At 53.5% G+C, this 134,212-nt stretch overlaps 14 protein-coding genes and 1 long non-coding RNA gene across 18 annotated transcripts; 8 read left to right on the forward strand and 7 right to left on the reverse strand.

Annotated features, from left to right (window-relative positions):
* Positions 1–1,997: 1,997 nt before the first annotated feature.
* CASP9 (caspase 9) lies at positions 1,998–9,679 on the reverse strand. Its single transcript, XM_063354147.1, has 10 exons — positions 9,479–9,679; positions 7,697–7,916; positions 7,088–7,168; positions 6,848–6,879; positions 5,755–5,931; positions 4,925–5,014; positions 4,059–4,206; positions 3,337–3,516; positions 3,030–3,139; positions 1,998–2,536 (listed from the first exon to the last, which is right to left on the reverse strand). The coding sequence occupies exons 1-10, from the start codon at positions 9,608–9,610 to the stop codon at positions 2,444–2,446; spliced, it is 1,263 nt and encodes a 420-aa protein (XP_063210217.1). The 5' UTR covers positions 9,611–9,679; the 3' UTR covers positions 1,998–2,443.
* A 4-nt stretch (positions 9,680–9,683) lies between these two features.
* DNAJC16 (DnaJ heat shock protein family (Hsp40) member C16) lies at positions 9,684–22,296 on the forward strand. Its single transcript, XM_063354145.1, has 14 exons — positions 9,684–9,982; positions 10,882–10,948; positions 11,910–12,240; positions 12,849–13,033; positions 14,377–14,481; positions 15,080–15,238; positions 15,621–15,751; positions 15,995–16,178; positions 16,352–16,534; positions 16,777–16,853; positions 17,318–17,398; positions 17,502–17,600; positions 18,066–18,233; positions 18,651–22,296. The coding sequence occupies exons 1-14, from the start codon at positions 9,816–9,818 to the stop codon at positions 19,045–19,047; spliced, it is 2,334 nt and encodes a 777-aa protein (XP_063210215.1). The 5' UTR covers positions 9,684–9,815; the 3' UTR covers positions 19,048–22,296.
* Positions 22,297–22,469: 173 nt separating this feature from the next.
* Positions 22,470–26,305, reverse strand: AGMAT (agmatinase). Its single transcript, XM_063354148.1, has 7 exons — positions 25,727–26,305; positions 25,388–25,590; positions 24,602–24,650; positions 24,270–24,465; positions 23,385–23,564; positions 23,041–23,125; positions 22,470–22,915 (listed from the first exon to the last, which is right to left on the reverse strand). Exons 1-7 carry the CDS (start codon positions 26,095–26,097, stop codon positions 22,842–22,844), a joined length of 1,158 nt encoding a protein of 385 aa, XP_063210218.1. The 5' UTR covers positions 26,098–26,305; the 3' UTR covers positions 22,470–22,841.
* A 1,480-nt stretch (positions 26,306–27,785) lies between these two features.
* On the reverse strand, positions 27,786–38,976 carry PINK1 (PTEN induced kinase 1). The gene is made up of 8 exons (XM_063354146.1): positions 38,627–38,976; positions 36,499–36,810; positions 35,406–35,509; positions 33,229–33,411; positions 32,181–32,344; positions 30,752–30,879; positions 29,424–29,660; positions 27,786–29,030 (listed from the first exon to the last, which is right to left on the reverse strand). The coding sequence occupies exons 1-8, from the start codon at positions 38,933–38,935 to the stop codon at positions 28,770–28,772; spliced, it is 1,698 nt and encodes a 565-aa protein (XP_063210216.1). The 5' UTR covers positions 38,936–38,976; the 3' UTR covers positions 27,786–28,769.
* Positions 38,977–41,216: 2,240 nt separating this feature from the next.
* Positions 41,217–43,907, reverse strand: CDA (cytidine deaminase). The gene is made up of 4 exons (XM_063353993.1): positions 43,584–43,907; positions 43,129–43,240; positions 42,823–42,880; positions 41,217–42,061 (listed from the first exon to the last, which is right to left on the reverse strand). The coding sequence occupies exons 1-4, from the start codon at positions 43,756–43,758 to the stop codon at positions 41,948–41,950; spliced, it is 459 nt and encodes a 152-aa protein (XP_063210063.1). The 5' UTR covers positions 43,759–43,907; the 3' UTR covers positions 41,217–41,947.
* A 2,269-nt stretch (positions 43,908–46,176) lies between these two features.
* FAM43B (family with sequence similarity 43 member B) lies at positions 46,177–47,638 on the forward strand. Its single transcript, XM_063353992.1, has one exon. The coding sequence runs from the start codon at positions 46,518–46,520 to the stop codon at positions 47,409–47,411; it is 894 nt and encodes a 297-aa protein (XP_063210062.1). The 5' UTR covers positions 46,177–46,517; the 3' UTR covers positions 47,412–47,638.
* A 1,422-nt stretch (positions 47,639–49,060) lies between these two features.
* On the forward strand, positions 49,061–52,398 carry MUL1 (mitochondrial E3 ubiquitin protein ligase 1). Its single transcript, XM_063354102.1, has 4 exons — positions 49,061–49,238; positions 49,345–49,432; positions 50,104–50,224; positions 51,069–52,398. Exons 1-4 carry the CDS (start codon positions 49,119–49,121, stop codon positions 51,796–51,798), a joined length of 1,059 nt encoding a protein of 352 aa, XP_063210172.1. The 5' UTR covers positions 49,061–49,118; the 3' UTR covers positions 51,799–52,398.
* A 2,769-nt stretch (positions 52,399–55,167) lies between these two features.
* Positions 55,168–57,020, forward strand: CAMK2N1 (calcium/calmodulin dependent protein kinase II inhibitor 1). Its single transcript, XM_063354055.1, has 2 exons — positions 55,168–55,502; positions 56,711–57,020. Exons 1-2 carry the CDS (start codon positions 55,343–55,345, stop codon positions 56,779–56,781), a joined length of 231 nt encoding a protein of 76 aa, XP_063210125.1. The 5' UTR covers positions 55,168–55,342; the 3' UTR covers positions 56,782–57,020.
* A 12,506-nt stretch (positions 57,021–69,526) lies between these two features.
* Positions 69,527–72,324, reverse strand: LOC134524207 (uncharacterized). Its single transcript, XR_010073515.1, has 2 exons — positions 71,026–72,324; positions 69,527–70,176 (listed from the first exon to the last, which is right to left on the reverse strand). It is a non-coding gene; the product is annotated as an uncharacterized LOC134524207 (long non-coding RNA).
* Position 72,325: 1 nt separating this feature from the next.
* VWA5B1 (von Willebrand factor A domain containing 5B1) lies at positions 72,326–93,526 on the reverse strand. 3 transcript variants are annotated; one of them, XM_063353999.1, is made up of 20 exons: positions 93,414–93,526; positions 92,832–93,054; positions 92,500–92,642; positions 92,103–92,234; positions 91,712–91,836; positions 88,494–88,670; positions 84,879–84,989; positions 84,594–84,796; positions 82,969–83,083; positions 81,247–81,432; positions 80,098–80,293; positions 78,874–79,061; positions 76,472–76,694; positions 75,975–76,292; positions 75,276–75,413; positions 74,836–74,955; positions 74,254–74,328; positions 73,805–73,874; positions 73,460–73,583; positions 72,326–73,236 (listed from the first exon to the last, which is right to left on the reverse strand). In XM_063353999.1, exons 2-20 carry the CDS (start codon positions 93,044–93,046, stop codon positions 72,472–72,474), a joined length of 3,624 nt encoding a protein of 1,207 aa, XP_063210069.1. In that variant the 5' UTR covers positions 93,047–93,054; positions 93,414–93,526; the 3' UTR covers positions 72,326–72,471. The 3 variants fall into 3 exon arrangements, with proteins under 3 accessions (XP_063210069.1, XP_063210070.1, XP_063210071.1); XM_063354000.1 differs by lacking the exon at positions 74,254–74,328 and having other exon boundaries at positions 74,836–74,961; XM_063354001.1 differs by lacking the exons at positions 91,712–91,836; positions 92,103–92,234; positions 92,500–92,642; positions 92,832–93,054; positions 93,414–93,526 and adding an exon at positions 90,115–90,513 and having other exon boundaries at positions 74,836–74,961.
* Positions 93,527–105,252: 11,726 nt separating this feature from the next.
* On the forward strand, positions 105,253–117,761 carry LOC134524094 (ATP-dependent RNA helicase DDX19B). 2 transcript variants are annotated; one of them, XM_063353773.1, is made up of 12 exons: positions 105,253–105,417; positions 106,467–106,515; positions 106,950–107,003; positions 107,900–108,035; positions 110,114–110,206; positions 110,880–110,982; positions 112,330–112,444; positions 112,616–112,793; positions 113,236–113,473; positions 114,507–114,669; positions 115,465–115,656; positions 116,080–117,761. In XM_063353773.1, exons 1-12 carry the CDS (start codon positions 105,361–105,363, stop codon positions 116,139–116,141), a joined length of 1,440 nt encoding a protein of 479 aa, XP_063209843.1. In that variant the 5' UTR covers positions 105,253–105,360; the 3' UTR covers positions 116,142–117,761. The 2 variants fall into 2 exon arrangements, with proteins under 2 accessions (XP_063209843.1, XP_063209844.1); XM_063353774.1 differs by lacking the exon at positions 105,253–105,417 and adding an exon at positions 107,095–107,333.
* An 849-nt stretch (positions 117,762–118,610) lies between these two features.
* On the reverse strand, positions 118,611–123,133 carry UBXN10 (UBX domain protein 10). Its single transcript, XM_063353758.1, has 2 exons — positions 123,070–123,133; positions 118,611–121,262 (listed from the first exon to the last, which is right to left on the reverse strand). The coding sequence occupies exon 2, from the start codon at positions 121,245–121,247 to the stop codon at positions 120,366–120,368; it is 882 nt and encodes a 293-aa protein (XP_063209828.1). The 5' UTR covers positions 121,248–121,262; positions 123,070–123,133; the 3' UTR covers positions 118,611–120,365.
* A 3,045-nt stretch (positions 123,134–126,178) lies between these two features.
* Positions 126,179–128,500, forward strand: LOC134524265 (phospholipase A2, membrane associated-like). Its single transcript, XM_063354118.1, has 5 exons — positions 126,179–126,333; positions 126,703–126,752; positions 127,280–127,424; positions 127,669–127,775; positions 128,104–128,500. The coding sequence occupies exons 1-5, from the start codon at positions 126,179–126,181 to the stop codon at positions 128,247–128,249; spliced, it is 603 nt and encodes a 200-aa protein (XP_063210188.1). The 3' UTR covers positions 128,250–128,500.
* A 1,193-nt stretch (positions 128,501–129,693) lies between these two features.
* On the forward strand, positions 129,694–131,112 carry LOC134524086 (basic phospholipase A2 daboxin P-like). Its single transcript, XM_063353759.1, has 5 exons — positions 129,694–129,781; positions 130,194–130,246; positions 130,537–130,681; positions 130,795–130,901; positions 130,988–131,112. The coding sequence occupies exons 2-5, from the start codon at positions 130,207–130,209 to the stop codon at positions 131,110–131,112; spliced, it is 417 nt and encodes a 138-aa protein (XP_063209829.1). The 5' UTR covers positions 129,694–129,781; positions 130,194–130,206.
* A 308-nt stretch (positions 131,113–131,420) lies between these two features.
* Positions 131,421–133,621, forward strand: LOC134524087 (basic phospholipase A2 A-like). The gene is made up of 5 exons (XM_063353760.1): positions 131,421–131,546; positions 132,007–132,063; positions 132,252–132,354; positions 132,867–132,973; positions 133,113–133,621. The coding sequence occupies exons 2-5, from the start codon at positions 132,024–132,026 to the stop codon at positions 133,235–133,237; spliced, it is 375 nt and encodes a 124-aa protein (XP_063209830.1). The 5' UTR covers positions 131,421–131,546; positions 132,007–132,023; the 3' UTR covers positions 133,238–133,621.
* The last annotated feature ends 591 nt before the right edge of the window (positions 133,622–134,212 follow it).

A 134,212-nucleotide genomic window follows, 5' to 3' on the forward strand; every position in this document is an offset into this window, starting at 1 on the left:
AACCCAAAACCAACGACTGCAGCTCCAAACCATAAACACAACAAGCTAAAATAACAACTCAAGGCAAAGCAAAGCCCCCCAGAAAGTCACACACGCCCCCCCCACAGGCACATACCCCATGGCCACCCCCAGGCTTTCCTGGGTTCGGTGGGTGCCACCAGTATTCGAGCCGATGCTGTGGCCGGGGCATCGTCCGGGGCCCCGCTCCTCACGGCACCAAGGACAGGCACACAAGGTGGGCCCCCACCGGCAGGGACCCATGGCCACCCCGTGCTGAGCCCCCTGGGAAAGGCATCGCCCGTCCCACGCCAGCCCCGACCCCGGGCTGCTCCCAGCATCCCGCTGCCAACGTGGGGCACCGCCAGCCCTGAAGCCGGGACAGAGAGCTCAGGGCCACCGCGGGGACAGGGATGGCATACGTGTCACACACCGCTCTCACCTGTATTGATGGGCTGCAGGACCTTGGGGATGCTCCGCCACTGGCCAAGCATCGCTCTGTCTCCGGGGACAAGGAGGGGATGGAGACCGATGGTACCTAACATCTGTTTGGTTTCCATCTTCCTCTGTTCCTCTCCGCTGCATTTCTGCCGTGCCGTCTTAACAGCCTGTTTCCCTACACCTTGCTTTTTTCCTTTTTAAATGAAACTCAAAATTCACATATTTTCTTCCCAGCTCACTCCTCCTTCCATCGCAGGATGTCGGCGCGGGGCAGATCTCTGACAGGATGCTGCAATCGAGTTGTACCTAAAAACGGAGCTCCACTTACCCCAGCGGCGCGGGTGACGGCAGTGGTGGCTCCCAGCTGGGCTCTCCAGCATCGCCGTGATGGATGTGCCGCTCCCGCTCCATCACCGCTGGCAAATCCAGCACCTGCAAGTCTTGAGCAAAGCCCAGAACCTGCCCAGACCCTCACAGACCTGCCCTGCTCGCCCTGCCCCTGCCCTTTCAGCCCCCAGCACCACCCTACCTGGCCCAACCTGAGCCCCTTCCCGATTTCCCCCACCTGGGGACGGGCAGTTCCCTCCCTGCCCTCCTCCCTGCCGCCAGCCGTCCCTGTGCTCCCCGCTCCTGAGCTCCCCCATTCCACAGCTGGGGGGGACCACGCGTCCCCGACCCCTACACCGGCTGGGGAAGGTCCCACTCGTCCCTGATCCCCATTTCTGGGGCAAAACAGAGCTTGCTTCAAGGCTGCATGATAAAGCATCACTAGAGGGACCTCGTGCTCATCAAGTAACAGAGAGGCTTTTCCTTCCCGATGCTTTTCTTTCCACAGACGCGTGGGGGACAGCCATGGGGACAGTGTTCCCCCAGCAGCAAGGACTGGAAGCGACTGAAAGAGAGAGTTAACAGCCTCTGGGGGAACCTGCCCCTTCTCTCACTCTCTCCCCCGATTTTTAATTACATCTTTTAAGTTTCCATCTCAATCGCCATTGCTCAAGGCCCAGCACCCTTTGAAAAACAGCTAAACCCAAACCCTGGGCTGAGAATCACTCTGCCAGCAGCGCTGAACTGCCTCAAAGCACCTGAAATGCTCCCAAAAAAAGGAGCATGGAAATACCGAGTGACTGCAAATGCAGATTGGAGATGCCCAGGATCCCAAGCATCCCACCCAGCAGGGCAGCTCCTCCGTCTCCGAGGATGGTTTCTCCCCAAATCCCCACATACATCCAGGGTTTGTGACCCAGAACCGTCACTGCAGTAGCTCGTCAGGGCGAGCGCTTTAACTCAGCTCTGATATCTGAAAAAATCCACCTCAGTTTCCTGCGGTAACTCCTGATTGGCATCCGATTGACTCCTCGATCATCGATCAACTCCTCAACATCCTTCTCCGGATGCTGGCACGGCCGCATTAGAAATGCCATCAGTAACAGCAGGAGGCTAAAAATTCACATGAGCAAGGCTTTTCTGGCTGTTCCCATTCCAGAGAAACCTTTGGGAGATACTGAAATCACAGAATAGACAAGGAAATACAACACAAACGATTTTTTTTTTCCTTTTTCATTGCGTTTTATTGAAAATGAGAAGTATCAATTGCAAAAATCATTCCATTCCACTGAAGAGCCAGACCTTGATTCCATCAATGGGTTGTCCAAGCAGAAAGGACACAAACATCGCAATCATCATACAAAAATACTCGGAGGCCCAGCGCAGCCGCATCGCAGCGAGCTACAGCCACTCTCCTCCGCACGTGCCCCGGCAAAGGGGCTTCCTTCACCCATTCCTGCTCCGTCCCTAACATTTTCCATCAGCACAGCGCCAGGCTCCATCATTTCTCTATTTCCCAGCAAGGACAGCATTCACAGGTTACGTTTCTCAAGACAAACATCTCGACAGACAGACAAAGGCCACCGGCAGCATTGATGCCGAGCCACAGGGGGCATAGATTTCATCCGGCCGCAGAGGAATCACTCTCCCACTTGGCAGGGACCTTGGAGCCCACACGTCATTTGCACATGAAGAAGAATTTTTTACGGAGAAAGTTGAAATATCCCGGGATCTGCTTGAACCTCCCCTTGCCAGAGACGGCGTTTGCCACCTGGGAACAGAGGGAGAGTGGTTGAGGAGCCGGATGTGTCGAGGGCGTGACCTCTCACGAGAAGCACGGTGACAAGGACGGGGAATGGGACCGTGGGAGGGGACAGTAAGCAGGTCTCCTAAAACGAGATGGTTTTGACAGCAAAAACACATGGGACTTGTGGGAAAACGGCCTTTAAAAGTAACCCCGGCTGCAGCAGTGCACCCTGCCGCCTCCAGCAGGTGCTTCTCAGCGTGAGCCCCAAACTCCCTCTTTCCCTTTGGGTGTTTACTTAAAAGCGCATTCCCTTTCCACTCATTTTGTTCCAGACACGTCTGTCATTTCCCCAAGGTCCTTCCCTTGCGCTGAATGCCAACCGGCAGAGCGAGGGTCCCACAGTACTCCCTTGAAATCAATAGCTGCCGTGCCACCGTCTGCTGAAGAAGTGCCGTGACTGCAGCTCTGACTATTTCCTCCGTTGTGACTACAAAAAGCAGGAATAAAAGACATTTACCAGCGTTAACATGTTGAGCAGGTCTTCCGAACGGGCGTGTTGCTCCAGCACGTTGTCCAGCGTTTCCACGTACCACGAGCCTCTCGAGGCATCCCTCCAGGAGACAAAACCTTCAGAGAACGAAAGAGAACATTATTGCTAAAGCCAGTCTTCCCTTCTCATCTCAACGACTTACTGCCGCTCCCTGGTTGCCATCCCCAGCGGAGGAGCCACTCATCCCTAACTGCTCCTGACTTTGGCCATGAAGCTCCGACCTCTTTTACTACTTTCCCTGTACCAAGCAAAGGATTTGTGCAGGCTCTCTCACCTGGAAAAGTGGAGTAGGAGACCAGGATGTCGCTGGGCGTGGGCAAACTGGCTACGGCATCCGGCTCGTCCGTGCCACCCGACAGAGTCCGAAAAGGAGTTGCATCCGACTCCAAAGAACCTCCAGGGGCTTCGTTGCCGGGTGAATCGCTATCCACTGGAAAGCCTCGATCTCTTTGTTCTGCAAAAAGCGGCAACAAGACAATCCCTGGTGTTCATCTTACCCAAGCACTCAATGATTGTACATCCTCCATTAAGAAAAGATGAAAAAACAAAATAAAAAAGAATAAAGGCCCTCCAAGAAAACAAAGCTTTTTGGCCCCTGGGCTGCGCTGGTTGAGTCGGAGCCCTCAGGCGATTCACGCGAAAGCCCTCGGTCCGTGCTTCCCCACCAAACTCGCGGCTGAAGACCTGGAGCGGCCAGTCAGTGGGCACTGCCTGGCCGGGTGCCACAGTTACTCCCCTCCTTCCGTCCCGCATCCCTACTGAGCGGAAAACCTGTTCCAGCACACGCGAAACTGTACTGCCCTCCTACGAGAGGCTCAAGCCCAAGTTCTTACGCTCAACCCATGCTAGCAGTAAGAAAGTGGGGCCGAGAGTAAGAGAAGACAGCCAGAGAAACAGGCAACACACAAAAAAGGAACAAGTCGTCAAAGCCTAAATCTCCGAAGCCTGCTTACGCCCAACAGCTGACTCCCTTTGGGAGCTAAAACAAAGATTCACCTCCACCACAGGCCTGGATGAAGAAGAGTTTGGGTTTTCCTCTCAAACTCGGGCAATTGGACCCATTGAAATAGTTCACAATCTTTTCTATTGGAATGGGTTTTCCATCCGTTCCGTAAACGCCTCCGGGAAACTGATTATGGCTCATCTGCAAGAGGAAAATCCGGGAGCTAGTAATGCGGAAGGAGGCCGGTTCCGAGGGAGCCCATTTCTGATCGGGTGCTTTGTAGCCTGAAGTTACCGGAAAAAATCTCATTTCTTCACGTTTGTGCAAATGCGTGCACCACGTCAGGGTGAAGGGATGCCCGAGGGGACACTCAGGAGACATTTGAAAAAATGCTAAACCCCAGAAATCCAACTCCTCCTGTTATCCAACTCCTATCCCGCCTCCTCCAGCCAGGGTTCTTCATCCTCTGGGACAACAGGCATGTAACACACCATGTTCCTAGCAACTGCTCGGTCCTTATCCTTCGAGGCCTCTGACTTGCAATAGAGGCTTTACTACTAATAGCATCTCCCCCAGCAGAGCCGGAGAAACAGGAAGGACTAAACGACCGTAGTAAGAGGGTTAGTGCTACCTCCCTGCGCTCTCTGCCCATCATTCAGTTCCGAATTATACACCCCAACTTCCAAAACGGAGAACACTTGTCCACAGGCAACACCGGATCATACTCCACTGGAGAAGCTGCCATTTTCTTTAACCCAGATACAAGAGTGTAACTCTTCGCAACATACCTCGACACCAGATCGGTCAGGACAGACCACTTCCCTCCCACCCTGTGTGTGAGACCGCAGCGCAGGGAATTAACCCCTTCCCACGTGGGGAACCTGCCTAAGGAGCAAAGGGAGAGGCGCGACAAACCCACCTGACACCCATGGGAAAGGATGACCACGATGCAGCAGTCCAAGGCTCTGTGGTCGCGCCGCGCCAGCTTCTGCAGCTCTGAAACCATTTCCTACAGAGAAAACACCACAGTAAGAGCTTTTCAAGTCATACCTCAGCCGCAGAGTACTGCTGGGCCCTGCTCTTATCCGTCTATCACGGCTGTGCTGCTCAGAAGGATCCGGTCAATCTCTCTGCCACGGGGTAACACACACCCCACATACAGGCAGCAAAACCCATTGGCAGACAGTGAGTATTTCTGCAGTTCTGCCCTTATTTAACATGGGTTGATTTAATTACACACATTTCTCTCCTCGCTGCATTCTTTACAACACAGCAACATAACACAAAACACACTTCCACGCCGTTTAGCCACTAAAATGCACTGCATCTGATTAGGGGCTGGTGGGCGAGCAGAGAACTTTGGGTTACTTTCAGCAGCCGCTCCAGACGATTGAGCTCCCTGCACCGCTTCAGGGACTGTACAGACAGGAAAATCCCACCCCCGGCAACACACGACGCAGAGGCCATCAGAGCTAGCGCAGAAATGCAGCCTCACTAATATCCCCACAAATCACAACCAGGAATCAAACTTCAGGCAGAAGGGTGAAAACACGCAAGGTCCTTTCTCCTTCTGCAGTCACAGCATGACAATAAAGTAAGAGGACGTGAGCGGTTGATTATTTCTCTGTGCAGCGCAGGGTGGGGCTTTCGGCATGTTGCCAACACAGGGATACATCCCGTAACACACTCCCATCGCTTCCAGGAGCTCCCCTCTTGTCCCTCACATGAGCTGGATGTGACTGGCCTCACCTGAGCTTTGAGATCATGCCGAATCAGGACGTCAAAGTGCAAGGACTTGAAGCGCTTCTCCAGCTTCTTGCAGTCCACGTTGGAGCCGTCTCGAGTCGACAGATTCGTGTCTCCACTGAACTCGACATTGTTGAGGATCAGGCAATGTCCGCACGGGTCCGCTTTCAGCTCGTAAACCTGGCAAGCACAAGTTGCAATTAAACGCTCTCTTATTCAGAGCGCTCACCAGCTAATCCAGTGGGACACAACACCAACAATTCCTTAAAGCAGCTCGTTTCACAGCTTTTTCATTTCTCCGGGACTAGGGATGCACAACAGCAACCGTTCTCCACATGCACATCGTTACCAGCAGCCGGGGAACACAAAACAACCTGCCAAGCTGGGGACCACCTTGGTGGAAAGCGGGCTGCTTCTTTCCCTGCAACATCTCTGATGGTAAGCTGAAGTTTCCATGAATTCTCACCATGAGAAGCCACGTAAGGAGCCAAGAGAGAAATCTCCTGGAGACTCAGCTTTACCACTGATGACAGCAACGCAGGAATTTTATGAGGGCTACCCAAAAACCTGCACCGATACATCCACAAGCCTCGCACGTGCACAGCCAAACTATTCCCTCCTCACTATTCACCCACAGACTGCAGGCTGTCGGAAGGCAACTCCAGACGTATTCACAACACTCGCTTCCCTGCGCGTCTCCCAACGTGCCAAAGCATGCTGCGCGACTTCATTATTGTTTTCCTGCCTTCTATTTCTCAACACTACAATTACAAAGTCTAAACATCACTTCCCAGACAACACGCGACTTGATGCTTTCGGAAATTACCAGTTGCCTCGCTGGGAACTGTTTAAGCACAAGCTTTAACTCTGTGTTATGTCATTTGCGTTACAGCTGCGGGAATCTTAAGGAGGAGCTGGTTAATGATGGACCTGCTCTGAGCCGACTGGCCCTGTTACAGCAGTGTCAGCCTCGGAGCGATGGCTCAGATAACACAAAGCAAGAACCAACTGTCCCAGGGCTATTTTCTGGTAGCCACCCACAAGGCACAGAGCTTTTGCTTATTAGGGAACACTTTGGGCCTAACCAAATACTAACCAGATCGCGGTTCCTCTTGTCAACGGCCGAACCTACAACACACAACACAGACACGGTGTTTAGCTTTCCACGCTCCACAATGAGACGTTATACCCCGTCCTCCTGGAATTAACACCAATCCCGCCCTGTCCCGTGTGACGCGTCAGCGACACCAAAAAATTCCCCCTTCCCACCCCACCACACACTGGAAACGAGTGTTTGGCATGCTGACCCTCTGGAAGAGCCTGGGACTTGGCTTACCCCGGGCTGGCACCGGAGGCATCTGAGGTCTTTCACTCTCAGCTTGGACCGGGATGGACAAACGTTCAGGGAAGTTCACATCTGTAATGATACAGGACAAACGGGTCTCACCTTCTCCTCCTCCTGATTTCATGCTACAAGTAACCCATCTGGGATCCCCAGAAGGACCTGAACCAAAAGCCACCTGTTGCAGGGACCCTGCTGCAAGGACGTGATGTGACATTGCGTCTGTTTTCCCCTTTTCAGTGTTTGACAGACTACAGTTTCTCCATACAAGCACACAAGCTGGATCTGCACACAGATTCAGCAGCGCATGAGACGGTGAGGACATAGCAAAATATGTTTTCACCAAGGTACTGCGGAGATTGGATGCAAAAATACAGAGAAGGAAGCTCCCAACATCATGAGCAAATATCCTGAGCTTAGAAGCTTCTGCTACTAGAAAGCACGACATTCTCCCAACAGCTCTGAACAGTCACCTCTACAAGATGTGGTCCAGGATAATAAAAATCAGGACTTCACAGGCTATCACCCACAGCAAGGGGGGTCCCAGCTGCCATCCCCTGTGCTGCTGTTTACCCAGAAAACAACTGCACCCTCAATACTTACTTTTATTACGCTTTTCTCCACGTAAGTCCAGCTCAACAGGCCTCAGGTCTACCAGCTGTGGTGATACTGGTGGGCATTCACACTCCTTGATCAGCATGTCTGCGAGGTCACCCTGCCCGGTGTCCCGCAGGATCGAGAGGAATACAGGAAAAGCCTGTTTCCCTCGAGTCTCCAGGTCGATGACCAGCTGCCGGGCTTGGTCTCCTCGGCTGCCGGCGCTCTGCAGAGGAGGAAAGCCCAGGACAATGCACATTCACCCTGAGCCAAGGTGCACCGCCTGGCCAGCCCTTCCAGCCCAGAGAGGGGAAACATGAGGATCCACAACAAGGCACATCTACACGGGACGAACGAGACCAAAACCCGGCGGACACAGTCACAGAGACCTCCAGCTGCCACCTGAACCCTAGCCCTGGGCACCCTCCAACCATAAAGCCCTGCTGCTGCCACTGAGACAGGCAGCTGCAGCCCACCAAGGGGCTTACGGGGACAAGGAGAAGGGAGCAGCCCCAGCCTGTCCCCTGGGGATGAAGAGACACCCCCCAGCCTGCCACTGGTGTGCGGGACAAGGTAAGACACCCCCAAGCCTGTCACCAGTAACAGAGAGGGGAAACGGGGACCCCTTAAGCCTATCACCAGGTTGGGATGGTGACTCAAGGAGAAACCCCTATGCCTGGCACCAGCTGGGGCAGGGGACAAGAAGATGGTCTTATACCTCTTACCTGCAGGGATCGGGGTAGGAAGAGACAAGGGCCATTCCCCAGGCCTGTCAGCCAGAATGAGGGGACACAGGGCCCTCCCTTGGGCCTGTCACTGGGGCGAAAGGACACAGGGGCCACCCCCTAGGCCTGAGAGGAGGTGGGGGCCACCCCCCAGACCTGTCACTGGGCTAAGGGGACACAGAGGCCTTCCCTAGACCTGTCACTGGGGTGAAGGGAACACAAGGCTCTCCCTTGGGCCTGTCACTGGGGCTCAGGGGGCATAGGCCCGTCCCTTGTATCTGTCACTGGGGTGAGTGGATACAGGGGCCACCCCCTACACTTGTCACCCTGGCTGAGGGGACATGGGGCCCTCCCCTGGGCCCGCCCCCAAGGCTAAGGGGAACACAGGGGGCTGCCGGTGGGGCTGAGTGAGGCACAGAGGCCTCCACCTGGGCCTGTCACCAGGATGAGGGGACACAGGGGACATCCCCAGGCCTGTCACTGGAACGAAGAGGACACTGTTTGTTTCTTTGAGCCTGTCACCGGGGCTGAGAGGACATGGGGCTCTCCCTTGGGCCTGTCACTGGGGTGAGGGGGCATGGGGGTCACCCCTGGGCCTGAGAGGACATGGGGGCCACTCCCCAGGCCTGTCCCCAGGGCTGAGGGGAGGCGGGGGAGCCTCCCGTGGGGCTGAGGGGACACAGGGCCCTCCCTTCAGCCTGTCACCAGGGCTGAGGGTACATGGGGCCCTCCTTTGGGCCTGTTACTAGGGCTGAGGGGACACGGGGCGACCCCCCAGCTCTCTCATCAGGCTGAGGGGACACGGGGCCCTCCCTTGGGCCTGTCACCGGGGCTAAGGGTACGTGGGGCCCTCCTTTGGGCCTGTTACTAGGGCTGAGGGGACACGGGGCCACCCCCCAGCTCTCTCATCAGGCTGAGGGGACACGGGGGCCTCCCTTGGGCCTGTCACCGGGGCTGAGGGGCCACAGGGGCCGCCCCCCAGGCCTGTCACCGGGGCTGAGAGGACACGGGGCCCACCCCCGGGGCTGAGGGAGACCCGGTGGGTGCCCGCCCCCGGCCCAACCTGCAGCTCCTCGACCATGGTGCGGGTGAAGAGGCCGCGCTCCTCCAGCGGGTCCCAGAGCGGCGCCACCTGCAGCGCCTCCACCAGCCGGGCCCGCCCGCGCCGCAGGGCCCGCCGCTGCGCCTCCTCCATGGCGCCGCCGCCGCCGCTCTGGCCGCTCCCTCTCGGTGACCGGAAGCGGCGCCGTCTCTATGGTGACGGCGGGGCGGGCGCGCCGGAAGCGGCGGCGCAGGGTGGGTGAGGGCGGCCTGTCCGCGGCCCCCGCCGGTCGCCGGTCCCCTCAGCGCCGGTCCCCAGCCCGCGGGGCCTCCGCCGGCCCACTCTGCCCGCCTGAGCCATGCAGCTGGGGCGGGCGGGCTTGGCTTGGGCCGCCGCCTTGCTGCTGGCCGCCCTGGGAGCGCAGGCCGCGGCGGGGGATTTCGACCCGTACCGCGTCCTGGGGGTCGGCCGGAGCTCCAGCCAGGCCGACATCAAGAAGGCCTACAAGCGGCTCGCCCGGGAATGGTACGTGCCTCCCCTCCGACCCGGGCTCTGATCTCCCCTCCCCGGCACCGGACACGGGGACACACACGGTGCTGTTTTGCGTCCTCTCGGTTGACAGAGCCAGGCCGCTGTGCTCTGAGGAGCGGGTGACACTGCCGGGTGGTGGCATTGGCCACCTTACCTGGTGGTTTGTGCCAGACGAGGCTCAGCAGGCTGTCAGAGATGAGCGCCGGGTCTTCCTCGTGGCCCAGGAGTCGTCCTGACACCAAGCAGACACCTTCATGCCAGCAATCCGTGCTGTAAAACCCTCCCGCAGGCTGGCTATGGGGGGGAAAGTTCCCCCTGACTTACCCAGGAGCCTTTAATACGCCAGGGTTTGAGTCTCAGTTTGATACATCGATGTCCAAGGGCAACTCGACCCCTGTGCTGTGGAAGTGAAACGTGTTGGATCCACAAATGTCATGCCCCTTGCTTTGGTGGTGTGCACTGAGGCTTGAGACGTTACCTTGGAAAATAGCCTCACACGGAGCTTTTAGAGCCAGCGTAGCTTTGTCTGAGGGCTGTGGCAGGAGGTAGTTTACAGGAAGAATGCGGTAGATATGTAGGGCAGGAGCTGAGGGATGCACCGCTGTAGTGGGTAGGGGAGAAACACATTCCCTTGTCCTGGGCTTGGGCCGTTCGCGATGGATTGGATGGAGGGACAGGTCTGCAGGTGCATGGCACGTGTCCCGGTGCTGCGTTTTGGGGTGGGGTTTGGGTAGGGAGAGCATGTGCTGGGTGTATAATCCAATCTCAGCCTTGGGATGCTGCCACACACCCTAACTGTCTGCATCCCGCTCGCCTCTGAAGGGACGCTGACAGCTCGCTGTGCCCCCCCCGGGGAACTGCTGACCCCCTTTTCCTCCGGTTCTGCCTCGTAGGCACCCTGACAAAAACAAGGACCCAGGAGCGGAAGACAAATTCATCCAGATTAGCAAGGCCTATGAGGTAACACGCTCTTCTTGCTAAACTCGTGCTGTCATTAAGATCAAAGTGACCTTGTTTTTCCATACTGGGCTTTGTGCTTTTTCTGCACATGGCTACACGGGAAAGGTGCTGGACCCTGTGGGGGTGGACACTACTGACCAGAAAAGTTTAGTCTTTTTTCTCAACAGAGAGCTGCTGGGTGACACCAAAGTGGCCTCTGTTGCAAATATTTGGCTACAGGTCGACCCTGTTCTCACTAAAAAGCCTCAAACGAGGGAGGAGCGGGTATTCGCTGAGCCCCACACAGCTGGGTGGCTGTCTTGTCTGTGTCACACATCCATAGAAGTATTTTGGGGATGATGTAAACCATGTTAGTCACCGCAGGGCTTTAGTCCCTTCAAATTGTTCTTTGCGTAAGTAGTTATTTGCACATCGCTCCTGTGCGGCTCTCAAAATTGGCTGCCCCAGTTTGCGGTGGCTGACCCGGCACTTCCAGGGCAAGTGAGCTGAGCCCGCAGAAATAAAGCAAACCATCATCTCCCAGCCGAAATAAATGCAGTTTCTCTGCGGGGCTTCTGGCTGCCCGGTAAAACTTCTGGCGCTTTATGATGCGCTGAGAAAACCCTCAGCGTTCAAATAGATGCCAGCAAAAGCTGCTCCAGAAAAAAGCGTCACTGCTCAGATGGTGTGACGTTCAGGCTCGAGGAGCAATTGGTGTCAGAAATGGGTACATCAGTCTTGATTTACTGGCTCCTTTTCTTTGGGCTTTGGGTTTTTTTTTGCCCTTATTTACCACCGTGAGCCTGGAGGCAACGCGATAGTTCCCTTTTCCAGAATATTTATCCCTCCAATGCGCAGCAAAGGGTGCATGTTCCCTCATAGCCCGTCCTTATGCAGCTGCAGTTATTTACTAAGGGATTATTGTCCGGGCAGTTCTCCCTCACGGTTTCAGGCGACCGTTCTTCTACCATCTACTTCCCAGATTCTCTCCAACGAGGAAAAAAGGGCAAACTTTGATCGCTACGGAGATGCCGGGGACAGCCAGGGCTACTCTCAGCACCAGCATCGCCAGTTCCACCACTTCCATGAAGGCTTCTATTTTGATGAGTCCTTCTTCCATTTCCCCTTTAATTCGGAGAGGCGGGACAGCTCCGACGAGAAGTATTTGCTCCATTTTTCCCACTACATCAACGAAATCGTGCCAGATAGTTTCAAGAAACCTTACCTCATTAAAATAACCTCAGACTGGTGTTTCAGCTGCATCCACATTGAGCCTGTGTGGAAGGAAGTTGCTCAGGAATTGGAGGCGCTGGGTAAGGACGAGGCCGTTCAGGCTGGGCGCGTGTCCCTTGCCCAGCGAGCGCTTGCCGTCAGCTTTGGAGAACTGAGTTTAATCTCTAAATTTCCTCAGGGATTTACCCTAATGCTTTCCTGTGTGTTACTAACATCGCAATCGACGAGGCTGTATGTTAGAAATGAGGAAAAACCTAATCCTGTAGATCACAAGGACCAGATATCTTTTCTCCTGTCCGTACGGCTAGTGGCTTAGTCCGGCACTGATGATGATAAATGCTGGCGTGGCCGAGAGCTGATCGCACCGCCATGAGTTTAGGCCACCAGCGTAAATGCTGTGTTGCTCTTCAGTCCTGTGCTTGGATGGCTTTGCTAAGCAAAGATCCCTGCGGCATATGTCCTCAACTTCAGGGCCGCTACCATACAGCGCGGATCACTCGATAAAGCTATGAGTTTTAAATACAGTCTTCAAGGGTTGCAAGAGGGGGAAAGAACAGAGTTAGGAGGGACAGTCCCATGAATAACTGGGGAGCAGGGTGCTGGGCAAGGGAACAGGTCTTCAACCTCGGTTTTCTCCTAGGTGTTTTGGGTTGGTGATCTTTCATGCGAACTCGCTCTCCTTTTTCAGGAGTGGGAATCGGAGTCGTTCACGCTGGGTACGAAAGACGCCTCGCCCATCACCTAGGTGCGCACAGCACACCCTCCCTACTAGGGCTTATTAACGGGAAAATAACCTTCTTCCACAACGCTGTCATTCGAGAAAACCTGCGGCAATTCGTGGAGAACCTTCTGCCGGGGAATCTCGTAGAAAAGGTACGCGCTAGTAAGAGTGTCACGTGCTGCTTCTCATGCCTATTTGGATATTCGTCTCTCTTCAGCTGTTTCGGTGGCTAATCTGTTTAATTCAGCCCCTGAGCTGATCTGTGTCATGAACGCGAGAAGATCCAACTGAGGCTGGTAAAGCGAGGCGTTTTGAGAGCTGTAATTACAGCTACAAACCCTGGAGCTGTCAGAAGCAATCACGTGATGCGGCTCCGTAACGCTTCCCCTTGCCAAAGGGTTAATCACGCTACTAGGTGGTTACGCCAGCAACTTTGTGTGCCTGATCTTCTCCCAGCTGTAATACCCCACGGCTGCCAGAGCTGTACGAAAGCTACCCCCCAGGTTTGGAATCAGTGAGCATGCCCTACCTGCCTTCGGATTTCACTTCTTTTCTCAGGGTTTCATCCATCAACTTAAGGACCGCTCACTGACTTGTAGGTATTGTCTGCTAAAACTCACCCAGAGACCCGCTGTTTGTTTTGTCCAGTTTTGATTTAGACCTTTGAAACTGCAGCCGCCGGCTTGAGCCCTTTCAAAATTATAGTAAAACCCCCCTACTAGATAAAAAAATTCCTGCATTTCAGCCTTGCTCGGTTATTTTTGGCAGAGTCCTAAAGCACCCACCTCCCCTTTCAGTGCAGTGCGGCCAGGTCAGCTCCCGTAGCGCTCTCACCTGCCCGTCCTCTGCCTGGAGCCTTGTTTGCCTCATCTCCTTTTCCTCTGGGGAAAGGGGCCACCCTTCCCAATGGACTCCCAACCTGATGTCGTCTGGGTATTCGACTTCTCACCCCAAAAGCGGGGTCTGCTGTCCCTTTCCGCGGCTAACGCAGCCATTTCACCTCCCACAGCCAGGCGTTCCTCAAAACCGGAGCTGGTGGTCTGCTCCTCTCCCCGTGGGTCCCTAAACCAGCTGTGATCTCCCTTTTATCTCCTTCCTCTAGGTCAAGGGGGTACCACAGCTAAAACAGAGCAGGTTTGATGGAGCTCACAGGTGCCTGTTAACCCTTGGCTTCCCACTATGTGTAAAGCGTACGGCCCCAATGAACAGTTACGAGAACGAATGTGGCATCAGCATTGATGAACAGCATTGGCAGAGGGTGCACTAGCTCAGAGGGTTGGTGGGGATCGAGACGGTTTTAACTGATCTCCTGTATCAAAAAGCACAGATCAGGCATACCTGTTGGAAAGACAAACCCCCAGAGTCTGCTTTCTCTAACACCTGGGCAGCTCTTTTAGACTCAGTTCTCATTCAGACATCTAATCCTACAGCATCGCGTAGGGCTCAGAGCTCTAACATCTCAGAGGTTAAACTAATGTGCTGGTTCTATTTAAAGATTACAGATAAAAACTACATCCGCTTTCTCTCCAACTGGAAGAAAGAAAACAAGCCCCATGTCCTTCTATTTGATCATATGCCAGTTGTGCCGTTATTATACAAGGTAATGTGATTTCTGTCGCTGCATTGTTTGACTTACTAATAAATCCAGCTGTTCCGAAAGAAAATGTGATATTGCTGTGAGCAGAGGCAGACCGATGCCTCTAAATACTATTGACTCGTTGTAAGAGAACAAGTTGATTTACGTCAGTTGAAAATGGCATGGCCAGATGACCGACTTCATTAGGAGATCATTTCTCTGTCCCGCCACAGATGTGCCCTTAGTGGATGTGAAGGTGCAGGTGGGTTTGGGAGGTAGCGGTAACAGAGGCATGTGCTAACCTTCATGGGTAATGAGGGATTTTTGCGGCACATCTACTTTGGGTTACTGGAAAGCCCGTTTCCTAAGAAACGCCCGCTACCGTGCAAAATGTCAGGTTGTAAAATAAAGCTGTGGCTCCATTGAGGCTCCCTGTACGATGACTAAGAGGATGCAAAGTGCCGCTCAGCGAGGGAGAGGAAGGGCTCTTACCTTGCGCAGCAGCGTTACGTTTAAAACAGCGGGAGGTGTTCTCAAAGCAAAGTTGCCACAGGCACTCAGGGGGAGAAAAACTTGTTTGCTCTCTAATGTAAACGCGCGCCGGTGCTTTCTTCCCCTCCAGCTGACTGCCTTTGCGTACCGAGATTACTTGTCCTTTGGTTACGTGTACGTCGGACTCCGAGGCACCGAGGAGTTGTCCAGTCAGTACAACATCAACGTCTACACGCCCACCATGATGATCTTCAAGGAGCACATCGACAAGCCCGCTGATGTTGTGCAGGTATTGCTCAGTCCTCGCCGAGAGCTTAGGCGAGATGGACACTGACTGAGGGTTTTCTGACCAAGCTTGTGATGAGGGGCTGGTCGGTGGTGGATTTCAGAGTAAAGAGCATTCGATCTCAGCAGAAACTCGGGCTTCAGCAGAGCAGAGCACGATCATTAGGAGGGAGGATGCTCAGTAGGCTTCGGCTACGCTGTCTGACCTTTTCAGGAGGGTGGCTGCAGGTGGCTTCTCAGTCTCGGGGCCTCGAAACGTCTCTGGTGGTTTCAGTGAGGACTGTGATGGCTGTCAGCCTTCCCCAGGCTCCAGACGAGAATGTTGCAACAGCTTCACTGTCCTCACCCTGCTCGGTACTGACCTCTGCTTTCTTTGTCCTTGCCAGGCACGAGATATGAAGAAGCAGCTCATTGACGACTTCCTTTCCCAGAATAAGTTCCTCATGGTGGCCAGACTCACCAACCAGAGGCTCTTCCAGGAGCTGTGTCCTGTGAAGAAGTCTCACCGTCAACGAAAGTAAGGCTCTGTGGGTGACGTGTCACTGCGTTTTGTTCCTCGAGGCTCTGGGGCTGCTCCTAAAGCCACCTTTTGTTGGATTCTGAGGGAGAAGGGAAACGACTGCATTGGATCATGCTGGGTATCCGTGCTGTTCAATAGGTTTCTGGCTCATCGGGATCGTTCTGGCTAGTGGAAAGGGGAGGGTCGTTTCCTCTCACGTCCAGAATGACTCCTAATCCCCCATCTTCTTGCATTGCCTAGGCACTGTGTGGTCCTACTTACCGGAGAAGGCGAGAAGTTTGCCGAGGCTTATGAGACGTTTTTGGCTTTCGCTGTGGCCAACACAAAAGACACGCTGAAGTTTGTGCACATCTATAATGATCGGCAGCCGGAATTTGCAGACGCCTTGCTGATGGATGAGGAGAAGTATCGGGGAAAATCAGCTGTGAGGGTTCCTTTTTTCCCCCCCCCCCCTTCTTCTCCCCTTTCCCTTCTGTCATGCTGACTCTCATCACTTTATGTAGGGTGCTACACCTTGATCTGATGCCTAATTGTGGGCATCTGTCTGGAAAAAAGTACCTTCCTCTCTGACATCTGCAATGTTATTGGCTCGTCCAGGTGGTCATTTTGGAGAGACGCAACAACGCGGGGAAGATCGCCTACAAAACCTTGGAGGATGCCTGGCAAGGCAGCAATGAGGACAACTTCATCCTCCTGGATCTTCTGGACCAGCTGAGGACAGACCCTGGCCTTCTCTCTTCAGAGACTGTCCTGGCAGACTTGAATGACGAACTCGCTCCCGTAAGTGCACGGCCTTTCCAGCTGCCTAACAGCTGTGTTACCTTTTTGGATGGTTATGGCGTTATTTATATTTTAAAATACCAAGGCAAGACTCTTAAAAGTTTTCTCGCTCAGGGAAGGAAGAGCTTATGGCATGCTCCGAAGCCAATTCAGACCGGAGTTCTGTTTGAGGGGTGGGAGTCCTGTCTGGGCTCTGGACAGCAGTTTTGTCATTTGCTCTTTTCTTTTCTCTTCTTCAACAGATGTTCCTTATCCGATGGCTCTATTCCATGCTGGACTATATCTCGGACTGCTGGGACAGTTTGTTTCACAGTAACTGGTACGGATTGGGTGCTAATGAGCCTCGACAGGGAGCAGGATTTGCTGTTACCTTGTTCAGATCTGTAGTAGAACCAGGTTCTTATTAACAGAATTGAGAACAAATCAAAATACGTAGGTGCCTGTATTCTCTCGAGATTTAGGTGAAGAGCGGTGACACCACAGTGACATTCGCTTCTGCCTTGAGTGCTGGGTACTTCGGTACATTACACTCTTGAAAACACACATCGATTGTTTTTCACCACTTTCCTGTCACCTTATTTTAAAATGGAGCCATTTATATCCTCCTCGTTGTGGGTGGCCGCAGGATGGTGCTCAAAATCCTGATCTTCTTTAAGACCCCAGGAAATGAGCTGAGTTTCTGGGGAAACTGTGTGATATTATTCGAGGTAGACAGGAACTGAAATTCAAGCAGAAACCGCGCAACTCGCAGACCTGATTGCTGTTTGCAAATCTTCCCCTCAGGCGAGAAATGATGCCGCTGCTGTCCTTGCTCTTCTCTGCACTCTTCATCCTCTTTGGCACCGTTATTGTTCAGGCTTTCAGGTGAGTGCATGCCAAAACGTCCTAGAGGATCTTACGGCCCAGCCAACAGCAACTCGGTCCAATCTGGCGCCTTAAACACACACAAGCTCATCTTCTTTTACAGCGATTCGAGTGATACAAGGGACTCTCCTCCCTCTGAGAAAGAAGAAACCGCCGCAAAGACCGAGAAGAATGACGCGAGCTTCAGCAAAGAGAGTAACAGGTTCCCTCTCTAATTTCTCCAGAAATGTTTTGTGCTGAAGCATTGCTCGGGAAGCATCTGCGCATAGAAAGCGTGCGCAGAGAGCGTGAGGCCGACAGCAGAGAAGCGCCAGAGTAGCGGGGACACAGCGCGGTTGTTGCGCAGGGCAGTGCGGGCGCAGCGGGGCGGGGAGGCGTGGTGGTTAGCCAGGCCCCAGGCCAGCAAGGACAGGGGTGCACAAACTTAGTTATCAGGCCATTCCCACAGAGTTTTGCCCAGGCGACATTCTCAGGGAAAGGCCAAGGTCTGCCTGACTTGTTGAGGAAGATCCGAGTCTGGCCATTGCACCGATTCAGCTGGCTTTAGCTACAGGGCACGGGGATGGCTCAGCGTAAGGAGGCAGGGAACAAGTTCACCCTTTCTCCATCCTCAGTCACTCCCGGTCCTTCTTTTCACTTTCGCTCAACCACTGTTTCATTGCGGCAGGATTCCCAAGAAGGGCTTCGTCGAGGTGACCGAGCTAACGGACATCAACTATAACAGCAACCTGGTCCGCCTGAGGCCGGGGCACATGAACGTGGTCTTGATCCTGTCCAACTCGACCAAAACCGCCCTCCTCCAGAAGTTTGCCCTGGAAGTCTACACGTTCACAGGGTAGGCTGGGGCCCTCTCCTGGGTTTCTGTTGCTGTTTTAGCAATGTGCGTAATGCTGCTCTGATAACGGTTAGGAGCGGTGTCAGCTCGCTTGCCAGGAGGGAATGCTTCTGGTGAGCAAAGCAGCCTCCACATTCATTAAGCACTAAAAACCAAGCGGCCTTTCCTGGCCATGCTCGGTGAACGTGGCCGGACAGGTCTGGCGCTGCTGCCGCTTTGTACCCACATCTCAACAAATTGAGAGCACGACAGTGCTGCTCGCTAGGTAACTGTCACGCGTGCTGAACTGGGTTAAAAAAGGAGCCGTGGTGACGCAGCTCTGCACCTGCCCTTGTTCCAAACGCTTACCGGCCCAGTAGGAATCCAGCCTGACTCGGGAGACGTGCTAATCCCGCTTCTCCTCTGCTTTTCCCCCAGGAGCAGCTCTCTTCATTTCTCCTTCCTCAGCCTGGACAAGCACCGAGAATGGCTGGAGTACTTGTTAGAGTTCGCGCAGGATGCGGCCCCCATCCCAAACCAGTACGACAAGCATTTCCTCGAGCGCGACTACACGGGCTACGTACTGGCTCTGAACGGCCACAAGAAATACTTCTGCCTCTTCAAGCCTCACAGATCGGGGGATGAGGGGGGAACCCTGGGCTCGTGCGAGGATTACGATTCCTCACTACACACAGAAACCAGAGGGAAATCCTCCTGCAGCCCGGGATCTAGATCCATTAAAAACAAATTACACAAATTGTCCTTTTGGATGGAACGCCTCCTAGAGGGTTCCTTACAGAGGTTCTATATCCCCTCGTGGCCCGCGCTAGACTGAGGGATTTTAAAGAGATTCTAATGGACAAACTTTTTATGAAGATGACAAGGGACAGCTCTTTCCAGGAATAAGAAAACAAGCGTGACGAATGGACCTTAGGTTTTAGATGAACTCTCCTAGGGCCGGCGACTAGAGCCCAGGAGCACAGCCAAGCGCACCGAAATTCCCTCCACTGTCTCCTTCGTGCGTTTGGATGCCGTACTACCGAAGAGCCAAGAAGTCCGTTTTTCCCTTCTTGTCTTGCCGCATCCGCTTCCCGAGTCACCCTCTGTTCCATCTCTCGTTTTACCTCGGTTGAAGAAAAAAAAACCTGTGACTTCTCTGCGCGGTGACTCGGTCCAGACCGAACGCGGCCGGCGACGCAGGTTGGGTTGTGGTTCTCTCTCCCCTTCCCTGTGTGCTTAGCCCATGGTGCATGGTGTAACACTGGCAAGACCCCGCAGACCCTCCCAGGCCCTGCCCTTCCGAAAGGCCTCCTCCCACCAGGCGGTCGTACTTTTATCGGCTTTCCCCGGGGTAAGTGCTCTAGAGTACGGTCGGGAGCATCTCCCTTGTAGCAAACCTGTAGCTGGGACTCACCTGTGGTGCGGGCTCCTAGGCGATCTGCATGTTTCATGCTCCTCGTGTCATAGTTCCACGTGCAGCTTCACCGGCTAAACCGTAACCGGGGAGGGAAGGGGTTTTGCACGGCCACAAATACTGTAAAGGTGTTGAGCCATTTAAACGTTACATTGATTTTTTCAGATGCCTTTCTGCTTCTGTCGATTTTAGACGATGTATCCTAGAGCCATAACTTTAACTGTGTCCTCAGATTGTAGGCGTGAGCTGCTATGAGCCAGTAGATGTGTCAAAGAAACTCTACCTAGCTGCTAGGGAGTCAGTCCGGGCTCCTTTCAAACACCCTTACGTCTGTAGTACAAACCAACCTTTCTTTGTATCAAGGAACCTAATTCTTCGATGATTGTATTCTTGAAACGTCGCCCCAGAAGTGCTGTATCATGAGACCGTCTCTTACGTGTGAAACTCCTTTTGCTTTAGGCGTGGGTTTAAGACACTCGGTTTCAGCCTCTCGCCTGTTTCCTTCTTGCCACAACGTTTGTTTCTCAACATGCAGGCTGCTGCCTTGGTTTTTTGTTTGTTTGCGTTGGGTTTTGTTTTTATCTTTTTGAACTCATAGGTCTGTGTGAAGCCAGAAGAGTCATAAAGCGCAGGGCTCAGTTTATGCTTTGCCCTAGCAGGGCTCCAACAGCCACTTTCAACACCGCAGGGGGAACGGGCGGCGCTTCGTGCAGCGGAGGGAAGGGCAGCAGCAGACTCATGGCCGCTTGCCACTCCTCAAGCGATAAAGCAAAGCAGCAGGGTTTCTCTTTGCAGCCGGGACCGAAATCCTGTGGGGCTTGTGTTTGCTTTTCACGGCTCCGGGGCAGACACTGTCGCCCAGGCTGGTACCTGCTGCGCCTCCTCCAGCCGCTCTGCGCAGGAGCCAAGTCCCCGTGGTCCCCAAGTCGCTGTTAGGCTACAGCGCTGCCAAAGCATGGGGGTCTCAGCGGGGCAGCCTTTGTTGTAGGGCTCAGAACCCAACGGTAGAGCACCTGGTCAAGCACTTGGCGTTAATTAAAAGCTCACTCCTTGCCACCTTAGTTACCATCTTAGCAGAGCAGGCAGTTAGTAGGAATAACTATGCCAATCTCTGAGCCAGCTGCCGATCCCATAGGAAACCTGGGAATGCTCAAGTCATTTCACTGCCTACGTGACCCAGTTGCTCACAAACGCTTGGCTTGCTGCATTCCTCCCCGCCCGGGGAGCAGATCGGCGTGCTGCGACCACCACAGGTATCTCAAACCCCGTGTATAATGTACTTCCAAATAAAGGCTACGATGCTACCAACTGACCCTACGTGAGGTTACTTAATTTTAGCTCAGCAGCTCCGAGCTTGTGCTGCTGCACGAATGAAGCACTAAAGGAGAGGGAAGGAAGGAAGGCAAGGTCTTCTCCCTGCCAAAGAGCTCTGAGGCGCAGGCGTACTGCTGAAACAGAGCGGGACGGGGAACGAAAGGCTGGCCTGATGCCGCTAGACTTCATTTTCGTTTGGCTGGAGCAAGGGCCGTAGCACTCCCGTGCTTTTCCCGCAGCTTGCCGTGCAGGACGAGGCTAGAATACAGTTGTAGCCCAGTGGAAGGCTCCGCATCACTTTTTACATGTTTGCAAAAGCAAAAAAAAAAAAAACCCACACTCTGGGTCTCTGCTGTCGCTAGTCAGAAACCAGGAGAAAACCCCTGATATATTAAAAAAAAGTGCCTAGTTGTGCTACAGCAAGGGAATTCAGCCCTGCCCCAAGAAAGAAGATAAGGCCTTATGGCCTTCAAACTACAGTTCGTGCGCCGCACACCAGCTGGAATCCTTTTTGTCTTTTCTTTTTAGCAGAGGTAACCTCCCCTTTTAGACCATTTTTTTGTTTAAGGAGCACTTGCAGCAGTCCATCCTTACCGGCTGTGGCTTTTAACCTGGTTTTTATTGCTGTTTTATGGAAAGTCTTCTTACGTGGGCTGAAGTGAATGCCAAACTCTTCTAAACCCCTCGTTTAGTTAGCTGTGGTGTCCATGGTGGAGCACTGGCTGCTTGCTTTCTTGTAGAAGAGCGTGGTTGGAGGCTGCTTGCGCCCAAGATTTGTCCACCGCGTCCCAGCATTCGCGAGCTGTCACCCCCCGATAATTTTCTCACCTGCCGCCTCCAGCGGCGCTCGACCCATATCGTACCGTATCGTCAGCAAAACGCGCTCGCGATTCTGTTATGCACATGGCGGTTCGTAATCCAAAGATTGAGGGAATTCAGTCCAAGTGCGCTATTCTAGTGAAGTCCGAGCACTCGCACACCGCTCAGAAGCTGAAGCAAAGGGATACCAGGCCCCCGCTCTAAAGGTTTGGTACCAAAACGCCTCCCTGTTCCCAGCGTGGTGGGCAGCGGCTGCCTGCTCCGCTCTGCCGTGCGCCGAAAGCCTGCCAGGAGCTAGCACACTATCGCAGCCTGAGAAGTAGGACTGAAAACTAGGTACATATTTTGCACTTTTGATACTGGGGAGGGGGGGGAAATTAACTTATTTGGCAAACTTGTCTTTTTTTATTTTTGGTTCGGTTTTTGTTTTGGTTTTTTGGGTTGGTTTTTTTTTTTTGTATTTGTGAACAGGCACTGATGTCATTTTGTTTTAAGACGATTACAGATTCGCAACCAAAATAAACTATTTTAATGTGTGATGAGGTGGCTCTGTGTTTCCGTGGACAAACTGTCCCCACCTGTGCGTCGGCTCGGAAATTCTAGGAGCGATTTGGCTGCTCCTGCCATGGCAGCTGCCCGGTTATCCCCAGCAGGAAATTCAGTCAAATACCCCCCTACTCTCTGAACAAGCCACCCCCGGCTGTCCCCCCTTCCTCTACATTCCTTGTCCTGCTGCTGCACCTTAACGGGAGAAAGCTTTTACCAGTGACAATTGTGCGATGAGCCCCTGTGAGCCAGGTGAGTAATTCCAGCTCGGAAAGCGGCGGCGAAACGCCATTAGCCTCATCTTTGCCTTTTCCCAGGCAAACTCAAAAGCTACAGCCACCAGTAAATGGGCTGTTCAAACCCATTTGCTACCTACAGTTTATCAACTTGAAATTACCTTTTCTAGCGGTAAAATGGCATTTATTCCTTACTGCAAAGCCCACGTTCCCTGCAACTTGGGAACAAGGGGAACAGGACGCAGAAAGCCTCGGCGGAGGTGGGAGCTGTGTTGCCCCTGGGGCAGGTGGGAACTGCCCTCACATTGTCTTCACTCTGGGGAGAATGCACAGCATCTCGAACAGCAGGTTTGCTGCCAGGAGGGCCGTGTTGCCTATGAAAAGACAAAAAGAGGGGAAAAAAAAAAAAAACAAGCCATGAACGCCCAACGGCTTTCACCCGCATGGTCAGACACCTCTGCCAGGCACACATCCTGCTCTCAAGCACCTTTAGACTCACCAGAGACGTCGTACATCGGTGCAACTTCTACAAGGTCGCATCCCACGATATTCAGTCCTTTGCAGCCACGAATGATCTCCAAAGCCTAGGAAGAAAACAGGTTTGGGATCAAGAAACACATCTGACCTAGCGGACTGGTTGGGGCTCTGCCTTCCCCATGTGCAGCTAAGGAAACCCAGCCTATACAGACCAAACACACCAGTTCAACATTTCCTTTCCTCGTCACTGTGAAATGCTCCCCGGCCTCCCAAACATTTCCCTTCGCTGCATTGGTAGCGCGAGCTCCTTTAATGGGAGCAAAAACATCCCCTTCCCGCTGGGAAACGAAGCTGCATCCCCCATACCTGCGCAGGCGTGAGCCCGGCTATCTCCGGCGTCCCGGTACCTGGGGCATAGGCGGGGTCCAGTCCGTCAATGTCGAAACTGATGTACACCAGCTTGTCCCCCATCTGCTTCCTCACCTCCACCATCAGCGGCGCCAGAGACTTGCTCCAACACTCTTCAGCCGGGACCACCCGGAAACCCTGTGGGAGCAGAGACACAGGGAAAGACCTTATAGTGACCGCTAGACCTTATAGCGGCCTTCCAGTACCTGGAGGGGGCCTACAAGAAAGCTGGGGAGGGGCTGTTTGCAAGGGCATGGAGCGACAGGACGAGGGGCAATGGTTTAAACTAGAGCAGGGCAGGTTTAGGTGAGACATCAGGAAGAAGTTCTTTACACTGAGGGTGGTGAGACACTGGCCCAGGTTGCCCAGAGAGGTGGGGGAGGCCCCATCCCTGGAGACATTCAAGGCCAGGCTGGATGAGGCTCTGAGCAACCTGATCTAGTTACAGATGTCCCTGCTCACTGCAGGGGGGTGGGACCAGGTGGCCTTTAGAGGTCCCTTCCGACCCAACACATTCTATGAGTCTGTGAAAGGCGGGCAAAATGGAGCATCCCCTGCCCCGCTGGGAATTTCTGCTGGGATAAATCCTCATCCCAGGGCCAAGCTGCAGAGATGCACCTGGGAGCACCCTCCACTCACCCCCACTTTCTTATTCTCCACTCAGCTAACAGCTCAGTGTCCCAGGAGCGTTTATCCTGCAGGCCAAGCCGCTGGCACGGGACAAGATGCCGAAAAGACATTTATTTTCCTGCTGAAGTCATGACATAGGAATAGTCATGACGTGGGAATACTAATGGCAGGGAAAGAAAGCAGTGCTCGGCACACGCCTGCGGCTGAGCTTACCTGGTCCCGGCAGTACTTGTAAGGATCGGGGTCATAGGAGGAGCCTCGGATGCCAATCTGGACCACGCGGCTGCAGTCCAGCAGCCCTTCCTCCACGCAGCGCCGGAACGGGGTCCCGTGGTAGATCTTCTCCCCCAGGGCTCTGTCACCAGTGTCGGTGTGAGCGTCCACGTGCACCAGTCCCACAGGACCGTGCCTAGTCGAGAGAGGGTGGCCATGTCAGTCCCCACCCCATGCGCGGTGGCCCTGCCTATGCCGTGGATAGCAAACCAGGAGCCTTCCCACGGCTCCTTCCCAGGTCCTTGTTCTACATCTCCAGGTTGGAAACTTACTTTTCTGCCACGGCTTGCAGGATGGGGTATGTTATGGTGTGATCTCCACCTGCAACAGGACAGGGAAGAGGGTGTAACACACCCCAAGAGGTGCTCAGTGCTTATTACCTTTGTTCCCAGCGGACTCTTCCCCCCTTGCATCTATCCTGCACTTCTTTATACACCCCAGGGCTTCGTTCCCGAAGGAAAACCTGAGGCTCCTGGGTGCAGGTTGCTTCCTCTTCCCTCCTCGGGAGGACCAGAGACACATGAGGGCTGGCAGGGGCAGCCTGTGGAGCAGGACCCTTGACCAAGGCTATAAATAGGTTCTTGATTCACTTTGGAGGATGCTGTTACTGATAGTTTGCCCCACTTTACTATATACACTCGCTTCAGTTAGCCATGCCCAGCTGCGACAGCTGGGAACTTGAACAGGCGCCCAAATCACCGCCCGTGCAAAGCAGCACGCTGCCGGGCGCTTGAAGCTTTCCAGAGGGGCACAAACCACTCACACTTTGGGACAGCAAAACACCAAAAGCACACTGCCGGCCGGATTTGCGGTTGAGCTTCAGGCTGTGCACTGAAACAGTCTCTTAGCTGACCCATTCTCCCCATTTTTGACACAAGAGGCACCACTGATGGCAGTAATTTCAGCAGAGAGTGTAAATTTACCCATGATTTAGCCCCATGCAGGGGACAGATTCCTTGCTCACCTTCTACTGTGTTCAGACTGAAGGAGGGGAGGAGGAGAGGGAGTTTGGATGAGCAGGGACACGGTGGCACGGCAGGGAGACGTGGGGTCCTTACCCAAGGTGAGGGGCACGCAGCCGGAGGCCACTATCTTCCGGTAGGACTCTCGGATGAGGCGGCAGCTGTCAGGCAGGTTGTAGAGGTTCACGTTCACGTCCCCGATGTCAGCCACCTGCAGGGAATCAAAAGGCGCTGCCCCGGTGCTGCTGTTGTACCTCCTCACCATCGCCGACTCAGCACGGATCTGGCGCGGGCCGAACCTGTGGAGAGAACACAGCCAGGAAAAGCTGCTGGGCAGAGCTCCCAATGCCAGCACCACTTCTCTCACGGGATGAGAGCCATTCCAGCCGGCCAGAGTGAAGCACCGTCTCCCCTGGCACCATGGCTACCCCTTACCTGGCTCCCGGCCGGTTGGATGTGCCCGTATCTAGAGGGACACCGACAAAAGCTGCATCCAGTCCCTCCGCTGACGCCTGAACAGGCAGTTTCATCATGGAGCAGACCCCCACGGGCCGGGCCACGAACTGGGCACTGGGGGGCACGTTGAACTGCGAGCCCCAGCGGCAAAAGGTGCCATGTCCTGGGGCTGGGCGCTGGAGGGGCCCCATGGATATGCCGGGCAAGGAGCCGGAGGTGACCAGGAGAGCAGGGGACCAGACGCCATGGCGTGGGGCAGCCGCTGCGGCAAATGCAGACAGCTTGCGAGCACAAAGCCCAGCTTCCCGGGGCAGCAGCTGGCTGCAGCAAGCCCAGAGACGGCTCCTCATCCTGCCCCACAGGCTCCGACCCTCTGTCCCACACGGAGCAGAGCGAGAGGTGCCGTGGAGCCTGTCCCGTCCCGGCTGGAGTGCCGCAGCCGGGCAGGGAGCCAGCTGCCTCCGCCATGCCTCCCTCTGCCCTCCCCAGGGTCCAAAGTGCAGCCGGACACTCTGCGGCTCAGGGAAGGGCAGAGATTCAGCTTGGGCCTCGCATTCCCCCTCTTGGCCACCCCCTTTTCCCCACGACAGTCTGCTTCCCGGCAAACACCAGGAACAAACACGGCAGCAAGGGGCTTCAGCATGACAGGGCAAGAGGGACGCGCTGGGAAACGTTCCAGTTTCACTCCCCCTTCGGGGATTTGCAGAAAGTAAGGCAGCATTTGTTGCATTAACAGCACGTACTTTTAAACTGTGCTTTACAAAAGCACCCGGAATGCTGAAGAATCATAAAAATGTCTCATTAATGAAAGGCAGGCAGTGAAAGAACACACAAAAAAAGTCTAACCTCAGCAGAACCGTAGACAGACAAAATGCAAGCAAACAAGAAACACTAACAGGGATTTAAGAACCAGAGGAAGCGCTGTGGGACAAGCGTTTTAGGCTATTTTTGAGGCCAGAGGGATGAAATGAGATGATTTCCAGGGGAAGCAAGTTTCCAGTGTCTGGAATTAACCGGCACAGCCCAAACCCTGGTTGGCCTAAAAACAACACGCTTGAAATCAGACGACTCTGGCTCCTAATTTTGCTCCCTACTCGTGTAGCAATTGGACCTGGGAGGAAAGTCAAGGGGGAAAAAAAACCAGAGCATGTTCACAGCAGAAAGCCTGCTCCACACAGTTGGTGTAGGTGTGGAATACGTGTGTATTCCATGCCTGGTACTGGAAGGATGATTAAAGAGTCAAAAAGCAGAGCTGTGCCTTGCTGAGCTAACCAACTCTCGCTGGTTCAGCAGAACAACAGAGAGGTCAGAGCCGAGATCTACCAAAAAAGCGACCGTATTTACTCTTCAAAAAGCTCCAGCGACAGTGTTTGGGGAACTGGCTGCTAAGTCCGGGGGTACAGAGCTCAAGGGAGAGTGCACACACAAATTCAAGGCAGTCATCCAAGGTAAAAATGCACTGCAAGAGCTCAGTATGTAAGAAAACAGCAGCAGCAGTATTAGTTAGGGTCAGACCAAGATTAAAAAATTCAATTTTTGCAGCTTTTACCCCAAAGAGCTCATTTTCTGTGATTTCCCAGGCCCTGTGCTATTTGCTGAGCCTTCTTTACATCCCCAGCAGCGTCCCGTGTTCACAGACAGAATGAGCAGGGCTATTCCTGCCAGGTAGTTTTGCAGCGTTGCTGAACCAGACGCCGTTTCAGCGTGTGAGACCTCGATGGCACGTTACTGCGTAACGATTAGGGATACCAGCCATTTGGCAAACCATGACATCAACCTGGAAAGTGCAGGAGCAGCCAGTGATTTACCACTCAGGAGAGCAGGGAACGGGCACATTCAGGAGGCAAGGTCCAATCCACTTTGGGAAACTCCACTTGCTGGAATAAAATAACATCTCCTGGAGATGGACCTGGAAAGAGCTGAACGATCTTTTAAGACACCACTGAACCAGGGCTACGGAGCCCCACAGGCCTCCACAACCAAAAGCCTGGATCCTATGAGCAGAGATGAACAAGATTTAGAGAACCCACTCGGCAGCAGAGCTTAATCTTCCATTTATTGTGCAACAACTTTCTCCCCATGTTCCTCTAAACACAATTACAGACACAAAATCAAATGATGTTTTCATAAACACCACTGTTGTCGTTCAAACATTGATGTCTCTTATCCTCCCCGAGCAAAGGATATTACTTCATTGTTAAACAGAATAAACAGGTAGGTAAAACAGAAGAGCATCACACTAAACTCTTTAAGCAGGGACTCTTTAAGCATTTCGGTTGCAGAATTATCCCTAACCAGGCACAGTTTGACTCGGCCTTGGACCCTGCGGCAGCAGCCACTGCACAAATACAACAGTCGAGAAACAAATATAAGCAGGTTTCGGGTTCATCATACTGTCCTATTTTGTGTACAACTAGTGAGGTATTTAATGGTGCATTATCGTAAGAAGCGAGCAGCTCCTGACGCTCACCTTACCTCACTAGCACCTCAGTAGGAGGCTTTTAGGCTGTCAGTTATAGCCAGATACGTCTGCAGCTGCAGAGGAATATCATCTTAAGACCACCCTAAAAAAATAAAGATTGCACATCCCTTTGTCAGCTCAGCTTTCTGCGTGTATTGCTCAAATCCGTGATGCTTCCGTGTAAAGAGCAGCTAGACAGTGCCTCCTCCCACACACATCCCCTTCTGAAAGGGAACTTGCTTCATTCAACACACAACCTCGAAGTCAACGATGAATTCCCAAATGTGAGTGAAACCAACCACGTACCTCAGGACACCTGCAAGGTCTGCAAACCCTCACCAAAAGTGTAACGAGGCAAGGGCATTTCCTCTAGCAGGGAGAGAAAAGCAGTGTGTACTAACACTTGCCAGAGATAAACTCAAAAACCTCTTAAACGCAGGCCTGCAGCTTTGTTCCCTAAAGCACTACAGGATTTCAGGCAGACAGAGAAGACAGATTCCTATGTGCCTTTTTTAAAAGTGCTGTTTATCTATCACACGGTCATGCCCCCGATAGTACTCTTCACCCAGACCGGCTCCTCCAGGCCAGCAACAGGAATAGCGCTGCCCAGAGGTCTTCATACTCAAGGTTTGCCAAAAAGCACATCTTCATTTTGGTTTCTACCCGGCTTTTATCCACCAGTCTGTCTGTGAGCAAAGCGGCCGCAGACTGGCAGAGAAGCCAGGCGATCATCTGGTCGGGTTTCAGGGTCTTGGACGCTAGAACACTTTCCCCCCAGAGGCTTAGGTGAAGCACGTTAGCAGCAACTCTAGCAGACAATCTCTGCAAAAGGAAGGAGAGGGAAGATTAGCCGATCCTGCTGCAACCCCATCACATGTAGCGTGTATGCTGCCAAAAGTTCCCCAGGCCTCCCGTAAGGCACCACAAAGTCTCAACGAATAAAAAAAAAAGCTCTTTATCACTATTTATTATCAGGCAGCTGCACATACCCCCCCCCAATTCAAGGTCCAGCCTCTGACACAAACATCCACTGAATTCCCTGAAACTATTCAGTGCCCACACTCTACTTCAGCAAAGACCTTTTGTTTGTCTTTGATCATTATCTAGACTGCAGTGACACCTGGAATACAGTCCTGAGCCCTCCAGAGTGAAATGATCTAAAAGAATACTCCCAAAGGCTGGTCAGACAACTTCTTCAAGACAACAGTTTCTTACCTTGTTGGGATCCCTCTGAAGTAGCATCTTTATCACTTGCTTCACCTCAAGGGGCACGTGATCGGGCAGGCTCGGCAACTGGTCTTCCCGGTAACTTCTGCTTTCCAGAGTCGAGTCCCCGTGGCCGTAGAAAGGATTGGCCAGGCCAAGGATTTCATAGGCGATTGCTCCGACAGCCCAAGCATCAGCTTTACTGTAGTTGATCACCGTGCCTGGGCCAGGTGACGCTGTGATCACCTGTCACAGAGATGGCGATGTTCAAATAAACAGTTCTAGTGTGGGCTCTGTGCTAAAACTCATTTTCAAGGGTTGAGACAGCATTTTCGCTGTAATAAACTGAGACTGAAACCAAAGCTGGGTTTCATCTAAATCTCTGGTGCAAATATTCACTATTGGAATGCTCTAGACATCGCTCAGCCCACCAGGACGCTGGGAGGAGTTTGGTCATTGTGCCTAGGCTTTAATCGTTGCCCCTGACCAGCATTCACAGAGTCCCGAGGGCTATTTCACTCTGGGATTTTAGGCTGACAGGAGACATACAGATGAACAACCGATACTGCACCAGCACTTAGGCAACGCAAGGCAAGGTGCTCCAGGTCAAGTTAAGGGTGTTTTCGCTTTTACTATGGTCATCATCAGCGAAATAAAAAGGACCTGTACATAATTTCACAACCACCTTGAACTTCATCCAAAAACTACTGTCGCAACACAAGGACTGCTGCATAAACTTCTTTCATAGCTACACAGAAAGGGGCCAGAGAAAAGACTGAAAATTAACCTTCTTGCGGGAAAGGTCAATTCTGCCTCGTAATACCCACTGATGATGTTTCACCTTTTAGCACTCAAGGTGTCTGTTCGACAGCTTCTCAGCACAGGACTGAAGGGGACTTTTTTTATTAACACAGAGATGTTTATCAAGCGTAACTCAAGGTAGGATCTTCTACGCTGCTTTACGGGACACGGCTCCCCAAGAGGCTGAGATTAGTTATGCTACGGGTCCTGTCTTGCACGATCAAGTTATGTCAATAAGCAGGAACGGACAGAAAATGATCACTCTGATGGCAGAGGTTTTCAGCAGGTATTACTGTGAACACACACCAGCAGAGACCACATTAGCAAGTATTGCTGTGTGCACGCTGGGGAAGGCTCAGGGACAAATCACGGCCACGTGATGTGCTGGTATGCTCTCCACTGCTTCTAGACCCAATCCCAGCCTTTTTCAAGTTCCTATCACAGCCTGCATCACAGCTTCGGTTGAAACTTTTTAGTCCCACCAGCAGGACAAGCTGACAACCAGCAACACAAACCATTGCTACTGGGGGATTTACCTCGGGTGCCATAAGGCAGCCGTTGCCGCCCCGATCCACGTAAGAGCTGGTGAAAGGCAGTCTCAAGCCGATGTTTTCATCTGCCAAACAGCAACCGAAGTCCGTGATCACCAACCAGGGGCAGCCAGCTGCGAACGACACAGGGCGAGCAGAGTTAGCGTTCAGTTCAGGAGTACCTGCTGTCCATCACACGGAAACCAGAGAGACTCTGCAGGAACAATCTCAAAACCTCCAGGAATCAGCACAACCACACGCAGTTTTCCTGCTTCTCCTCTGTGACATTAGGTGAAATATTGGTTTTATTAAAACAAAACCTGTTATTCCATTTCCTGTTTAAATGATATTACTGCTCCCCATGGCACGTGCGTCTCACAAAATGTTGTGGATACCATAAAATTGAAGACAGTTGAGGTTAGAGACTCATCCATGATGGAGGAATATATTCATTTTTTCCCTTTCTTTTTATCTACAGCAAAAGCTACATATATATATATATACTTAAATATATATATACACACTTTTATTTTTATATATACATTTCTACATATATATACACACACACTTCGCTTATAGCAAAAGGTTGGAGAAACTTTGCAATAGTTAATAGTTTTGTCCTGATGACAAGTCAAACATTGTAAAGTAGAATCATTACTTCTCCAGACTCCGATATGGAAAAATCGATGCTTTCGATCATTCCTAACCACATTCAGCATTGCTCCAGAGCAGCTTTTCCTTCCAGAAAAAAAGGATAGCATTATTATTGCTGAAAACCTTCCACAGCTGCTGCACCAAAACCTTTAATTACACAGATCTGGCTGCCTGCTATTGTTTCCTGCCTGTTCAAATCTCAATCACGCTAAAAAAGAGCTCAGGTAATTAAAAACTCAGTTACAGAGGCTGACAGGAGAACAAGACGATGAAAACACTGCTTTGGGCTTTAACGCTGTGGGTTCCCTTGCCTTCCAACCGACGTTTCATCGTCCCAGGGTGCAGCACCATTAACCTGACCCACCGAGAGGTGGGATTTTAAGAACCATGCTGCGCTATTTGGCAAAGAGCCTGAAGCAAAGGCACCTCCAGCATCGATGTGGCGTTACTATATGCCCATCTGCTCCAGACAACATTCGCTGTGCTTGCGCAACTCAAAACCTTAGCAATACTCCGCATCTCTCCATCTGATTACAGCACAACGCTCCTTTCAAGTCCATTTTAACGATCCAAATCTGAGGCACAGACAGGACAAATGACTTCCCCAGTGCTGCAATGACAGCAAGCGGTAAGCTAAAAACTAAACCCGAGATTCTTCAAAGGGTTTGATGCTCATTTTTCTGCCAAACGCATGCCTGGGTAGGACTTTCCCAAATACCTACACGGCTGCATCACTTCTGTGCATGACTTAATTGGCATTTCTACTCAGCGATCTACATACCAGAATCAAATTCAACCAGGATGTTGTCAGATTTCAGGTCTCTGTGTGCTATTCCATGTCGAACAAGATGGTCCACGCCTTCCAAGAGCTGTAAAATCATCATTGTGGAGAGACGAATATCCGGACTGCTCTCCCTCAGATACTGGCGCAGGGTGCACGGATAACTAGTCAGAACAAGGAAAAGCTCTGAATTAGCATCCTGGAAGCTTCTCACTTGCAGTTCAACCTCACTGCTGGCTGGCTGGGGATACAGCACGCATGTATGTGGCAAAGTCTTCCTGACCTCCGTGACGCATTCCCACCTCCCAGCCCCAACCTGACACCGCTCCTCTGTCTGCCGCTCTCACATCCTCTGCTTTGCAACAACACCCACCACTGAATTTTCGGCACTCTCGTCTGAGATCAACAACTGCAAATAAAACAAGCCTCTTAAACAGCATGGCGAAGGGCTCCAGTAGTCACTCTTACAGGTTTTTATATGTTCTATTTTGCATAAAAGAGGAGGCAGATTAATAATGCAGATTGTATGAGAAAAACGAGGAGATGTGCTAATCAGGAGACAGAACATATTCTTGAAACACAGAGACGACAGAGCACTTCTCCAGCCGCAGGCAGAACAAAGACTGGGAAACAGGAGGTGCTTTTATGTCAGTGCCACTGCAGTACCCATTCAAAACCAAAAAAAGAAAGCCAGAGATGCCGAGCACTGATAAATCTCATTACCGATTCTACTCTGTCTCTAGTGGCGTGTTCAGACTAGCGGTGAAGTTCAGAATTAGAAGGGCAGACAAATTGGGACAAGCTCCCCATTTCTTCCTTTAATTTGGAGTAACTATTAAAAAGAATGGCTTGTCTTCATTGTTGAACAAGAGTTAAAATCTCAAGGACTTGGAACAGGTCTTAGGAGGCATTTCCAAAAATGTACTCTGCTTTTTGGCAGCAGCCCAGGCCAAATCTTTGCAAGGACCTGCGCGGCAGCAGAACACGCAGCCCTGCTGGGCAGTGTCACGAAAGGCCCGAGTTGCATAATAAGCTTCTCTCTACCTACTTCTTCATCACCAAGAAGAGTGTGCGGCTGTGACCAATCCCTCTGGGATTCAGGCTTAACGGAAGAACATCTGGATAGTCTGCGAAGGCTCCGGGCAGCAAAGGGACTGAGGATGTGAATGCTCGGATCACCTGGATTATATTCGGATGAGGCTGCAACTTCTTCCTCCCAAGGACAGGTTTTCTGCACAAAAGTACAGATACCACAGATTACATCGGTCTCCTGGTCAGTTGTGTTTTATCACAGACACATCTCTGTTATTTACGAAATTACTTTTCATTAATATGGCACATCCTCCCCACCGAAGGGTTCCAAAGGAGTGTGCAAACACGTTTATTCTGCAGTGACAACCTTATTAGAGAGAGCATTAAGGCTGCCCAGCACAGATTACAGGGCTGCATGTTAAGAAAATATTCAAACACTCACATCCTGGAAACTATTTGGTTAGAAAGAACAGTGACAGCAACCTCCCTGCCCTCACGGCCCATTTCCTAACCAGTGCCTCAGCCCAGCATCTCCCACATCCATGCAGAGCACCCACAGCCTGAGCAGACCCACGCCAGCAGCGGGCAGGTCTCAGCACTCTCTCTGGAGTTCAAAATCTACCCTGCTGCTTCCCACAGCAAAGCAAGCCATCATCAAGGCAGTGCTGCGCACCAGCAGAGGGTACGCAGACCAAGACTGCACCTGTGGCTGTTACGACTCTGTTGTAACTGGATTTTCCTATATACAATGGTTGAACAGGAAATACTGGTGCTTTACCAGTGCAGGAGAAGAAGCTTTGCTGGAAAGCCTTACACTTAACAACCAGCCTTTAATTTTGTTCAAACCCTACTAGCCCTTCCATACTGCTAACAAAGGCAGAGCTAGTCACAGGCTGCTTCTCGGCTCAAAAAGAATTACAACAGCAGCTTTAGAGAAAAAAAAAAAAGACAAAAAAACCAATTACTTTGCTAGACATAAAACAAAGGTCAACGTCACACTAGGCATATCAATTTAGACCCTCTATTTTATGGCACAGGCAGGAAGCACTTACTACAATGAAAGTCAGGTTACCTATCTGTAGCTGCAAAACAGATCTCTCCCCTCTCCTCTCCTGAATGTCAAATAACCCTTTGGCTCCTCTGTTGCGTTCTCAGCTAGCGACGTACCACGCAGCATTCATTATTCATTTGTATTGGCAGCTGAGATGTATTTGAAATTTAAATCAGACAATCTGGACTGCGGACTCCATTGTTTCAAATCGAACAAAAAGACGCATTTTTGAACAAAAAGATAGCTAACTCAAGTTAATTTACAAGTTTCCATGCAATTTTCCACCTTCATGCTGTTTGCTCACTTCTCACTCCGGCGCAAGAATAGGAAGAGTCATTTTCCACTTTCTTTCTCGCCAGTTTCCCTGCACTAGAACAGTTTCCACCGCCCTGCCCACCACCCGTTTTACAACCAAACCAGTTCTAAAATAGTACAGTCAAACCGTGTGACAGTCAAATTCCTTGATGTTTAATACATTCAAATTGTTACCGATTGTAGGTGTGTATTTCTGTAATTAAAAAGCACCATGACGCACATTTAAATGACGTTTCATCAAAAGGAGATCCTCCCGGACTCTAACGCTGCAGATATCAAAGTGTTTCACACATGGGGAAACTAAGACACGGGGCACAGAAGTGCCTGGCCACTGTCACCCATCAGACTGCTGGCAGGACCCCAGTTGGTCCCCAGTTATTGGCGTGTCCTTCCAACACCCTGCTGGACTATGCCATCCAACCAGCAGGTATTCCCCACACGCCAATAAGCCATGCCACAATCTGCTCCTCAGAGTAAACAAGACTGTGTTAAATCACTGTCTGAACAGCGGTATTGCTACGTCGTTTCCTAACCGCGTGGGAGAAAAGCACACCGCAGAAAAATCCCCAAGGCAGCCAGCAGCTCGTCCCTGCGTGATGTTTGAGGTGTGCGGCACTTCTGAAGGCACCGTCGTTTAAGACAAAACATACGCACACGCCACCTGAGCCATTAAGAATCCCAAGGCTTCATTTTTATCTACTTTCAGGAGCTATTACAGAAACCTCTGGCCATCTTTTTAACAGTACAGATGTGCTGCAAAATTAATTGATGGATAAAATGAGCGTGTCACCATATGAGAACCGCCGCCGTTTCCATCGTGACTGTACCTGCGGCCAGAAACGGCTCCATATTCTCCGGCTAAGGCAACCCTCGTGGCTGGAACAAGCTCTCGGCCCATAGCATCAAGGATGGCTTCACTTGACGAACCAGCCTGAAAAAGTAATTACACACCACGTTGGTTTAAGCTCCAAAATCATCCAGCCTCAATACAGACCGAAAGCAGATAATCCTGACACTGGCACTGTATCTGGAGTTAGACCAACTGAGACCAGATCGAAGGGACTGCCTTCTCTACTTTGAAAACTGGGCAAGGAACTACTTAAAGAATTTACCACGGGAGGTGGTAAGGCCTTAACTTGTAGAAAGAAATCCATTTGTCTCTTCAACTGCATTCTTGACTGTTAGCTCTCTGAGCTATATGTTAACACTCACTTTCAACTTCAAGACCCGACTGGAAAAGCCCGCAGCTAAATGCCAGGGTATTTCCGGAGCCCAAGGGATTTCAGATGTTGGCATTTTGGAAGACTCTCTTAGAATATCCACTTGCCGCATCAAGTGCCACAAAAACTCTTCAATGGGAAAAGCCACGTGGATTTTTTTCACATGTGGAATAGCCACATTGAGGGGGTGGATGATCAAAGAGCCACCTGGGCTGGGAAACACCAGCGCAGATCCTTCCCACTCACGCTGCGGCCAGGGGACCCAGCACACAGGTTACTGCCCACCCTGTGAGCACTGACTCGTACCTTGGCCACGCTTTGCAGAAGAAAATCTATTTCTATCCTGACACTGACAAGGACACTGCTTCCTAACGCGGTGGCAGCAGTGGCTTTCCGTTTCTTACACCTTGCCATCACAGACAGCTTCAGAAAAGCTTTTTTTTCCAGAAAGATCACCTCCATAATCAACAACTCCACCAGCAGCAGCTCTCAATGCTGATTCCAGAGGAATGATGAATGCTAATTACCTTGCTCTGGGACTGCTCGCTAACAATCGACGTCTCCAATGTCACATATCAACAGCTTTGTTTTGACATGCTCAATGGGCGCTACATAATTAGCGCTTTCAACACTTAAGCGTTAAATATTTCAACCGGACCTTCCCAGTGACAGACAAGGAGATTAAGAACCGACTCCTTACCGAAATGTTCCACATCATTTTGATAGCTAACGGAAAAGCCTCTTTTGGTTGGTGGTTCACTACGGGCTCCTCTTCAGCTGCCTGCGAGGCCCAGCCACCATCCTGCTGCACGTCTGGCCCCTGCCCTGCGGGACGGCTGCTCTCTGCATGCCCCCGACGCTCACAGGAGAAAGGAATAGCTGCTTCGTACACAGCAGCGCTGCAGCCCTTCCCGATGGGTTGGCCAATGAGATATTCTTCCAGCTTGAAGCCCTGCCAACGGAAGGAGCTCAGGGGATCTTTCTGCGGCTTGTTCTTTCCAACAAACACTGTCTGAAAGGAGTAAGAAAAGACAACGATAAAAAACCCACTCAGTCAAGAACTCCCTTACTGTTTAAGCAGTATTACGCATCCTGTTGGGTTGGTCCTGCCTGAAAGCCACAATCAGGCTCAAACCATTAGGCTCAAATCACTGTAACCACAGGGAAAATAATCTGCAGACCATATATTTTTGACTGAAACAAATTACCCCTAAAACAGGCTTTACCAAAGGTGCCCTTTCCGAGGGTGCTGTAGATGCATGGGAAAGAAGAGGAATGGGGAGGGGGAGTCACTTGCTAATCTAGAATGTAAATATGTTTTGTAAAGACAAGTCTAATTAAATACTTCTAAAAAGAGATGCACTATTACACTTTTCTCCCCCTCCATAAATATATCAGGCAAATAACATTTAAAAGAAAATCCAATTAAGAGCAACAACAGATGGAAAAACAATGCCCTGAGCTGTTGCGGCAGCTGAGTACGAGGGTTGGTAAGCTAGACGAAGAGTGAATCAGTGATGGGAGAACACTGGGGGAGGAAATCTAAAGAGACAAGAGAAAACAAAGCACAGGAGGGCTGTTCTGGAGTTTAACCACAGCGTTCATGATCATACAGGTCTGGTGGTGCCACAGCTGTCACCTGAACTGATATAAACAAGCGCACTTCTCTGTGAGCTACAACCCCGATGTGCCAATGGCCGCCTTAGGGATGTGCCCCATAGCAAAGGGACACAGATTCAGGGACAGTAGAAGGGGGAAGACAGCAAATCTAACTACCCAGCAAGGGCAGGGCACAGAAAGCATCCTGAGAAACTTCAGGGAAAGGCAGAACCTCTACGGGAATGTGTTTGTCTGCCGGTTAGTGGGGCAGGTGACAGCTGGCTCTGAACACCAAAGGTCTATTTTTACCCATGAAATATGTTCAATACCGTCCGTCCCCAGTGCCCTGCCAGCACGGCCTGCCGCAGCCCTGCCGGGCTCCCGTCTGTCTGGGGAGAAGGGACAGACCTGGGGGCTCGACAGCAGCCTCCTGGGACATGAGACCCCCATCTACCTTTACAGGGGGACAGGGAGTGAGGGGCTCCCCACAGCAAGGACCCCCTGGTACCTGCTTTAGGGTGGTGAGGGGCTGCTGACTGAGAGGCTTCCCCAGTACCCTATTTTGGGGGAGGAAGAGGTATCTGTGGGGCTGCCCACAGCAGTCCCCATGTCGGGGATGTGCCTGAGGGCTGCTCATAGCAGCCCCCCCCCCACCTTCCTTGGGGAGGAGATAGGGAGGTGCACTTGAGAGGCCCCTCACAGCAAGGACCCCCTGTACCCTTCATGAGGGGTGTCTGAGGGGCTCCCCAAAGCAAGGACCACCCCCATCCCCTTCAGGAAGGGTGTGTGAGGGGCTCCCCAAAGCAAGGACAGATACACACCCCCTTTCGTTGAGGGTGTGAGAGGGGCTCCCAACAACACAGACCACCCCCTTCCCTTCATGAAGGGTGTCTGAGGGGCTGCCCAAAGCAAGGACCCACCCCCCATCTCCTTCATGGAGGATGTCCGAGGGGCTCCCAACAATACGCCCCCCACCATCCGCTTCCTGGAGGGTGTCTGAGGGGCTCCCCTCAGCATGAACACCCCGTTCTCTTCATGAGAGGTGTCTGAGGGCCTCCCCACAGCAAGGGCCCCCCCAATCCCTTTCACGGATGGTGTCTGAGAGGCTCCCCACAGCAAGGACCGCCCCCCGTCCCCTTCACGGAGGGTGCCCGAGGGGCTCCCGGGAGGCAGGCCCAGGCCCAGGCCCGGGGGTCCCGCAGCAGCCCGCCCCCGAGGGGACGCCGCACCTGGATGTGTCGGCACGCCGCCTCGGCCCGTCGCTGCTCCTCCAGGCGCGGCTCCACCAGCCCCAGCGCCATGGCCAGCGCCAGGCAGACCCCGCCGCGGCCCCGCCGAGCCACGGCCGCCAGCCCGCCGGCCGGGCCACGCAGAAAGAGGCGGCGGGCGGCCGGCAGCCAGGCCAGCCATGGCCGCCAGGGCTGAGGCGGCGGAGCGGGCCGGGGAGCGGGCCGGGGGTCGGGCCGGGGGTGGCATCGGGGCGGGCGGCAGCGCGGCAGCAGGCGCAGGGCCCGGGCCAGCAGCAGCCGCACCGCCATGGCCGCCGCCTCCTTCTCCTCACAGACACGGGGGGCGGGGCCCGCGCGCGGAGGGGCGGGAGGACACGCCCCCCACGCGCCGTCGCCGGCCCGGGGGAACGGAGCGGGACACGGCGGGGGATGGAGCGGGGAATGGTGGGACATGGAGCGGGGATGGAGCGGGACACGGCGGGGGATGGAGCGGGGAATGGTGGGACATGGAGCGGGGATGGAGCGGGGCACGGCGGGGAGCAGCGGGACATGGAGCGGGACACGGCGGGGGATGGAGCGGGGGATGGTGGGACATGGAGCGGGGATGGAGCGGGGCACGGCGGGGAGCAGCGGGACATGGAGCGGGACACGGCGGGGGATGGAGCGGGAGATGGTGGGACATGGAGCGGGGATGGAGCGGGGCACGGCGGGGAGCAGCGGGACATGGAGCGGGACACGGCGGGGGATGGAGCGGGGAATGGTGGGACATGGAGCGGGACACGGCGGGGAGCAGCGGGACATGGAGCGGGGAATGGTGGGACATGGAGCGGGGATGGAGCGGGGCACGGCGGGGAACAGCGGGACATGGAGCGGGACACGGCGGGGGATGGAGCGGGAGATGGTGGGACATGGAGCGGGGATGGAGCGGGGCACGGCGGGGAGCAGCGGGACATGGAGCGGGACACAGCGGGGGATGGAGCGGGAGATGGTGGGACATGGAGCGGGGATGGAGCGGGGCACGGCGGGGAGCAGCGGGACATGGAGCGGGACACGGCGGGGGATGGAGCGGGGAATGGTGGGACATGGAGCGGGGCACGGCGGGGAGCAGCGGGACATGGAGCGGGGAATGGTGGGACATGGAGCGGGGATGGAGCGGGGCACGGCGGGGAACAGCGGGACATGGAGCGGGACACGGCGGGGGATGGAGCGGGACACGGAGAGGGACACGGCGGGGCATGGCGGGGCAATACAGGGCATGGAGCGGGGCACGGCGGGGCACGGCCCCCGACATGGAGTGGGACAATGCGGGGCACAACCTGGGACACGGAGCAGGGCACGGAGCAGGACACAGCCCGGGACATGGAACGGGGCAATGCCGGACAGGGAGCCGGGCACAGCCCGGGACGCGGCAGGGCCTGGAGCAGGGCGCCAGCAGGGCACTGCCCTGGGCATGGCTTGGGCACAGCCAAGGCACAGCCTGGTGCACGGCGGGGCACGGAGCCGGGTACAGCCAAGGTACAGCCTGGTGCCATGCGGGGCACAGCCCGGGACACACCAGGGTGTGCCTTGTGCGCAGCAGGATACGGAGCAGGGCACGGACTAGTGCGCGGCAGGGCACGGAGCAGAGCCCTGCCCTGGGCACGGCTTGTTGTCCTGGTTTCAGCTGGGACAGAGTTCATTTTCTTCCAGGTAGCTGCTGTGTTTTGGATTTAGTATGAGAAGAACGTTGACAACACATATTGGTTTAGTTGTTGCTAAGTGATGTTTATATTAGGTCAAGGACTTTTTCAGCTTCCCATAGAAGCTGAGAGGGAGCATAGACAGGACAAGCTGACAAAGGGATATTCCATACCGCAGACGTCGTGATCAGTATAGAAATAATGGTGGGGGAGGAATCTGCAATTGCTGCTCCGCATGGGTTGGGCAACCGATCACGGGGTGGTGAGAGCACGTTGTGTTATTTTATATATTCTTTTAGCATTGTTATTATTATTATTGTCAATGCCCCATCCCTGGAGGGGTTCAAGGCCAGGTTGGATGGGGCTTGGAGCAGCCTGGTCTGGTGGGAGGTGTCCCCTACCCAGGGCAGGGGGGTTGGAACTGGATGGGCTTTAAGATCCCTTCCAAACCGAACCGTTCTGTGATTCTATAGTAACAATAATAATTCTTATAGTGTTATTATTATTGTTGTTACTATTATTATTTCCCTCTCCCATTACAGTTCTATTAAACTGTCTTTGTCTCAACCCACAAGGGTTTTTTTCCCCTCCTTTTCTCCCTCTTCTCCCTACCCTGCCGGGGGTGGTGGGGAGCAAGCAAGCGGCTGCGTGGTCCCAGTTGCCAGCTGGGGTTAAACCCCGACCCTTGGGCACAGCCCAGTGCACACAGGGCATGGAGCAGGGCACAGAGCAGGACACGGCCAGGGAGGGCAGGAGGACACTAGCCATGTGGGCAGCAGCGCTTTGGACCATGCCATGTCCTGGTCGTGTCCTGTCCGCGCCGCCAGCGTCCCCCCCTGCCCTGCCTGGCAGCGGGGCAGCCCCAGGGCCCCGCTTCCCCTTCCCTGTGATTCATCATTTTGCTGCAAATGCAGGAGATAAACCAGGGCTGCTTTTATTTCACTTGGGCGTAGGCACTAATGCCCAACCCTGCGCTGGTTCGGAAATGTTAACACGTTCATTTTTCATTGTGCATAATTAAATAGTACAATCAGCAAACGGCATTACTCTGGAGACACAAAACTCTCCAGAAGCCCCCCCCAAACTCCTCCTTCATCCCCACAAACGGAATAAAAGGAAGAAAAACAAGCCCGAGAGAAAGGAGCAAAGGACACGCTCAGCGTGATAACCCTCCAGCTCCAGCAAATCGCCTAATTGGAATTGGCTTATTAATAACTGAGGGGGTTGATGGAGCTTTTCACTTTCACTTGTCCCTTAGAGATGAAGAATTCAGCATTTTCCCAAGCAATGATTTTGCATTATTCGGGAGTCATTTCTGGACCAACAAGCCCAAGCTTGAGCCGTGCATCAAACCCTTTTCTGCCTGCGATCTCCCCCCTCGCCTACAGCGATATCTGGACACTTTTTTTCTAATAACAGGGAATTTCTACAATTTGATTTCGCCATTTCCCTGGGGTGAGGTGGGGCCGGTGTCTGCGAATCAGCGCTGAATCAGAAAACGAGTGAGAGGAATGGGTAACTTAACACTATAAACGCATTTCCCATTGCATCGTGCCCAAAAAGCCGCTTACACACTGGGGAAATTGGGGAAAACCATCCTCCCCTGCTGCCGAAGGGCAAAGGCCGCCAGCGGCCGCGCTGCTCACACCTTCTTCAGGTCCTCGGGTCCGAAGGAGAGTGGCAGCAGCTCCTCCAGCTTCTTGACGATATAGGTGCCGTCCGCTTTGGTCAGGTAGACGTCCCAGTCCGTGCCAAACTGGAGGAGAAGAGGGAGAAGAAGTGCCTTGATGCAAAACCTGCGCTTCTTCCTCAAATTATTCAAATAACCCTTTTTTTGGCTGGTTTCGTGGCGAACATCCCCCTCTATTGCGTGTATTTTGGGGCGGCTTTTCAGCATCGTCTGCCCCGATAGGTATTTTGGGCTCAGATCCTGTGTTTTTGCCCCCCGCCAGGGTGAGTCCCGGTGCCTGCGAACCTGATGAATCCAGCCTTCGAGCCGAGCCCCACGACCCATTAAATATTAACCACCCAAAAAACAGGCTGCGGGTGCCAGGGTGCCCCCGGGGAGGAGGGAGGCGAGAGCGGGATGGGCTCTGCGGGGAACTCAGCTTTTGCAGGAAAAGCCCCGTTTTCAGGCTTGGCAGAGCTGGGGCGACGGCTCCGGGGCCAAACTCTGCACCCAGCAGCTCCCAGGAGGAATAAAACCCCCTGGGGAGGGCGAGTTAATGAATGACCACCGGACACCCGCTCCCATGGGACAGGGAGGACTACCCCTTTCCCAGTGGATAGGGCAATTTGAGGAGCCCAGAGCCTACCCTGGGGCTGGGGCTGGGGGTTGCAACCCCGCCTTTGCACCTCTGGGTGTTTTGGGGGAGGTGCTGGTGGTTGGGGATGACGCCTGGGGTCAGGGGGTGACGCCTGGGGTCAGGGGGTGACACCTGGGGTTGGGGATGATGCCTGGGGTCAGGGGACGATGCCTGGGGTCAGGGGACCCGGGGCGCCCGCGTGAACCCTCACCTCTCTCATCACTTGTCTGCAGGCACCGCAGGGTGTGATGAAGTGGTCCCCCATGTCACTGCCAAAGGAGAAGGGCACAGAGCTCAGTCTCTGGCGGGGGGGGGAGAACACCTGTAGAAGACCTTCATCCACCAATAAATAGAGCCACACCAGATTTCCCTGCCCAGTTCCTCAAAAAAACCATGCAAAAACCTGCCTTCCCCCCGCCCCCCACCCCGGCAAATGCTCAGGTTGCTGCAGCAGAAACTGCCCCTTGGGGTTTTTCCTGCTGCTCCCCCCCCGTGGCAGCTCTCAGCACGCCCTTACCTGGCGATGGCCATGGCCTTGAAGCTGGTGTGTCCCTCGGAGATGGCCTTCTGGATGGCGGTGCGCTCGGCGCACACCCCCAGGCTGTAGCAGGCGTTCTCCACGTTGCACCCTGCGGGGAAGACCCCAGCACCCGCTCAGCCACCTTCAACCCCCCCCAGCTTCCCTCCGGGTGACTTTTTGGGAGGAATTTTCAAAAAAAAAAAGCCGTATTCCCTGTGCGCCGCCCAATCCCAGGCTCTCGCCAGCGCATTCCCTGCTTCCACTATTTATTTCCCATATTTTCCCATCCGCCGCGATCTTTGGCTCGCTTTGGGATGGTGGCTGCCAAGAGGCAGCCGGGGGGGGGGGACACCAGCACCCTGTGCTGACCCCTCTGCACCCCCACGCATGGCCAAAGGGTTGCATGGGGGACCCCAAAACTTAAAGGGGGGGATCGGCCGGCTCTGGCTTACCCGAGAAGATCTCTCCGCTGGCGGTGAGCAGCGCGGCGCCCACCGGGAAGCGGCTGTAGGGGCAATAGGCACAGTTTTTGGCCTCCCGGCTGCGGTGCAGAAGGAGCTGCAGGGATTCACCCTGGGGCTGGCCCGGGGGGGCAGAGGGGGCCGGGCGCTGCCCGCCACCCTCCATGCCTGCACCCGCCTGCCCTGCTCGCTGACGCTGCGGTTAAATATTTCCTCGCCTGGAAAAATAGGCTGGCCGGCCCCGCCGGGATAACGCCCCGGCACGCAGCCGAACCCCGGGCAGCATCCCTGGGGACAGCCCTGACCCGCAAAGCATCGGGCTCAGGGGATCCCATGTCTCCTCCCCACCTGCAGTCGCATTTCTTCCAATTCCTCCTTTTTTGTGTCTGTGGTTTTTTTATCTCCTCTTTTCTCTGTCCCGACAGAGCATTTTTCCGCCGCCGCCTCGGCGGTGGTTTTTTTTTTCCTCCCCAGTTGAAAACTGATTGCGCGGCTCCACGGGAAAAATGTCGTTAAATCACTGCTGGGGGAAGAGCAGGGGGAACAGCAGCTCCTGATCAGGGAGATCAAAATAAATAAATTAATTTGATTGAAAATAGAAAAAAAAAAATACACACCTCTATCACATTTTCCCGGGTCTTTCACTTACAGGCTGCCAGGCAGCAGGGAAAGCTGGGTGAAGATGGAGGCGATAAAAGCCCGTTTCAGGATGCCCTCGTGCTGCTCGAGCCCAAATTCTTCCATGGGAATCAGCCCATGCAAGGCAAAGGTCTCTTGGGATGCCAGGCTGATCAACAAATTGCTCTTTAATTAAAGATATCTCTATTTTTCCCCTTGCTGGAGGAGCCTAATACCCCACATTCCAGCTGCAAGGATGGATGTCACAGCCCCTGTTCATTTATCACTGGGATTTTTGTCCAGTTTGCTGGATTTGGGGAGGATTTTGACCTTACCTGACGGCTTTACCAGGAAATCTTGGTGCTGGGTGGCTGCTGACAAGCCGCAACAGGCTGCGATGCGGCACCCGAATTGGCAGCAACCTCTTGATGTGGTACAAATGCCAGGAGCTAAGAACGGAGCAGAGGGCAGCGAGAGGACCACAGGCACCCCAGAATCAAAGCCGGGATGCTGAGATCAGTTTTGTCCCAGGAGAACTACCTTCCTCGCGCTGTTCAGGTGCTTGTTCACCCTGGAACCTAATGACAACAGTTAGCTACTTGCGAAGGCAGTCAGTCAAGGCAATAAACAGCTAGAGGAGGGATCAGCAGCACTGAAATCAGCTTTTGAAGTGTAAATTCCATTTGTTTTCCGATCTAAAATGAGCTGCAGATGCTCCCGTGCCCCCCCAAAACCTGGGAGAGAAAAGGAAAACCAGCCCCAGGGCAGCTGGTGGGAGGCACCGCGGGAGCAGACCAGAGCAAGGGAACCCCCCTCCTAAATAATGGGGGATCTATAAATAAACGAGCTTTCGGGGAGGACTTAAACCTGCCCTGTTGATACGAACCCCACACAATTAAATAACGAGTCCTTACCTCTGTCGATGAGGGTGAGAACAGAAACAACAAGAGATAGAGGCTGGTGTGGACAGAAACCTTCCCCATTTCCACTAATTCACAAATTGCCACCTCCCCGAAACCATCCTGGTGCCAGGAGCAAACCGTGTGCCCCGAGCCGCAGCAGAAAACCTGAAAACCACCCAAACTCCTGTATTTTTTTATTGTTTTGGCTGCAAAAACCTACGAGGCTGGCGAGGCCGTGGCAGCGAGAGGAGCGGGGCCGGCGCTGCCTGCCTGTGAAGCAGCTATTTTAAGGTTGCAGTTGCTTCGCTCAAACCATAGAAAAGCTGGGAAGCTGCTGGGAAATGGCTTCCCGCTCCCTGCAACACCCTGCTGGGATCTTCCTCCCCAAATGAACTAAAAATGGGGGCACACACTGTTATTTTACCCTTTTCTCCTCCTCATTTTTTAATCCCAAGGCAGCCAGAGCATCTTTGTGGGTCCCCGAGCCCAAGGGTCTCCCTGCTGCACCCACAAAAAGCCCCAGGTGGTAAAAAAAAGTGGACATCAGGGTTTGAGCCAAAGGACCTGAATCCTAAACAGCCTCAGACTCCACAGCGGGGCTGAAATCTCGCAGGCACCCCGCAACGCTCCCCAAAAATCCCCCCTCCCGGGCTGTGCTGCTCTGAAATGGCATTTCATTTTCCCTGGAGAGAATGCATCCCAGGGCCCCGGCCAGAGTTAAAAGCAACAGGTTAAAAGCCAAGAGCTCAGCCCGAGAGGGAAGACCTGTCTGGCTTGAAAACAGGGAAAAATGGGGCTTCTGGAGCAAAAAACGTGAGCAAACCTGCAGGATCTGCAAACCCCAGCGTACCCCCTCGTGCAGCGCTCGAGTTCGGGGAAAACCCCCTTCTTTCCTCGCGCCGGCGTTAGGATCTGATGTCTGACCCTCCCAAAAATTCTCCCCCTGGATCCTGCCCTAATTTCCCCTGGCGTGGGTGGGCGCTGGTGCTGGGGGTCTGGCTGCTGCGGTGGCGGGGGGGTGGGGGGGGATGTCTTTATTACACCAGCATCTTTCTTTCCCTGCCTGAGCGTGAACCGAGGGCGACGCGGCGTCGCGGGGAGGTGGAGCAGCCCACGGAGAGCTGCCTCCCCGCAGCCGCCGTCTCTCCCGCAGCAGGCGCAGGCGGCAGCCGGAACGCGGCGGCATCCTCGGCCAAACGGCTCCGCATCCTTCCCTGGGCAACCGGCATCGGATACGGGCAGCTGCATCTCACCGCACCGGGGTAGGGGCATCCCCCCTGCGTGGGGGGGTGCGGGGGCACCCCCCAGTTTTGGGGGTCCAGGGTGGGGGGGTCACCCTTCTGCTCGCAAGGGGGTCGGCAGGGCTGGGATTAGCGTGCGGGGGGGGCCCCTCGGCAGAGCGGAGATGCTGCCCTGGCGCCGGAGCAAGTTTGTGCTGGTGGAAAACGAACGTAAGTGCAAAGGCAAAAGCCTGGGGCCGGGGCTGAGCTACGCCGCGTTGCTGGCCGGATTCCTGCGCTCCTGCCCGGACCTCCTGCCCGACTGCCCGCTTGAGCGGCTGGGCAGCGTCTTCCGCGGCAAACGCCAGAAAGTGGAGCTGAACAAGGAGGACCCGACGTACACAGTGCGGTACCTGGGCAACGCCGTCACCCTGCACGCCAAGGGAGAGGGCTGCACGGAGGAGGCGGTGGGCAAGATCTGGGCTAAAAGCGATGCGGGGGCCGGCGGGGCCAAGATGAAGCTGACGTTGGGACCCCAAGGCATCCGTATGACCCCCTGCGAGAAGGGAGCCCGCCGGCCGGGCCACGCGTACCTCCTGCACCGCATCACCTACTGCGCCGCCGACCGCCGGCACCCCAAGGTCTTCGCCTGGGTTTACCGGCACCAGGTGAAGAACAAGGCGGTGGTTCTGCGCTGCCACGCCGTCCTGGTCTCCAAAGCCGACAAGGCGCGTGCCATGGCCCTGCTCCTCTACCAGACCTCCGCCTCTGCCTTCAATGAGTTCAAACGCCTTAAGAGGCAGAACGATTTCCGTCACGTCCAGCAGCAGCTCCTGGGCGACGCCATCGTCCCCTTGGTGCCCCTCCGCAGGCTGCTCAACGCCAAGTGTCCCTACCGCCCGCCCGCCGAGAGGGCCCGCTGCGCCCCCCGCCTCAGCTCCATCCTGGAGGAGGAGGAGGAGGAGGTGGCCTTCGGCACCGGGGCACCCCTGGGGGACGGGGGTCCCACCGCCGTGCTGCGGCTGGCCAGGGAGATGCGGGGGTGCAGCCTGCGCGGCCCCCGGCCCCTGGCGTGCTGAGCCGCAGCGGTGGGTCACCCCATTTCGGGGATGACATGCCCTCCCTGCACCCCAAGCCGAAGTCGGACCCTCCACGGGGACGAATTGGATGAGATGGCGGCTTTGTTTGCAAGGAAGACCCCTGGGTGTGGGGGGGATTGCACCCCGGGGACCCCCCCGGCCCCCCCACATGAACCTGCTCTTGTGCCTCCTCCGCAGCGGCCATAATAAAGTCGATGTGTGTTTTCTGTGGTGTAACGGCGCCTGTGTCTCGCCTGGACCGAGCCCTGGACAATGGGAGAGGAAGAGTTAAGCACCGAGGCAGTTTGGGGGGGTTTATACCGAATTTGGGGGGGCTTATATCGCATTTACCCCTTGCAAGGGAAGCCAAGCTGAGGGGGGGGGGCTGCAGGGTCCCTGGCTCTTGCTGCACCCTCCCTGCGGCACCAAGGGCTGGCGAGAGCCGCTCCGCGTAGTCATGGCAACTTGCTTTTTTAAATATAGAGCTGGGGGGGGGGGCACAAGGCCGCCCGCGCCGGGGAGGCTGCCATGGGGGTCTGGCCCCTCGGCCCCCCGGCGGGGAGCAAGGCCTGCCTGCAGCCCCCACCGCTCACCCCAAAAGCAGCACCAAGGCCATGAGCACCAATAATTTACTCAAAAATACTATTTTTTTCCTCCCCTTCTGCTGCTTTCCCAGAATAAGCAACGGCAAAGGGAGAGAGGGGGGAAGCAGGGTCCTGTGTCCCCCACCCTGATCCCAGCCTGGCCGTAGCCTTGCATGGGCTGCAGAGGACCCTATAATATGGGGCTGGGGGCTGCGTCCCCACGGCCCCACACTGAGCCTTGTCCTTGCAGTGGCGGGGGCCTTGGGGGCCATGGGATGCTGCTGCCCCACATCCCGGTGGGGGGTGTAAACTCCCCCCCGGCCAAGGCACTATAGGGCTGGGATTTGGGCAGATTTCCCCCTTCTCCAGCCCAGGGGAGAAAGGCTTTGGCTTGACACCCCCCAGCTTTGGGGGAGGGGGGGGGCGGCTGGGATTTGGGCTTCCCCCCAGTCCAGGGCCCTGGGGGGGGGCGGGCATTGGAGCTGCCTGCACCCTGGGGGGATATTGGGATTTGGGCCCTGCTACCATAATCCTGGGGAGTGGCTGGGATTTGGGCTTCCCCCCCCAACTCTAAGGCCCTGGGGAGAGCATTGGAGCTGCCCCCCCCAAAGCCCTGGGGGGCATCGGAGCTGCCCTCCATCCCTCCAAGGCCCGGGGCGGGGGGGCATTGGAACTGCTCCTCCCTGGGGCCGTGGGGGTATTGGCAATTTTTGCACTCTGCTACCATAATCTTGGGGACTGGCTGGGATGTGGGCTGATCGCCCTCAAAGGCCTTGTGGGACGAGGGTTTAGCGTGGCCCCCTCTCCCCAAGACCACGGGGGGGCTGGGATCTGGCCTGCTGCCCTCCCCAGGGCCCCGGCGCTGCGATTTACCCCCCTAAAGCCCGGTGGGGCCGGGGTCTGGCCCGCCTTCCCCCATCCCAGGCCCTGTGGGGTGAGATTCGGCCTCCCCCGGCCCCCCAACAAGGCTCCGAGGTGGGGCGGGGGGGATCGGGACCCTTCGTGCCGGATCGGGCCCGCCCTGGAGGACCGCGTCTCTATGGTGGCGGCGGCGCCGGCCAGACTGGCGCGGCTGACGTCATCACGCGGCGCCCGGCGGGCTGTTGCCGCGGTAACGGCGGCGATGGAGGGTGGCGGGCGGCCCTCGGCCGTGCAGGCCGCGCTGCTGGCCGCCAGCACCGCCCTCACCGCCCTGCTCTACTCCGTCTACCGGCAGAAGGCCCGCGTCGCCCGCGGCCTCCAGGTGGGTGCGAGGGGCCCGCTGGGGTTTGGGGATCGCCGGGGCCCCGGGCCCCGACCGCGGCCTAGTCCCGTCGGCTGAGCCGCGGCCTCCCCTTTCCTCCCCGCAGGGCGCCAGGAGGGTCCGGCTGGACGGGGAGCTGCGGGCGGTGCTGCTGGAGGCGCCGGGGCGCTGCGTCCCCTACGCGGTCATCGAAGGTAGGGACAGGGTAGGGGTCTCATTCCCAGCGGCTCATCTCCCCCCTATCAGCCTGCCACTGGCCACCCTGGCAGCTCAAATCGCAGGCTGTCGGCTCTTCAGCCTCCCCCGACTTAGAATCACAGAATGGTTTGGGTGGGAAGGGACCTTAAAGCCCATCCGGTGCCACCCCCCGCCCTGGGCAGGGACACCTCCCACCAGCCCAGGTTGCTCCAAGCCCCGTCCAACCTGGCCTTGAACCCCTCCAGGGATGGGGCAGCCACAGCTTCTCTGGGCAACCTGGGCCAGGGGCTCACCACCCTCACAGCAAAGAATTTTTGCCTCAGATCTCATCTAAATCTCCCCTCTTCCAGTTTTAAACCCTTCCCCCTCATCCCATGGCTCCCCTCCCTGCTCCAGAGTCCCTCCCCAGCTTTCCTGGAGCCCCTTTAGGGACTGGAAGGGGCTCCAAGGTCTCCCCGGAGCCTTCTCCTCTCCAGGCTGAACCCCCCCAGCTCTCTCAGCCTGTCCTCATAGCGGAGGGGTTCCAGCCATCTCACCATCCTCATGGTCCCCTCTGGACTCGCTCCAATAGATCTTGTTCAGATACTGCCCATACTCGCTGTACGCAATAAGAAATGGAGCAGATGATTCACGAGCACCTCACACACGGTTCGGGTTTGTCTTTCAGGCGTGGTGCAGTCTGTTAAGGACACCCTCAGCAGCCAGTTTGTGGAGAACTGCAAGGGCGTCGTTCAGCGCCTGACGCTGCAGGAGCACAAGATGGTGTGGAACCGAACAACCCACCTCTGGTACGTGCCCTGCACCCACGAACATCCGGTTTTCAGACCAGCTGAGGTGCCCTCGGAGGGTTTGACATGCTGAGATGGCTTCAGGTGTGGCCACAGTGATGAAGGTGCCCCAAACCTGGACCCCACGGTGCACTGTGGCCCTGTTACAGCTGCCAAAATGGGGCACGTTTGGCTGTTTTCAGGCTGTATGCTTTCAGAGTTCGCACAGGGGCCATAGACAATGAGCACGTAGAGTAACCCAATGTGGGCAGAGCATTTATTGACAGCCCCACGTTGTCATTATGGAGGTGGCCACAGGGTGGTATCTCCTGAGCAAAACGGCACCTTCGAAACAGAAATTCAGTTGGATTTGGGTGATACCCGCACCCAGGGGACCAGAGGATGGTCCCAAGAGCAGCCTGCCCCACGAAAGCTGCTGGAACAAGAGCACAGTGACGCTCTTCGAGCCTCGGCTAATTAGGTAATGCTTATCAAATTTGCCTGTGTGACAGGCAGCACTTTTCCTCGCAGGGCGGTTTCTGGCAGCTGTGTATGCCACAGGGAGATGAGGGGGGGGAATTATGTGGGCTGAAGCGCTTTCCCGGTGACGGGGGAAGCCCACGCTGCTTCTGCGGGGACCGCAGAACTCTTGCAGTAAGGGCAGAGAGGCCTCGTGCACACCTGGATGGTGCCATGAGGGGAGAAGTACTGCTCTCCAGTGAGTCCCATCCAAAAAAACTTCGCTCAGGGCAGGTGACGGCTGGCAGTCCCCAAAACCAGCAGGTCAGCCCAGGTGGTGTTTCCCTGCTGGCCTCGGGGGAAGCACTAACGCTCGCCTTTGCTTTATCCCCTTCTCCTTCCCCAGGAATGACTACGAGAAGATCATCCACCAGAGAACCAACACCACCCCCTTTGACCTGGTCCCTCAGGAGGACGGCACCGGCATCGCCGTCAGGGTGATGAAGCCGCTGGACGCTGCCGAGCTCAGCCTGGAGACGGTGTATGAGAAGTTTCATCCCTCCGTCCAGTCCTTCACCGATGTCATCGGCCACTACATCAGCGGTGAGCGCCCCAAGGGCATTCAGGAGACGGAGCAGATGCTGAAGGTGGGCACAGCGCTGACGGGGGTGGGAGAGCTGGTCCTGGATAATGCCACCATCAAGCTGCAGCCCCCGAAGCAGGGCATGCCCTACTACCTGAGTGGCGTGGATTTCAACTCCTTGCTGCAGAAACAAGAATCCAACGTCCGCTTCTGGAAAATCCTGACCGTCGTTTTTGGTTTCGCCACTTGCGCCGTCCTCTTCTTCATCCTACGGAAGCAATACCGGCATCACCGTGAGCGGCAGCACCTCAGGCAAATGCAGGATGAATTCCGGCAGGCCCAGGAGCGCCTGATGCGTGAAATGAACGCAGAGGGCGGAGAGACGCTCAAAAATGCCTGCGTCATCTGTTTAAGCAACATCAAATCCTGCGTCTTCCTGGAGTGCGGGCACGTTTGCTCTTGCAAGGAGTGTTACCGGGCTCTCCCTGAGCCCAAAAAGTGCCCGATCTGCCGGCAGGCCATCTCCAGGGTGGTGCCCTTATACAATAGTTAAATTTCTGTGACCGGGAGGGAGAGTTTTTGGCATTAAAGCTGTCTCTCGCAAAGGGGTTTTCTCGCCTGGCTGCTTGGGTAGTTGATTTTGGGGAAGGGGAGGGAGCTGGAGTGAGCGAGGTGCTTCGAGTGGGGTGCAGAGCCGGGTGTTAAAAGATGATGACGGTCCGGCTGATCGGGGCTCATGTCGCGCTCTGGAGGGTTTCCGGGGTGGGAGACGAGGATTCCTCACAAAGGGAGCTCGGCTGGGAGATGCAGTTTCAAGCGCTTCTGTTAAAAGTTGGACTCTCAGGGTTTGCGTTATGAAATAACCGGCTTATAAAAATGTGGAGAAAAGGAAAATATATGTATTACGGCTTCTCAGAGGCTGCAGGATTCGGGCAACGCTGCCACCTGGCTCCGGGGACCGACGGAGCGGGGTGGGCTTTCAGAGAGCTTGTGGAGGGGGGTTGCGTGAACACAAATAATTTTGGGATCATCCACGGAATTGGTTTGTGACTGTATCACACCAGGACGCCAGGATGGGGAGGTGAAACTGCTGTGGCTGCACGTGGCTTGAGCTGGGATAGAAAATGGGATGTAAAGTAATAAAATAGGATGAAGAGTGTGTTTGTCTTGGATCATTACGTGACTCTGGGAGGGGGGACATGGGATCTGCTGCCCCTCTGCACTCTGGGGGCTGTACGCTGCGCTGATCAGCAGCGGGGGAATGTAAATCGCTGTTGCGTGGAGATGGAGGGTGGGGTAAGGGGGGTGGGATCGCGTCCCTCTGCTCTGTCATGACAGACGGCCTGTCCCCTTGTCTGTAACACAGGCGGCACCAAACCCCCAAACTTTCACATGGAAAAGGAAAAATTCCCTTCCCCAACTCCCCCATTTTGCTGTAAATCATGTACAGTAGCTGCACCCGAGAGGGTTAACAAACCCAAAGTGGCGCTTCAATTAACCTTTGCCGTGGAGAGCTGAGTTTTGAATTCGAGGAACACAGGGTTTGGGGGGGGGGGAGCCCCTGTTTTGGGAGCCTGGAGTGGGAACAGTCAAAATTCCCAGGATTTGGGGAAAGACCCCATGTCCGCAGACAGGCAGAGCTGCTCACATTCCCTTTAAGGGTCTGCCCTTCCATCGCCTGCCAGGAAAAATGCTGAATTTAACCAGGAAACGGGGTTGTTTCCTTGTTAAACGTTAACCAGCCCGGCCGGGCAGCGTCCGAAGGCCGCTGTGGTTGGGTGGCACAAACCCGCTGGCCCAAGGAGCAGGTCCTGGGGCCACCCCAGCGCCGGGAGGGGACACATCCAGCCGGCTGTAGATGGCGGTGGCTGCCTGTCGCAGCGATGCTTCTGCCTGTGCGCTGTCTGCCTGCAGGGAAAGCCAGAATCCCAGCGGGAAAAGCCAAAATCCCAGCAGGAAAAGCCAAATTCCAGCTTGCCGGCAGAGACATCCCTCCTCTCCCCGTGGTTATCGCCCTGCCTTGCCCTTCACGCCCTTCTGCTGCTGACAGAAAATAAAATCTCCTCTTATCAGCGGCTCAAAGTGCATCGTGGAAGAAAAAAAATCAAGAACGCCCCAAGACTTTCCCTGCTGGATCACACTGCTGTCTTCCCGAGAGCGTGGATTTAAGATCCAGACCACCTGTGACCCCGACTCCTTTTCTTAAAAGGCTTTCTGCTGTAAAAAAATCATATTTAGAGGCTTTTTTTTGTGGCCGTTACTGCCCATTGCTCCCTGTGCCCTATAAAGGCTTTGCCTTTCCCTCCTCGGCTGTGGTTTCCTGGGGCCCAACCACCCCAAAAATCCCCATCCCCTGGACGGCGACCCCCCCCCCTGGCCCCGCAGACCGGTGCAGGATGCGGCCCTGAGCCTCGGCGTTTTCCCTGGGGAACGGAGCCATCACGCGAAGCCTAAAAATACACTTTTGGGGAGGCTGTGCTTTCCCCGTTACCTTTCGCCTCCTGTTTTCGAGCTTTCCCCCGCGATATCTCGGGCGTAGACGCAACCTTATGTAAGGAGCTGACAGCTCGGGGGTGTGCGGGGGTGCGGGAGAGGGGTTTGTGCGGCTCCCAGAGCCAAGGATTTTGGCAAACGAGGGGTTTGGAGATGGGAGCAGTCCCGGGGCAGCATGTCCCAGCCTCTGTCCTTCCAGTGCCACCATTCTGCTCAGCCCCAAAACGAGCTGGGCTCCCGCTTTCAGAGAGATCTGCTGGCACAAACATGTTTTTTTTCCTGCTGTCCCCATTGTCCCCTCCACTGCGCTTTGCAGGGGATGCACGAGGGATGCCTGAACCCCTCAAATAGTTGCAATCTGCACCAAAACAATAGCCCCGGCCTCCCCATTGCCCCTTGGCCGGGCCGTCTCACTTGGCAAGGCAATAATCCTGACGGCCCACACTGCTGCAGCAATGCTGTGGGGAAAACCCCATAGGAAGCTCGCAGCGACCCACACGCCTCTCCACTTGTGCCAGGGACATGTCCTAGGGACGGACAGCCAGGAGCACCCAGAACGACTCCCCACATTACAGCCCCCATGGAGAGACCCCACGACAGCTCATTTCTGCTGGGCTCTGCAGGAGAGATGTGGGGCTGAGCCCATGCTCCGTGAGGACACGTGCTGGGCTCCCCAGGGATGCTGTGGGGCAGCTCCAAGCTCCCCAAGGATGCTGTGGGGCAGCTCTGGGCTCCCCAGGTGTAGCTGTGGGGCAGCCTGGGCTCATTGGGGGTTGCTGTAGGGCAGCTCTAGGCTCTACAACGACACTATGGGGCAGCCACAGGCTCACAAGGGGTGGCTGTGGGGCGCCCTGGGAATGCTGTGAGGCAGCTCAGGGCTCCCCAGGGATGCCGTGGGGCATTTCCACACTCAGCAGGGATGCTGTGGAGCAGCTCTGAGCCCCCTAGAAGTGGTTGCGGGGCAGCCTAGGCTCCCCAGGAGTGGCTGGAGCTCTACAGGGTTGCTGTGGGGCAGCTCCAGGCTCCCCAGGGATGTGGGGCTCCCCAGGGATACGGTAGGGCTCCCCAGGGATACGGTAGGGCAGCTCGGGCTATCCAGGAGTTGGCTGTGGGGCAGATCTGGGCCCCCCAGGGATGCTGTGGGGCTCCCCAGGGATGCCGTGGGGCAGTTCCGGGCTCCCCAGGGATGCTGTGGAAATCCCTAGGGATGCTGCGGGACAACTCGGGGCTCCCCAGGGATGCTGTGGGGCAGCTCCAGCCCCCCGGGGCAGGCCGGTGGGGCAGTCCCGGGGATCCCCGGGGTGCGTGGGGCAGCCCGCCGGGGGCGGTGCCGCTGCCCGGGGCGGGAGGGGGGGGGCCGGGGGGCCGTGCCGCTCCCGCCCCGTCCCGCCCGGTCCCGCCCGGTCCCGCCTCCCGCTCCTCTATCGCCGCCGCCGCCGGAGCCGCCGCCGCAGCCGCCGAGCCGCCAGCAGCGCCGGGCCGGGCCGGGATGTGACGGGGCGGCCGCCCCGCTCCGCTCCGCCGCTGCCCCGGGCCCGCGGGCCCCGCGCCCCGGGAGGCTGTCGGGGGGCGGCGGCGGCGGCGGGCCCCCCCCCGCCGCCCCCATGTCGGAGGGGCCGCCCTACGGCGAGGGGCAGCTGGCGGGGGACGCCGCCGTGGGGCAGCTGCCCTTCCCCGTTCGCCTCCGCGGCCCCGACGGCCTCCTCGCCGGCGGGCAGGGCAAGCGGCCCCCCAAGCTGGGGCAGATCGGCCGCAGCAAGAGAGGTGGGTGCTCGCGGGGACGGGGCCGGGGGGGCGCACCGGGACCTCCCCGGGATGCAGGGGACAGGGAAGCGGGGAGCATCCCCGGGGACGGGGCGCGGCGCACCGGGGAGATGGCGGGTATCGTGTCCCAGGGACCTTCCCGGGGATGCAGGACACCGCGGACTGTCCCCAGGGACAGGACACGGCGCACCGGGTACCCTGCGGGATGTTGGGCATTGTGCTCTAGGGACCTTCCTGGGGATGCAGGACACCGCGGACTGTCCCCGGGGACAGGGCATGGTGCACCGGGCTCCCTGGGGGACGTCAGGCATCGTGTCCCAGGGACCTTCCTGGGGACTATCCCCAGGGACGGGACACGGTGCACCGGGTAGCCTGCGGAATGTTGAGCATCATGTCCCAGGGACCTTCCCGGGCATGCAGGACACCGCAGACTGTGCCCAGGGACAGACACAGTGCATCAGGCTCCCTGCACGATGTCGGGCATCGTGTTCCAGGGACCTTTCCCGGGGATTGTCCCCAGGGACGGGACACGGTGCACTAGGTACCAGTGGGGATGTCAGGCATCATGTCCCAGGGACCTTCCCAGGGATGCAGGACACCACGGACTGTCCCCAGGGACAGGACACGGTGCACCAGATACCCAGCGGGATGTTAGGCATTGTGCTCTAGGGACCTTCCTGGGGATGCAGGACGCCGTGGACTGTCCCCAGGGACAGGACACGGTGCACCAGGCTCCCTGTGGGATGTCAGGCATCATGTCCCAGGGATCTTCCCAAGGTGTTGGGTGGTGGGGACCTTCCTTGGGGACAGGGCATCGTGACCCAGGCGCTTTGCCAGGCTGTAGGACAGCAGGGACCTTTCCCAGGGTGCCTTGGGGACCATTCCTGGGGTGTAGAGGTGAAGGGACCTTCCTTGGGGACAAGGCACCATGCTGGGGCGTAGGTACCTTCCCCGGGGACAGGGCACCAGGCACCGTGCTGGGGGGCAGGGTACTGGGGACCCTCCCGGGGGACAGGGCACAGTGCTCCGGGTACCGGTTCCCCTCTGGGGCGCCATGCTGGCTTTGCCACCAGCTGCAGCAAGGCTGTGGGACACCCCCAAGCCCCCCCCAAGGTGCCCACCACCACCCTGGGGTGACCTTGGGCGAGGGGACCACACCGGCACCATATTCATCACCGTTATGTTTTTTGGTTTTTTTTGCTTTCCAGTGGTTATTGAAGATGATAGAATTGATGATGTGCTGCAAAATCTCTCGGAAAAGGCCCCTCCTGGTGTTTAAAACTCCCCTGGGGACGCTCGGCTGAAGGCTGGGGGGGCCGGGGGGGGATTGGTTTACAACGGCACAGGTTATCGGCACAAAATCAAAGCACCCCCCCGCCGAGAGCGCAGCGAGCGAGCACCTGGAGAGCCGTCCTCGCCAGCCGGCGATCCCCCACCGCCCAGCAGCACACCCGCCCCTCCGGGAGACGCGGCGAGCGAGACAAAGCCCGGCGACAAATAAAAAAAAAAAAAAATAAATCATCATAATACAATAAATAATAATTAAAAAAAATTAATTAATAATTGGAAAAATAATCACCCGCTCCAAAAAACCCCCACCCCGACCGGCCGCCGCGAGGGATGGACGGAGGCGTCGCGGCGCTGAATTACTCGGGATTTCTTGTGGCGGTGGGATGAACGAAGCCTGCGCCGCGTTAGATCGGGGGGTAAGAGGAAAGGGGGCAGCGGAAGATGGGGGGGGATCCGGCCCCCGGGGTCTCCCCCCCTCCCCGGCCAGGGTCAGTCCCAGCGGGCACCTTGTTTACATTATTTAATCTTGCAAAAATGAATCCGTGCACTTGGATGTACCACGCTATCCCCTTCCTTAGGATTTTTTTTTTTTTTATGTTGATGTCTTTGGATGTTGGAAAATGATATAAAAAAAAAATAGATATATATATATATATTTCCTTTTAGTCACGTTTTAAGGTTCTGGAGGGGGAAAAACAACAAAAAAAAACTTTTATAAAGGAAGGGCCTAGAGGAAGAATCGCTGGTTTATTTTTTAAAGCTTGTACTTCTTGGTTGCTGTGAGCAAAGGGACGGATTTTATATGTACGGGGGGGTGGGGGGGACGCTCGGCTTTTCTAACTACCATGTGGTCTGTAGTGTGGGTGATTTCGTTTGGTTTTTTTTTTTTTTCTTATATTGTGGCAGTTTCTTCTCTTTAATAGACTGTATTAAAAAAAATATCTCTATAAAAAGAATTAATGTAATCACAAGAGTGCCAAACACTTGGAGATGCCGGAGGGCAGCGATTCCCTCCCCGAGTCGAGCAGCGCTCGGGGGTTTTTCTGCTCTTTCTAGGGTTCGGTCGATCTCTCGTGGGGTTTTCTTTGACTTCTCTTTTCTAATCTTTCTTTTTAACTCTTTTTGCATGATGTGCGTATAAAAAAAAAAAAAAAAGAAAAAAAAAAGCGCCTCTTGCGTGAGGGCTCGGTTTCTTGTTTCTGTTTGCGACTCTGACTGACCTCAAGGCAGGTTTTCTTTCCTCCTTTTCTTAAATATTGTGTATGTTGCACTTTTATCCACTACACAGGGCTATTTCTGCAATGTCCAAATAAAAAAAAAAAAGGAAAATGGAACAAAATGGAAAAGAAAAAAATAATATTTAAATAATCTGCTGTGCTTTCCCACGGGTGGCCGGGGCCCAGCGCCGTGAGCATCCTCCTCCCCCCACCCCATCCACCCAAATCATCCCAAAAATAACCCAGGAAAACCTCGCCACTCTCCGACACGGACCCCCCGCGACCCAGGTCGTGCTGCGCCCTGAATCATTAATTATAATTAATATTTATTTATGGGATTATTATGTTTTTTAATGGGAAAACGCCCAAATTCCAGGGAAAAAATTCAACACGAGGTCCCGAAATGCTGGGATGGGGATCCAAAAAGGTTCCCTTCCCTGCTGGGAAAGTCTGAGGAAAATGGGGATTTTTTCAGCCCCACGTCGCCTCCCCCCCCCCTCGCCTAAACCCAAATCCCGGCCCATTCCCCCGTGAGCGCGGTCGTTAATCATTGGCAGCGTTAATAAGAGCCATTATCGCTCCTGGCCTAGGGCACGAGCAAACCTTTGTGCCGGGGGCAGAAAATAATCACGCCAGGGGAACCATGGCCCCGGGATGGTGTGTGTGGGGGGGTTATTGCAAATAAAATAACATATTGCAATAAAAGCAGCCTGCCGCCGAGCAGGGCTGGCGCTGCTGTGGACAGGGATGGCCGGGGGGGGCAGATTGATTAATTTCTGGGGGGGGGGGACGGGCCACCGGCGCTGCCCAAACACCCCCTTTTTTGGGGTGCCAAGGCTGCAAGAGTCTGCACGGCGCTCCCATTTTTAACCCCTGCAGCCTCTCACGGGTGCGGGATGGGATGGGGAGATTTCCTGAAGTGCTCCCTTGAAAAAAAATCCCTAATTATTTTATTTTTTTTCCCGAGGATGCAGCCGCGTGGGTTGGCCTCTGCGGACACCGCCAACCCTTTGGTCCTGGAATTTTCTATTCCGGGTGACCCCATGCAGCTGTGAAGCACGAGATGGGCCTGCGGGAGGGTTTTTCCCACCCCCCAATCTAATGGGTTTCGCCCCAAATGGCTTCTGGGTGTGAGCCCAGGCTTTGGGGAGCGCAGACAGAGCCCATGGAGGAGCAGAACATCCCGCAACCATGGAGAAGGCGGCGCTGGGCGGCTCATAAGACACATAACCATGGGCTGGATGTGGCCATTGGCATTTGGTTAATTAGGTTTACCAAAAAGCCCCTGTTTCGCATGAAAACCTGATCTATGGGTCTGCCAGACCCAACTGCCCGCTTTCTCCCAGGCATCAATAAACCTCCGAGCACCCAAACGCCCCCTGAAACCCAAAACCGCCAGACGGGGTGCTCCGGGGATGGGGTCCATGCATGGCACCGGGAGCCCCCCCAAAACCCCTCGACACCCGGAAAAAGCCAGGAATGAGCCAGAGAAAGCCCGACACCAGAGGGGGAAGGGAGGTTGAAAGAAGAGGAGATTCTGCTAAATTATAAACCGCTCTTTTATATGCATCTTTCATGCACGGCGCATAAATAATGGAGCAGGAGAGCCCGGCCAGCTCGCTTACGGGGAGGATGCGGGATGGAGGGGCGAGAAGAGAAGGTCGCAGGATGGATGGATGGATAGACGGATGGATGGATGGAGGGGGAAAAAGATGTCGAGTCGGGGATCCCCTGGCCACGCATCGCCGGGAGATGATATTCTGAAGGAGGATTTAAGGATTAAGCTGGCCACGGGGCAGGAGTTTATTGCATACATTATTTAACAGATGGCCCAACGCAGGCGGCCGGCTGCCTACGGTCTCCCCGGTGACCTTGGCCAGGAGATGCTGGGGCCGGGCAGGGAGCCTGGTGCCACCGCCGGGCTCCGGTTACGGGGACCAGAGGAAAAATCACCCTCCCTGGGGAGACAGCACCCAGCAGCTCCAGTGCCAAATCCCCATGGAAACGGCAAAAAAAACCCCAAAACCAAACCCACCCAGCCCTGGCCCATATGGGCTGCTTGTTTTGGCAGTGGTGGGGAAAAAAAAAAAAAAAGGGAGGAAAAGATAAACTAAAAGAGGCATTTGCAGGTTTATTTACCGAAGGGAACTCGGCACTTCGTGAAGAAGCGGGGTGGCAGGGGGACGAGCGAGGGGCAAAGGTCCTGGTGGCACCCAGACAGCTTGCAAAATCCCTCTCCCGCACACAAATACGCGCTTTAATCCCATTACCATGGGAATTTGGGCACTGGGGGGAAGGTGGTAAAACATTTGCTGCCCCAATAAAACCACCCCCAGCCCCATATACCCAAGAGCCCAGGGCAGGGCTCGGGGTGTGGGGGGGATTTTTATCTATCTTTAAAGCCGCTCATTTTCTGTGAGCTTTAAATCCCCGCAGCAATTGCGGCACCAGCCCTTTGCATCTCGTAAGGCCCCCCGGGGATGATGCCAGCCCTGGGGCGGGGGGGTGGGGGGTGGCTCAGTGCCACGGATGCCCATTTTGGGGCTGCATCAGCACCTCCGCCACCCATTTCCCGCATCACCAGAGCAATTTGCACCAACCCACGGAAAATCACCCCAAAAAATCGAGGGCAGTGGGTTGCAGCCGGGGCAATGCAGAGCACGGGGGAGCAGGCAAACCGCCCCCCCCCCCCAAGTGCTTCCCCTGAAAGGACGCCCATGTAGCAGCCACCCAAAATAAATATTCTTTTTATTCTTTTTCTTTTTTTTTTTTTTTCCCCTCCCCACCAAAACTAGGGCACGTTAAACTAGGCCAGCGCTCCCCTGCAAAGTGATTTATTTATCATGGGGGGAGCGAGGAGGGACGGCGTGGGACGGGGGGCTGCAGAGCAGCGTGCGCAGGGCAGGGACGCTCCATCCCACCCCTAAAAGCTGCGGTTTGGGGGAAGAAAACGGGGTCAGTTTTTCCCTCTTTTCTTGTTAAAAAATCAGAATTACTCAGAAGGGGGCAGTTTAAGTGACCTTCAGCGGGGAAGATGTGAAACTGGTCATTTTAATGGGATCAAACCCCTTTTTGATCCATTCTCTCGAGACCGCTGCTGGTTTCAACCGCATGTGGTTAATGTTTTATATTGTGGCATTACCAACATAAAATATCCTTTAGCAAAATGGAAAATGGATAAAAACATGAAGGAAAATTTTTGCCCTGCAGGAAGAACTCCCATTTCTCCCCCCCTCCGCTTTTTAACACAAGGATGAGAAAAAGCCAGTGTCTGTCCGCTCCCACGCTCGAGATCTGCCCATCCCTATGATGGGGGTGGCCAAGGGGGGTGTAGGGTGCAGCACCCTCCTGCTGGGTGCTCCCCCATCAAACGCGGCCTTCGGGTTTGTTTTTTTTTCCCTTAATTTCCCGGTGCCTTTGGGTTTCGCCCAGGGAGAAGGGCTTCTCGCGGTGTGGACCCGAACTCTTTCTCGTTTGGGGGATTTTGGGGGGATGCTGGTCCCCCATCCCTGGGTTCTTTGTCCCACAGCCACTAGAGGCCACTGAGGCTCTGTGATCCCACCTCATTTATTCACGTGGGACATTCAGATACCAACATTAGCACCCAAAAGGATAAAATCGGGGGGGGGGGGGAATATAATACACAGAGGCAGCAAAATTGGGGGAAAACAGGGCAGAAAATGGCTGATCCCCAAGCTCCATCAGGATCTCTAGGGATATCCCCAACCCAGGACCCCATGGGCGACAGGGAAAGCACTTTTCTCACCTCAAATACGGTCAAGTCACTCAGCTGCCCAGGCCCACGCTGAGCATTAAGTAGGATTTTTAGGCATCCCCCCCGCCCCAAGCTAAACATCTCTGGAGGACAGGGAAATGCTGCCCCACATGTGGCTTCCCTCCTGGGCCAGCACACGGAGGAGCCAGGCTCACCGGGAAGTTTTTGGAGGGGGTCAAGCAGCTGCTCTCAGGATGCGGCATTTCCCACCTTGGGAGCATCCTGCAAAAAAAACCCCCAAATCCCTCCTGCTGCCTGCCTCAGGGACCCTGAAAGCAGAGCTCCCTGCCTCCCCAGGCTCCTTATTTTCTTTTAGCCTGGAGTTAAAATTTCTAGGATATTATAAACAGCTGTTCCCGCTAATGAGGACTAAGCGAAACATCAGACATCTTAATTTATACGTTGCTCAAGGTGTCAAACTGTTGCATTACAATAACAAGTGGGAGACACCTCACCAAAAAATGAGGAAAGTTTCACTTGGAGCTAAATGCAGAAGCAGATGCTCAAATACAAACCAAGCCTGAGCAAAGCACCAGGCTCTGCAACCCCGCCGACGTTTTCCCAGTTAAATATTCAAGGTTTGGGGCTGGGGGGGGATTTGATTTTTTGAGGGGGTGGGGATGCCCATACAGCCTCATGTTTTTGCAACCCAGGAGCATTTTCACGCCCTCAGCAGGCAGGTGAGGACTGCTGCTGCTTTCTCGGGGCTGCCCCAGTTCCCAGCCTCGTTGGCCTCAGCAGGAGAATTCCTGCCGGAGATTTTCCGCGACGGTTTCTCCCCTGGGTTTCGGCGGGATACGCCTGCAATAGCAATCGCCCGGCCTCCTGCCAGCGATGCGGCGTGGGGGATACGAAGGAAACCAGAGGAATTAGGGCTCCCCTCCGCGCTATGGCATTGCAATTTATTAATACATATTAGTTTTGCATGTGTGACACCCGTACGAGCTCGTTGCTTTGCCGACCTCAATCTTTCCAGTGGCCTTTAGGCATCCTCCCAACCCGCTTGTCCCTTTCCATGGAGTGGCTGTTGATGAGCAAGCATGGAAAAAGGGGAGCAAAACAGCTGCTGGGAGCATCTCCCAGGGTCCCTGGAGCTTCGCACGGATGGCTTGGAGCATCAGCCCTTTCCCAGGGTGGGGAACAAAAGAAAATAAAGCAAAATAACCAAACCACACACACAAAAAAAACCCAACCAAAAACCCAAGCAGGCCATGTGATATAACACCCCAAAATACCCGGCGGTGAGTCACGGCGCTGGGTGCGGAGATGGGGCTGATCCATCTCTGAGTCAGCCCGGCCGGCGCAGGCTGTGTTTGCCCCCCCCGTCCCCCCCCCAGCTCCCTGTTTCCCATTTTTGCTCCAAACCCGCACAAATACAAACAAATACACCGTGACTCAGAGGCATGTGGTGGGGCTCAGCCTGCGGCACCCCCTCCTAACCCCCCAGCATCCCCAAATCCCCAACAGTGCCACAACGATGGGGCTGGACACACCAGCATCTTGCAAGAGCCAAGCCTGGGAAGCATTAAAGGAGATTTTAAAAATGTGTATTTTGGGAGGGGACACACACACAGGAGGTCCTCACTGATGCAACTGCAAGGAAGCACTTAGGATTTTCCAACTAGCTCTAATTAATTAGCATTTTCTCAGCTTAGCATCTTTTTAAACCTGAGCACCAACTAATTCTCCTGTGTCATGGCCAGAGGAAGTGGATACAGAGCAGAGACCCTGCTCAGGGCCGTCTGAGGTGACAGGGTGAGGCCCCGTGCCTGGGACACCCGCATCGCGAGGGGTGATGGGTGCTGGCGGAACTGGGACAAAGCTCAGTGCAATCTGGTCCCAGCCCTTCCCAAGCCACAGCATCCTAGAACATCCCCAGCCGGATGGAAAACAGCAAGGAAACAGGACTTATTTTGGAGGAGGCACCTTTGGAAAGCTGCCCTGGGGTTATTTTCACCTGATCTGGATGAATACATGGAGGAGGGGGAGAAACCTTACAGCACACAAATGCTGTGTGCTTAGTCGAGCAGTGTGCAAGATCCAGCACGGTCCAAAGCCGAGCTGCCCGCTGGCTTTAACCACCCACGGGGTTTAACCTCCAGCCAGGTTAATCCCCAGACTCGTCACCCAGGTTAACGCACCGTCCCCGTGACACACGTTAAGGAAAAGCAGAAGGTGAGTGGCCCCGCACAGGATGAGACCCCTGGTAGCATCCCCAGCATCCTCAACTGGTTTCCATAGCGATGGGTTCGGCCCCAGATTGGGTGCTGGGGAAGTAGGGGCGAGGAGGGGGCTCAAAAGGACAAATAGCACAGCGAAACAGCGGGGTTTAATAAAAAAAAATAACTTTGCACCTTGGTGCACCAGGAGGCTGAGGCTGGTACCCAGTGACACTCCCCAGGCCAGCCTCATTGGGGGTTTTGGGGAGGTGCCCCCCATCCCACTGCCCCTGCAGGCCAACGCCGCTCAGCACATACCCTGATCAGCACATTCCAGGTCTATCAGCCTTCCCGGCTTAATTCCCAGCCTGGCTGCAAAGTCCGGAGCCCAGCTACAGCCTTTCCCAACTCTACCCAGAAGCAAACAGCCCCAAAATGCCGAAGAATTAATCCTACGACCCTGAACGCCAGAAAAACCCTGCACCTGGGCACGGTGTGGGCAGGAGGGAGAGCCCAGGCAGCGCACAGATGCTCCCGAGCGGATGGGTCCCTGCGGGCCCCCACAGCCGCCCACCCCCGTGGCCGTGCCCGCTGTCTGCAGCCCAGTTACACAAGGCGCCTGGTGCTTGCATAAGCTGCAGCGGTGTGTGCAGCCCCAAGGAGAGAGGAAAAGTGAGCAGGGACCATGGCCCTGAAGATGGGACCCGCGGCCTGAGCCCGTCTCCCTCAGGGGAGTCCCGTGGGTCCTGCAGTGGGGACATCACACAGCCGGAGCCGTCCCTAAATGTGGTGGCATGATGGCCTGCAGCATGACCGACCCCATCCCTTCACCACCCTTGCTGGGGAGACCCCAAAAAAGGAGGAATTCAACCACCACAGCTCAAACCCAGGAGAAAGGCTGCTAAAAACCCCAAAGCCAGTGAGCAGCACCCACACCAGCCCTAGAGCATCCAGCACTCACTTGCCTCCACGTTCAGCCCTGGGACTGGGGGTATCCCTAGGGCGAGACCACTTTTTTAAAGACTTTTAACCAAGCAGGAAGGGGTGTGCAACGGGGAAGCACTTTGCAGGGCTCGGGCAGGCTGGGAGCAGCATCACCCGCTCCCAGGGAGCTTCTGCAGAGCAGCATGCATGTGGGCGAGCATCAGCCTTCGGCTTCCAGCCCTCACCCACAGAGAAATAAAGCACTGCCTTTAAACCAGCGTCCCATCAGCAACCCAGGGATAGCCAAAACCCCTGGTCAATTTGCACAGGGAGGCTCACTTTCTTTAGGTACCAAAATACGTTGTCTCTACCCATCGTGGTGCTTTGGCACCAGCTCATTTCAGCTTGCATCAGGCACATGGCAAGACAGGGTTGTGAGGACTTGCCACCCCGACCAGACCACCTCTGCCGAGGGATTTATACCCCACAGCCCACGCGATCACATTTTCCAGGGGTGTTCCCCGCCCCAGACCAGTGTGTTGGGGCTGCAGCCAGTACACAACGTTTGCCCCAACGCCTTCCCACCCTGCAAACCCATGTATGTTTGAAACACTACCCGCATCCCTTGCTCTCCTCCCTCGTGCACAGAAAGGGTTAACGACAACAACAACAAAGCCAAGAAAGCCCCTAATTTAAGGAACAGGGAGGGAGGGGAAGCTCACACACCTCTAGCTTAGCTTTTTGAACATCTGCAATATGATACCTGTGCGTTCAGGAGATTTAATGATTTTGACAGTTAAAGGGACCTCCTGAGAGGCTGCGCATGGAGGAGACAAGCGTTTGCCGGACTCGTGCTCACCCGTGTATCCCAACCTAGCGCATGCTCCCCTGGCAAAGGTGACTTTGCAGGTGGCATGGCAAACAGAAAGCCAGAAAATGCCATTGCACGGGGTGGAGAAGTCTCCTGATTTAAATGCAACCCCCAAAATCAACGCTGCCAAGCCACAGGCATCCCCGGAGCTGAAACAAACACCAGCGACCCTGGGGCAGTGATGCCAGCTCCTTGCAGCACAAGGGAACAAATTCCCATCCTCCTTCCTCGCGTAGGCTGGGGAATGGCACTACGGGGACAGCAGCCACCTTAAGAGCAGAGGACAGGGACAGCCGTGGCTCGCTGGCAGGGTCAGGCCCCCCAGACCCCTAGACACACACCCAGCCCTCCTCATCCCTCACGCCTTATATTGCCTTCGGGATAAATAAATTATAAACCACCAGTGCAGCTGCCCTGGGTGTGAGCAGGAAGCGGAAATGAAAAACAACCCAAAAGAGCCCAAATCCCAGCTGCTTAAAGAGCTCCCAGCCCCCAGGACAGGCTGGTTGCCCCTAATAAACCTTATTAAGGTGCTGCCTAGCCAAGTGCATGTGTGGGGCCACCGAAACTCCGCCGAACCCTCTGTTTTCCTGCAAAGAGGAGCAGGGCCGGGGTGAAGCAGAGCAGCGGGAGGCGGCGAAGGCGGCGTGCGAAAACGCGGGGCTGCCGGCAGCTATTTCTGCGCCGTGTCAGCACCCACTGACAGCAGCCGCCGTCGGCTTCTGCCATGCATCGGCGTGAGCGCCCCTGAGAACACGGCGAAGCTAGAGGCGTATTTTTATATACAAAATCCAACATATATATATGTATTTCTACTTCATCCCTGTAGCGCGGTCGGCAGGATTGTCAGGCGCGGAGCTCGCTGATTTTTGGGTGCAAAGCTTGGGAGTTTGGGGTCACAGGGAGGCACCGGTGGGCACTGGGTCCCAGCAGCAGCATCCGCCCCATGGGGTCTGCACTCGGGGGCACCCGGGACTCCTCGTTTCCCTTTATCCGATGGGTAGAAGCCTCTGGAAATTCCTTCTCTTTCCTTGCACACGAGGTCACTCTCTTTTTTTCCATAATTTCTGGGACTTGGAGACAGAGCCAGGCAAATGCAACCGATTGTGTAACGTTTTGCTCAAAAAGCTTCTTAAACAGCCACATATTTCTATTGGATTTCCCTTGCCCTTCGCTGCTGATTACTCAAGTATTTATATATAAATAGAAGCTGTCTTCCCCATAATCTGCTTGTTTCTCCTAATTAACTCGAGGCTGCTCTCATCGGGCTGCTCAGCCCCTGGGTTTTGGGGGTGCCGGAATCTGACAGCACTCAGTGAACCCAAATCTGCCCAAATTTCAGCTGGAAGCGCTTTTTTAGCTTTTTTTGAGGGAGCAAAGCCCTCCTGGCACCCGGAGGCTGAGAAAAAACCCTGTTTCCAAACTTTATGTGCTCAACATCGGCCCCAGCATCCTCCCCATCCACCCAGCCCCCTGCTCAGGGGAGCGCTTGAACACGATTTCTTCGCCGCACCTTCCTCCATCCTCGCAAAGCTTTCCCCTAATTTATGGAACGTCTCGATTTGCTAATTATTTTAATCATTATTACTCATCTTTCCTCTTCTTCCTCTCCCCCCCCCCCCCCGCCTCAATACTTCGTCCTGGGCCTGTCAATCACTTTAATAGCTGTTTACAACCTATCATCAAGTCTTGCATAACATCCACATGACTTCGCTCAGATGCCTCCGACACCCAAAAGCTGCCCCTGAGCTCTATTTTGGGAGCGATGAAGCCCACGGCACCAACCGGCCGCATCCCCCGCCGATGTGCCCGGGGCCCCAGGATGGGGAAAATCAAAGGGAAAAAACATCCCCAAAGCAAAATAATTTTGTAGTTAATATAAGACGCCGCTCCCTAGCCCAGGTTTTGGGGGTGAGGGCTTGTTTGGGTGGTTGCTGACCCCCTCCCGAGCATCGCAGATAAATGTTGCTCTACTGCATCTTTTTGGAAAGATGAGGAGGAAGAAGGATCCGGAGCAGCCCTGGACCACTTTGTGGATGCTCTTGGGGGGCTGTGGCCTCTGCTCCCGGCTCTCCTCAGCAGCAATGGCAACACACACACACATACACACACACAAAGTACGACAAATGCTGTTAAAAAGCTCATTTTCCAGCGAAGTTCTCCACTGTCAGCGGCGAGTTGGCGGGCGGACGGGGGCAGAGGCGCAATCTGTGCTTGAATGGCTGCCGGCACATTGCCAGCCCTTTTCGGCAGGCGATGGCTGGGTTGCGGGGTGTGTGGGGGGGGACACACAACGGCTCTTTTTTAAGCTCTCCCGTCCTCCTCCTCTCCCGCAGGTTTCATAACCCTTCAAAGCGAGGAAAGACTCCTTTGGTTGCTGGCTAACGAGCCCCTGCAGAGGAGGAGCCGTGGCCCTGGCAGAGAGGGATGTCTGGTAGCAAAATCTCCCCGCTGCTATCGGGGCAGGGGGGATGCGGAGCTGGGGGGGTCCCACCATCCACTGTAACCCCTCTGGGGCCTGCACCGGCAGCCCCAGGGGTGCAGTTTTTCATTAGGGCTACCCCAATTTGTCCAGTTTTCTCCCCAGAATGCCCCTCGGCACTGACCGCAGCACAACGCCACCCGCGACTGGGAAACTTCTCCCTCCCCGCACAGACGCTGCGTGCAAATATTTATTTACAGAGCGTAAAGGGACTTATTTATTAAGCTACGGCTGACAACTGTATCCCAACTAATTTCTCTTAATAAGGTACTTGCAGTCACCCTGGCAACAGCATCGGAGCACCCTTCCTTAAGACAACTTAACCAGGTGAAAATCCCCTTGGATGCAGAGCATGAGGCTGAGCAGGACCCTCCAGAGATGCTGTGGCCGGAGACCCATTCCTACTCCCGGGGAGATCCACACCATCCCTGGAGAAGATGGCAGTTCCCAGCCTCTCCTAGCAGCCATCCCTGCTCTCATTAGCGGCCCAATTAGCCGACTGAAGGGCAGCTAATAAATCAAGAGTTGCTGCAGCATAGCAGGCAGGGCACGTTTTTAGCACACGGTGGATCCCTCGGCTCGGTCTGGGGCAAGATGATGGAGAAAGCAGCGTTTTCCATCTACTGACAAGGGTACAGCAAAGACGGGCAGCGCTGGGGCAGGGTGGAGAATTTGGGAAGGGAAATAGGATTAGAAAGCAACCACCAACTCCTGCCCCACTGCCCTTCCCTGGCAGGCACAGACAGGGGGCTGGCAGAGGTGGGGGGACAAGACGGAAACAGCCAGCCCTTCTGCTTGGGTCCAGGGGGGGAAAATTAGAGCACAACTGTCTATTTTTTTAAAATATATGTGTATATACATAGGTCACCAAAAGCAGGAGGGCATCGGAGTGGGTCCTTGCTTGCCAAGAGGAAAATAATGGACAGCATAGCTCCTACCTCCTGCTTTGGGTTGGAAAATGTGATGGCTGTTTTATTAATGCCTGTAATAGTAACACTGATTAAGGAAGGTGTAGGATGAAGGCAGAAGGATTTCAGCATCCTTCCACTGGTCCAGGTGACAGGGTAAATGCTGAAAGCCCTGATAGTAGAGATAGAGATGGCAGCAGGATTTCTCTGCTCCTCTTGCCTGCCATCAGCTTACAAAGCGCTGTACAACTTGGGGTTTGCAAAAACACAAGTCCCCAGAACCTGATGGAAGCTCCTTCCCCTCTGAAATCCAGCTCTGAACTCATGCACAAAAGTAGGGTGGGATTTTTTTGGACAGCTAGACAATGCTCCAAAGGACAAAGGACTGACGCCGGGCAGTCAAGCAGGCTGTGATTTACTGGGACAACAACACTTCTGCAACAGAGAACACGACTGCGCCGAGGCACCCGGACGGCAAACCCGCAGCGCCGCCGAGCATCCCCACTGGGGACCCCGGAGAGGTGACACCGAGAACAGAGGGATGCTCGTGGTTCCCGGGCCAGTTTCCCTCCCGTCTCTCCCCCAGACACACAAACAACAAACCAGAAACCTGCTGAAACACAGCAAGGCTGCTACATGTCAGGGAGGGAGCAAAAGGCAACATGTTTTGGGTGGGCTCCATGGCATTGCAGCCACGCCGGAGGCGACAGCGTGCGATTCCCTCCGTAGGCACTTGATCCGCGGAGCTGCCATCAGCCGGATCCTGCAGGAAAGCCCATCCCAGGGGGGCCCAACGCTGCCAGGGCTGGGCAGTGAGCTCAATGCCTCAGCAGAGAGTGGAGTGGGAGGCCTGGGGTTGAGGGCACCCAGTTCCTTGTGCACACCGCGGGGCAGCGATGGCGAGCATCCCCACGCCTGCTGGGGTCTCAGGCAGCAGGTTTAAGGAGACTCACCCACTTCGTGTCCCAGCACGGACCATCCTGGAGCATCCTCCAACGCCGAGCAGGACAGGGCAGCTGAGCAAAGGCGCACACGACACGGGTCGGGGCTGGAGAAGAGAGAGCAGCAGTGAGAGCAGCGTCGGGCTCCAAACCGGGTTCACCCACTTCATCCTCTTTTCCTTCCCTGAAAGCCAAGGGGATGTAGGAAGGGCTGTGACGACGGTGCACACTCACCCCTCAATGCAGAACAAGGGACCCGTTGATTCAAGAAGCCCCCCAAAGTGGGAGGGATACTCGTTTTGCCAATGGCTCCAGGTTAACAGAGCACTGGGCAGCTCCTGGGAGTCAGCCTGGGTCTTTTGGGAGAACCAAGGTCTGAGAAACCAGCTCACTAGTAACCCCAGGTGGGCTGAGATTCACTTGCCCCAGGAATAAACCCTGCTCTGGTAAAGACAGGGGAACCAGAGCGGGCCGTGGTGGGCAGGGAGCTGAAGAAAGGCAGAAAACAAGAGGCAGGTTTTGCTTGTGAGCTAAAATACTCCCCATCTCCACTAGTTCAGCTCAGAAAAATGTGAAAGATTTGGTGCAAAGCATATTCGTGCTCATGACACTTTGTTAGAGAATGCAGGGGATGCTTCCCCCCATGGGATGGTTTCAAAGAAAAGATGTTTTGTCTCAGAAGGAAACACCCTTTCTCATGCTCCCACATTCCCCCAGTTTCCCAACTCTGTGGCTAGGCAGTTTTTCAGCTCTTACACTCACGCTTCCCTCCTTACCTACCCCTCCTCAGTGGAGGAGCCAAAGCTGCTATACCTGTGAATCAACTGCATTTCCTTTGGTTTGTCCTCAGACAAAACCAGTCTAAGCCCAAACAGAACTGGGGCATTCCTCTCACAGAAAATTAAAGATAAAACATTAATTAAAAAAAAAACAAAACAAAACACAAAATCTGGAACCTGTACTTCTCCCTGGGAACATCACTGACTTCTAGTAACGAGTGAGCTTTTGGCTGAAAAATGTCCTCTCCCAGCTTCTCCTCCTCTTCTTTCCATCAGTTTCTGCAAGCCACAGTCCTCACGGTGCCTCCAGTGCCCCTGGGCTGCTACAAATTAGGGTGGATAACGAAGCTCCCGGCAATCGCTGGGCTGTGCTGGAGATGGTGGGGCTGGTGAAGGACTTTGCTGCACTGTCCATCACGCAGAACAACTCAGCTGGGCTCCTGCAGAGCCATGGTACCAACAACGGGTCGGGGGATGCAATTTGTGTCTGGCAGCATCTTGGCTTGAAGCAGCATGAATGCAAGAAGCGGAGATGGGGAGAGCGAGGGGCTCTGCATCACCCTGGGGTTTGGGAGGGCTCTTCCCTTCAAGAGGGCTGAGGAAAGGGTAGGTCGGCCTCGGCTCTCGGGAGGGCCCCACCAGCTTGGGGGGGTTTAGAGGGTCAGGCATCCTTAAGAGAGCAAGCCTCCAAGACATTGGATTCAAAGGCAGGTCCCTGTGGTTCAGAGCCAACAGATCAGCACGCAGGAAGCTCGTGCGGAGAAGGAAGGATGCAGTGTTTTGGCAGGGAATAAAATTCCTCCATTATTTTGATGCAGGGGATCTCTATTTGGTGTCAAGTGCAAGGGGCTGGTTTCCTTAGCCTGTACTTTCCTTCAGTCCCGGGTGCCCCTGCTCTGCCTGCGAAGCTCCAAAGGCACACTGACAGCTCCAAGGGGTCTCGCAGACCCCCTCTGGGATGGCAGAGGGGCTGAGGGGCCCCAGCACCATGTGGATGTGGTGGGATTTGGTCCCAGCCTCTGACTGGCCTGGCTTGTTGGTGCCTCGCTGAGCTCGAGGCAAGGCAGCATCCTCCTGGCCGTGACAGCGGGGTTACTCTTCAGACAGTCAGTTCAAGCCCGGATTTCCTTTGGTCCATGAGATGAGCACATCGTTAGATGTTCACCTTTGCCAAAAGACATCTGAGATGGCAGAAGCCGGGAAGGAGCCTTGGGAGATTGGCGACCCGTGGCCGGAGGACCGCAGTCAGGGCTTGGCATTGATTCAGGGCTGGGAAGAGGCAGACAAGTAAGGACTGGGCAAACTGTGCAGGCACTGGGGAGACCTGCTCTGGGAACAGGGCTGGGAACCAGAGGAAACCAGGATCAGAGAGAACTGCTGTAGCTGGAGGTGCTGGTCCAGTTAAAAATAAATAGCATCCTACTGCAGGCAGCTGGTAGGTACCCTCCCGGGGCAAAATACCAACTGCCAATACCCAGGCTGTTTCAGTTTGCAGGGCTTGCTCTAATAAACACGCACGGTCCCTGCAGCAGAGGAATTGAGCTCCTTGGAGGAGTTTCCTTGAGGACGTGTCCCTGCTCCTGCGCCCTTGGGAAGCTGCCTGAGCCTCTCTCCTCCTCCTCTTTACACGCTGCTTGGGTTGTAGCACAGCAGGTTGAACTCCAGGTTTTCATCCCAGTGCCGGAGCAGGACAAAGAGCTGCTGGGCTGCAGCTTTCACTGTGGCCAGGCTGTATCCCTCCGGGAAGTTCTGTTCACTCAGCCACAGGCTGGCCTTGGCAGCCACCAGCTCCCACTCGATGAAGTAGGAAGCCGAGCTGTGCTCCAGCCAGGCCAGGGCCACTGCTGTGGCCCACAGCATCCCCTCTGGCTCCGTCTGCTGCTGCAACTCGATGTCAAAGAGCAACGCCTGGACCTCTGAGCTGTCCGTCTCTGAGCCCCGGCCACTGTCGGCTTGCCACTCAGCCGAGGCTGGTGTGCTCTCTGGGGAGGAGAAGTGGCGGATGGTGATAGCTGGCGGGGAGCGCTCTTTCTCAGCTTTCAGGGCTTTGGAGATGCTTTCCACGGCGCTGCCTGAGAAGTGGCGAAGGCGGCCAGCCTCTTCCCCATGGCTGCCAGGTCCCTCCGGCACTGGGCACAGAGCAACGTCTCTGTTGGTGGGACTCTTCCCATGCATGCCATCAGGAACGAGGAGCTGCCGGCTGGAGCCGAGGCTTTTCTGGTCCCCGGAGGGACTGGCCTTCTTGGTGCTGTAGGAGCTGGAGGGGCTGAGGGCCAGGCGATGGCAGGCAAAAGGAGATGTCCACTTCAGCTTCTCCATGGGGATGTTGACAGCATCGCAGAAGGCCGAGTTCATGAGAAAGGCACCACAGGCCAGCTGCAGAGACACCTGCAAGGAGCAGTAGGCATATAGAGAAGCTCTGAGATACTACACACTTCTGGGAGGTTCAGGAAAAAGACACGCATGGATGGAGCAGCTCTCCATCTCTGAGCAGACCATCGGACATGGCTGTCAGAGACAGCAAGAGGCAGGATCCAGAAGGATCCTCCTGCCCTTTGCTCCCCTGCAGTGACCATGCAATCCCAGCAAGACCCGGGAACGAGCTGCTTACCAAGGGAAGGTAGTCTATGTTCTCATTGTCACTCTCAGAGCTGGCTTCGCTCGCTCTGCTTGGAGATTTACTCATGAACCCTTTGGCGGCTCGAGTCAGCAGCCGGGTTTTATTGAAGGTCAGCCTGCAGGAGAAGGAGAACACAGCCATTACCTCCATGCCCCTTCTGACACCCACCCTCCCCTCCAAAAATCATCCCTGGTCCCTAGACACCGGCATCATGCTCGGTCCCAGCTCCAGCCGCTAACCCCGGGGTGTCCCTCCCCTTCCCCTCACTTATGTTTGCATCAGACCCAGGTGTAAGACATCTGCTAAGGTGAGAGGAAGGTTGAGCTGGCCCCATACCTTGCAGCAAAGAGGCTCTCGATGGATTTTTGGGCTTGTGCAGAGGAAGCAGACAGACTCTGTAACGGCCCTGGGAAGAAACATAAAGTTGAGGGTAAAACAAGGTGCTACAGGAGAGCGAAAGGGAGCGGAGTCTATGCACCGGGACATGGGGTGGCTTGTTCCACTGCTGAGTCTTTGGCAAAACCCTTCCTCTCCCCTTGCCTCATTTTTCCTACATGAATAATGAAATTCCCATACATCTCAAAAATGAACCTGGGGGAAATCTATACCAAAGGCCCCATCAGGCTCTGTCCTTTGCACTCCTGAAGGAGTCAGGTCTTGCCTAATTTTAGGTCCTAAGGTTTTATAAAAACCCCAAAAACTCAGCAGAAGTATTTCATGAAGAGCCCAAATCATGGAGTCGATGCACTTGCAGCCTGGCAAGTACCATTAGCTCTTTCCCCTACCTTCGGGGAGACCGCAGCGCTCCCAGCCCGAGGAGGAAGGGGTGCTGCAGGGCGACAGGCTGCTCTCCTCTGCATCTGCAATGGAGGAACCACATCAGCAACACCACTCAGCCCAAACTGCCACCACGCCAGGCTGCGGCACGGCCGCTCTCCCTCTCCGCAGCATTAACAGGTTAATGAGCATGATCAGGGGTGATTTTAATTCAGCTGCAGATCTGACAATGCCAGACAAGGTCCAATCCAACTCGTCTTCATTAGTGGAGGATTTGGTGACAAGCAAGTGTCTCACATCCCCTTGCCTCTAATTACACCCGGTTTCATCCCTTGTGTTATCTGCGTTACGGCTGCCAATTAACTTCCAAGCATTGTCAGCAGCCACTGCTTGCGATTTGGGAGTTTCAGGGGAAATTGCAGCTTCTTCCCCGTTTAAAGAGATGGACTCCAGCCAGACACGTGTCTGATGTGCACCATATTCAAAGAGGAAGGCAGAAGAAAAAAAAGATCAGAAAAGCTGTCCCTTCATAGACTAAACCACTGAGATCTGTAACACCAGGAAGGAGACAAAATGCCAGGGAATCTTACTCATGCCGTAAAATCCATCGTCTCCATTCTGACCACAAGCTGACTGGGGACGACCAGGGGAAAAGCCACGATGCCTTCTGTTTCCCGAGCTCAGGCTCCTCTGGCGGTCTTGCTTGGATGCTGCCCCTTGGCACGAGAGAAGGGAATTACCAGCATTAGAGAGGGACTGGCACACACACGATGGCAACAAAACCCACAGACTGATGAGCTTTATCATCTCTGAGCATCCAGACCTAAGAGCAGGCCTTCTACCTGGCCATGGGGAAGAGGTTCTTGCCACCAAGAGCAGCAGGCATGCCATTAGGCTCAGCCACAGCCTTGGGTATATACGTCTGGGGCTGAATTGAGCCGTGGCTTCATAAGGTTTGCTCTGAGCGAGGTTTCTCAAATGAGAAAACCTTCCAGGACAACGTTTCACCCCTCCTCTGGCCCCATGTTACCTGTGTGGGTGTACTCGATGACAGTGGGCAGGTAGGCGTTGGTGCTCAGGTCCACCGGCATGAACGCCGTGTACTTGCTGATGATGTTGCAGGCCTTGCTGGTGTGGACAGCGTTGACCTGGTACCGCCGCCCAGACCCTGACACATGAGAGACACCAGGGTTAGAGTCCAAGTGCCCCGTGGGTTCCATCCACCCTTTGGACCCAGCTCCCGGACCCATCTCCATGCCCAGCACGGATTATATCCCTCTAAACTCTGCCTACTGGGTCTTCTGCCCTTATTTTACATGCAGAGATGCATTTCATGGAGCAGAAGTTTGATAAGAGCCAGGGACACGTGCAGCCCAGAGTAGTGATGCATGGCTGCTGTTGGACCCTCTGAGTTTGATGCCACCTCCCAGCTCTAGGTGACTAACTCCTTAAAAATAATCAGTCACCCAATGTGTGAAGCAAAGGAGCATGAAGGAGCGTGAGCTCAAGCATGTTAACGTGCAGCAAGGCTGCAAAAAGCAGGAGAAAAGTGCAAGGCAGTTGGAGGGGGCTGTCGCTGGGGAGCTACACAAGACACGGCCTGATGTTTCCCCACTGTCTGCCCTTGTATTAACTGGAGAGGCTGCTGAAGCTGCTGGGAAGCCCACCCCAAGGCAGGGCAGGGTCTGCCCGCAGCCAGCTTGCAGGCTGGCCGGGAGCTGCGCGTTACCGTGCTCGATTTCACACTCCTTCTCAGCAAGCTGCTCAAAGTCCCGGATCACCGACTTGGCTGCCAGGTGGTGGAAGGTCTCGCTCCACAGGTCTGCGTCGCTGTCCGTCTGGCTCTCCCGCTCTTGGAAGAGAGGGCGGATATCAAAGGCGACTTCCCACTGCACGGGCTCATTGCTTCTTAGCCCCTTCACCACCGCCTTGCAGAAGGTCCTGGGGGAGTGTGGGGAGCCGTGGGCAGCGCTGAAGTCGAAGTCCTGGGGCTCCCAGTCAGAGGAGGTCTCCGTTTCAAACGTGAAAGAAGGATGCTGGGCAGACTCTGCAGAGAGGGGAGAGGTGGATAATTAATCACATCTGTGGGAGCTGAATTCCCCACTGCCACCAAGAAACTATAATTAATACTTCCTAATTTTTACACAGTGGCACAAGAACACTGCAAATGGGAAACCCCAGCATGGACCGGTGATTCTGGCCATGCCTCCCTCTCTCCCCAGTTACCCAGATCCCCAGGGCTTCGGCTATCCGATGAAGACCGCAGGTTCGCGCTGGCATCAAGTGGTCCCAAGCCCCTTCCTGGAGCCACTTGTTGCAGCCCGTCCGGCACCAATGGGGAGTTGGCGTCATGGCAGAAGGACATGCAGCTCCGGTGAAGCAGGGATGGCCTCCGGGCACCCGCGCCGCGGATCCTTGTGGCAGAAACAAGCGAGCTGGCTGTGAAGGGCTGAGAGCAGAGCAAACGTTAGGGCTGGAGCCGACTGCAGCCGATGGCATGGATCTGCTCTGTCCCTTCTGATCCCATCTGCTCCCTGCCCGATCCCAGTGTGAGATGCAACCATGCAAACACCCGGGTCCCTCTCTGCTCAGCCCCCGCTGGGATCCGTGCCCAGACAGAGCCCTCCATCAGACCCGCAGGGTGTCCCCAAGGGACCCTGGCCCCAGGGGCTCCTTCCCCAGACAGGCAGAAGGTGAAATATGAGTTTCATGCCTCCAGACATTTTAATGACTTCACTTGGGAACCAAAGGAAAGAAGACAGACAGAAAGATCAAGGACCAGTTGCTTAGTAACGAAAGCAGAGAGGCGCAGGGGATGGGGAGAAGGGAATTTTTATCTTTCTTTCTTTTTTTTTTTTTTAATTTTTTAAAAAGACTGTTTCTCCACCTTCAGGAGACATGATTTCCCCCTCCAGCATCTCCGGTGCCACATTCCACATACATGTCCCCCTCTGCGGCTAGCAGAGACACCGAGCTCTGGCTGTTTCTATCCCTATTCCCGGGGCTGCGGGAAGGTCACCCTAAAATGGACCGTCTCTCTATCTTCCTAGCACAGCACCAACAAGGGACAGAGGTGGTAAAAAGTGGTGGATTGCAGTGATGGATGGAAAGATGCTTTCTCTGGGTGGCAGGCAAGAACATGGCCTCTATCACCACTGAATTTTCGATGCTCTATGAAACCACCAGCAAAAATGGGAGGCAGGCAGCTCTAGGAGCTACTTACCAAGCTAAGATTGTGATATTTAAAAGCAAGCCTGTCACAGAAGCCTCTGCCAGACCCTTTCTATTCAAAACCTGCTCCTTCTCCTGCCCGAGCTCTCCTCCCAGCCAGAGGAAGCTGGCTGGGAACGGAGCTTGGGGTTTAAGCTGCCCATCGCAAGCGCTGACCTTTCCTTCCCAGCACGGCGCACGTGGAGACAAGCTGAGGGCTCACGTTCACACCCGTGAAAATGTCAAGCCCTGGCAGCCGGACTGGGAGCTGGGAGAGCCACTGGGAGCCCTCGCAGCATGAGGGATAGCAAAACCAGGCTGCAATTAATTAAGACCAGGATGCATGCTGTTAACCATTTACTACCCTCCAGAAGGGAGTCGTTTCCATCCCTGCCTTCACACTGAGCATCCTGTGGGCAGGAGGATGCTCGGTGGACCTTTGCAAGGCAGGCAAGGTCACTGGTACCCCTAAAACGTACCATTGATCACCCTTCATCAAGTGATACTGTTCATCATCCTGCTGCAGCTGAAGGGTAGATGTTCCGCTCTACAGAGTGCTGGCCCTTCATCCCCTTTGCCCCCTCATCTCAACTCCAGACCCCCCGTCACCCAGCCGATCTCTAACCCGTGGCAGAAGAGACACCAAAGCCCCAGACATCCCGCTCTGAGTTTCCATGGGAACAAAAGTGCTGCTGGTCCTCCCAGCCCTGCAGATGCTGATTTCAGAGCACAGCATCCTGGCAATGCCAAGGATGGGAGAAAACCATCCCTACCCTTCCACAGATCAGTTGAAAAATCTTCCCAAAGTTCACCTGCTATCTGCAGCAGGCAGGGGACATAACACTGTTCAGCAGATGTATCATCACACAGGTCCAGGTCTCAGCCCAACGTTGCGTATGGGCTGTGGTTCCAGCTAGAGCATCAGGGAATCTGCTTTGCGACTGACTTTCTTTTGCCCTGCAGAGCACAGATGTGCCACAGCCCTACAGAGAGCTTGCGTCGCATGGACAAACTCTAGGGAAATACAAAGGAAGCAGCAGCCTGGGGGTCAGATGAGCAGCAAGGTGAAGCACAGGCCACTTGAAGGAAGGGGAGAGGTGTCTATCAAAGAAAAGCTGGGCTCCCATGGGGAGGCACTGCTATAGGGTATCAGAATGGCACCCTGCTCCCTGCTTGGCTTGTTTCCTACGTGTTTGTGATGTGCTGCAGCACAGAGCATGGGCACATATCTATCTATCTATCTATCTATCTATCTATCTATCTATCTATCTATCTATCTATCTATCTAATCTATCGATGTACATATATCTGTATCAGGACTAGTGTAACCCAGGCTCTTTCCCTCACGCATCTGAGATTTCCCTGCTGCTGCACGCTGGCCTCTGCCTGCAGGCAAAGCCTCTCCAGGGGTCACATACCTGGAAATCCACCTGCCAGGGCTCGGGGCTGACCTGCTGCAGGTCCTGCAGGTGGGTTTTCCGAAGGGGGTTTTTCGCCAGGGCAGTGCCGGGATCGCTGGCCGTTGGCACCTTCTTGCAAGGCTCATGGTCAGCGATTTGGGTGGTACTGTACGCCCGTCTCCTGGAGGAAGCCTTCACATCTATTCCTGCACAGTGGGAGAGAGGATCAGCTCCGCGCCGGGGCAAGACCAGCCAGCACCATCCACCTGTGGCTCCCAGTAGGCAGCAGGGAGCCCACCCCTCTGGTCCTCCCAGGGCCAAGGAGGGGCCACAATCAGCTCTGCACAATTTTAAGCAAAACAACTAAACCACAACAGGAAATAAGAGCCTACATTCAAAACTCTTGGGGAAGTCGGGAGAACAGATTGGGGAGGTTTTGTCTGAGCAAGTTTTCAGCCAGAAAAAGCCTGACTGCATTTCCCCAAACCTCCCTGGAGAAGACAAAGGGTTTACTAATGAAATTTCATTAGTGCAGACATTCTCCTGTCAGAGCAAGAGCAAAAATTCATTTGGAAAGGCATGATTTCTCATTGCTTTTGACAAGGTTGAGGGGATGCGCAGCACAGTTCCTCTCTGAACATAAGGGAAGAACACCCCGTGAGTAACAGAGGCTTCCTTGTCACATGGAAATGCAACCAGCTCTGGGGTGCAACCAGCTCTGGGGTGCCAGCCGTCGCTTTATGCTGCGTGTTGCTGACACAAATACCCAGCCGAACTGGGATGGCAAGGGGTGACACCCTAGGGACAGGGCTTTGGATTCATTTCCCCCTCTCCTGACCTTGAACTGCAACTTTAGGGCTTGCAGGGAAGCCACTGCTTTGCAGGTGCAGGGACAGTCTAGCTGGGCTCGCTCCTCTCCTTCTCCGTACACTGGAGGGCAGCTTGGGAAGCTTGTAAATAATTATGTGGCTGAAGCTAGAGATGCTTTGAAAATCTCTGGGGAAGGCAGTTCTCCAGGGTCTCCCTTGATTTCCTGACAGGTTTGGATAAAACATCCAAACCAAACAGACTCGCTCAAGCCTCGGGAGATCTGTCATCCCTCCTGCAAACCCCTCCGGCTCTTTGCAGAGATACAGCTGAAGAGACTCATTTGTCAGACAAGCAAATTGGCAGAGCAGCGACAGAAGCTTGATTAGAAAGACAGGGGCATCACACCCATGCTTGTACAGAGGAAAATCTGACCGGTGTCCGTGTCCGATTCTCCCCCGGGATCTCTGCCCACCACCAGGTGATCGGGGGCACGCTCGGCAGGGCAGCAGCCCTCTGAGTCTCTGGAGTGGTTCCAGCCCTCCACGCCTGCTCCCTCCTCCTGGGAGTGAAAGAAAACAGAGCTGCCCGACTCCTGGGATCGCATCATGCTGTAACGTCGCCTCTTGTCCTGCGGGAAAGCAAAGAGAGGGAATAGGTCTTACCACCGTGTCCATCAGCTGAGACGAGCCACTGCTTGTGCACCAGCACCCTTATCACAAAGTCATAGAATCACAGATTGGTAGAGGCTAGAAGGGACCTCTGGAGATCATCTAATCCAACCCCCCTGCCAAAGTAGGGTCACCCAGAGCAGGCTGGACAGGATCATGCCCAGGCGGGTTTGGAATGTCTCCAGAGAAGGAGACTCCACAACCTCTCTGGGCAGCCTGTGCCAGGGCTCTGGCACCTTCAAAGTAAGTAAGTTTTTCCTCATGTTGAGATGGGATTTCCCGTGTTCCAGTTTGTGCCCATTACCCCTTCACCTGTCACTGGGCACCCCTCAAAAGAGTCTGGCCCCGTCCTCTTGACACCCACCCTTTAGATATTGATGAGCATTGATGAGATCCCCTCTCAGTCTTCTCTTCTCCAGGCTGAACAGCCCCAGGGCTCTCAGCCTTTCCTTATCAGAGAGATGCTCCAGTCCCCTCAGCATCTTCGTGGCCCTCTGCTGGACTCTCTCCAGGAGTTGCCTGTCTTTCTTGAACTGGGGAGCACAGAACTGGACCCAGTACTCCAGCTGTGGCCTCACGAGGGCAGAGTAGAGGGGGGAGAATGACCTCGCTCAACCTGCTGGCCACGGTCTTTTTAGTGCGCCCCAGGAGGCCATTGACCTTCTTGGCCACAAGGGCGACGCTCTTTTTAATGCGCCCCAGGAGCCCATTGGCCTTCTTGGCCACAAGGGCACAATGCTGGCTCCTGTTTCTCCCCGATGTCTCACCCACCATCTCCCTTGAGGACAGAGCAAGAAAGCAAGTGACACCTCCTGAACGCTCACAAAGAGCCGAGATGCCTGTTTGTGCCACGTGCACACCAACAGCCCTTGCTCCCGGGACAGCCCCACCAGCCAGCACAGCCTAGACTCACAGATCTGGGGTTGGAGATGTACAGGGAGGTGTCGCAGACGATGCCGTAGCCAACCAGGTGGTCACCAGGGAAGAGGCAACTGGTGCTGACAGGGGAAACCAAGACCTCGGTGCACTCAGGAAAGACCCACTCCACAGATATGTCACTCAGGACCGGCGCCATCGCCTTCTTCAGTGACTTGATCATCTGAGGCAGAAGGCAGAGGGGAGCGGTTACAGAGCAACTGAATGTTGCCTGTGCCATGGTGCAGGCACTGTGTGTTGCAGGGAAGGGGAAAAACACTGCTCCCCAAACAAATCATCAGCTCATTCCTACCCTCTCCTGACCTCAATGGGAGCCTGCTCCCTCTCAGACTGCTCTGACACTGCTCTGACACCCGTCACAGCACCCCCAGACCCTTGGCACAGTTATACTAATGGCAGCAGAGCAGATGCTGGTAAAGCGCAGGGCTGATCTCACGCTGCATGCTGCCAGCCCAGAGCAAGGTGGCAGCTTGTGGCCAGAGGCATCTTGTTCTGGTGTGAGACAGCATCCTCTGCTCCCCTCCAGCACCCAGGAAAAGCTGTTGGGCTTCACTTGTGCGAGCCCCAGCCCTGCCCCAAGCCCCGACACTCAGGCACCGACTGACAGCCCCACTATTTTTGGTACAGGTCCTTGCTGGCACAAGCCCCTGCCGGAGATCAGCAATGCTCTGCCAATTACACATGTGGAGAAGACCAATATCCGTTAATATCTCATGGACAAACCTACCAGGGAGCCATCCACAAGAGCTTCCCCACGCACCAGGGGAAGAGAACACCAGATTTAGATGCAGAACAGCTCAACTGTTCTCTATTGTTCACTGCTTTTTCACAGGCTCAGGAAGACACACCAGGCTGTGTTTTATAAGGCCATTAATTGATGCCTCAGACTGCTGAAGGCACCAAGCTGCACAGCCCGCAAAGCTCTTTATTAATAGCTTGATAAAAAAACCAAACCTCCCTTCACTGTCTTTGCTTTTAATTTACATCAGAAACGCTGATACCGTTCTGTCTTAGAAAGGTTTTTGTGTGCTCCAGGTTCCTGCAGAGGGGTGGACTGCTGAACTTCTTTTGAGATCAAGAACGTAGCAGCCAGCTTTTTTGAGATATTTAGGAGCTAAAAACCCAATTCTCTCTGGGTTTAGTCATCCAGAGGATGACGGGCTAGGCAGCATGCTTTCACCAGGGGACAGAGCCATTCTTACGCCATACTTGAGGCACATCGGTTTACTCAGTCTTCATAGGGACAGTGGAAATGAAGAGGCTCCCCCCCTTTGCTTTAAAGTTGGCTTAATAGGCAAAACTATCGCAGCGTATTCCTCTCCCTCAAACCCTGGGTACTTCTCGCCTGAGCAACACCAGGGCTGAGCCTGACTTCAAAACTAATTGGCTGCTTTGATGCCGGTTCCTCTGCCCTCGCTGGTGTCTGAGGCAGCAGCTACCTTTGAAGCCGAAGCTGCTGTATCATGGCTATCGCTTCTCCCCATTGCCGCGCAGAGGGTAAACACACCCTCCCACTCCCTCTGACAGCCGGAGATGAAGATGCTCTTTCATCCCCTCCCGCTCGCCCACCTGCTGCCGAGTGGGAGTTGGAAAGGCAGCACCAGGATGGGGAATAAGACCCGCTAGTGAGCCATGGCCTCCCCCTCACTGAACCAGAGCATCATTCCAGCCTTACAAGGTGGTCCCCTGGGAGTCATACCTTGGGCTGCAGCCTCTCGCCCTCTGCCAGGAACTCAGCGATGCCCCTGGACACGGCAGCCAGCCCCCGAACCAGTCTCCTGCAGGCGTTTGGCCCAATGCCGAAGCTGTAGCACCTGCAAAGGGACAGGGAGCGTCAGGATCCTGGGGATAAAGCCATCCCAACCCTATGCAGCTCACCCACTCCCTGCAGGCAGAAGACAACAACCCCCCTTCCCGGCTTTATCCAACTGCTATGCAGTTGTCCAACATGTCCGGAGGAAAATAAACCAGCTCTTCTTTTGGGTGGCTGGCAGGAGGGTCAGGAACAGGCATCCCCCTCCTCTCAACAAACTCAAAGCCCTTCCCCGAAGAGCAGCCTTCAGCTGCGACGCTCAGGGGCTTCCCAGCAGGACCCCAAGCCCTTGCCTCCTCTGCAAACACAAACAAGCTGCCTTGCTGCCAGTTCAGCTCTTTTCCCTGCTGAGTGTCTGTGGTCAATAGCACTAAAGACCCAGTAGTTATCCCTGCTTACAATTAAAATAAACGTTTTCTCAAGGAAAGAGGATCCAGCCAGGCGAGGCTGCTCCCCTGACTCCTGGCTCAATGAGTCAGGATTTGGTTTTGGATGAAGGCTGCAAACCCAGAGCCGAGCTGGAGCCTGGGCAGGGAGGGCAGGAGTGAGCAGTGTCTGGTGGGGATGGATGCGGTAGGAAGCCAGGAGGGATGGGGATGGGTGGGATACGGCATTCATACAGGGCAGTGGCTAGCGGAGGAAGACACTGCCTTCAGCACCAAACTGCATCTGCACGAGGGGCTTTTCTCTTAGAGGTTTTTAATTCCCAGCTGCCTGCAAATCTTAGGCCAGCTTCACGCCCTCTTAAATAAGGCTCTGATCTTCTTTTGAGACAGGAGCCACACACATTACTCGATGGTGTGCGGGGCACTGCCTTCCAGGGTCACCTGAGACCATGCTCTAACTCTGATTGCATTTAGCCCACCACCATGCCTCCGTAAGAACAAGAGACGGGTTGCCCTATACAGCTGGGAAGCAGTTAAACCTCCATATAGTAAAAATCTCCATATCAGCTTCCCTGATAAGCCCTGAAGTCTGCAGGATGGAAGGGGAATAAGGTTTCCTTACATTTTTCTTCTGTTTCATGCCCCTTAAAGAGGCAGAGGAGAAACCAGACCAGCCTGTCATCAGAGCTGAGGAACCAGGCTGGGAGCTCGATGCACAAATTAGCTGCTTTTTACATTGCTCTCTTTCAGCATATTCAATTCTGCGCAGCCCCATCCTGGAAGCAGCTGGGGCCAAACCCAGATGTGCTTTAAAGAAAAAAAAAAAAAAAAAAAAGGCAAGGAAGATTGTTCGTGTGTCAATCTCTCCTAGCAGGAAGCATCAGACGAGAGCCTGTGAAGTTGTCAGCCCAATTATCCTGCTTTTGATTGTTTAAAAAGCATCTGAACTTCTGGGATCTGTTCCAAACCCTTTGAGGTTCTCCCATGGCTCATACCAGCAATCTCTCCTGCCTCTGTCTCTGAAGCAGGGCTGTCTGTGAGACAGAGCCATGTTCAAGGGGAATTGCGGCCCCCAACATGCCAGGCTTTCGCCCCCGCAGTGCCAAGCCCTGCTGCCCTCCCTACCTGGTGGAGCAGGAGTGGTTTCGCAGCAGCTCCAGGACCTTCCCCGTGTTGCTGATGGCCCCATCCGTCAGCAGAAAGAGCAGACGGGGATGGCCCCTGTGGATGGGCTGCCGAATGACCCACTTCAAAGGTGATAAGATGTTGGTGCCACCCATATCGGCCCGGATCCTCTTGATGCTCTCGCAGGCGATGGCCAAGCTCTCCTGCCCAAGGGAGCAGCAGAATTGTCAGCACCTGCATCAGCGCTCTCCGAGCACCAAGGAAATGTGTCTCCCCTTCACCCACCTCGCAGTAAGTCTGACTGGCAGGAAAGAGGGTCTTGAAAGTGGATCCAAACCCAATGATGTTGAAGAGACATGCTGGCATCAGGCTCTTGACAATGACCAACAGAGCATCCTGGGGGGTGGAAAGCAAGCAAACATCAGACACGCCGAGTCTCTCCCTGGCTGCCCCAGCTTCACCAGTAAAAGCTCTGCCCAGGCCCTACCACCACACCTTACTCCCACCTGCGTTTGTCTGCATGCCTTTGATAATAAAACAACTGTTTCTTTCCCGTGCACTGCATGTGAAACCACTGCATATTACTCTGGCTCTTTCCAAAGTCCCTTAATGACATTTGGGTCCCAAAGCAGTAAGGAAAATGGGGAGCCTTAAAAAAAAAAAAAAAAAAAAAAGCTGAACAAATTTTTCTGTTTGTTTTAAACTGATTAAATTTGTGCTTGCAATACGGCACTGCAGCACGCAGCTAGTGGGTGAGAAGCAGAGTGTGAAATTGAGAAGTGCGACACGCAATGCATTTCAATGTCCAAACTTGCAGAAAATAAACAAACAGCTTAAAGTTACACAAAAGGAAAAGCCTCCCCCATCCCCAATTCTCTTGTATTCGTAACTGGCATCAATTAAAATAACTGGGAGAGACAGATTTAAGCTATTTTCTTTACCAGAGGTGGTTATCTAACTTGCCTATTCCTGGTCTTTACATAAGGGAAGAGCAATTTAAATTGTCGCAGACATCTGTGATGGCCATGGACAAGCCCAGGACAGAGTATGCGTTAGTGGCAACTGGGCAAGAGCTACCCAAGGAGCTCCTGAGCTTGCCGGGGCAGCAGGAGCAATTAGTGTGGCAGGAGAGGGAGGCCAATTTAAAGCAAAGTGCTGGCAGTGTTCAGGAGCAGCTCGGTTCCTTCTGTTTATATGCTGATAAAGGCAGACTCCTGCCAGTCTGCCTAGGGCAGCAGAAACCCTAGAGCCAGCCCCAAGAGAAGAGCTGCCAAGGTCAAACGAGCCAGAGCAGCCTCCTTGCTTCGTCATATGCAGTGGCAAAGACCGAGTGACCGCAGAGGGTGAGCGCTGGAGCTGCACGCAGAGAAACTCCCCGCTGAGGAAGAGCTGCCGGGAGGCGGGTGGCAGGTCAGTCCAGTTCCCAACCCCTGTAAGACTCAGCAGCGAGGCAGAGCTGGAGCACGGCAAACCAGTAAAGTAACGTATGAGAACAGGGCTGCCCTTTAACAGGCTCCAGGGGACTTTAAACCAAGCTGTTATCTCAAACCTACGAGAATATATTTATACCGCTGCTCCCCAGATGGCTCCCGGGATGCCGGCTCTTCCAAATCTTAATGCTGACATCCCATCTCAGAACTAATTACCAGGAAAAAAAACAGATTTCTGAATATTTTTCCCAAAGTGGGCAACCGATGCCTGCTTTCTGTTTCAGCAAGCGGAAAGATTTATTGCTTCTTGTGGTAAATATTGATCCTAATCCTGTTGCACTCAATATCTATATGGCAGCTCAATAAGGAGAGATGTTTGCCTCCAGAGAAGTCAATTCCCAGTTATTAGTCTAGTTTTGCCAGCGAGCCCACCCGGTGTGGCACCGTCACAGGCCTGGCTCTTCTCTCCGGCCGCATCAGGATGGGAAAGGAACCAGCTGCAGGAAATTTAAAGCCCTGAACTTTCCAGCCCAGCCGCTTTGGCTGAGCACCCTCCTGCTCGGCAGCGAACCGCGTCCTCCCGGCCGCAGGCAGCCAGTCCACGCTGGACCTCCCTCCATCCCCTCCCTGGCTGCATCTCTGCCGGCACCGCTGCTCTGCAGCTCCAAGCCCTGCCACCCCGCTCACCCAGCCAGCTCACCATGCAGATGTCCCCATCAAGCGTAACCCACCCAAACCCACCAAGAACAGCCCCTGCCGCGAGGTCCTTGATTTTTGACAGTCATAAACAATGATGGGGGGCTCAACAGAGAGACAGTGTTTTCTCCTTTGAGGTGTCTCCTCCAAAATCTCTGATAACTCCCCCGAAATATTTTTTCCAGAAGTGGAACAGCCTTTTGCCTGGTTTTACAGCCCTTGTGCAGATGGAACTCCCAGTTCAGGCCCTCTCGGAGAAGAGCTCTGTCCCTGCAGGGTCCCCATCCCCATGGGACAAACTGGCCTCCATGGAGGCTGCAGAGACCTCAGTGCCCAAACCCAGCCATGCTGGGAGTCGGAAAGCGAAAATCTGGCCTGGGGCAGAGATGCCTCCTGATTCCCAGGCTGCGAAACATGCCGAGGGAAGGGGGTACCACCTCAGAGATATCCTGGCCCCTTTGGTGGATGCAAGGACAGGGCACAGCCTCCATATCCCAGGGGACCTGCTGCAGCCGTCCTCGGGCCCCCTGCATCCCAATCCTTGTTGCCGGAGGTGGCCGTCTCCGGTGGTTCCCATGGAAACCAGAGACAGATGAGTAGGGAGATGGGCTAGAAGATGCTCCCAGCTGCTCACACTGGGCAGCAAGTCCTGCAGAGGGGGGTGCAGCTGTACCCAAGGGAGCCTTTGGGTCCAAATCTGGGTGGCATTTGTGATAGGAAAGGGTATGAGTAGGACACCTGGGGACACACCAGTTCGGTAACTCTGTCAGACATCTAAATGCAACCGAAGCCCACAGATGATGCCTGCCTCTGTAATTCCCTCGCTGTCCTCAACAAAGTGGCATGGGGCAGCACAGGCCCATGCCCTGCTCAGGAGGATGTGATATTCATTACGTTATTGGGGCTTACCTGGCCACGAAAATCAAGACAGAAACTTTCCAAAAGAGCTGTTGCCAGAGGCTGCAGCTTCTCACTGAGACCTGCCAGCTGGCAGGTGTCGGCACACCAGCCTGGCCTCCAAAGCATGTTAGGCAGGGATAATGATAATTAAATAGTTACGGGAGTGATTTCCCCTTTAATGGACAGAGTGGTCTCCCGCAAGCTGAGGGCAGGGACCTCTCCAGGTCCTTCAGGCAGTAGCACAAAGCCAAGCCCAGCTCTCACGGGGCAACCTGCAGCTGGGTAAGAGTAATATCTGACAGGGGAACCTCAAATCCACAGAATATCATGACAAGGCCTTTCTACAGCCTCTTTTTTTATCCAGATGTCTCAGCACACCTCCCATTAGCCTCCACCAGACTGCTGGTGTTCATTTGTGTTTGAAAAAGGGATGCATCCTGTTCAAACGACTTCTGCGGGTGCACAGAGGCGCCCATCAGCAAAATGTCTCCTAATGCCTGGTCAGCACATCGCCCTGAAGCTTCCCTTGGAGCTCCCTGGAGGTCTCCCCACTAGGCAGCAATTACCCCAAGCCCTCCCAGAGACAGGGAGAACTGGAGAAGGGATGCACAGGACGTGCACACCAGCAAGGGGGGGAAGAAAACATCTTTGCATTTGATGTGCTGATAGGAGGAAGAGGAAGAGGAACAGAACGGGGGAGAGTCAGCTTCACTGCAGGTACCTAACAAGCCACACGGTTGAGATGACTAAAGCTACAGCATATAATTACCCCCCATCCCCTCATAATGAACACTCATCAGCACTCAGCAACCCCCACTGCTCACTAATATTCATCCCTCATTGACACGCAGGCACTTCCCCTCCTGCATGCTACCTTGACGCGGTTGATGTTCATGCCGCTCATGCTTCTGCTGCGGTCTACGAGGAAGATAAACTCTCCTTGGGCTTTCTGGAGGTCTGGCTGGAGGGTCCTCAAGTCAGGGCAGAAGTTGAGCATGATGACGGGGTGGTGGGGGATGTCCTTGTTCAGCCGCTTCCTGATGATTTCTGTCTGCAAGAAAGAAGGAGAGAGCTTGAGAGGTTGATTTTTCTGCCCCTTTTCACTTTGAGGGGAATCGGAGCAGGGCTGAGTGCCCAAAGATGGAAGTACATGGCCTTTTGTGGGCTTGTTCTGGCCTCAGTGGTGACAACACCTAAGCCCAGGCTGTGCCGCAGGTTGTTCTGTCTGTACCCCCTGCGGAGATGCACTGTGGGTGAACGGGACTCCTGCCTCCTCCCAGCTGGCATCACCCTTTGCCCGAAGGACAAAGGCTGGCAGAAAGGCTAAACCAGAGACCCCTGCATGCACAGATGAGAGCCTGGAGAAGAAATTAAAAGATCTGTCCCTACGCAGCATCTTGAAAAACCGATTCTCCAAACATTTCATTAGATTCCTCCCGAAAATGTGGTTCATTAATGCAGTTTAGTATCACACCAAGGCACACCAGAGGTTTCGTCCGGGGTCACTCAATAATGAAGTCCCATATACAGCCCTCAGCGTGCTGTATTCACTGCTTCGATTCATTCCTGCCACCTCTCGTTTGCTGTTTTTTCTGCCTGCTTCTTTTATCATTTTTCTCTGTATGGCTTGAAACACTTTGCAAAGCCAAACCGGCCGCTCAGGACATCGTTCAATAGGAACCCACATGATGTATGTCTCTGTACCACGCATAGCTCTAGTGGCTCTCTGCATTTTGCCTTATTCTATTTCAAGTATCAACCTTCATTAAAAACGTGACAAAATTAAGCTGGAAAAAAACTCTTGTGATGGGTTTGTAATCCGCTGTTACGTGTGTATAAAGCAGTCCCGGGTTCACGGCCTCAGCTGCAGTGAGTCAGCGCATCCCTGCTTTCGAGGGAGCTCCGGGACCCCACATCAGCACAATCCGTGGCCTTTCATCCCCAGGTCTGCGGCGCAGAAACATCCACCCCAGTAAGCAGCTCGGTCCTCAGGGGCTTTGTTTGCCTTTTTATTTCCTCTTTCAAAGGCTGCTGTTTCTTGCTGGTTTCACCAGGAGTAAACCAGACCCCAAATAACCGGGCTTGTTTTCTCCAGCTGTGAGTCATATTCCTAGATCTATGAGCTAATGACCAACCTTTATTTTACATAACTCACTAAACACAAGAGTCCCTGTGGATCAACATATACATTCGCTTTTGGCTGCGCTGCCAGAGTGCTGCTTCTCTGACCCCTGTGAAAAGACGGTTCCCATTCACAGGAACAAGTACCTCACTGTCACCCCCAGCTCTCACTCATCCTCCTGCATGTCACTCTCATGCTTTGGAGCATAAATTAATCAGTCACTGGGAAATAAAAGGGCTTTCTCCATCCCTATTTTCCTCCAGCCATATGACACAATTTTGTTTAAGATCTTTCCCAGCATGGATGTTTATCAAATTTCAGACTCAAATTGCTGCCTCTCTGTCCAAGGACTGAATTGTGGCTCCGGACCTACCTGCAGCGCTCCCTGGGATGCTCCTGGGGACCCAAAACATAAAATCCCTGCGCAATCGGGATGAGCCCATAGTCTGGATCTCCCACTGACTTCAGAGCGAATTTTACAGGCAAGGCTTCAGTAAATAGCCTCGGAGCTGCTGCTACAGGTCAGCCAGAAAAGCAAGCATTTCATACAGGCCGTCTCTTCTCCTCACCTCCCCTCTCCTCCGTTCCCCTTCACCCGTTATCCAATTACAGTAAACTAATCAGATCTTGTCGGCCGAGAGCTGATTCCAGCGTGCATTCATCCCCACCACCCTGCTAGCTGACGGGCATCCAAGGCTTTTGCATAACAAACTGAGGGATGAGAATTAATTATCATTTACTGCTGAAATTTCTGGGCTAATTCATTTAAGCCGCAAGGTGCCCAGTGCCATGCTCTGAGCAGCATCAGTTCTAGCCCATAATCTACCCCAGATATTCAGAGCATTTTCTCTGCTTCTTGCCCTTCTCTGTACAGTTGCTTCTCTGTCCTCCTGGGGCAAAGACGTGGGTTTCCTGCAGGGAAATGGCTCTGGAATGATCCCCCCCTAGATAATTTGACGTGCTAAAGACACAGAAATAATTAGAGAGCCATCTGAGCCGTAGCGTGGGAGTTTCATTTCGTTCCACCTGCCACACGCTGAACACAATTAGAGGAGATGCCTGCCGTGCGAGCAAGCGCAGTCCCGATCCCTGCATCATGCTGCAAGAGAAAAGCGAAGGGCAAAAGGAATGAGAAGCGGGTTGATGTGTCTCCAGCGAAAGGCGAAATCACGGCAGCACAGTGAGGCACCTCTGCAGCTGGTTTGGGATGTCTGCCCAGCGGGGAGCCAGGCTCAGACATGTGGAGAATGAGTTTAAGGGGAAATGAGCATCCCTGGTCGCAAACGAGAACACCGGTGCATGTAAAACAGGGAGCTGACACAGTAAGCCCGGGGCCGTGGTTACACGAGTGCAACGTGTGCCTTAGGTGAAGACGCCCACCCTGGAAATTCAGAGGGCTTCTTCACTGATCCCAGACACACTGATGTGGCAGCTCAGAAGTGCCAGGCTGTCACTCATTGCTTCAGAACTGCTGAAAGACGAGGCACAAATCCCAGAGCAGATATTTTTTCTATTTGCTGATCAGCAGAACAAAGAGAAGTTTCTCCTACCTTGTCTTCAGCTCAGCTCATTATTCCAAGCAAAATCACTTATTTCTCTCTGACAGCTATCCAGAAACAGTAAACATTTACTGAGCAATTAAAAGAATATTTTATTCTATGTCATTGCAGTAATTATAATACCCTTAATGCTATAACAATGTACCTATCTAATTATGCTATGCTAGACTAGCACTAATTATACACACAATAACCATCTCAGAGCTTCTTCCACACTCAGTTTATCAGAAGCACTGCAGAATTTTCCCCTCTTCCTCCACATAAGTCCCTCTCCGAGGGAGGATGCTGCAGTGTATTGGGCCAGTGTAATATCTGGTACTGGAAGCAAGCAGGCAATCAAGCAATCATTTACTTGCGCAGTTTCAGTCCCAAGGAAAGCCTCAGCTAACGCCTGCAGTTTTTGCTTCTCACCTTTTTCTCAGCACTGGGGTCTTTCTTAGTGCCTTTAATGAAATCGTTCTTCCCCTTCAGGTGTCGTTCATACTCTGCAGGTGTCATATCACCTTCTTCCATTAAGATGTGAGGCATGTGGGGCTCTGGAAATGCAAAGAATCAGGTGAAAAAATGCCTTAGCTAAATTCTAGGTTTGGCAGAGATGCGGGCACCCTCGGTTGTGAAAACAGAGCAACATCTATGAGCCTGGGCAGCATGGGCAATGTTGAGAAGGTCCAGAACTATCTCCTAGGAAGCCTAAGCCCTGGCAATATTTGCAAAACCAGCGACAATCCAGCTGTCTCCAGCACTATGGAAGAGGATCCCAGAAAGGGGCAAGACCAGCAGAGAGGAAGCAGAGCCCACCTACCACTTGGATGGATCAAGATCTCCACGGGTCTGTCGAAGGTGTGTTTATTGGCCAGTGTGATCACGATGCTCTTGGCGGAGCGAGCAGAGGGGTCGGCGTCTGCTCGGATCTCATGCGTAGGGCTCTCAACACCTGCCCAGGGAAACCAAGGTGTGGTTAGGGACTGAGGATGGGGAAGACCAGGGAGAAAAGATAGCAAGATGACAGGGGACAGGAACCAAGTGGACCGTGTGATGCTTTGCCATATCAACACCTCACATTAGCATCAGCCCCAGCACAGTTAACTTGCCAAAACAGACTCCGCATTGGGAGGGCAGAGAAGGAGGAAGAGTGTGGACATTGCCTTGAGGAGGTGATAAACCAGCCTCGTGCAGCAGGATGGCCCTGGCGCTCCTACCTGCCAGCAAGCACGGTCCCCGGATCTCCAGGTGGAAGCTGAAATCATACTCGAAGGGGTTGGTGGCTTCACTCTCCAGCAGCTGAGCCAGGCAGAACCTGCTCCCTTGGTCTGGGCTCTCCGATCCACAGTAGTGCTTGTCCCTGCCAGTGAGATGAACCCTAATCAACACTGTGCACATGCTACATCCCCCCGGGAACTGCAGATCTCCTGGAGGTAAAGCTGCAGCAGCTCTGCAGCCTCCTGCAGCAACAGCGGTTTCTTTCTGCTCTGCCAGTCCTGCATCCCCCCAGATCAATCCCAGCCAAAGCCCACCCCGTGGTTTTTCGTACGTTCGGAGCTGGTGGCTGGAAAGGCTGCTGGCGTTCTCCAGGCTGGCCTGGGGGACCCTGGGGACACACACAGCTGGGAGAAGGACCCTCACGGCCCCGCTGGGCAGCGTCTGCAGCTCAGAGGAGGTGCTGATGAAGATGGAGACACTTTCCAGGGCAGGAATCATGCCCAGGTTAGCCACAAAAACAATCCTCTCCAAGTCCTCATCCATCATGATCCTTCCTGCACAGAGAGGACCATACCAGGGAGACACAGTGTCACAACTGTGGAAAATGCTCCTCCCCAGCCCTCCCACGACCACCCCAGCCCTGGATCAAATGCCCAAACCAGCCCTCACTGTGTTATCAGCATTTCTCTAAAGAGCCCCAGCCCTCCCTTCAGCTGTCCAGAAGCAACAGTGCTTTCTAAAACAGATGAGAATGCTGCTTTTGGCAAACATCATAGGGACAGGAGCACCACAACCCACGGCTCAGCCTTTCAAAAGGAGCCTCCTCGATGCCATGGCATGTGACAGCCAGCCACCCCCTGCCACCTCCCCATTTCTCTTCCCCATGTTCACTAAAACACCCCGACCTCCTCACCACTTCTGTCGCGAGCTCTTCCATCTGACAGGCTGCAGCCGTTGAAATATGTGTCATCTATCTTGGCTTTGTCTTTGATCTGCACCGTCACGGCACGCCGGGACACGGCCGCCTCGAACCCAACGACGGTGGTGCACTCATCCAAGGGGTAGACAAAGAGACCTGCCAGGCAGAAGGGTTTTTAGCAACACCAAGCACTTGCCCGGACCCACCAGCCAGGACCACAGCGGGGCAGGTCCCTCTTTGCACTTCCCTGTATGCTGGGATTTTTCACACTTAAAAAATTTTAGCTTTGAACTGTGAACAGTACAATTGAGGACACAATATACTTGGTTACTCTTCCCGCAAGCATCTAAGGGTTTAAGGCATGTAGAGAAACCCAGCACTGTCATATCCCTAGCTCTAAAGCTCCCATAGCAGCTCTTGCACTGGGAGCTTCACCCCTTGAAACTTGCCTTCAAAAGCCTGTGCTTCTGGGTTGCGGTAGGTGAGCAAGGCTGTCATCCCGAAGGCATAGCCGCTGACACATGATGTCACCTCCGACGCAGTGAGGGGGAGTGGGGAGCGGGTCGTCCGGTTAATCAGCCCTGGCATCTTCCTGGGGATCTGTCAGTGATGGTGGGGTCACCTGCAGTGAGCTGGAGAGAGGTGCAAAGGTGCGAATGAATGAGGAGCCCCGAGTGCCCAAAACACTTGTGTGCCTCTACCACCTCATTTTGGCTTCTGCAGCCCTGAAGACAGAAAGGTGACTGACCCAGGACAGGATGAAACGTGGGCTTGATGGCTCTGCTGGTGGAGATGGGGATGCAGACAAGACCCTGGTGGGAAGATGCAAGGCAAACACTTGCCCCAGATCCCCACCGGCGCAAGGGAGAAGGTTCAGATGAAACCTGCCTGGCTGGGGACAGGCAGCCCCAGAGGCTGATGTTGCAGGGGTGGATCACGCATCTCACCAGCTCCTGCACCCACCTACTGCTTGAGTCTGGGCAAAACGGGTTACTGTCTTTTCATGGCCCTCCTGCTTCTCATTATCCTCCACACTGACAGGTTTCTCCAGGATAAGACTATGACCCTGAGAGTTTTCCTTTAGCATACGGGAAGGAAGAGCAGAGAGGCAGAGCCAGGCATCGTCTCTGCCCTCCCACGCCCTTGGCAGCAAATTGTCGCTGCATTTTGGGGTGGTGGCATGGCTCTGCTGCCCCTCATCTCCACATCCCTTCTGCAAAGGCTGACTCATCCCTCCGCTTTGCTTAGCAGAGACATTCAGATGCAAAGTGGCTACTTCTGCCAATTACGTTTCAAACTCTTTTTCCCTGAGCAGGTTTTCCTCTGTTCCAGCTCATCTCCCCCAAGACCCAGGGGTTTCGAAGGAGACCTTTCAGGTTGCTCTCGGGCCACATCCAGCTCCCCTGGGGCATCGGGAGAAGTTGCTAGGCAGCAGTTCTCCCTGGCTGGCTCTGCAATGCTTTATGCAATGATTTACAAGGCCCAGGAGGAGCCAGCAGCAGTGAAATACATCAGTTTCTCATTTCCTAGCAGTCCTGTGTTATTAAAACCACCTTTATATGCAAATGCCATGGTAGATGCGAACTGCAGACATCAAGGCCATGAGCTCGCCAAGCACTCGGGCAGGAAAATGGCACTAAGGGAGGGAAAAGAGAGAGCAAGGGAGAGTAAGTGGGACTGTCCGGGAGGGAGGAGAGCAGCCGCGGCACCCGAGTAAATCAAACAGAAGATGATGGAGGGCAGTAATCTCAAGGCACACTACTGAATCCCAGCCAACAACCTCGGCCGTTCCCGATTTAATCCTCCTCTCCTTCCACTGTTCCCACCAGGAGCTGCCCACTGGGGTTGGGGGATGCATCCAGGGGGATGTAGCCCCACATGATCAGGAAATGCAGGAGCATATCCAGCTCAGCTGCTCCGGCACAGGAATCCTCCGTGAGCCCACGGGAAGCTGTCACACACCAGGATGCTCCAAGCCATGCTAACAGGGCTTGTAAAGTCAGAAGCTGGCAAGAGTTCACCTGCTACAGGGAGAGATAATGAAGGTCGTCTTGCTGCCAAGATGTGGCAGAGGCCATCAAGATATCGGGAAGTGATTAAATGCCAGGCGGGGGAAGAAGGAGGGGGGATTATTTTGCCTCAGGGAAGAAAGCAAGCAAGAAATAACAAGGGGAAGATGTTCTCTACCAGCTAGGCACAACGGCAATTCATTATGGGGTTGCCAGAGAAGTGAATTCAGGCTCCAGGGGAGTGACTTCAGCCTGGCAGCTCTCTTGGCTACGGAGACTTACAGCAGACCACAGTTGAGATCCAAGCCCCCCGCCTCTCCTGTACCAGGAGACTGGGGACATGTCTCCCATGGGAGCTCCTCCGCCAGCGGGGATTTCTGCATCACCCAGGCCAGCACAAGCATTAAGAGACCCTTGGTGGAATGTAGAGCCTGTGATTGTCCTGTATAAAGCACACCAGATTTGCACCTCTCCTGCAGCTCCAGCCCAGCTCAGAAGAGCCCTGCACCAGCCCTGCCTGCTATGCCAGCTGCAAAACCTGCCCCACAAGGACAGGGAGGGCTTGGAGAGCTCTTCCGGGCTGCTTCCCGCTCCAAGGCTCTTGGGATGGAGCTGGGAGGCAGCCGGCTGCTCCACACAGATTGTGTCACCAACGCCATCAAGTGACTGCAGCATAGAAAGGGGATGGCGGGGAGGCTGGCATGGAGGAGAGCAGTGGGAGAGCTGGCGTCTCTCTCCTGTGCCCCCCAGCAACCCACTGCCAGCCCCCCCAGCTGCTCCCCATCCTGCCTTTGCTGCTCCGGGACCTGCACTCGGTCCCCATCCAGGTGGTGGGGCTGGACCCTCAGGACGGGAGCTGGCAGGATCCTACATCCCAAAAATGTGCTGCCGCACAGGGCATCCCTGCATCCACCCCATGCTCAGCGTGTCCCCTCACTGCCACCAAACTGACCTGCCTCCTGTGCACAGCAGGCGTGAGGCCACCCCACAGACCTGGCCAGACGCCTCCTGACCCACGGCCTCACGCTGCCTTTGGCATCCCAGGAGGAGAAGGGGAAACCATTAGAGAATCCCTTCAGCCAGCTCGCTGCATCACCGAAAATACCCCACACCCGTAATCCCATCAGTTAGGGAGCAGCTCAGGGCTGGGGACAAAAATCATCCCTTGGCCAGCCACACTCAAGACCTGGCACAGGATCCTATATGTTTTTCCTTTCTTTTTCTTTTTTTCCCCTCACTTTTTAAACACTCTTTCCTTAACAATCTGCCCCTCTTCATGGCCACGGAGGAGGGAGCGATGCTAGTAATGTGCTTGCCCTGCTCCAGGCTAATACCCCCAGCCAATTTCTGTGCATGATTTGTGGAGAAGGGACTGATGCTGCACCGACGTCTGTGGACCGTCCCGGTGACGTGCAGAGTGCGCAGGGCTCTGCTTCACTGCGATGCGCAGGCTCTCCTGCAGCTTGCACCAGCCGCTCCACCTGGCTGCAGGCGCCTGCCCCAACACACCGGGTGAGGCTCAGGGCTGGATTTTAAAGGACTGGGTTGGAAAGGGCATTTATGTGGCCAAAAAAGGGGTGCAATGCCTGGAGTGCTGCTCAGAGCTGCCTGGGTGCCCCATAGCACCTCTAAACACTGATGTGCCCTCAAAAAAATCTGGCTTTTGAGCATGTATAGTAAAAACGGAGGCAGAATAATGCTCTTCTAAGGTGTATTTCTGTGCAGTGAATAGAACAGAGCAAACTGAATGCTGTAGACATGAGCATGCAGCTTGGCTTCTGCACAGCTCCCAAAAGCAGGTTAGGGTCCCAGCAGTGACACCACCACAGGGTCCCTGGCACCCACAGCCAACAAGCCAGTAAGACCCAAACCAGACTTGGCAGCTGGGATAAAACCTGTGCTGCCTGCAGCACGTCCCCACCTGGCCCTCATGGCTGAAGGGCAGATGTCCAGAGGCAGCCCTGGTTCCTTTTGTCCCCCAAGACACAAACACAGCCACGCGAAGCCCAGCCCTGGTGCCACACATTGCAATGGACGCTTTTTTGGGCTCCTGAATCGCTGCACTGCCCTGCTGTGACCTCTTCCCAGCCCCACATGGGTTCCCTTGGAAATCTCACCCCCAAGGTCCAAGCCAGACCTGGGTCCTATCCACGCTGCTCAGAGGGGGACTGTTTTTCTGCAGCTGGGTAAAATATTCCTTCCGCTTCATCTGTATCAATCAACACTGACATCCAGTGGCTTGTCAGGATGATTACAGCCGGCGTGCCTTGGTGGGATGTGCAGATTTACAGCTCTGGAGGGACCTCCCTGGCTGGTGGCGGGGTGCCTCTTGCACCACAACCCTGGGAGCTGCTGGGCCACCACCACGGGGGAGCAAACTCCCCCCCGTTCGCAAAACCAAGGCAGGAGAAGCCCTGCACTTCTCAAACTTTTGGGGCTCTCAAGCAGAACCAGGCTTCGGTATTTCCCCTGGCTTGGCAAAGGTGGTATGGCTTGGGGGCACACTGCTGGTGGACCCCTGACTTTGCCTTCCTGACCCCCATCAGCTGCAGGTCATGTCTAAGACGTGCAGGACCCCTCCAATTACTCTCCCCCAAAAGCACGAGACTCAAACCTTGCCAGGGGACGGGGATCAACCCCCTAAAATATTTCTAGGAAGCAATAGGAGCAAACTGTCTGAACCAGCACGCGCAGCACTCTCCTCTCCGAGCCCTTGCACAGGGTAGGGAGGGGAGGCTTTGCTGGTTGACCAGCAGCACCTCCTGGAAGAGACGCGGATCCACCATGGCAGACCTGTGGGAACCTCTCATGAAAAGCTCCAGGAGCCGTTCGCCCATCTCAAGCCTCCCTTCACCTCGAAATGCTAGCATGGGATATCCCAGCTCCTGAGAAAACCAGCAAAGCAGCTTCACCCCGGAGCTGCGACAGGTCCTCTGCGGGGTACCTGGTACCCCACTGCCGAAGTGGTGACAAAGATTTCCGGCCAGACGCACGCATCCCTTTGGGAGCCGGACAGTGCTGCCCCAAGGGGCACCCCAAGGCCTCGGATATGGACATTGTGGAAGGTGGGGGAAAGCATGCTGCTCCAGCCAGCACCCGGCTGAGAGGGGCACCCAGCAAGCAGGGTCCCCCTTCCCAGGGTGATGCAGCGCCAGGTTGAGATGTGACTGACAGCCCCCGCAGAGCCAGATTTTGGGGACTGTCAATCATCCCCCTAGCAGGTCTCTTGGGCCATCGGTCTTGCCCCAGAGCTGGATCTCAAGGACTGTGATTCATGTCCCAAGCCCTGTTTCTAGAGCCGTCAATCACGTCCCTGTGCAGACAGCATTTTTGATACGGGTTTAGTTAACCCCTGCCTCACTGGGCTTGCTGCTGCACCAGTGCTCGGAAGATCTCTGGGCTGAGCCAGAGAGGGAGGTTTTAGAGATCTTTGAGATCTTTGGCTGGGCTAACACCCTGAGGCAGCCAGCCCCATGCGTGGGATGCATCCAGACCCAAGGATGGTGGGCCCCCAGGAGCAGCACAGCCCTTCTCCATCCACCCCTGCCCTGCCTCATCCAAGCATGGCAATGCAAGACGGGTCCTTGATGCTTTGACCCTTACCAGGGACAGGGGGAATCAGAGTCCCCCCCTCACCCTGCCAAGGTCAGTCGTCTCTTCCCCCAGACCACTGTGTCCACAGCTGGGATATCCCACCTAGCTGCCCAGGAGAGCAAAAGCCCGTCACCCCCAGCATCATCCCCCCCATCCAGTCTCCTTTGCTTTGCCTGCAGGGAGATGAAGACAGTCACTACAAATGTCTGTACGATTTTGGGGAGGGGAGGGATGCTCAGGGGCTCACCATCCAGCTGGGAAAAGGCAAGGCAGGGAAGCAGCAGCTTGCAAAGTGTGGGCTTGTGCCTGCAGAAATATTATGACAAGGGATCTCTTCACAGAGCGGCTTTGTGCTGAGATTGTGCACAGCCTTGCTTGGGAAGTAACAGCCCGCACACACACACATACACACACACACACACACACAGACCCCTGCAGAGCACACACAGCCCAGCCTGCTAAAAAGGTGCAGGAGCAACTGGAGAGTAGCCACTGCTTTTCTTACCTTTCCTGGAAGAAGAGAGAGGAGGAGGAAGAGGAGGAGGAGGAAGGGGATGGGGGGTTGGAGCAACTTCACCCACTCCTGCCAGCCCCTGCAAGTGCCCTCAGCCGGGCTTGTGGGGGCAGGAAGGGCAGAAGAAATCCCGAAGGCAGCAGGCACGGCTTCAGACTGCTTTTGTCTCTGAAAGACACGGAGAGACGGAGATAAGGAGAGAGAGAAAAAGGGAGGGAGAGAGGGAGAGAGAGCAAGCGCCAGGGCTTGGGGTGGGGGGAGCGCTGCACAACAGCCACCTCAGCAACCTGTGGCATTCGTCCCCCCCAGACCCTCCCCGGGGCCCTCTCCATCGGACAGGGATGCTGGGGCTGCCAGGGATGCAGGGTGGTCCATGGGGGTGCGGGATGGGGAAGGGGCTTACCTAACTGCCTGCAGCAACATGTGCCCCTGTGGCGAAGCTCTGCCCAGGAGCCGGGGAGGGTTTTTTTTCGCTTCCCGGAGCGAACACCCAGCTTCCCACTGGCAGCCAGCTGATGAGCGCACACTTTCCGGAGCTGTTTGGGTGACCATCATTAAGTGGAGCCATTTGTTTTGTCAGGGAGGTAACCATGACAATCACCCTGTACACACACCGCTGCCTTCTCTGCGCCTCCTCCCCTCCTGCTCCGGGGGGCTGCAGGGGAAGGGGCAAAGCCCACCCAGAGCAGAGGAGATGCCCTTGAGATGGTCAAGTTGACAGAGAAAGAGGGATGCAAACTCGTCTTATCGATCACCACGACTTGCCTCCCTGGGGTGAGATTTTCCACAGCAGCTGCTGGGAGGAGAAAACCACCCCTTTTTCCCATCACCTTTCACTTCTGTCCTTCCCTTGGTCTTTTAAAAAAAATTAAAGCTTCCTACAGCGCCCCAAAATCAGGTGTTCTGCAGCCCTAGGCCAGATCTCCCCTCTTCCCCCCCCTTGCTGTTGTCACCATCCCTGCCTCTGCTCATCCACCCTTTCCTCCCCAGGCACATCCCAAAGCCCCTCACTGAGCAGCCTCCCGGCCATGGGGCACACCGGGGGGCTGAAGAGGACCCTTCCCACAGGAAAAGGGGAGCGACACTGTAAAGGCAGGATGTGCTTGTGTGGGATACAGTCCCTGCCCTGAGCAGCTCATACTTAAATGCAGGAAAAACGACCTGGAGATAAAAGGGGAAACTGAGGCAGCAGGACTGGCTCGGATGCTGTCCCGGAGCAGAGCGGGACACTGAGCCTGGGTCAGAGCACGCAGAGGGGTAAAGCTCCTCCTTGCTGCTACCAAAATTCGTTGATAATGGCACTGCTGCCGACAGGCAGCTCACTAGCACTGAGAATATCACCATCTCCCTTGAGCTGGAAAGCTCTCCAGCACAGCCGTGATCTGCAGGAGGACAGATCCTGCGCAGATCCCTCATCTTGTCCTACACAGAGACACCGATCCACCTGCAGATCTGTCTGGTTTGAGAGTCCCACCACAGACCTGTCCCTGGCAGTAAATTCACTGCCGCTGGCAGTCCAAGCCCCTAAACTCACCCACAACCCCCCGTCTCCCTTTCCGCTGCATTCACATGAACCCGGAGCACCTTCTTTCTCCCCCTTGTCACAAAGCATTGTAGGAAGACTGGGGTGACCAGATATATGACGTCCCTAATGAGCCATCTTGTCTTCACCGAGAAGGACGTGCTTTAGGGGAAATGACAAGAAACTCTGCAAGCAGATGCCGGGTCGAGAGTCTTCTCCCTAATCCCAACTCCCAGAGGCTGACTTAAGGCCTGAAGCTTGAGAATTTATGGTTCTTGCTAGACAAATAAGTCAGCCACAGAGAAACCCACGTCCCATGTTTCCAGCGCCTGTTAAAATGTTTGCTTACTATGGCTTTTGGCTCTTACGAAGAAAATAACATATGTCAGGAAAAATCCTGGGATTCATACCAACAAATCTGGTAGCTGCGGCATATTTATTTATAAAACAGAGCAGCATCCAACATGGAGGCTGAGGCAGATGTGAGACCTTGGGAGAAGACAGAGTTGTTTTGGGGGAACTGGTATTTAGTGCTGGGCACAACACAACGTTCAAAAGTGCTGCCACGTCCCAAAGCAGCTCACAGGGACCTTCGACCGGCGTTCGTTCCTCCTCATCCTCTCCATGCCTAGGAAACCCCACCATCGATAAGGGCCACCTTCTCCCACAGAGAACTCAGACGGGCTGCATCGGCGCGTAAATGAGACAAAATTTGGGGGAGGACAAGCTAAAAATAGACACTGAGCTCAGCAGAAGTCCCGTCTCTTAGATTGCGGCTTACCCAGCCAGGGTCAGATAACAGCCGGTGGACGGCAGCGCCTCTAAACACCAAGGCACTGCAGAGGAGTATTTCCAGTCCCGTTTCATGCCTGGGACCAGCCCAGGTGAGTTGTGGGACCAGCTCAAGGGCATCCAGTGGCCAAGCAGAGGACAGGCTTTCCTGACTCGTTCTTCAGCTCACTCACGCTTCAGAATTACACGAGTATGCAAGCGCAAGGCTCTCCTGTTTGCAGACTTCAAACACAGCCTGAGTCAGTGGGCTGTGAGGTCTGGGCACGATGAAAAAGAATAAATAAAAAAAAAAAACCCAAAAAAACAGAAAAAAAAAAAAAACAACAATAGAAACCAAGTCTCCTGCTAGAAGGAGAGCAATAAGCACTTCTCATTATCCCTATGCAATGGCTCTGTATGTAAATGCAATTTTCCTCATCCTGGAATGCTCTGGAAAAAAAAATAAACCACCCTGTTGGTAGATGGTGATGATAAAAAGAGATAACACAGGGCTCAGCAGGGACTGCCGCCTCCTCTGAGCGAGTGTGTGCACGGACAAGGAGCCTCCAGTCTGTCTGGTGGGTAAGGACCATAGCGAATTCCAATGAAATTCCACAGTGCAACATCTGCCCTCCCGAAATCTCCAGTTCCAGCACAGCCGAAGTCCAGTGATGAAGGGAATTAAGCATTTATTTAATGTTAAATTAATCTGAATATTTATTTTGTATTTAACAATTTGACAGCAGAGTCCCTAGCAAAATCAAGGACGCTGTACGGGTGGCTGAGGACACATGCCAGGAACCCACTCCTGCCCCAGAGGCTGATGGAGAAAAGTCTTTCTTCTCATACAGAAGACACAACACAAACACCCACGATCGCGCCTCGCCAACAGTCCCCAGAGACTTGAAAATCCCAATAAATTATTGCAGCTAAGGCAGAGGATTAGAAAGGAGGGCTTGGGAAGATCTGCCTCCAGCTAACGTTGCCTAACCACAGGCAGTTCTCCTTTCCCATGCCTCAATTTTCCCACCTCTAAAATGGGGCTAATTCCAAGTCCAGCTCTTTACCAGAGGTGTGTGTCTCTGCAAGAAAACATTACACTGGGATGGATGGATGAGTATCCCTTTCTTTCTGCAGCTTAAGTGCCCAGCGGCCTCTGGGACTTCCCATGCTGCTTTTTATTTTTATCCTAATTAATTAATTAATGTCTCAGACTTGCTTTCGGCTGCCTGCTCCGTTCCCATTGAAAATCTCCTCGCGTTCAGCTCCTGTGTCCAGCATCCTCCTGGGCGCTGCGATGAGTTGCCATGGAAAAAAGCCATGATGTCACCTCTACAAATAAAACTGCCAGACCCCAAAGTTCATGTGTGCGGCTGCAGGAGAAACTCGACATGCAGAGGGGACACGGGGCTCTCGCCTCTGATTTAGGTGGACAGGGGAAAAGCATCTAACAACAACACTTGATAATTACAGGTTTTAGTTGGAAGAAAAAAAAAAATATATCAGAGAGGTGTTTGAAAAGGAATAGCAAAGGGCCCAGTCCCACCTGGGCTAACGCACCAGTATCAGCAAAATTCCATGAGGTGTGGAAAAGATTTCTCCTGCACAGAAAAAAATATCAGCTCAGAGGGAAAGTTTCAGGCTGTGGGAACAAAGTGGCTCTGTGTCTTCACTAAAAGGGAGGGTGAATATCAATACAAGGAAGTAACCATCATCTTGGGAACTTCTGGCTGATGCCTACGGGTTTGGCCATTTTACTAGTGCATATATTAGCCACCTATAATAAAAATACAAATTAAGACCCTCCTTGAGGGCCACTCCTTCCACGCAAGGTTGAAGGAAGCACAAACACTGCACAGGGAATGGCAGCCCAGCAAGGAAATCCCCCAGGCTCTTCCCACACTTCTTTCCTTTCTACTTTCCCTTTTTCTTGCCTTTATTCCAGGAGCTTTAAAGAACAGGTTTGATATCGGGTCTTAGCCAGCTCCTGCCCTATAGTGAGAGACAGGACATAAATGAGTTTTCCATGTTCCTGCCACTTCTACACCTCTGTGACTCATTCTACAACCTTGTTTTTCACCTACATCTCTATTTCAGAGCCAGAAAGAGCTGTGGTTCCCCCGCAAATGTCACAGCCACCGTGTGACTTCCCCTCAGCTCCCAAAGGACTCCATTACACGTGAAACCCCCTCTCACACCACAGAGGGGACCGGACCCCACAGCAGGCAGAGAGGCAGGCCCTGGACCCCAGTCCCACACCATACAAGGGGCCCGGACCCACACCAGACAGCAAAGCAGGTCCTAACCCCCAGCCCCACACCATGCAGGGGGCCTGGACCCATACCAGGCAGCGAGACAGGCCCTGGCCCCCAGCCCCACACCATACAGGGGCTAAGCCCCACACCAAGGCCAGGCCTGACCCCCAGCTCCACACCACACAGGGTCCAGGCCCCAGCCCCACAACATACAAGGGCTAGGCCCCACACCACACAGCATGGCAAGGCCCCAGTCTCCAGCCCCACACCATACAGGGTCCAGGCGCCACACCACGCAGTGAGGCAGGCCCCGACCCCATGCCCCACACCACACAGGGGGCCAGGCCTCAGCCTCATACCATACAGGGCCCTGACCCCCAGCCCCAGACCATACAGGGGGCCAGACTCCACAGCAGGCACCAAGGCAGGCACTGACCCCCAGCCCCACAACATACAAGAGGCCTAGATTCCCACCCCACACCATACAAGAGGCCAGGCCCCACAGCAAGCAGCAAGGCAGGCCCTAACCTCCAGCCCCATACCATACAGGGGACCAGGTCCCACAGCAGGCACTGACCCCCAGCCCCACCATACAAGGGGCCTAGACTCCCACCCCATACCATACAGGGGTCCAGGCCCCACACCACTTAGCATAGCAAGGCCCCGACCCCCAGACCCACACCATACAGGGGACCAGGTCCCACAGCAGGCACTGACCCCCAGCCCCACCATACAAGGGGCCTAGACTCCCACCCCATACCATACAGGGGTCTAGGCCCCACACCACATAGCATAGCAAGGCCCCGACCCCCAGCCCCACACCATACAGGGGACCAGGCCCCAACCTCACGCGATGCAAGGAACCAGGCCCCACACCACACAGCACGGCAAGACCCCGATCCCCAGCCCCACACCATACGGGATCCCCAGCCCCACACCACGCAGCACAGCAAGGCCCTAACACCCAGCCCCACACCAAGACTAGGTCCGACTCCGAGCACCCCTCGGCCCACCCCACTATGTGACACCGACCCCCCCCCCCCCTAGCCCTTTCCGTCCCCCCTTTATTATCACCCCCGCCGGGAGAGGGAAGGGGGGGGCGGAACGCGGCGCTCCCGGAACGCCGCCGCCGCCGCCGCGGTTGCGGCCGGTCCGTAGCCGGGGGCCGGGGGGGGACACACGGCGGTGACTGCGGGCGGCGCATGCGCCTTTCCCGCCGCCGGCGCCATTGCGGCTGCTCAGGGCCAGCCCGGCGCCAGCGCCCACCGGCCCGGACATGGCCACCGACTCCTGGGCCCTGGCCGTGGACGAGCAGGAGGCGGCGGCCGAGTCGGTGAGCGGGGACCGGGGGGGTGGTGGTGGCCGGAGGGAGGTCCCCCGGCAGCGGCCCGGCCCTGAGGCGCAGGGTCCCGGGGCTGAGCTGCCGCCGCCTCCTCACAGAAAACAGCGAGCGCCGGAAAACCCTTTTCTCCTCGTTTTCTTTTCCAAGGGGTAGGGAGGCCGTTGGCCTTCCCTTTGGCGGCGGGGCCCTGCCGGCAGCACCGCCTCGGCCTGGGCCTGGGCTCGGGCTCTTCCTTCAGGAGCAAAAATAACCCAAACCCCTTTTCTTTCCTTTTTTTTTTTTTTTTTAATTTCTTTTTCCTTTCGTTTTTTGAGTATCGAAAGTGCAGGGAGGCCCCTGGCCTTCCCCTTCACCCTACATCCAGACACAGCCCTTGTCAGGAGCACCGCTTTTGAGATACCTGCAGTCTTCACCCAGGGACCAAAAGAATCCGTTTTTCTCTTTTTTTTTTGGTGACTAGATCTAAATACCTTTGACATGTTGTGGTTTTTTATTTTTCTGAGCTGCTTAAGTGCTGCCCTTTAGCGTGGGGAGCAGTAACTCATCCCCTGGATGTGTGGAAAGACCCTCAGGGCTCCTCTCCCTGTCACCTTTTTGGTGGTAAAACAGACTTTCCCTGTCACCTTTTTGGGGGAGTAAAACAAGCCCACGGGAGAGGGACCCGTCCTGGGGCACCGTGTGACAGCCAGGACAGCCCTTGACTTGGAGTTTTCCATCCTGGAATGTAAATTTTCTCCCATTTGTCACCAGCAGAGCTATTGGGGAGCGGAGAGGCAGGGACAGGAAACAAACCCTTTCTCCATGTCATCATTACAGCTTAGAAAAAGTGCTATTTGTCTTAAAACTCTTGGAAAATCAAGTTAATCTTTCGCTAACTTCATCTCGTTTGCCCTCAAGCGTGGGTTTTCACTATACAATAATTTTAGCAGGCGGTAAATCCGGAAGCACTGATGAAAGGTTAATTTTTCCTGGTCAGTAGTAAAATGTGGGTACGATAGCCTTCGGCTGACTCTGATTTTTATGTTTTTCCTCACTTGTAGTTGAGCAGTTTACACCTGAAGGAGGAAAAAACCAAACCAGATGCCAATGGTGAGTTACAGCTGCTCAAACGGCCATAGGAAGGGCCTGATGTTTTTCTGTTGGGTTTGGAGTGTTGCTGCCAAAGTAAATTCCCGATTAGTCAAGAAATTCCAGAAAAAGGAAACATAAAGCGAAGATTAAACAGCAGCATAGACTAAATATCTGGCTTGCGCGCTTATTCTGCGAGGCTAACTTCTTAAAATCATGTTTTGCTGTACTGAAGGAGCTGTGCGGGCAAAATCTGTTGCTATGGTTGATAAACTTCAATTTGGCCATACGGAGCAAGCTATAACTTGGGTTTCTTCTGCGCACTGATAGAGCAGGGCTCTCGTCAAGAAAATGGGCTGTTTTGTAGCTTTTCTCACAACACTCAAACCCTAAAACTCAGCGGGTGTGGGCTGCCTGACCTCACATCTGCCCCAAACCCATCTGTTTTAATTCAGGTGCTGTTGTCAAGGCAGACGACAACGTAGAGAAGACGGAGGATGAGGAGAAGGGTAAGTGCCTTCTTGAAAAACACTTTGGCAAGGAATGTTGAAAAGAAATTAATTTCATATATACTTAAAGTAAGTCTGCCTTATGTCTCAGGATGGATGATCTTGTATCCTGCCCCAAGGACTTAATTGTAAGACATGTCCTTCCTCCATAATACTTTTAAAGCCATTGGGTCCTGTAATAACTTGGGAGACTCCTGGATTAGAGTGGAGAGGAATAAGGGGATAGCAGTATCCTCAAAGGCAGGACTGGATACAGGAGCAGTTGGATAACCTGGAGCTGGAATTGCTGTAGCAACCAACATGTTGCGTTTATGAAATGGCTCTTAAGAGGTGGGTAACGGCTCTAAATCCTTCAGAAGGTGGCTTAAGAGAAATTTGCTTTAGAAAACAGATTTATTAGCAAAACCCCCAAAGTGCAGCAGTTTAACCTTCCATTTTGATCTCACTTATCCTCAGCCCTTGCTGCGTTTCAGCCCTGGAATCTTTCAAAGTACTGTTTGTCCTCAAACTTCCCTTAAAACGAAAAGGAAAACCACCTAAAAGGTGTGTGCCCACATGTGAGATACTGGTGAGGCTTTAAGAGGCTTTTAACCCTGTCCCGCCTTCCAGTCGGATGCTAAGCTATAATATGTTAAATAAACAGAGGTCTGTATCTGTTAAAGTCCTCCTTAAAACAGTGCTCCCTTTGGTTTGTCTTCCTGGGTATTAAATGTGAATCTCTGGGATGGATTCAGGAAGTTTGGGCTCTTTTATGACATTGCTCTGTGATAGAGAATTTCAGTATTTGGATTCATTTTGTCCTTTTTTAACTGGCTCAGTAATGCAACGTTTCAGGGGGAGCAACACCTGAAAAAGGCTGCGATTTATTTATTTTATTCTCCCTCCTTTTTCAACAGAGGACAGAGCAGCCCAGTCCTTGTTGAACAAGCTAATTCGAAGTAACTTGGTTGACACAACAAATCAAGTGGAGGTGCTGCAGAGGGATCCCACATCGCCTCTCTACTCCGTGAAGTCTTTTGAGGAGCTGCGACTGTAAGTCCCATTAGATTTCCTGGCTGTGTAGGAGATATCACTTAAAAGTGCGTGGGTTTCTGTTTCAAGTTACTGCAAATTTGTTGTTAATAAATTAGCATATCATTTGTTGTATTATTTAAATGCAAGGAGAATTATTTTATCTTGGTGCCTTGTGAAGGTTTCCATCTGTAACAAGCTCATTTTAAGTCCTGGTTGGTGTAGAGCTAACGTTTCTTTCTGTAATCAGCTCTAGCAATGCTATTCTCAATTTTAATGTATGGGTTTTGGTCCTCAAATGCACCGTGGAGCTTGTGTGTGATGAGCTGGGTGAGGTGAAGAGAGGAAGGAGGGCTGTCCTTCCACGGCCACATGGCCACTGTCACCAGGGTTATGTGAATTGAGAAGTGGGACCTTTTCTGTGTCGGACGCCTGGTTATTTCCCCACCAGTTCTCCAGCAGATACAGGGAGGCTCGGAGCAGGTGTTCCAGCAGCATGGTGGTGTTTTGGAAAACAGGAGACTTGTTTTATTGGCAGGAGTAATGAACACAACCATCTTCTGTTCCTGTTCTCTGATGGTTATTTGTGAAGGTCCAGCAGCAGCAGTGAATAGCACAAAGGGAAAAGCTTATCTTTTCTCTGCCAGCCATACTGGATTTATGTACTGGAGAGACTACTAGCGTTAGTATTTTCTGACCCTTCCTATTGAATACCTTTACCAGTGGAGCTTTCAAGCGACGATAGCTGTGTTTAAGGCATGATAGATTTATATATTTTTTTAATGTGTTAAAGAGGATGTCCTGTTGGGATTGTGGTTGGTTATATTGATGATCTCGGGTTTGTTGCTCTTTTGCAAGCTCCACAGGGAAATCGGAGCCGATGAGACTTCTTGCCGTGAAATGTCAGGATGTCATTTCACTTTGTTAATGTTAGTATTTGAAAGTCTACAAGCAAAGCTGAGGTCCTGTAGTGCATGTTAGACTAATTCACATCTTTCAAAAGCCAAACAATCCAAGTGAGTTAATGATGGGGGCAGCCAGACTAATTGAGTCTTCATTTTTTTATGACTTGGTGTATCCTTGGCAACTGTTGCAGAGTTGGGCTTTGTATGTCCTTGCTTCTGAGCAGCACAAGGTTATGTTTTCAAAGAGCTTTTGTTCCAGCCGTCGTCTGAAAGTAATATACGATTTTTTAAAAGCATGTTGTGCTGAATAGGAAGTTCTTAACAGCGGGAAATGGTGGGCAGGAAACCTGTAACCTGCTTTGAAAGGAAAGCCCTTACTTCTGAGCACTGCTAACAGCACTCCAGTAAGCACTTGGAGGTCATCAGCTAAGAGTTCGCTAGCACCATAACCTGAATTTTTGGTTGTTCTTGGATCTCCTTGTCTACACAAGTGTCTGCTGAGAAAGCTCCCTTGAGAAAGAGCAATCGATGACCATTTGAGGACACGCTTTGGTTTGAGTGCTGGGTTATAACCATGGATCACTAGGTGTAGTCACAGTAAACTATGTTTATCAGTCATTTACTGGTTTTGTGCGCTGAGCCAGGATCGCTCTGGTGTTGAGACATCAGTACGTATTCCAGAATCCATCACGACTATCTGAAGTCCTTGCAATGATTTCATGATGTTGCACTTCATTCTGTGCCTCGTATACTGAGGTTGCTTTGTCCCGGTTTTGAGTCTTCAAGGAGTGATAATTTTGGCACTGAGATTAGGCATGGCTGAGGAAAAGGGATTGCCTTAAAGGACAGGATTAACGTGCTCTGCTCTGGGATTCCCGGGATTGTCTGAAAAGCTGCTTTAGAACAAGAAGCCCAGCACTAGCCTTAGAGCTGTGACAGAAGATTTTCTGTGTAGCTGTGAAAAGCAGGCCTGCAGGCTGATTTACTAAATCAAGGGGGTTTTACAAAGCTTCCTTTCCAGACTTTGTGCTGTCACTTGTTAGAGCTTCCAGGCACTGGTGGTGCGATCATAGCAGGTACACAGAAAGGGGCAGCTCTAGGTCGGTTGCAAGGTTTATTCCTCACCTTTTTGTACACAAATGAAAACCAAATGTTCTTCAATAGGTCATGATATAAAAACTCCTCTGTTTTCAGGAAACCACAGCTCCTGGAAGGAGTCTATGCCATGGGCTTCAACAGACCATCTAAGATACAAGAGAATGCCCTGCCCATGATGCTTGCTGAACCGTATGTACACGTACTTTCCACTCCCTTCCAGTATAGGAAGGATTTGAATGATTTAGCATCCTATTGCTGAACTTTGGATGCGAGGATGGTGATGGGGGCAGGGGTCTGGGCTGTGGTGAAAGGGTTCCCATGCCACAGTGTTTCTCTGCTCATGAACTATGTTGGAGCAGCTCTGGATTTGTCCCTTTCCTAGGGCTGGTAGTGAACAGGCAGTGCCACAGTGTTCGGCTGAGGTCAACCTGATTTTTCCTAGTCAGTGTAGGGGAGAAATAATAAGGCTGCTGTGGAACATAGCTCCAGAAGTCCTGGGTGGGTGGAAGTAGCTGAGATGCTGCATTGCCTGCATGGCTGGTTTTCCTCTTCACACCCCTGAGCTGAAATGTATGAAGTATTAAGACACTAGGGGGAGATGTGCAAAATGGAAAAGTACTGACAGATAATTGCAGTTTTCCTTCCAAATCTCCATGATCAAGAGGTGCTGAAAGAGAGAGGTGGTATGGGGCAGAAGCTGCCCTGTGGAGCGTAGCTGGTCAAGCTAGGCACTAAGTCCAGAGCAGTGACAAATCTAAAAGGTATTAAAATGCCAGTCGAGTTTTCTTTATCATTCAACCCCATGAGTACGTTCTCTGGGTAGCTCATCTGGTTGAGTTCATGTCTGCTCTATGTTCTGCAGCCCACAGAACTTGATCGCACAATCTCAGTCTGGTACTGGCAAGACAGCTGCCTTTGTCCTGGCCATGCTCAGTCGTGTTGAACCCGGGAACAAGTATCCACAGGTAAAGTTTCTGGGATGTGACTGTTTTGGGGGGTTTCGTGGTGGTGGTGCAGTGCCACCTAGTGAAGACATGGTAAATTCACAGTAATAGTAAATTTGATAGTAAATTCACGGCTTGATGAACCCATCTCTGTGATGCTGTTTCTGTAAACTGCTTAGCAGGGGCTGGTGATTGGGGGATCTATCAAAATGCCTTTAATGCAAAAGATGTGGATTTTGCTTACAACTTGATCCTTTCAGTCCCTCCCTTACATCACTCAGGATGCCCTTGCTTTGTAAGGAGTTAAATCGGGAGGATATCATTCTGGGAGAAATTAAATTGGAGAAATACTGCAGACTGAAGGGGGTTAAATAAGTGGAATTTGGGATAGAAAAGAAGATACCTGTTACAAAAGAGCAGGGAACGCCTGGGAAGGGGCTTTTTCCTTATGAGACAGTTGAGCAGTGTTATAGAGTCATAGAGTCATAGAATCATAGGGTTGGAAGGGACCTCTGGAGATCATCTAGTCCAACCCCCCTGCCAGAGCAGGGTCACCTAGAGCAGGTTACACAGGAACACGTCCAGGTGGGTTTTGAATGTCTCCAGAGATGGAGACTCCACCACCTCTCTGGGCAGCCTGTTCCAGTGCTCTGCCACCCTCAGGGTAAAGAAGTTCCTCCTCATGTTTAGGTGGAACTTCCTATGTTCCAGTTTGTGCCCATTGCCTCTTGTCCTGTCCCCGGGCACCACTGAAAAGAGCCTCGCCCCATCGTCCTGACACCCACCCTTTAAGTATTTATAAGCGTTGATAAGGTCACCCCTCAGACGTCTTTTTTCCAGACTGAAGAGACCCAAATCCCTCAGCCTTTCCTCATAAGAGAGGTGTTCCAGTCCCCTAATCATCCTCGTAGCCCTCCGCTGCACCCTTTCCAGCAGTTCCCTGTCCCTCTTGAACCGGGGAGCCCAGAACTGGACACAGTACTCCAGGTGCGGCCTCACCAAGGCAGAGTAGAGTTATCAAAGCTAGAATTCTTTCCTTAAAAAAATGCTGTTCTTATCTCTTAGTCTAACTGTAGGTGTTAGGTTCCTTGTCACTACTGTCCATATGTGTCCCCTATAGCAGAATATCTGCACTCCCAAGCCTGAGGAGCAGAACTGAATGCAGAGAGCTGGTAGCCAGGTGACTGTGTCATATCAACTCGTTCCTCTAGTTTCGGAATGTAGAACCGATGGGCTTTCAGAAACTGCTCAGCTGTTTGCCCATTCGTCTTCAGGAAAACTTCAATAATAACAATTTTAAAAAGCAAATGTGATACTGTTGCCCAGGATGTTGGTCATCTCAAATGCATTATCTTTCTCTCCCTCCAGTGTTTGTGCCTTTCCCCAACATATGAGCTGGCACTTCAAACAGGAAAAGTGATTGAGCAGATGGGAAAGTTTTATCCAGAGCTGAAACTTGCCTATGCTGTCCGAGGCAATAAATGTGAGTAAGGTGAAACACTGCCAACAGACTGTAAATGAGAAAATGATTGTTGGGTGCAAGACAGTAAACGAACAATAGAGCGATCGTGTGGTGAAACAGGCTAGTTCAGAGAGCGGCAGAGCATTTCACTGCACAGCTGTCTTATGAAAGCCTTTCTTTCTGTCTCGGCAGTGGAGAGAGGTCAGAAGATCTCCGAGCAGATTGTAATCGGCACACCCGGCACTGTGCTGGACTGGTGTTCCAAACTGAAATTCATAGATCCCAAGAAAATCAAAGTGTTTGTCTTGGATGAGGCTGATGTGATGATAGCAACCCAGGGCCATCAGGATCAGAGCATCCGCATTCAGAGGTAAGGACTCGGCGTACATTGCCTGAGGTGATTTTTGTTTCTTTCAATTATAGCTGTTTTCTAAGGTAGGGACAGCAGGCCTAGATTCTTGACTGGTGTCTTCACTGATAAAGCAACAAGATTAAAATGATATATTTAGCTCTAATCCAGATGGTTAATAGAGGCAGAATGTCAGGGGATGACAAGCAGTTTCATTTTCTTACAGAATAAAAAGCCTGTCCCTGGAGCAGGGTTTATTCATTTTTAAGAATGCAAGTCTGGATGCCACTGGTCCGTGAGGGAGCGATCAGGTGTTGGTAAGATTAGCATTAGTCGTTCCAGCCACTGAAATAACTGGTTCTGAGGTTATTGTTCTGCTTTGCCTGTAGCATTAATCCCATCAGGATATCAGGGGGGTGACAGCGTTGTGTGGGAACCCTGCCCATTTTGCTTTCTCTTACAGAATGCTCCCCAGGGACTGCCAGATGCTTCTGTTTTCAGCCACTTTTGAGGATTCTGTGTGGAAATTTGCTCAAAAAGTTGTTCCTGACCCAAACATTATCAAACTGAAGCGAGAGGAGGAGACACTGGACACTATTAAGCAGTATTACGTTCTGTGCAATAACAGAGATGAGAAGTTCCAGGCTCTCTGTAATATCTATGGCGCTATCACCATTGCCCAGGCCATGATCTTCTGCCATGTGAGTCCTCTCGGGAAATGTTAGTCTGAACAACCTCGTTGGTGTCTGCTATTGCTAAAATCCTGGCCAGGCTTTTCAGAAAGAAACTGGGAACAGGAAATGCCCTTCTCTTTGGCTTTTCTGGCTCCCTCTTTGAGTGAAATCTTGAGAGCCGTGATAGCACGAGCTGGTTTGTTTCTCTGGGTTTGTCCATCCAGGTCATTTTTATTCTTGAAGTCCTCCGAAGCAACAATCAGAGTAATGTACTGTTCTCCAAAACAAAGTATTACTCAGAACTACTGAAAAGAACCAAATTCCTGAGGTTGGAAAATGGATAAAAATAGGAGAGAATGAGGGATGGGGAAGTCTTGTAGTTCTGCAGCTGATGCATAGCTTTTTCTGGGACTCGATTTCCCTCAGGTAATGGGTGATTTACCTCTGAGGTCTCCCTGTGAATCATACTGAGACTTCTTTTTTTCTGGAAGCCACCATAACTCATGGGGAAAAAACCCAGTGCTGACAGCACCAAAACAGCCACGTAAAGCTAGCTCAGACAAGATAAAACCTGTATTTGGAGTCTGCTGCACAGTCTGCTTTTACGTTGTTTCGAGATGTAATAATATCAGACATAATCGGCGCTTGAAAAACCAACATAATTGGAAACTGTTTAATTCAAAACTGTGTAGAGCCTCTATTGGACTTCACAGCTACATTCAGCTCAAACCCTGACATTTTCCAAGCTGATAGTTTTGTTTACTTGACACTGCTCGTGAGCTTTTAGCGGACATATGTAATCCCTCATAGAGTGAAAGCTGAGGAGCAGAGCACAAAGAAAAGGCGTACTTTTCTTAAAGAAGGGTTCCTGTGGTGGCAGATGCACGCTTGCCTATTTCTGGTAGGCAAGCTGAGAGCACAGTGTGTCATTAGGAGCTGTTTCCTTTTGAGATATAAAAACTGAGCAGCCATGGAGCTTCCAGTTGATCCCAGAGAGGTTTATTCCCAATTTACAGCATTAAAACTTCCTCCCAAAGACAGGCCTCACTTTGTGTTTCAGACTCGGAAGACGGCTGGCTGGCTGGCGGCAGAGCTCTCAAAGGAGGGCCATCAGGTGGCATTGCTCAGTGGGGAAATGATGGTGGAACAGAGAGCCGCGGTGATCGAGCGTTTCCGAGAGGGCAAAGAAAAGGTGCTGGTGACCACAAACGTCTGTGCCAGAGGTAGGGCATGGCAGAACTGGGCCAGGGAGGGGCAGAAGCAGCAGGCCCTAAGATAAGATATGTTTGGCCAGCTTACAGAAACAATTCATATCCTCAAGTGTTCTAGTCTGGAGAAATTAGGGTCCTTTAAAGTAATTCCTGCGCTTTTGGGCTGGTAAGCGTGTCTGTACATATAAAGATGCCTGCGGGCAAACGCAGGATTGCTTGCAGCCTTCCTGCAGCTTGGGGTGGAAAAGTCCACCCTGGGACAATTTTATGCTTCTGGCAGCGAGCCTGGCTTGTGCTGCTGACCCTCAGTGTTTAAAATAAACACGTTCTGAAATACAGAAATCTGAAAAGCACTGAACTCCAGGAGGAATTTGTGTTGCAATTTGACATCCTAGAACAGTTAAGACAAAATAGTACTTGGGGAGAAAAAAACAAGAGGCCTTTACAGCTTTGGAGAGGAGGAAAGAGTTTCCAAAATATGTAAGTGCTGGTTAAAGCGTCTCCGACTGCTTTCCCTTTAGCGGTTTCAGTGGGATTCTCTGGTGTAACAGCTAGATAGTTTGTATTTCAAAGTGCCCCATAAGGATACTGTGGAAAAGATCCATTTCAGAGTTTGAGACTGGCTTTTAACTCCTCGCTTAATGTGGAGGCAGCCGCATGGCAGCTCTCCCACGGCTGTCGGAAGTTCTGCTGTTGGGTAACCTGGATGCGGTGACCAAACCGCACACAGGTCAGGCCAGAGGAGGCTGTTCCGGATATAAATCGGTCTAACTGTAGTGGTGTAATCTGATGCTTTCTTTTTATCAGGGATCGATGTAGAGCAAGTCTCTGTTGTCATCAATTTTGACCTTCCTGTGGATAAAGATGGAAATCCAGATAACGAGACTTATCTGCACCGGATCGGACGCACAGGTCGCTTTGGCAAGCGAGGACTGGCTATTAACATGGTGGACAGCAAACACAGCATGAATATTCTCAACAGAATCCAGGAACATTTCAGTACGTACCCTCAGACTTTCTTCTTTCTCTAAAATTAGATGTTATTTCTGCAGAATTTTGCCTAGCTGTATAGCGAGCAGATATTTATTGAACCTTAAACTGACTGCAGAAGAGCACATCAGCTGCGTTTTGTGTAATGTCACTTAAGATTGTCAACTGCTACGTATGCTAGGAGCAGAAATAAGTCAAGTTGTCTGTTTGCTGGCTGCCTGGATAGTCCGTAAAATGGATGTTCCAGAGGTGGGTAACACTCGAGGACCCTGATGGGCCTTTGATAAAAGAAAAATAGTTTTATATTGTAGTTTTAAAACGCGACTGAGCATTTCATGGATAAACCTGAACTCCTCAAGACCAGCTAAAGAAAGCAGCTTTCCCTCCTCTGCTCTGTGTTACGAAATCTGACTTATTTCTCATCTTTCCCAGACAAAAAGATAAACAAATTGGATACTGACGACTTGGATGAAATTGAGAAGATAACTAACTGAAGTACAGCTGCTGGAACTGGTGTGTACCCTGCTGTGGAAGCTCTCCCACTACAATTGGATCAGCGTTCAGATTGGCACGCCTCTCAGCTAGTCCCGAAAAGGACTCTTTAAGATATGAGTACACAAAAATTACCTCATTTTAAAAATTGCAGTTGGACTTCAAATTGTGCAACTATGGGGAGGAAGAGGAAATGTTTACAGAAGCTTTTAACATTTCTTAGTTTAGCCTTAAAATGGGAAGATCTTTTGAATTCTAAGAAATACACTTGCCAAAAAATGGGCAATATGTAATTATCTAAAGCAAATTTAAAAAAAAAAAAAAAAAGCTTTATTGCCTTTAATTGGAATGAAGTTCAGCATTAACCTAATGAGTTAAAATTCAACCGCTGAATATACAATGGACATTAAGTAATGAGGAAAAAAAAAAAGAAAGAAAAAGAACACAAAAAAACCCCAAACAAGGCAGCTGGTTTTTGGCTAAAAACTCAACTTGTACAAAATAGGATGTCATTCTCTTCGGCGCTCCCCTGAGCTCTTTAAGACTCATTTCTGGCTTCCTTATGGATTTGCCCTGCTTTTCCTTACATAAATTGTCCTGAGGATGTCTCCAGTAGCTCATACGCGCAAACACAGTTGCTGTGTTGCTTTTGCTGGGCAGGATTTTCTTTTCATTTGTCCTTGATTTGTTAGAATGGCCACTCTACGTAAAGCGGTGCGGTGGTGACAGTGCTTAAATCCGTACTCTAGAAGTTCATCTGAAGCGTTTTAACCTCGCCAAGATGTAGGTGGGTGGGGTGGGGAGGGAGGGGCAGTGTGAAGGGAACTGTACTAATTAATTTTCTGATTAAATTCACCTCCATAAAATGCTAATGATTGTTGGAGTGGGGGTTGGTCACCTTTAGGCAGGTGATGCCAGTTCTAAGATGCTGCTGTGAAGCTCCGCGCAAATAATGTACAGAATTGCTGGGCTTCACCGATGAGTAATAGAAACGGGAATAAAAGAAAAATAAAAGTCGTGATAAGCTTGTATTGACCAAAAAAAAAAAATAACTGTAGAACACCAAATTTACCTGTTACAGTATGTTTCAGTACCAGAATTTTGAGTTAAATTGCTCAGCCAAATTGCAGACAGGAAGCGCTCCACTTCCATTGTGCTCGTAGCGCAAAAGAGGTCACTGGTCCCTCGCCCCAGGGTGATCCTTGCTGGAGAAGGAACGATTCCCAAGCTCTGGGCTCGGGCTTTTAGTTCGGTTGGGACCATTCTTGTGCGCACAACTGAAAGCCTGTGGGTTGTTCCTCCAGCCCAGTTTCCAGGAGAAGGAGGCTCCTGAACTAGAACTTAGGGTGCACAGCTCTTTTTTGGGGAAAATGGGACATGCGTGAGCAGCCATCGGCTTGCTACTCGGTGCAGGAATCACTTCAAAACAAATGTATAAATTGTAAATTTAACTAGGAATTTTCTTTGCAATTTTGGCCATCATATTCTGTTCAAAGACAGGAACATGGATCCTTTTACCAAGTAAAAAAAGGCTCATTTAAAATGTACCTAAAATTTTAGGAAATTGTGCACCCTTTTATCAATTTGTATAAAGGCTTTAGTGAAAAAAAAAAAAAAACAAACTTAAAATTAAACTTTTTGTATTCTGGGGTGTATCTATTTTTATTCTGTTGGAAACCTATTTAAAGTGGCAGGTGAGTGAGTGCTTGCGTGTCGAGTGGAAGACTTGTTTCAATCACCTACTTTAATAGTACAGCTGAATGACCTCGTGACAGCAGAGTATTGGGTTGAATTGTCATGAAAGCTGCTGCTGGTCCTGTGTGCTGTTTCTAATGTACTTTTAATTGGAATAAAGAACACATACTGAATGATGCCTCTGCTAATTTCTGCTTGAATACTTTGGTGTTGTTTAAAGGATGTTCCCAGCCAGAAGTCTTCATGAGTTTTCTATTTATGACCCCAAAGCGTCCTGTGACAGACTGAACTTCGCCTGATTTAATGCCAAAATTCTTCAAAGCTTCCCACAAGGAAGCTTTTTAAATGATACAAGACAGTAAATTAGGTCAGATAAATGCCCCCCTAGTGCTTCTTGTGCCGGACTTGGCAGAGTTGCTGCTGAGAGATCCCCTGCATCCCCAGAGGAGTTTTGAAGGGAAGAGAAGGAGAACTGGGGGAGAAAAGAGATGTTTTCCCTGTGCTTGCCCAGATCAAGACTTGATATGGTTTTTAGAAAAGGAAATAATTAAAAAGCACGTCTTTGGAGATGCTGTAGCCTAGGTGAGTTTATTAGAGGACCAAACTCATTCAGCTTTATCTTAGATGGAGATATTTGGGGGGGGTGGGGGAGGGGAATATCCTGCAGCATGGGAAGTGCTGTCCCCCCGGCAGCCAAGTTGCTCTTCTGTTCTTGGTTAAACCGTGGGCCCCCATACGCTCTCAAAGCTGCGTGGTGGTCACCACGTCTCTGGTCACTGATCCAAAGCGTTTCCTTCTTTGCTGCAATTTTGTATTTAATACAGGACAGAGATACAAACTCCAGGAAGGCACATGCAAAACAGTGTGGACAGCAGCTGAGCATCCAAAGTCTGATTTGGACAGTCCCCAGGGTGTTTGCCATCATATTAATGGCATTTCTTGGTTAAGAGGAGATGCAATGGTTAAACCTCCAGTTCACCTAAATCATTTTAAGCTCAAGTTTCAGCCTAAAAGATTTTATTGATTGTACCACCACACAGTATGAAAACACTCTGAAACTTCAAAGTAACAAAGTATACACAAAATCAGAAGACGGGAATTAACCACCTAATGCTCAATGAAACACAGAAAATGGTTCCTGCTCCGGCAACTAAGTGAAATACTTTGCTCCCCACCGAGGTTTGATTAAGAGCATCCGTGTGTTTCCGTATCTTGGTCTCCCTGCAGACACCGGGATTGCTTCCGTGCAATCACCGTCACCTGCAGTAGTCGGTAACACTATTTCATCAGGTACCATTTTTATAAAGCCACTGAACACTTGCTGTAGAAGGAGATGCTACGCTCTTGGTCAACACCAGCATCAGCTTTCCTGTTTCTACGACTGTTCTGAGTCGTTTTGGCAGTTACACTCGGGTTAAAAAACATTCACTTTACCTCAAAATACTACAATGACCTCAGCTGCGTGGCAAACAGTCCATTTTTTTAGTAGATTGAATTATTGCCTTTGAACCATAAGAATTTCCATTAGAAGCCTAGAAGATTTTTTTTAGCACAAGCACATCATATTTATCTAAAACCCGCCAAGTTTTCCTTCTTTTTTAATCACGGTTTAGTAATATATGGTCCACTGCGCAAGCCAATTCCTCGGTCAAATCCAATTAACGTACTTTTATTTTAAAATTCTGAAAGCAGCACTTGCTTTCTTGGATTAACTCATTTCAGTGTAAAGGTGTTAAATGGAAGTATTTTGTAACGTCCCGTCTTAACTATCCATTTATTCTTACCTATGGATCACAGGAGTTGAATGAGAGAAGGCAAACTAAGTAGAAAATCCTGCTGCTCACCAAACTAAGTAGAAAATCCTGCTGCTCACCAATATAGCCAAAATAATGACTATTTGTTCTTAAAAAGATGATGTAGTCACACTCTTAAAAGCTGCACTGAGGTTATCCAGAAAGAGCTGAGCCCTCACAGGTGTATTATCATTGGTCTTGCTTTTTAATACTTCACAATAATCCATTAATGTATTATTACTGTCATTTCCAGATGGTTTTTGGGTTTGATCTCCTTTTCAGTCACTCTCAAGATGTTTAGCATGGTGATAACCTACTGAAGATGGTCCTCCAGAGCAAAACATTTGTGTCTCTACCTTCCCAAACATGTGCCTCTGCATCCGGATTCGCTCTGGGAACCGGCACCTTCCTGAAATACGGAAAAGGACAAGAGGAGAGATCTCAGAAACTTCAATCTTCAAAGAAGAACATTCACAATTTCCACAAACCAAAAAGGCCAAAGGTTGGTGGTGCTCAGGAAGGAATTTGTGATGGCACACGTGAGAAAAGATGCCATTTATGTAGCAGGTATATTCACTTGCAATACTATTTCAATACTTTTACGCAAGTCTGCTTCAAGGGGAATTTTTGGAAGCTGGAAAGATGAAGAAGTAGGCCCAGGAAACATCAGACTCAGTTTTTCGGAAGAAGTCATGCATTCCACTCAGCAGAACGACCCAGAGTGGCATCTCTGTGCGCCTAAAGATCCGCGTCGTGCTGCTCTTTCTGTCGGATGCACAGCACGGACTTGTGGAGAATCCCACATTCGTGGAGGGACCTCGTAAGGTCAGAGAAACTCCTTCGGGGCACCTCCATGGTTTCAACACTGCAGTGTTTGTATTTGGCTGACATTTTCTGTTCTGCCACGGCAAGGACTGTCAGGAGACTGTCGGTGGGCTTGAAATGATGTTCAAATCTCTGACCAGAGGGAGATCGAATAGCAAGCAGCAAGTGAGACTCTTCTTTCGGCAGCTGTTCCAAACTTAAAGTTGACATCGAAATGCTCTCTTGTCTCATTTTCCTTCCTGGCTTCTCAGGGGGACACTGCGCACTGGAGCCTTCTTCATCAGGGACGTGGTTTTCTGACAATACGCCGGCAGATCCTTGCTCTCCAGAAGGAGTTTTGATTTTCGGAGCATCCTCCTGCCCCGCACTCACTCTCAGTCGGTTGGTCTGTTCAGCCACCGCTTCCACTGCGCTGCTGCCTACGCCTTTCCGGCCGATGGAGGGGAGCACCCTGTACTTGTTGAGGGAAGAGGAGGTCCTCAAAGGCACTTGCTGCAGGAGCTCTGGGATTTCCTGAGGAGACACCTGGCCGGACGGGAATGCGGGTTTTGTGGATGATGCTCTCCGGCTGTTCACTAATTCCTGGGGAGCAGCTGGTGGCAGGGAAGGTGGCACTCGGCAAGGACAGGCTTCCATGCTCTGAGAGTAATTGAAGCTTGGCCTTGTGCGTCCCTTGGCAGATTTTGGCCTGGCGACGTGCATGTCGATGGCGTTTGTCCACAGGAAAGCGGCTGCTGTTCTTGAAGGGATGTTGCGGTGAGATGGTGCTAAGTTCAGAAGAGCCGCTGTGGCCATTGCTTCTCAAGGCACCTGCAGACAGTGTAGCAGAGAGAAAAGTTACACAAATTGGCCAGAAAGCTTCTAGAGAGCTTAATCTCCCTACAGCTCCCACTTCTGTGCTGCACATCAGCTAATAATAGCAATAAATCTGATGTATCATTGTGTAGGCAGGCAGCAATCCTACGGTTCAGTAACGGCTGAGTCAGATACAATAGGATATGTATATTTATAGGTGCTGGCTTTGTCAGGAATTCTTTAAAGTTGACCCAGAGCATTGGGAAGTTTTGCCCTTCCCAACTTAAAGAAAGTTTTTGATGGAAAGAACAGAAACATTTTTTTTCTGAAGCTATAAACTCAGTGAAAATGGGAGATGAGTGAACTTCAAAGCACAGACCTGGCCTTTTCGCTGTTCCTGCAGTGACAGATTAAGTTCCCGTTGTGGACTTTTGGGTAAGACTGACTGCACTTTGCTTTTTAAAAGTCTCTGAAGACCTTTGAAATTGAATATGCCCAAGAAACCCATTCTGACTTCTCCTGTGACCAAACGCTGCTTAACAGAGATTGATGTTAACCTCCATTAAAGACGAAACCATCTTCTGCTGTCTGTTCCCTAACTTAAGCTGCGCTCAGAGCTCTCATGCTTTACCAGGACAAAGCCCCAGAGAACTGGGCCACAACCTCACAACAACATTTTGGAGAAGCGTGACAGGGTCACACACCTCCACTTCCTCTTCTGCGGTTTGCGTAGCAGGATTTCTCACGGAGGGGGGAAGTGTCAATTTTAATTGCTTGGCAGTCACTAGTGATGATAAAGTTGGACTTGTCTGCTGCTCATTACCCCAAAACAAACAATCAAACAGAAGGGAACAGCCACTGTGGTTGTTCCACAACCTTTTGCCAGTGATGTCTTATTTAATGCTTGGTTTCTCCTCCACCACCATGAAATGGAAACACTCAGCAAATCATCACTGAGCAAAGCTAAGGCAGAGTCCCAGCACACAGGCGTGCCCTAACCAGTGCCCGTATGAAGCTGCTTGGAGACAGAGAGACCCGTCCCTCCGTAAGCCTGGAGCAGAGTTACGGACCGGGACATGCTGCCCAAGTGACTCAGCGGAGTTCCCTAGGAGCCTGTGGGAGGGAGGGGGGCGTGTGCCTTTCATGAACTGCCTCTAACAAATAAACTCCAAGGCAACATGCTGTAGTTCGGCATCCTCTGAATAGGAACTCTTGAGCGCATCAGAGCACTTGTCAGATACCACTACTCATACCTCTAGTTTGAAGAATAAAAACCCCAGAACAACCAACCTGCCAGAAGCCAAGGTGGGACCTTCCTGAGCGAGAGTCTGTAACACTTCAGCACAGTATATATTAGAGGTTCAGTGTCAGGAGCTGTTTCAATACTGCACATTTTATGTTCAGGTGCTGGGTGAGGGGTTGGGATGGGGAACTGCAGTCAGGAGGGCTGTGCCCACGGGTACCCCCAAACACTGTGACGCCAGGGCCTGGGAGGGCAGGCAGCCCCAAGCCCCTGGTCCTACAGCACAGCCACAGCCCCACAGCATAGCTCAGCTCCCAGCACAGCCCTCGGTGCCACAGGCTGGCCCCAGCCCCACAGCTGAGCTTTGTCCTGGTCCCACAGCTAGATCCCTGCTCTTTAACCCAACTCTGCTGCCAGGCCCAAGCCCCATAACCCAACTCCACAGTCCCACAGCCAGGCCTTCGCCCTATAGCCACATTCCACAGCCAGGCCTCGGCCCTATAGCCCAACTCCGTGGCCCACAGCCAGACCCCGGCCCTACAACCCAACTCCACAGCCAGAGGCCCCGGCACCCCTCACCTGCCGCCTCAGGCCGCCCGCGCCGCCGCCAAACACAGCCTCGTTGCCACGGCGACGGTCCCACTTCCGGTCGCGCGCGAGGCCCCGCCCCACAACCACCGAGAGGAACCGGACGGACCGCCGCCATGTCGCGGCCCGAGGGCTGGCGGGGCCGGCGCCGAGCCGGCTCCCCGCGGCTCCGCTCCCTGTCCCGGGAGCGCCGTGAAGCCGGGGCCGAGGTGGGCTGTCCTGCCTGGCTGCCCTGGCGCGGCAGCGGCTTGTGGGATGGGCCTAGAGATGGATGCGACAAGCTGGTGTGGGTCTGAGGGGTATCACTAGGCCTGGGGACGGCCATGATGTCCCAGGGTAGGTCTGAGGGGTGTCGCCAGGCCTGGGGATGGCTGTAATGTCCCAGCGTGGGCCATCAGGGAACATAACCAGACCTGGGGATGGCTGCGATGTCCCAGCGTGGGCCATACCTGGGCCAGGGGACAGCCAAAGCACACTGGTGCTGACGGGAGGGACATACCCAGGATGGCGGCTGTGCCCCTGTGCAAGCTCTGCACTGGGATGTCAGGCCTCGATGGCGGGGTGGGGGCGGCCCCAGCACCTCCCACGGGGCTGGGGGCTCAGTCCTGAGGGGCAGAAAGAGATGCGGTGAGTGGGGAGGGCGGCAGCAGGGTCCTCTCCCAGAGAGCTGCTGCACACCCCATAGGTGACAACAATACCCAGGCTGTCCCCGTCCCTCCCGCAGGAGCTCTCCTTTCCTCCGTTCCAACCAGAGCAAAACCCTGTCATTGTCACCATGCTTGAATAACAAAAACCTTTTTTTAAATGCTGGAAGTTTAAAAATATGGTGTTAGACCCTCTCCTGAGCAAAGGCAGCTCAACGGGAACAATAGAATTCAGTTTTAACCCCTCTGTGACATGAGTTTGAAAACGGTGCAATTGAACACCTCTACCTGAGCAATCTCTGAATAAAACCAGGCAAATCAACACCAAACTCATCCTTTTTGATGAAAAAGCCTTTTAAAAAATTACACTTTACACACAAGATTATCCGGGGACCTAAAACAACGTCTCTGGGGGACTTTTAAGCTGGCTTTGTGCCGGGAGAGCCTGGGGGGAGCTGACAGGGAGGGGGAGTCCTCCCCATCCCCTGGGGCTATAAACGGCCCCTGAGTCAGTTTTCCTTGTGGGAACATGCCACGTGGCGCTGACATTTCCATCTCTCCCCGTTAATCCCTTTTTAAACCCACTTCTAGTTTACCAGCTGCTTCTCCCACTAACAGATGCCCATCAAAGGCAGCAAGAAACAAGCAATAAATAACTTAAGATAACTTTTATCTACCGCCAAATTGGGGATCTCCACCCTGCCGGCGGGCGAAGATCAAGGCGTAACCGCGCACTAAAAAGGTCAAAAAATAGTTGCGAATCGGCTCATCCACAGGATGTGCAGCAGTATCGCGCCGAAGAGACGTGCTTTGCAGATCAAAGCACCGATTTTACGTTTTTACAATATTTACATTTCAATAAGGCCCTGAACAAACCGACAGGCGGGTTGATACCCTTCCTTGTTTGCTCCACAGGAAGGCTGAAAAGTTTCATATTTCGAATGGGATAAGAACTTCCACGGGTGTTTTTCAAGCCCTCAGGTTTGTGGCTCAATTGAAGAGAGGGTTTAGCTTCCCGTGCTCACTCTCCTGTGATCCTCTACGGAGAGGGAGGGCTTAAAATGAAGAGACTTGGTTAAAACCACCTGTGGATCCCCAATTTGCGTGATCCCAGCCCTCTGGTCTCTTTAGGCCCCCAGATGGTGCCTTTCTCGCAGGTTTAGCCAAATTCTAGAGCAAAATCCCAGGAGATCAACACCAAAGCCACGAGCACGAGTGGTGCCGATAACAAACACCACAATGGGCAAAATCTTCTATAATGGAAAGGGTTTTTGTGAATGAGGTGGGAAGGGGATGTTTAATTGTTAGGGATGCCATAGTTTTAGAAGTCAGGGGGTTTGGGTGTCGGCACGATGCCCATCGGTTCGCACTGCAGCATTTCGAGATGGTTTCTGGTGCAGATGGCGAGTGGGGAAGGCACTCGGCACGCCAGAGTGGGGAGGCAGGTGAGCTGCTGCTCCCCATCCTTTCCTTCTTGGCCTTGGATGTTTGTTTTTTTTTTCACACTTGGCAGCAGGAAATAAACGGTTAGAGGGAAGAAAAGCCCCAGGAGAGACATCTCTGCTGGCCTCAGGGGACAGCCAGGAGGTGACGTCCCTTCCAGCAAGCAGATTTGGCGGCTCTCAAGAAATTCAACAGGGGATTTTCTTCTTGATTACAGACCCCTGAGCCATTTTCTTACATTCCCCTCCCAATTCCTTTCCTGAGAAGTGTGGTTAATTACTGAGCCCTGCATACATGCCTGATACCCTGCATTGGGTGTGTGTTTGCTCTCGGCCCCACGGTTTCACAGGGAAGATAGCAGCTTTTGTTTCTTATCTCCTCTGGTTTTCTGCCTCCCTTGTGTCTTTGTATCGTGTCTCAGTTATGGTGATTAAATAAACTGTATTCAAAAACCATTCCGAGTTGGGTTTCCATGGTGTTTCCAGCCTTTGCTGCTGATGATTTAATCTCGCAGACCCCTTGCCCACGCACTCCTGGGGTCTCCCATGCCCTGAGGGCAGGACAGGAAAACTACAGACCCATGAAGTGAGACCACCGCGTTTGCTGTCCTCCCTTGCCATTTGGTGGGGAGGGATTTGGATGCAGACATGGATTTGGGGGGGACAATTGCAAGGGAAGGACCCGAGAGAAACCATCTCTGAGGTTGCAGGGCGTGAGTTGGGAAAACTCAAGTCAATGCCAAGGCCAAAGTGCCGCCTCTGCGGCTGCAACAAGGATGGAATGACCTCTGTGGTGCCAGCCCGGCTCCTCCTGGGCATAAACTGTTTTTGTCCTGTCTCTCCAGCCACCGAACCCCGCAGATTTTAAAACCACAGCCAAGAGCTTGACTGGCCTCATCCAGAAGCAGCATCGGCCCGAGATGGAGACAGCTTCATGCCAAGCCGGAGCGAGATGACAGAGGGAGAATCTGGAAAACCACTTGGGAAAACTCGTCTTTCCTGTAAAATGGAAGAATGGGAACCTTCTCCTTTACTGAGGGGCCACTTGACGAGTCCTGCTCTGCGACGAATAGTGCCGTCAGCGCAGATAGAGGAGGGGGTGGACCTCGCCATCTATATAAAGCGAACCCGCTAAGCCGGCAGTCTCAGAGCGGTGAAATCCAGGTGGGGTAAGGAGAGGGGGGATTTTATTGCCCTGTTATTTCATCAGATAGCCAGGGTGGTGGTGGTGGGAGTCTGCAGACGGGGAGCTTCTCCATCAGCCCCGGGCAGGATAACCACCGTGTCCCTGTACACATCCCTGCCAAGCGCTGCATCCCAAAACTGGAGTCAAAAGACCCTATTGGGAGTCAGCTGTGCGCACTCGGGCACGGTGACACCTTCAAAGTGCTATATATCCACGGTGACACTATTGTCACCACACAGTGCTGCCAGGGTGCACCTGCCTGGCTCCATGCCCTCGGTGTGGGCACGGGGGCAGCATCTGTCCTGTCCCTGAGGTGCTGCTGATCGCCCGCCGTTGTGGTTTCCTCCTCCAGGACCAGCCTGAGGATGAAGAATCTCTTCTTTGCCGTGCTCTTGGCTTGCGGTAAGTTCCCTGATTTCACCAGGCCAGGCTGGGATCTCATCTGCGTGGCAAAAAAGACGTACAAACCCAGAGTCTTTGTGCATGGTTCAAGTTTTTGTTTAAATTTTGCTGTTTCTCTCTAATGCTTCGTGTAGCACTGCCGTAGTCCTGGAGGTCTTCGTGATGGTGAGACTTTGGTATGCTCAGATCCATATGTATTTTAAGAGGCCTTGGAGCCTGCTGTCACCAGCTTTTCAGCCTGTGCCAAGCCCAGGGTGGATCCTGGCAACGTGGCATTCCTGGTCGCAGGATGCCAGCACGGCACAGCCTGTACAGAGCGCAATAATATCTTCTGCCAGACTGAACTGGGTAGCTGCAGAAAGCAGACTTAATCCTGAGGGTTTTTTGGGGGCTTCTTATGGTTCACATGCCTGAAAGTATGTATTTCCAGCAACGCCAGACTTATTTAATTCCTCTGCATGGTGTGAGGTGCGGGGAATGCTCCTTGCTCCACACCAGTGTGAGCCCATCCCTCTGCCCCTCCGCAGGGCTGCTCCCAGCTCACGGCAGCATTTTGGAGCTGGAGCGGATGATCAAGTCGACCACAGGGAAAAGCGCCCTGCTGTCCTACAGCTGGTACGGGTGTTTCTGCGGCATCGGGGGCAGAGGGACCCCGGTGGATTCCACTGACCGGTGAGTACCTGGAAAAATATTGCCACTCGCTGCCCTGGTGCAGGCTGCACGGGGGTCCCTAAAAAAGCTCCTTGCTGGCAGCCTGCTGGTGCTGGTTTTGCACCATTCCCCAGCCACGTCTTGCCGCTGCCTTGTCATCCCCTCCTCCTGGTTGCCTTAAATTTGAGGCTGGACCTTCCTTTACCTCCCAGGTGTGGTGAGGGAGGGTTTGGGGGCAGCGGTTTGACGTGGTGTCCCCCTGTAGGTGCTGCCATGCCCACGACTGCTGCTACAGGAAGCTGCGAGAGGGCAAGTGCATACCCCTGATAACCCCCTACCACTTCAACATCACCAACGGAGACATCGACTGTGGTGAGTAATGCTGAGCGGGGGGGTCCCACGGAGGTGGGGAACAAGCACCGCTCCCCACAACACCCCAGCCCCGCAGCAGGGTACACAGGAGGGCATCCCCCCCAGGGATGAAAGCAGCCTGATGCCCGCCCAGGGGCATAATGGGAGCCGTGTGATAAATAAATGGGCATCGCAAGGGATGTGGGCAGGTTGGAGAGGAAGAACACAGGGAAAAGCTTCTTCACACGCTTCTCCTGGGCAGCTCCAGATGTTGGGGTGCTCCAAGGGGACCCCATCACCGACGCCAGCTGGAAAAGCCACCACAGAGCACCGTGTTTTTCCCCCGCAGGTAATGAGCAGAGCTGGTGCAAGAGAGAGACCTGCCTATGCGACAAGGCGGTGGCTTCGTGCTTCGCCAGCGCTTTGCATTCCTACAATATATCCTACCGCTTCTATTTCAAGCTGAAATGCCGAGGAAACAAGCTCCAGTGCTGAGGAGAAGAAATCTGCAGCCAAGATTGCAGATTTTGACTGGTTTTCCCCATTGCTACGGAAACAGAAGCCTGATGTGGGGGCTGAGGGGAGCCGGAGCCAGCAAGGCTCCCTGCACAGTGATGCTCAAGGTGAAGAAGGGCACGCACACGTTGTGGGTGGAGATGCCTCCAGTTCCCAGAAAGACAAGTCAACTTCCAGTTTTTTGTCCCTTCCTCTTCTCTTTTCTCTCTTGATTTCATTTCCCAGCAAAGATCATTCAATAAAAGATATTTGAAATTATTCTTTGAGCTGCTTTTCTGTAATAACCACTGAGACTGAGGCACTGCAACGGTGGCACCTGGGCTGTCAAGCCTGGGGACCACTTTTGTATCTCACACCTCAGCCACACCACCTGCCTGACACCGCAATATTCCCATGGTCCCAACAGCAGCCCGAGAAACGACGACAAATAAATGCCCCCAGGTAAAACCCCCTGGGTTTTGTTAACAAAATAATTCCCCAGCTGCAAGCCCTGGTGGCAGTTGGGTTTTTTGGCTTCTCCCAACACCCCCTCCTGCAGGCTGCACTCACTTCTGGAGCTAAAACACAGCGGTGCATTAAGGGACAGGTGAGATACAACCAAAAGGTGTTTTTACATAAATAATGGAAGTGAGAAAATGTAGGAGACAATTCGAAACTCTCCTCTGACCCCTACTCACATTAGAAAGGTGGCCAAAATTAAAGCTAAAGAACAGTTATCCGCAGAGGAGGAAAGATTTCAAAGCCTTGTCCATCCCAAGGCGCATTCTAATTTAAAAGGGCAGTTAAGTTGGTGACTAAATGGTTTCTCCATAAAGGATGAATTCTGGATAGGGCTGCAGTGAGGAGGTGGAAATACTGAGAGAAACAAAGGAAAGTTGCGTTCACTCATCCCAAAACATCCATTTCGCGTCATTCTCCTCTTACAGTGGGTGAGCATTTAATCATGCAGTATCCATGTCACCCTGCGTTTCTGGCAACTGCACATTTAGAGACGCTTTTTTTGTTGTTTGTATACTTTTCCCAAAGAACCGATAACCCGCCCTGAAGCACTGTCACCTTTGCAGTGTGGCAGAGGGATAGTTCGTGAACCGTATGGCCCCTGAAAAACCCCAAACCCGCTTAATTCACGTCTGCCAGGATGCAAAAGCAGAAACAGGACTATTATTTCCCCTCCGATACGGCACTATGGTGCTGGGGAGGGCAGAGAAAATGGCTCTTGGGCATCTCTGGCCAGGGGCAGTGAGCATTGGGTTCCTCCTTGGGCTGGAAATGACGCTGTTTTGCTGCCTCATCCCACGTGGTGTTGGTCCCCGTGCGTGGGATACTGAGCTGGGGTGTTGGGGGAATTTCTTCCATTCCTGTAAAGGGGAAGGGCGGCACCTTCTCCTTTGCAGAAAAGCCCAGTCGGCAACATTTGGGCAAAACGAGCATCCAGCAGCAGAGAGCAAAGCCTATATAAAGAAAGCCCTACCGGCTGCAGGGCTCTGCAAGGAAGCAGTGGCTTTCCCGAGGTAAGTGGAGCTGGAGGAAGGCTTTTCCTCCCTTTCGTCCTTTCCTCAAAAGCCCGGTGCAAGCGGGGAGTGACATCTATGCCAGAAAAGCAGGAGCAAAGGAGAGGCTCCCTGAGATGCCAGCGCAGAGGCAGAGCGGCGGGGTGCAGCCCTCAAGGGCTGATTGTCCCATCAACTTTCCTTCCTTCCCCTTCATTTTGCCTTTTCCCACCCCTCCACTATCTGATTCCCATCGCTTCCCATCCCCAAGGCAGCAGCACTTTGTGCTGAAGCGATGGTGATGGGCAAATCCTCGCCCCCCTCATCTCCCCTAATCCCTGGAGGTGGGGAGCATCTCTGCCCCGAGACGAGGCGGGAAGTAAAGAAGAAAGTGGTCGATATAATGGGGAAATGCTTTGGTTTCCTCTCCCAGGGCTGTCGAAAAGATGAACTCTCTCCTCACCTTTGCCGTGCTGTTTGCCTGGGGTAAGTGTCCTCGCTCGCACCAGTCTCACAGCTCTCCGTGCCGTTACATCCATAGAAATTAGGACCAAGCTGGTGATTTCTTAACCTTTCCTTCACCACCTCTCCCAAATGCGCAACAATTCTCCCACACTGAGCTGGGAAGAAGTTTCCTCTCTGTTGCATCTACTCATTTTTAAGACATCACCAGCCGGATACCAGTATGGGGGCTGCAGGGATGGGGATGCTGCTGGGGAGCCGAGTGTGCTGGGGAGCCAAGTGTCGGTGTGAGCCCCACCGATTCCCCCCTCCAGGCTTGTCCCCGGCTCACGGGAGCCTCTGGGAGCTGCAGAAGGTGATCACGAAGGCAACGGGGAAAAACGCCTTGCTGTATTACTCCTTCTACGGCTGCTACTGCGGCTTTGGGGGCAAGGGGCAGCCCAAGGATGCCACAGACAGGTAAGCGCCCGCTTAAATATCTCCCTGCCTGAACACATCCTTGCACGGCTTCAAATCTGCGGGGTAAGGAGGGAAAAAAAACCCCAACCCCAAAGCCTCGAGGTCCCGTACAGGTGCTGCCAGCTGCATGATACCTGCTACAACAACCTCCTGAGCTACCGCTGCAATGCCAAGATGCAGCGCTACCACTACAGCTGGCACGGCAACAGCCCCTCCTGCAGTAAGTAGAACCCTGGCAAAGGGGATGTCACACCCCACATCCCCCCCCAAAGTCGGGGCTAACTCCAGGCTCCCCTCTGCCCACAGGCCAGGGCTCCAGGTGCTCCCAGCTCTCCTGCGAGTGCGACCGCAGCCTGGTGCTCTGCCTGAAGCGAAGCAAAGGAAGCTACAGCAAACGCTACCTCTTCTACCCCAAGTACCGGTGCCGCTGATAGGAGCCGGGACGCGGGGCCAGAGCGTGCACACAGGTTCTGCATCCGGATCGTCCTATGTCTCTGCCTGCACTGACTACATTAACGCTGCTGTAAATATAATCAATGTGAAAATAAACAATGTGCTTAAACCACCCTGGTCCTCTGCAAACTGCTGCTGGGCAGAGAGAGAAATCTCCGTAAATGCTCAACAGCATCATTTTCCCCAAACTTTGCAAAAACTCCGTCTCAGCCCCTGCGTCACTCCAGGCTGCAGCCCACGGGGAGAGGGGGGGTTTGGCCAGCGAGGAAAGAGGCGTAGCATAAAGCCTTTTGGGGACAGACCAGTCATTTCAGAGCTTCCAGTTGAGAGCCCGCGGGTCAGACACCGAGGGCAGTGCTCTCCCTGGGAGGACGGGCTGGCAGCAAGAAAGCTGAGCCGGAGCGATTCCCTGGTGAGCAACTCCCACCCTCGCCACGCTGCTGCCATGGGGTGGCTGCATTGCTGCTGCGGAAACAAAAATACAGGGGGGAGGCATTGGGAGGAGGCAGCAGGGAGGCGGCTTTCTGCTGTTTCCCACATCTGTAGATAAAGTGTCACCGCTTTCAGGTAAAAACTCAGCTGGGAAGACGCAGCCCCAGGGGGACGGTGGCACTGCTGCTGCAAAGCGATGCCCTGGGTGCCAGACGGGGTGGGACGGGAGGTGGGAGATGCTCCAGTGGTGGGAACAGCTTCAGAAAGCATTTGCTTTTGGCCGAGAGACAGCAACACAGAGGCGAGGGGGCACGGCTGGTTTCCTCCCTCCACATTTTGGGGCGATTTGACCTGATTTCAGAGGGACAAGTTTTGCACAGCAGCCTCCTGTTGACCAACGGTGCTGCCTGGCTGAGTCTGTCCTCTCTTTCTCCTCCCAGGCCCGGGTAAGAGGAAGATGAAGGTCCTGCTGATGCTGACCCTGCTTCTTGCCTGCGGTAAGTGCAGCCGTTCCCCGGCTCACGGACGGGAGCCAGGCTGCAGCCCTGCACCAGTGTGGGGAGCATCCCCGAACCTCCATGCACACCACGGGGACCCCCCAAGCAAAGCCTTCCGCTCCCCCCAGGTTCTCTGGGCCTCGTTTCTGCATATAACTTGCAAAAATCACTTTTTCTGGTCACTCTAGGTGTGTTCATGATCCGTGGGAAGCTCCCGCGCGCGTTCGCACCAGGACTCGAGGGAAGCACTGTAGGAAATCTGACTGCCCATGGCTGCTACGCAATGGACCGGTATAGGCAACGCTGCCCGGGATGGCTAATGATGGCCCTGGGATGGCTAACACTGGCCCTGGCATAACCCTGTGGCTTGTGAGCAACCCCAGCAGCACCCTCCGAAACTTTGCAAAGTGCAAACCAGGCGATGGGCGGCAGCAGGAAGGGAACAGGTTTTAGGGAGGGGGGGAAAGCGAGGCAGCGTTCACCCCTTATTCCAGCCCTGTGGTCGGTGGGGTTGTGCCAGCAACAACGGGCTGAAGTCACTGGGATGGCACCAGGGTGCGGGGACAGTCCTGAAGCTGGGGTGCACGAGGGCTCTGGGAGCTGGGCAGGGGCTGTGCGGGAAAGCACAGAAGAGTCTTGGTGTGGGAACAGGCTGTAAAGGGCAGCTCCAGGGTGATTTAGAGCAGGAGGAGGAGGTGAATGCTGGTGGCTCTTCCCTCTGGGCTTGCAGAGCCTGTTTCAGGCAGGTTGGAAGCAGCCGGTGCCATGCTTCGGATGAGCCCAGGCTCTCCTTCTCACCGCAGGTGCTGCCGGCTCCGTGCCTGTTGCTACGCCAGGCTGGCTGCACGGCGATGCCGCCTGGGACCGATCCAGCCCTTCTCGATGTCCAGGGCAGGAATCCCCACTTGCAGTGAGTCCCCCCTGTCGCAGTTTGGGATGCCTCTTTCCAGACCGTCTCCCTCCTTTGTGATTCCCCTTTTCTGGGGCAGAACCTTGGGGACCTTCCCGAAAAAAGGGTCTCAGATGTGCTTTCTCTCCGGTTCCCGCAGGGTCTGGGACCTGGTGCCAGCGAGGTGCCTGCAGATGTGAGCGGGCAGCCCAGCTCTGCCGGCTGCGTAGCCGGGGGCTGCCCCGACGTCGCAGCAAGTGCCGGGGACGAGCCGGGCGGTGTTGAAGCAAAAGGGCTTTTTTTTTTTTTTTTTTGCAAAACCACTTCCAAGCTGGTAAGAAAAGGGATGTAGGAGCATTTCCCAACCCTGGCAGGTCTCCTCCACGGGGCTTTTTTGGCTTCGACATGAGGACAACAACCCTCTTGTGAAGTTGCGTCACTACACACTGGATGCGAGGAGGGAGAGCAGCGCAGATGCAATATTTCAGTGCAGAAAAACAAGAGAGGGGTGGACACCTGCACCTTGTCCCGGCAAAGAGCGAGATGGAAACCAGCGCGAGCCTCTCTGCTGACACTCATTTCCCCTTGGCTCCAGCTCCCCGTGCAGCCTGTCAGCTCCCTCTGCTTTTTGCTTCACTGCAGATTCTTTTCCATTGCTCCAAAATAAAACCAGAGAGCACAAAACATCGGGCTGCGGTGTGACGTGACTCAGCTGAGCCCAGCGACCACCCCCCTTAACTAAGTTTTCTGTTGAAATACCCCCCAAAAAGGGACACCTGAGAGGCAATGCATCTCCCACTGACTCTCATCGCACCCCCGAACTGCCCCCCAAGCCTTCAGGCTCTGAAAATTTGCAATTTCTCTGAAATAGAGGAATCCGAGCTGGTGCAAAGGGCTGCGGGCAGGCGCGATGCTGTGGGAGGGCCGGGCGCTGGCAACCTTCGCTGCAACGGGGTGGCCGGGAGCTTGCTTCAACGTCCAGTGCAGAACAAAACATATTTCTCACCAGAAAAGAATGTTTTGGCCCAATTCTACAGCAACCCCGAGCACATCCCCTAGGAAATGGCAGCTGAGGCTGTGTCTGCCTCCCCCCCAGCCACCATAGCATCCCCACGGCGCAGGTTTTCTGCCCCATGGACCGATTCTGCAGGGTTGAGCCCCTGGGAGATCTCTGCACTGCAAACCCCCGTGGGGCTCAGCAATGAAATAATCACAGAAACAGCCACAAAATGCTATTTTCCCCAGGGCTGATGCTGGGCA

The sequence above is a fragment of the Chroicocephalus ridibundus genome, chromosome 16 (assembly GCF_963924245.1).
Source record: "Chroicocephalus ridibundus chromosome 16, bChrRid1.1, whole genome shotgun sequence".
NCBI classification, from domain to species: Eukaryota; Metazoa; Chordata; class Aves; order Charadriiformes; family Laridae; genus Chroicocephalus; species Chroicocephalus ridibundus.

Excerpts from the sequence above, each read along its gene's own strand:
- LOC134524086 (XM_063353759.1), top strand. The coding sequence starts at position 130,207 with ATGAACTCTCTCCTCACCTTTGCCGTGCTGTTTGCCTGGG. Across the intron at positions 130,682-130,794 it reads CCCAAGGATGCCACAGACAG|GTGCTGCCAGCTGCATGATA; the intron begins GTAAGCGCCCGC and ends GGTCCCGTACAG. Across the intron at positions 130,902-130,987 it reads CGGCAACAGCCCCTCCTGCA|GCCAGGGCTCCAGGTGCTCC; the intron begins GTAAGTAGAACC and ends CTCTGCCCACAG.
- CDA (XM_063353993.1), bottom strand. The coding sequence starts at position 43,758 with ATGGAGGGTGGCGGGCAGCGCCCGGCCCCCTCTGCCCCCCCGGGCCAG. Across the intron at positions 43,241-43,583 it reads CAGCGGAGAGATCTTCTCGG|GGTGCAACGTGGAGAACGCC; the intron begins GTAAGCCAGAGC and ends TCTTCCCCGCAG. Across the intron at positions 42,881-43,128 it reads AAGGCCATGGCCATCGCCAG|TGACATGGGGGACCACTTCA; the intron begins GTAAGGGCGTGC and ends CTCCTTTGGCAG.
- CAMK2N1 (XM_063354055.1), top strand. The coding sequence starts at position 55,343 with ATGTCGGAGGGGCCGCCCTACGGCGAGGGGCAGCTGGCGGGGGACGCC. Across the intron at positions 55,503-56,710 it reads GATCGGCCGCAGCAAGAGAG|TGGTTATTGAAGATGATAGA; the intron begins GTGGGTGCTCGC and ends TTTGCTTTCCAG.
- LOC134524265 (XM_063354118.1), top strand. The coding sequence starts at position 126,179 with ATGGGAACCTTCTCCTTTACTGAGGGGCCACTTGACGAGTCCTGCTCT. Across the intron at positions 126,753-127,279 it reads TGCCGTGCTCTTGGCTTGCG|GGCTGCTCCCAGCTCACGGC; the intron begins GTAAGTTCCCTG and ends GCCCCTCCGCAG. Across the intron at positions 127,425-127,668 it reads CCGGTGGATTCCACTGACCG|GTGCTGCCATGCCCACGACT; the intron begins GTGAGTACCTGG and ends GTCCCCCTGTAG.
- UBXN10 (XM_063353758.1), bottom strand. The coding sequence starts at position 121,247 with ATGGCCACAGCGGCTCTTCTGAACTTAGCACCATCTCACCGCAACATC.
- MUL1 (XM_063354102.1), top strand. The coding sequence starts at position 49,119 with ATGGAGGGTGGCGGGCGGCCCTCGGCCGTGCAGGCCGCGCTGCTGGCC. Across the intron at positions 49,433-50,103 it reads CCCCTACGCGGTCATCGAAG|GCGTGGTGCAGTCTGTTAAG; the intron begins GTAGGGACAGGG and ends TTTGTCTTTCAG. Across the intron at positions 50,225-51,068 it reads AACCGAACAACCCACCTCTG|GAATGACTACGAGAAGATCA; the intron begins GTACGTGCCCTG and ends CTCCTTCCCCAG.
- CASP9 (XM_063354147.1), bottom strand. The coding sequence starts at position 9,610 with ATGGAGGAGGCGCAGCGGCGGGCCCTGCGGCGCGGGCGGGCCCGGCTG. Across the intron at positions 7,917-9,478 it reads CCATGGTCGAGGAGCTGCAG|AGCGCCGGCAGCCGAGGAGA; the intron begins GTTGGGCCGGGG and ends CCTCCTCTGCAG. Across the intron at positions 4,207-4,924 it reads TCCTTTCCCATGGGTGTCAG|ATGAGCCATAATCAGTTTCC; the intron begins GTGGGTTTGTCG and ends TTCCTCTTGCAG.
- AGMAT (XM_063354148.1), bottom strand. The coding sequence starts at position 26,097 with ATGAGGAGCCGTCTCTGGGCTTGCTGCAGCCAGCTGCTGCCCCGGGAA. Across the intron at positions 24,466-24,601 it reads CTGCAAGCCGTGGCAGAAAA|GCACGGTCCTGTGGGACTGG; the intron begins GTAAGTTTCCAA and ends TCTCTCGACTAG. Across the intron at positions 22,916-23,040 it reads ACCGATGTACGACGTCTCTG|GCAACACGGCCCTCCTGGCA; the intron begins GTGAGTCTAAAG and ends GTCTTTTCATAG.
- FAM43B (XM_063353992.1), top strand. The coding sequence starts at position 46,518 with ATGCTGCCCTGGCGCCGGAGCAAGTTTGTGCTGGTGGAAAACGAACGT.
- LOC134524094 (XM_063353773.1), top strand. The coding sequence starts at position 105,361 with ATGGCCACCGACTCCTGGGCCCTGGCCGTGGACGAGCAGGAGGCGGCG. Across the intron at positions 110,207-110,879 it reads CCCATGATGCTTGCTGAACC|CCCACAGAACTTGATCGCAC; the intron begins GTATGTACACGT and ends TATGTTCTGCAG. Across the intron at positions 115,657-116,079 it reads CAGAATCCAGGAACATTTCA|ACAAAAAGATAAACAAATTG; the intron begins GTACGTACCCTC and ends CATCTTTCCCAG.
- DNAJC16 (XM_063354145.1), top strand. The coding sequence starts at position 9,816 with ATGCAGCTGGGGCGGGCGGGCTTGGCTTGGGCCGCCGCCTTGCTGCTG. Across the intron at positions 12,241-12,848 it reads TCAGGAATTGGAGGCGCTGG|GAGTGGGAATCGGAGTCGTT; the intron begins GTAAGGACGAGG and ends CTCCTTTTTCAG. Across the intron at positions 16,179-16,351 it reads AGTATCGGGGAAAATCAGCT|GTGGTCATTTTGGAGAGACG; the intron begins GTGAGGGTTCCT and ends TGGCTCGTCCAG.
- PINK1 (XM_063354146.1), bottom strand. The coding sequence starts at position 38,935 with ATGGCGGTGCGGCTGCTGCTGGCCCGGGCCCTGCGCCTGCTGCCGCGC. Across the intron at positions 35,510-36,498 it reads AAATGATGTGGAACATTTCG|GCTGGTTCGTCAAGTGAAGC; the intron begins GTAAGGAGTCGG and ends TTACTTTTTCAG. Across the intron at positions 29,661-30,751 it reads GCTGCCTTATGGCACCCGAG|GTGATCACAGCGTCACCTGG; the intron begins GTAAATCCCCCA and ends TCTCTGTGACAG.
- VWA5B1 (XM_063353999.1), bottom strand. The coding sequence starts at position 93,046 with ATGATGGATGAGGACTTGGAGAGGATTGTTTTTGTGGCTAACCTGGGC. Across the intron at positions 80,294-81,246 it reads ACATCTCCAACCCCAGATCT|GACAAGAGGCGACGTTACAG; the intron begins GTGAGTCTAGGC and ends GCTTTCCCGCAG. Across the intron at positions 79,062-80,097 it reads AGAATCGGACACGGACACCG|GAATAGATGTGAAGGCTTCC; the intron begins GTCAGATTTTCC and ends CCCACTGTGCAG.
- LOC134524087 (XM_063353760.1), top strand. The coding sequence starts at position 132,024 with ATGAAGGTCCTGCTGATGCTGACCCTGCTTCTTGCCTGCG. Across the intron at positions 132,064-132,251 it reads GACCCTGCTTCTTGCCTGCG|GTGTGTTCATGATCCGTGGG; the intron begins GTAAGTGCAGCC and ends TGGTCACTCTAG. Across the intron at positions 132,974-133,112 it reads GGCAGGAATCCCCACTTGCA|GGTCTGGGACCTGGTGCCAG; the intron begins GTGAGTCCCCCC and ends CGGTTCCCGCAG.